The 144,179-nt window shown below is 40.1% G+C and overlaps 1 protein-coding gene across 3 annotated transcripts; it reads left to right on the forward strand.

Moving 5' to 3' along the window:
- Nucleotides 1–13,144: 13,144 nt before the first annotated feature.
- RNF34 (ring finger protein 34) lies at nucleotides 13,145–115,403 on the forward strand. 3 transcript variants are annotated; one of them, XM_053701739.1, is made up of 7 exons: nucleotides 13,145–13,278; nucleotides 53,455–53,667; nucleotides 53,969–54,364; nucleotides 67,443–67,496; nucleotides 68,688–68,889; nucleotides 89,865–89,894; nucleotides 107,085–115,403. In XM_053701739.1, exons 1-7 carry the CDS (start codon nucleotides 13,273–13,275, stop codon nucleotides 107,270–107,272), a joined length of 1,089 nt encoding a protein of 362 aa, XP_053557714.1. In that variant the 5' UTR covers nucleotides 13,145–13,272; the 3' UTR covers nucleotides 107,273–115,403. The 3 variants fall into 3 exon arrangements, with proteins under 3 accessions (XP_053557714.1, XP_053557716.1, XP_053557715.1); XM_053701740.1 differs by lacking the exon at nucleotides 13,145–13,278 and adding an exon at nucleotides 52,874–52,991; XM_053701741.1 differs by lacking the exon at nucleotides 89,865–89,894.
- Nucleotides 115,404–144,179: the final 28,776 nt, after the last annotated feature.

The raw sequence follows: 144,179 nt of genomic DNA on the forward strand, positions 1-144,179 counted from the left end.
GAAAAGGGCTACCCAATGGAACTCATAGAATATGGTTACAATAGAGCAAGACTATTGGACAGAGGTGATCTTCTCACTTCCGAAAAAAACTCTAAAAAAGAAAAAGAGGCCAGTTGTCTGCAGGGACAACCCTTATTTGTAACTCAATATAATTCAAATCAGAAAGCGGTCAGTAGAGTCCTTAAGAAACATTGGCCAATATTGCTTAAAGACCCTATTCTAAGGAAAATATTGACCCCACAACCTAGAGTAGTATATAGGAGAGCTCCCACTCTGAAACAAAAATTGGCACCTAGCAAAGTAGTGATGACTAGGAAACCCATTGAATATCAGAGAACTAACAGGGTCAACAACAATAACAATCCCATAGGGAGAACTCCAACTAATATTGGCACATTTAGATGCGGTCATAGACGTTGCCACATGTGTAAATTTATCACTCATGGGACAACGTCTTATCACTTCATATACAACAGGCGAACAATACCACATCTCGGAACATCTGTCATGTGATTCTAGCTATGTGATATATGCACTTACATGTGCATGTGGGATCCAATACATTGGACACACCTGCAGGAAGGTCAGACTTAGATGGGGTGAACATCAGAGGAATGTAATAAAAAAATCTCTTAAACACAGTGTCTCAAGACACTGTTGCTCTAAATACATAAGAGGAAAATGCCAGTTTAAGATTACCCCAGTTGAAAGTGTCCCTAGAAGTCATCATTATAACAGATTTACACAACTCAGACAAAGGGAGATGTTTTGGTTTTTTAAATTCCAAACTCTTTTCCCAATGGGGTTAAATGAAGTCATAGATTCTGCTGCCTTTTTATAGCACTTCTGAAAGTTCTAGATAGTAGAGGTCTTCTTTATGTATGAGCAAGTTTATTGATTCAGTTATTATAGGTATTTCTACAGGGTAATAATACTGTTCTCTTTTGACCACGTCCCATGTATATATGTTCTGATGTATACATGGGTTCGTGTGGAGGGTGGTCACATATGTATGTACATTTGTTTTTAATCATTCTTCGTGTACACCAGAGTTTGTATGAGCTCGTCCTGCTGCAATTATTCTTTCACAAAGTTACATTCCCTTAATATATAATATATATTATTATTTTCATTGTTATAATTAGAGCTGTTTATGTTTTTAGTATCTATTAGGTATACCAGTGTGTGCAAGATTTCTTTGTTCTGTTAATAGTCCTTCACTAAGTTACATTCACTTATCACACCACAATTATATTTGTGCTTCCTTTATTATGTTTAAAACATTTTATTCACATTTGAACTTAAACTTTGCTAATGATGGTAATAAACCTGCATGGGCATCTTCATCTTTATCATATAAATACACTACAGACACTCAGCCACCATTGAGGATTTTTTAATTATGCTTATTGGCTTCTATATTACGTTATTTTTGCCACTTTTAATAATGTCCCTACATTTATTTATTTATTTATTGCACCCACTGTCTATATTTCAATTGAGTATTTACACTCTAAACACTACATCATTCACATATGTTATGCTTATAAGTTGTGAGTGAGTGGATATTATATTGGTCACATGTTATATTCTTTATTAGATGATACCGGTATTTATTTCTGGTAGACAACTATAAATATTTTTATCTACACTTAGGTATATCGGAGAAGGCTTTACACTAGGAATTACACATGGCATTACAAGTGAAACCCTGCACACTTAACAGCTTTTATGCTAGTCTTATTTTGTATCAAACCATTCAGTTATATTATTATCCCCAGTGCAGTAGTGCAGTTTTAAACATCAACCACAAACACATCTACATAATACAACAGAATGACTGTTCGAGTATTGTATAAAAATGGTCATAGACACTTAGCTTTTTATAACAATCACACTAATATAGACGCTTAGCTGTTTGTAACAATCACACGTTCTTGTTTATTTACATGCGTGACGTAATTTTCGTCACTTTTTGCTATGGCCAATCACGTCTATCTGCCGAGATAATTAGTTGAGACAGCTTCCCCAGTGGTACATGCTCCACTATTGGTCTAATCTCGGGTGTTGTCCCGTAGATCGAACCTTATTGGTAGACGCCACTCAATAGTGGTTGCTGAGGTAATTGGACCATTGAGTAGTCAAAATAGTGGCGGTGACGGATGTAATTGGCTTACCGAGTAGTCTATTTTGAGGACATTTGATTGACAGGTTTCTATACCTATTAGGAAGCAGGTTTGACGAATAATGAAAACTATAAGTAAAATGAGCTACAATATCAATAATGCCTCAACGAAAGGAGTGATTTTACACATACTGTTTTAGAACATTGTAGGGACAATAATCACCCCCTATAAATTGTCTATTAGTTATATATTCATTACAAACAATATTGCAGCAGGGTGTGGGTGTGTACAAACGAAGGGCTCTGATTGGTTCTCTGATCTGTATTGTTGGGGGTGGGAATATGGGGTTGTTAGTAGCGTAGCCCTATATAAGGATGAAAGAAACAGATAAGAAACATGCCTGATGAAACAGTTTTACTGAGAAACGCGTTGCATTGTTTCTCTGCTTGTCCAAGCTTTTATTGGCACAAACATGAGTTGTGTATTTTATAATTTTTAATACATTTGTTTTTAACTTTACCAACTCTAAGTGTCTTGTATAGCTTGGTGCTACGCTACTATCAGGGCACGTATCCCTGACCCTAGTATCCTGCCTTTATACCCTGTTGGTATATACACTGGGTTTGATGATCCCTTGCACTCTGGAGTTGTCCTTGATCAGCTAGCTGGACTGCTGCAGAAATCCAGCCTGTCTCTATGGGCATGACTGATTGCCTCTCATACAAGTGAGTACCCTGTGTTCACCTTTTGTCAGAAGTTCCCAAGAGTCACCATTGATCTGCACCATTGGCTCCTCTTTCTATTGTTTTCTTCTAACGAATTAGGGAGGATAACTATGTTATCATTAGTGGCCCCGTTGTTGTAATTTTCCCATTTCATGAGGAGATATATAACATAAACTTTAGTATCTAACCGAATATGCTAGACTAAAACAATGCTAGTGTATGATATGTAAATATTCTGACAATAACAGGTGAATACCAACTAAAATAATGTGAGGAACTGCAGACGAGCAGAAAACTTATTCTATACTAATCACAACTAAATGTGAGATCTTAGTAACAAGTCAAATTGATGTACTAAACCAGGATTCTTATACATATCAGATGAAGTAGGACATTGTGCCTCATTGTAGTCCAGAATAGTTTCAGTGACTAGATATGAAAGTCTCAAGTCAAATACTGCAATAGCCGATTAATGCAGTCTCTGTTTTTTGGGACTTAATATCCTAGCCCACACCGGAGCTCTTAACTGGTTGTTCCAAATAAATATTGTGGGGTTGCAAGGGAAGTATTAGCACAGTCTCCTTAGCCTCTTTAAGACAGAGTTCCAGTAATTGGGTCGATGCAATGCAATTCTCTGTTTCAGATAAGTGCGCAGTGGTCCCCCACATGGCTACTGATGAGGCAGGTAAGCAATGATCCAGGATCAGGTAATCAGGGCCCTTGACTCCCGATCCCATAATTCTATATGGGCTCATTGGGTCTTGCAGATTGCCCGGTACATCCAGTGACACTGCTATCTTATAAGGTGAGTGTGTTGTGTCTTGCTCCTCTGGGTCGGCCGCATTCCACGAGTTTAGGCTGTCACACATTGACTCAGCACCTCTCTCGTCTTGCTCTTGTAGCGCCATATGTATCCGCTCATCCGGAGATGGTTTTATACGATCCAGGTGTTGCATCTTCTCAGGTTTAGCATTCTGCAGCAGGCGGTCAAAGCTGCGCATCAGTGCCTCTTCAAATTCTATAAAGAGGGCCTGCAGTGTCTGTGGGATATCCTCCATGGTAAAAATTAAAGGTATGAGCTTAGAGTCGCCTTAAATTTTTTAACTGGGTAGTAGGAGATTAATTCTTCAGCATATATCGCTGGTGGGTCTGATTTAGCAGAAAGTGTGTGTGTGGGGGGTTAGATCATGAGTTTCTAGGCCGTTATCAGGCCGCTGATGCGTACCTCATCCCTTCAGGTCTGCTTAACTGAAATCCCTTACATAATTTACTCAGGACCGTGCCACTTGTGGTAATTGTTACCAGGTCTCTTGAAAAAAGCTTAGTTGGTGAAATTAGTGGGTAGTAAATAGCAGTTTTATCGACCCCTTTCTTCAGCCATTTCTAAAAAGCAGCCATCTTGGTTGCTGGTCGGACACCCCCCTCTAGCCCAAAATCTTTTTTGTTTCTTTCTTTTTTTCAAAAGTTTTCTTTATTGTTGTTATAGTAAAGTCATTTACATAGTGTGAGTGAACATAATGACTTCGTTAGGGGAAAACTAGAACCAGGGTTTACGAAAAAGTTTATGTTTCATATTGTCTCTGTGCCCATGGCATAAGCACGGATTGAATGTCCATGGATGTTAGTTTGGGTTCCACTTCGGCATTTTAGTCGCCATGATACGTCACTTTCATCAACTCTGAGTTGAAGGCAATGTTGAGACAGTGTTAGTAAAACAGCATCCTACATTATTTGTGTCTGCTGCAGATTTGATACTAATGTGAAGTAAGATGTAATATATGTGGAAGTGGGGAAGGGAGTCGAGGGTAAGTAAAGATATTAAGAGGAAGGGTTGAGGGGAAGTCCATCCGTCTTATTGTGTAGTTGTGTTTATGTGTATCTAGCAGATACTATTTGGTGAAGGCGTCTTTGTACATTTCTGATTTTCTTATCTCAAGTCTGAGAGACCTGTGCCGGGATATCTAGTATATTGGCTAGTGTCGAGTGACCTTGTAGTATCGCTATATCTGACCAGAGTGAGCTGGTGTAGAAATGTGTTAATTATTATTGCAATTATTCTTGGTTGTGTTTCCATGTCTCAAGCATGTATTTGTGTATGTCAACTGTGCCTGCCTGAAGATGATGGTATCTTTCTAGGTGCAGCAAGGTGTTTACTTGTTGTCTCCATTCCTCTACTGTGGGTGTTTCTCATGATTTCCAGTGCAGTGGTATTAGAGTTTTGGCACTGTTTATCATCAGCATAAGCAGAGCAGTATGTGCCTTACTGTCTAGTTTCGGGAGCGATAGAAGTAATAGTATTTTGGGGTCATTAGGTATTAGTTTTCCTATCACCTTGCTCATGCTGTTAAGGACTTCTGTCCACAATATGTCAAGTTTAGGGCATTACCACCATATGTGTATGTGTGTCCCCTCTCTCCCACAATTCCTCCAACACCTGCCGTTTGCTGATTTGTATATTTATTCTATCCTGGTAGGGGGTAAGATACCACCTAGTAAGGAATTTATAGTTTGCTTTTTGTATTCTTGTGGATATAGAAGCTCTCTTCGTGTAAGAAAAGACAGTAGTCCATTCTTGATGATAGATTTCTGTTTGTAATTCTCTTTCCCATTGTCCGGTATATGTTGGTAGTTTATTGGTGTCTTCTATCAGTATCAGCTTCTATAATAAGGAAATTGCGTGGTTCAGGGGGGGTCCCGTTTGCACATTTCTTTGAAAGGCGTAATTTTCTCGTAAGGTGTTGCCTATGAGGGTGTGTATTTATGTAGTGTTTCATTTGTGTGTGTGAGTAGCAATTCATGAGTGTATCAGGGGTGGTGTCTTGTATCTCGGCTAAGTCTTTCAGTTTTTTGTCTTTGCATAGAGTATGTGGTATTCTATTTTTTAATATCCTGTTCCTGTCCTGTAATGTTTCTTTAGTGTTCCAAGGTAATGAGCGGTTGTTGTAAATAGGTATCATCGATGTGACAGGTGTCGAAATGTTAGATGAAGTGTTTAGTATATTGTCCTAGTTCTGAAAGAAATCTATCAACATCGGGTGATGTATGGCTGCTGGGGGCCTTAATTTGGGAGGTAGCCAAGCAGAGCACCCTGCGTTCGCGATGGCCAGGATATCACAGATATCACGGTCCAACTGAACCCAGGTCTTATTTGAATCATTTGTGCACCAGTCTTTGAATCTATGCATGATTATTGCTTTTTTATATAGTATTATATTTGGCACACCCAAGCCCCCTCTGTCTTTGGGAAGGTACATTGTTTGTATTGCAATTCTGGGTTTGGTATTCTGCCAGATGTATTGTTCTATTAATGATTGGATTTTATGCAAGAAATTTGATGGGAGTGGCGCGGGGGTAGTTTGTAGGAGATATAATAAGATTGGGAGTACATTCATCTTGATGACATTTATTCTTCCCGGCCAAGAAATGGATTTATTTTTCGAACTGAAAAGGCCTTTTATTAATGTCACTTCAATATTTTTATAGTTTGCTTAGAAAACTAGCTGTGGGTTTAGGGATAAGTAAATACCTAGATATTTAATTTTTACTTTTTGGTGTTTAAGTGGACAATTTGTGGTCAGCTGGGTTATTATATTAGGATTATATGATATGTTAATTAATTCGGATTTCATTAAATTAAGCTGGAAATTGGAAACGGCACCATATTCCTGAGCCCAAAATAATAAACACTTGCATATTATAAAAGATGATCCTCTTTTAGGAGACAACGTGCAGGCATACCCTAAGACAATTTTTAGGAAAGCAAGGAATTAAAAAGTTTACTTGCCCAAAGTGAATTAAGATTGTAAATGAGAAGAGGTGGAACTTTTTGAAAATGACTTAAAAGGATTTTTTCTTTGCCATTTTTGTAAGGCATGCAAATATAGTAAAAAAGAGCAAACAAGTAGAATCAATGGTGTCTAAGAAGGTCTTTGAAATAAAACAGACCATTAGATGCAAAGATGCAGGGGTCATATATGTATTACAATGTCTGTAACATTTCCAATATTTAAGTGAGAACTCATGCCCCCTACGTAATAGAATTAAGAACATTTACTCAATATTGAACATGGCATTGAGGATAATTTTGTATCCAAATACATGGCCGAAATACAAATGGATTTCTTTATTGGGGTATCAATAAAGTCAATAAAAATTGGAGAAGTGTCTATTAATACTTCTTAGAAAGGAAGCTACATTAATATATACATTTAAAACCCTATTACCATTAGGCTTGAATAGGGGATTAGAAATGAACACAATATTATAGTTCTTTATTGGACCTGATATGTATGAAATGTATAATCATATAGGGAATTTGAATTTAACACTGTTTTTCTACTTATTTATAAGAGTGAATTAGATTGATTCTAATACTACAACAACATAGATGCTATATGTATATACATTATATTTATTTGTATATACAACTGAATTTGTTTAATTTACATGTTCATATATGGTGTATCCCTTTAAAGACACATAGCGTTAATTTTTTAAATTTTTTAAGGATAAGACCTTTAAGGGAGGAGACATTTTACATTTCTGAAAGCTGAAACGCGTTGATATAAAGTTGCGTGTACTAAGAGGAATAGGACTAGCTCTAAATAGTACCGCAAGAGGTCTCCTATTTTTATCTTTGAAGTCTTTTGGCTTCTTGGCGTACCAGTGCTCATCCTCACTGACCACACAAATTTGACTTGCCTATCCTAAGCTAAACGTTTGTCGCCCTGACAGGCCAGATGGGCGCTATTTTTGTTTTGTTTCAATTATGTGGTCTCCTATCTGCCTGGTAGTAAGAACGTTAGGGCTGATGCCCTCTCTCGACAATTTTCGCCTCTATCCAAGGAGGAGTTTGTACCCACACCAGTTATACCTCCTGACTATTTTGGCCACCATACGTACCAATTTAACTAATTCAGTTACCACATGGAACACGTAAAGAACCAATATCACCCACAATGTCTTGCAGAGAGATCTTTATAATATAACAAACCATAACATGATTATTATTCATCAGAGTCTATGTACAGGTGTTCCTGTAGATTCATATAGTCCTTGGAAATTGATATATATTTTTTGTATATATATATATATATATATATATATATATATATATATATATATATATATATTGAAAAGTTTTAACAATAAAATACAATATACAGAATAGTCATTGTACATTGAAAGACAAAGGGCAAGATTGCAAGTGGAGCATTATTTCCGCTCCCGCTCAGGCATTAACTGTGCTAGAAGTAAGCTTTTAGCGCCTGTCAGTTTGCACAAGGGTAAAAAGACGAACCTACAATATTGCGCGTTTAATAAACCATTCCCCCATAAAAGTCAATGGAGCAAAAAAAGTGGAATAAAAATAACAACCTACTCGCGCGCAAACCTGCATATTCTCTAGTGTGCTAACCCAACATGAAAATATGAATATTTCACATTCCAATGTTCTTCACATAGAATAATATGTTCTATTTATTCATAAACACACATTTCTACATATATCTGATGGTATTTTGGTACAATATATATCTATACCTATACATATACATATATATATATATATATATATATATATATATATATATATAGATGATTATATATAGGTATAGATAAATATACTGATATATAGGAATATCTATTTAAAAAATACATAGAACTTCTCCTATGTGCACAATATTAGAATGTGAAATATTTAAAGTACAAGCACAGTTAAAAACTTTATTAATTAAGAATATTGCATAAATATCTTTTTACATGTTTTCATATACTTAACTGCAAAGGGCTGCAAAGCACGAGAGAGAGAGAGAGAGAGAGAGAGAGACAACAAGTCAAGATTGATGCCCAGCAAGCTTACATATGATCTATGTAAGCCCTGTATCTACCCATAGGCAAGTGAAGTTCCACATTGGCTATCACGTAAGTCTGTGAGAAAATGGAGGCCCTTTTAAGGCACCGGAGATCACATTATGACGAATGAATAAGTCTTGCAATACAGCAAACGCAAGTGAAGCACCGCTGGTACCGACACACAAGTACTGTGAGTAAAGAGGAGGCCCCTAAGTCTTGCAGGGTAGATCAGGAGAGCGTAGTGGAATGCCATCACTTGTTACCCACATATTATATCTGGACATTTGGTCCTTGCATATGTTATATCAGCGGTTCCATAAAGAAATATATCTGCCTATGGACAGTCACCGGAGCGTGTTTGTTAACACTTAAGTGCCCGGATTGCAATTCTATTGACTATTACTTTAGCCGGCTCTGGGACATGCTAGCATGTGGGGTTAATTAATTGACTGTGCACATCCATATGTTTGATTTGTCTGGGAAGGTTGTTGATGATTTTTTTTATCTCTTTGTGAAGAGACAGGTGAATTTTAGGTTGTTTGTTCTCAATAAAGCAATAATTTTTAATACAGTGCTGCCGGCTCCTACTTTAGTAAGTATATAGTATCACACTTACTCTCAATGGTTTAATATGTATATTAAAAAAGTAATTTGCAAGTGTAAAAGATTATTTTTACCAATATACTTTTTGAGCGCAAGCCAAAAGGAAAACCGATTCAGAAGCTTTATGTTCATAAAGGACAGAAAAACAAGCAGGTTTATTAAAAGGGGTGCTGGTAATCAGACAATGTATATGTTTTCATGGGTAACATTTTGAGTTTGAACTATGGCAACTTTTAACATGACTAAATATGTTTTGAAGGACATAAAAGTAATCTAAAACGCCGTATTTGTGCGAGTTATACACTGCTGCGTTAAAGGGATATGAAACTAAAACATTTTCTTTTGTGATTCAGACAGAGCACACCATTTTAAAATTAAGGTTCTAATTTATTTCTATTATCAGAATTACTTTGTTTCCATGATAGTCTGTGTTTATAAAATACCTAGGAAGGCATCTGGAGCACTACATGGCAAGAAATAGTGCTGCCATTTAAGTAAATTTCTTGCAAAACTGCTGCCACATAGCATTTCACGGATATGGATGAGCTCCTAAGCATATGTCACTGCTTTTCAACAAAAGATACCAAAAAGAACAAAGAAAAATTGATGATAGAAGTAAATTAGAAAGTTGTTTAAATCACGCACTCTATCTGAATCATTCAATAAAAATGTTGGGTTTCATATCCAAATAAGGCAAGTTAGCTAAAAGGGACAACTACTATTGCTGGCTTGGTAGGCATGGAAAAGTCTCCAAATATATTAAAGGGACACTGAACCCAAATTTTTACTTTCATGATTCAGATAGAGCATGACATTTTAAGCAACTTTCTAAATTACTCCTATTATCAAATTTTCTTCATTCTCTTGGTATTTTTATTTGAAATGCAAGAATGTAAGTTTAGATGTCGGTGTTCTAAAGTAAGTTTTCTACCGTGTAGGAATGTGACTACCGTGTCACTTCCGGTGACTTTAATCAGCTTCTGGAGGTTTGTGGCGCTCACTGCTCATGCGCTAGAGGCCCAACCCCCTACAAACAGCTGTTTAAGGCAGAATAGGTGACAACTTATTTTAGAACACCGGCGCCCAGTGGTTTCTGTCAGGTTTGTTTATCGTTTACATTTGTTGTTTGACAACTGTTTTGATATCGGCGACACTGACAGGAAGTTTTTAACTTGTTATAACCATTATGAAGAAGGTTATTATTATTATTATTATCAGTTATTTGTAGAGCGCCAACAGATTCCGCAGCGCTATTAACAAAGGTGGAGTACAAAAAAAAAAAACAGTTATAGGGATCAAATGGGTAGAGGGCCCTGCCAAGAGTTGCACTGTTGTAGTCAGCTCTTGAGAAGGTGATCAACAAACAGCTGGACTCTTAAGCTTACATGCTAGGGGGGTTCAGGGGATAGCAATGGAGGAGAGGAACTGGTATAAAGTAAGGTTAGCGTAGGTTGTATGCATCCCTGAACAGTAGAGTCTTTAGGGAGCACTTGAAGCTTTTAAAACTAGAAGAAAGTCTTGTGGAGCGAGGCAGAGAGTTCCACAAGATGGGAGCCAGTCTGGAGAAGTCCTGTAAACGGAGGTGTGATGAGGTGACAAGAGAGGAGGAGAGTAGGAGGTCTTGAGCAGAGCGAAGGGGACGGGAAGGAGAGTATCTGGAGACAAGATCTGAGATATAGGGGGGAGCAGTGCAGTTGAGGGCTTTGTATGTCAGAGTGAGAATTTTGTGTTTGATCCTAGAGGCAAGAGGAAGCCAGTGAAGAGATTGGCAGAGAGGTGCAGCAGATGAAGAGCGACTTGTAAGGAAGATGAGTCTGGCAGAGGCATTCATTAATGATTGTAAAGGAGCTAGGCGGTAGGTGGGGAGACCAGAGAGGACAGAGTTGCAGTAATCGAGGCGGGAGAGGATGAGAGAGTGGATTAAAATCTTAGTTGCGTCTTGTGTAAGGAAGTGTCTAATTTTAGAGATGTTTTTAAGGTGGAAGCGGCAGGCTTTAGCCAAAGACTGAATGTTAGGAGTGAAAGAAAGATCTGAGTCAAATGTGACCTCGAGACATCGGGCATGCGGGGTAGGGGTAATGATGGAGTTGTCGACAGTTATAGAGAGATTGGGGGTGGAGAGTTTTGAAGAAGGGGGAAAATAAGGAGCTCAGTTTTGGAGAGATTTAGCTTGAGGTAGTGAGAGGACATCCAGTTGGAGATGTGAGAAAGACAGTTAGTGACACGGGTTAGCAAGGAATGAGAAAGGTCTGGTGCAGAGAAGTAGATTTGGGTGTCGTCGGCATACAAATGATATTGTAAACCATGGGACTTTATTAGGGAACCTAGTGATGACGTGTAGATTGAGAAGAGAAGGGGACCGAGGACAGAGCCTTGCGGTATTCCGACAGAAAGTGGTGACGGGGCAGAGGAAGCCCCAGAGAAGGCTACACTAAAGGTACTGTTTGACAGGTAGGAAGAGAACCACGAGAGGGCTGTGTCACATATGCCGAAGGATTGGAGGGTTTGGAGCAAGAGAGGGTGGTCAACAGTGTCAAAGGCTGCGGACAGATCAAGGAGAATAAGCATGGAGAAGTGGCCTTTTGATTTTGCTGTAAGTAGGTCGTTGGTAACCTTAACAATTGCTGTTTCTGTGGAGTGATGGGGACGAAATCCAGATTGCAATGGGTCAAGGAGGGAGTTTATTGTAAGGAAATGGGAAAGGCGTGCATAAGCTAGTTTTTCGAGAAGCTTTGATGCAAGAGGGAGGAGGGAAATAGGGCGGTAGTTGGATTGGGAGGTAGGATCAAGGGAAGGTTATACAATGTACCAGCAACAAGTATGTGATGGACCGTGGATGTGAATGGTTAGAAATTGAATTGTTGCTGAGGGAACTTGCACACTACAAACTACAGCAACAATTCAATTTCTAACCATTCACATCCACGGTCCATCACATACTTGTTGCTGGTAGTGGTACATTGTATAACCGGTTATAACAAGTTAAAGACTTTCTGTCACATTCCTATGGTAGACAACTTAATTTAAGACACCGGCCCATTTTTGGTGAACAATCTGGGTTGTTCTTACTGATTGGTGGATAAATTAAAAAAAAGCTTAGATGCATTCTTTTTCAAATAAAGATAGCAAGAGAACGAAGAAAAATTGATAAAAGGAGTAAATTAGAAAGTTGCTTAAAATTGCATGCTCTATCTGAATCACAAAAGAAAAAATTTGGGTTCAGTGTCCCTTTAAATGAAAAATTTAAGACAAGAACATGTTTTCTTCCTTAAAAAAAAAAAACACATAAAAATTAAAGTGACATCTCTTTTAAATTAAAAAGGGATTACTTCAAAATCATGTATGTCTATTTCCCTGCAGTACAGATCAGTAGCATTCAAAATAATGCTTCTGGTTATTTTTAATACAGTTTTTAGATAATAATTTTCATATTTTACCAGATTTAACAGTTTCTCTTTATTATACATGAAATAATATAGTGCAATATTACTTTAATCAAAAGTGAGATTAAAAGATTGGGAAACAAATTGCATTTATTGTCACATTTACCATCACAAACCTCAGGGATCTCCATCCCTTCTCGTGTGACATTATCTGTTGCCATGACGATACGGCATGACAATGTTTCAAGACAATGTTTCCCCATAGTAGTAAATAGCATTTCTTTCTTTTCTTTTTTTTTTTTTTTCTAGCTTGCCTTTTATGTCTTTGAAAGATATTAGTTTCCTAAGCTCATAAAAAATGTTTCTGTTAATAAAATGAAGTGTCCATAATGGGGTGTGGGTTAATTTGTCCAATTCATAGTTCTGTTTGCCCAAACCAAAGATGGACGCTTATTTTTGTTAAACTAAAAAAATCCCTGTCATGAGCTGTGACGCAGTATGTTGATGATGGTGTGCATAACGGATGTTTGATGGTATACTGTGGGCGAGCTGTTTGCTGGGGAGAGCGGAGCGGACGGTGTCATGAAGGTAAGTTGCTCCATATTAGATGCGGGCACCAAATAGAACTAGAAAAATACGTTGTCGTCCTTCTGTGTGGTTTGCTTTCTGCGCTATAAAACTAGGACATTCTATACAACTAATTATTATGTATAATGGTGTCTTAGTAATATTTAACGCCATAACTATCTATTGTAGACCTTCTTTTTATAATAAAGGGTCAGTTATATAAATATAATGCTAATATCGTATAGGCTAGTATGGCAGATCATAGGCCTAGGGATATTTGTATTCCCCAATCATACAGAAGGATGACATTCACCTCAGGAATATATTGTTTCCCTTCAAATGTATCTATCATCTATACACACAATCACACACCTACACACGTATCTTCAAATACTAATAGGTTAGGTTTAAAGATGACAAAAGTCCCTTGAGTTAAACCTTCCCAGATCCTCTTTAATTCATTTGTTTGCAATACTAAAACAACAACCACAGCAATAAAAAACAACCTTCTAATTTAAACAATGGTAATTTAGTAATACATGCAAAAAGCATTCCAATTAAACACATGCTATGTTTTAGTCTTCTACTGTAAAAATATAATATGAATAGAAAATACTGAGATCATGGAATTAAAATTAATATTTATTACATTTGAAAAAAAATCTGCAATTAAGAAAACAATTTAAGTATGTAGAAGTAATACAACATAATATAAACTTGAAGCCCTGAACTCTTATAGATTGTCCTGCTTTTATAACTAGTTCTGTCATTCCTGAAGAATGGCATTGGGGACTTCAATGGCACCCAATGTAGTTGCCCATCACAGCTGTAAATGGATATGGCATATCAAATACATTCCCTAATATTTAATTTAAATGTGGAAAATGCAACATTTTATAACAAAACCAGCTAGAAGCCATACCTCCTAAATAGCAGCACCCTTTTTGTACACTTATGTTGTGCTGTATATGTGCTTATGCCAGTCAGCCGCTTAGTTGCTAATGAAGGGAACAAACCAAAAATGTTACCATTGAAAAAAAGGATGTATAGTTGTATAGAATAAGATAGCTGTCAAAAAGGCAAGTGTGTGTGTGATTCCTTATTATTGTATATGAATACAATTCTTTTTTTGGAATTACTTTTCTTTTTTTGAAATACAGTTACATTTTCTCTTTTGGCAGTACACTTGTTTTCTTTTTTTGGATTTACACTTCCAGTATGTGTCAAAGAACTGTCAAAAATAAATGCTAGTTCCCATTTTGCTGTAAGGACTTTTAACATTTATCATGTAACATGGCTTAACATGTCAAGTGATTATTCTCTTTTGCATAATACTACTTTTATACAGCTGAATATTGATTTTGATGTTTTATTACAGTTTTTATGGCAGCAGGAAAACTCACTGTAGTATGTGGTCTTCTTTCAGAATGTTTTTTTTTTTATGTTGTCATTTATAATACAACATGCTTTAACGTGCCTAAAATGCTTATTCTGCCTTGTTATACAATAATGTACAAATACCATACAACATGCTTTTTATACCTAATGTGCTTTTTTATAGTAGAAGGAAAACTCACTGTAGTATGTGGTCTTCTTTCAGAATGTTTTTTTAATGTCATTTACCATACAACATGCTTTAACGTGCCTAAACTGCTTATTCTGCCTTGTGTTATACAATAATGTACAAATACCATACAACATGCTTTTTATACCTAATGTGCTTTTTTATAGTAGAAGGAAAACTCACTGTAGTATGTGGTCTTCTTTCAGAATGTTTTTTTAATGTCATTTACCATACAACATGCTTTAACGTGCCTAAACTGCTTATTCTGCCTTGTTATACAATAATGTACAAATACCATACAACATGCTTTTTATACCTAATGTGCTTTTTTTATAGTAGAAGGAAAACTCACTGTAGTATGTGGTCTTCTTTCAGAATGTTTTTTTAATGTCATTTACCATACAACATGCTTTAACATGCCTAAACTGCTTATTCTGCCTTGTTATACAATAATGTACAAATACCATACAACATGCTTTTTATACCTAATGTGCTTTTTTATAGTAGAAGGAAAACTCACTGTAGTATATGGTCTTCTTTCAGAATGTTTTTTTAATGTCATTTACCATACAACATGCTTTAACATGCCTAAAATGCTTATTCTGCCTTGTGTTATACAATAATGTACTAAGGAATATTGATTTTGCCAGGCATTTCTCCACATTATTTGAAAGCAAAATAGACTGCTGTGGAATCTCAAGTTCTTTAGCAAAATGTGAACTAGCATATTTTTACAGTGTTTTGACATATGCTGGAAGTGTAATTAAAAAATAAATAATAAAAAAAATAATGTACTTCCAAAAGAAAAATTTGTATTGTATTTCCAAAAAAGAAAAGTGTACTTCCAAAAAAAAAAAAAGTTGTATTTGTTATTAAAGTTTTGTATTATTATTTCACAATTTATAATAAAGAATCGCACACATAAGACAGTAATACGGAGCGCTCAAACTATGGCTGAAGTGTTTACACCAATATAAATTTAAACATTTAAATGCAAGTTTAATGTAACAGAAAATAATAAACATAAAGGAAACATAGTATCTCTCTCACATCATACATAGACAGGTACGATGATGAGAGATATATTATTTGTTTATTTTATAAACACTTCAGCCATACTTTCAGCACTCCCTAATATTGTCTTATATTACATGTGGTCTTTTGATTAGGGTATTTTTCGGAGCTTGTGTTTGAACTGGTGGCGCACACTTGCCTTTTTAAAAAGCAATCCTATTCCATATAGTTGCTGCTACATTTGACAGCAGGGATTTACTTGTTGCATGTCAAGTGACCTGCTTCATGTGTTTGTTAAAGTGCAAGTAACAATAATTCACTGCATAACAATGAAGGTAGTGTACCATTTTCTCTATTGAAGAGAATAGTATTACTGTCCTGTTCCTCTATCGAGATGAATGACTAGCATTTGAAATTGAGAAAACATTAAAGGGGGACAGTCAACACCAGAATTTTTGTTGTTTAAAAAGAAAGATAATCCCTTTATTACCCATTCCCCAGTTTTGCATATCCAACACCGTTATAATACACGTTTTACCTCTGTAATTATCTTGTATCTAAGCCTCTGCTGACTGCCTCCTTATTTCAGTTCTTTTGACAGACATGCAGTTTAGCCAATCAGTGCTCACTCCTAGGTCACTTTACGTGCATGAGCTCAATGTTATCTATATGAAACATGTGAACTAATGCCCTCTAGTGGTCAAAATGTAAACAGATTAGAGGCAGTCTTCAAGGTCTAAGAAATTGGCATATGAACCTCCTAGGTTTAGCTTTCAACTAAGAATACCAAGAGAACAAAGCAAAATTGGTGATAAAAGTAAATTGGGAAATTGTTTAAAATTGCATGCCCTATTTAAATCATTAAAGTTTTTTTTTTTTACTTGACTGTCCCTTTAAAGGGACATAAAACGCAACATTTTTCTTGTATAATTCAGCTAGATCATAGACTTTTAAACACCTTTCCAATCTACTTCTGTTAATAATTTTGCTTAAAGTGATAGTAAATTCTAGCATTTGAAAACCTCTAGGATTAACCATCACTAAAAATAAAGGCGACCTATCATCTGTTTAAAAAAATCTGATGAATAGGTAGCACCTTTTTTTTTTTTTTTAATTTTTACTGCGGCTTTAGCACTAACCTAAGCGGGTCCGGCCGCCCACGGCACAGCTCAGTTTTTCTATGAGGTGACGTTTCCACCTCTTAGCCAATAGCCCTACTAGAGGGGGAAACATCACCTGATTAAAAAAACTGAGCTAAGCCGTGGGCGGCTGGAGGCACTTTGGTTAGCGCTGAAGCGAAATAAAGGTAACCATTCATCAGTTTATTTGATGTTTAAAGGTCGCCTTTATTTTAAAGGGACAGTAAAGTAATAAAAAATCTTTCATGATTTAAATAGGGCATGCAATTTTAAACAACTTTTCAATTTACTTTTATTACCAATTTTGCTTTGTTCTCTTGGTATTATTAGTTGAAAGCTAAATCTAGGAGGTTCATGTGCTAATTTCTTAGACCTTGAAGACTGCCTCTAATCTGAAAGCATTTTGACAGTTTTTCACCAGTAGAGGGTGTTGGTTCATGTATTTCACATAGATAACATTGAGCTCAGGCACGTGAAGCTCCTAGGAGTCAGCAATGATTGGCTAAAAATGCAAGTCTGTCAAAAGAACTGAAATAAGGGGGCAGTTTGCAGAGGCATAGATGCAAGGTAATCACAGAGGTAAAAAGTATATTATTATAACTGTGTTGGTTATGCAAAATTGAGGAATGGGTAATAAAGGGATTATCTACCTATTTTTTAAACAACAAAAATTCTGGTGTTTACTCTCCCTTTAAAGGGACACTGAACCCAAACATTTTCTTTCGTGATTCAGATAGAGCATGCCATTTTAAGCAACTTTCTAATTTACTCCTATTTTCAATTTTTCTTTGTTCTCTTGCTATCTTTATATGAAAAAGAAGGCATCTAAGCTTTTTTCTTGGTTCAGAACTCTGGACAGCAGTTTTTGATTGGTGGATGAATTTATCCACCACTCAGCAAGGACAACCTAGGTTGTTCACCAAAAATGGGCCGGCATCTAAACTTACATTCTTGCATTTCAAATAAAGATACCAAGAGAATAAAGAACATTTGATAATAGGAGTAAATTAGAAAGTTGCTTAAAATTGCATGCTCTATCTGAATCACAAAAGAAAAAATGTGGGTTCAGTGTCCCTTTAAGTGATGGTAAATAATAGCAGTTTTGAAACGTCAAAGGAGTTTGTTTGTTTAATAGGCTCTTTAGTGTAAGTTTATACTTCAATATATTTTGATTAGTGAGAGCTTGTGTAAAACCGTTTCCTCATATTTGACGAAACCATCAGGAATGTATTTAGTGTCTAAAATTGGGACCATCTTTTGGGATCCAGTAAAACCATATCTTATTAAGACTTTCCCTGTTGCCTAAGATCCATGCTGCTGAATCATACATAGTATGGGTAACTGTCATTTTGTTCCAAACTTCAGCCAAGGTCAGTGTGCCAGTTTTGCAGTATTTTGCAATGCAGGTTTTAGTGACTGTACAAAGTATTCTAATGAATGTATTGATGGGTTTATTGTATTTCTTTTTATACGCTCATGATAGTGAGCTGCACTTCATAGCTAATAAGTGAGGACAATGCTTTCCATATTGTTTGGAACTTTTGACATTCCCACCACTTATGTCTGTATGTGCCTGCCATTACATCCCCTATAGCAGTGTTTTTCAACCAGTGTGCCGTGAGAGATCCTCAGGTGTGCCACGGCACACTGACAACAGTGTGACATATTTTTTTAAACTTTGCTTGTTTTTTACTCCCAGTGCAGGGGTAGTTTGTAGGAGGCATGACATAACAGCACAATACATACAGTATGTGTGTGTATGTGTATATATATATATGCTGTATTAGGCTACAATGTGTGATTTTTTTAAAAGTTTGGGATGGTGGTGTGCCACAGGATTTTTTAATGTAAAAAAGTGTGCCACGGCAAAAAAAAGGTTAAAAATCACTGCCCTATAGAATAGTCTGGTACTATTTTGGGACATGTGTGATGTCTTTAGGGCAGTTAAGTACCACCAGAAAACTGTTTTAATATAGTTCTTTTAGATCTGCACTTCGTAGGCTGAGCTAAAAATATTTTCCCAAGTTTTTCTTTCTCTTTCTCTGATCCACCAATCAGCAAGAACAACCCAGGTTGTTCACCAAAAATGGGCCGGCATCTGAACTTATATTTTTGCTTTTCAAATAAAGATACCAATAGAGTGAAGAACATTTTGCTAATAGGAGTAAATTAGAAAGTTGCTAAAAATTGCATGCTCTATCTGAATCACAAAATAAAAAAAATGGGTTCAGTTTCCCTTTAAACTCCTTGAAATTGTAGTTTAAAATGTTTCATTATGTGTAGTAAATAAACTTTTTAAATATAAATTCATTATTTATTTTGTCCCCTTTTCCTTAAATTGTACTCTTAAAATTGTGGGCTTTCCAGTTCATTTGAAGTGGAAGTGCAGACTCTAGGCTTAATGGGCCATTTAAAGTGTTAAAATGACATATTCTGTTATAGCATGTAATTTCAGTGTAATGTTATGTGTTTAACACACGCAAAGGGGTTAGACACATACTTAAAGTCCAGCTGACGTTCCTCAGACCACAGCTGGTCCCAAGTGGAAAGTGCAACTGATCCAATCAGCATGTAATTTTACCACTATAATGACCCTTTAACACAGCCATATTCCACATAGTGATTGGTTGCACCCTCTAGTTACTTATTTATAACTGACCCTAATTGGCCTCATCAGAAAAGGAAACCTAGGAAAAAAAATACACTTATTTCTATTATGTAAACAACTAATTTAATTTCTTCTATAAAGGTAAGACGAGTCCACAGATTCATCCTTTACTTGTGGGATATTATCCTTCCCTACAGGAAGTGGCAAAGAGCACCACAGCAGAGCTGTCTATATAGCTCCTCCCTTAGCTCCACCCCCCCAGTCATTCTCTTTGCCTACTCTAAGTACTAGGAAGGGTAAAGTGAAAGAGGTGATAAAATATTAGTTTTTAATTTCTTCAAGCAAGAGTTTGTTATTTTAAATGGTACCGGTGTGTACTATTTACTCTCAGGCAGCAGATGGATGAAGACTGCTGCCTGGAGGATGATGATCTTAGCATTTGTAACTAAGATCCATTGCTGTTCCCACAGAGGCTGAGAAGTACAGGAAACTTCAGTGTGAGGAACAGTTTCATGCTATGCAGCAGTGAGGTATGTTCAGTCATATTTTTCTGGAGAGACTGTGTATTTCCGAAAGGTTGACATTATACCCAGGAGGGTAAGGGTAAGCAGTAATCCTAGAGCTAAAAGAAGGGCATTACTTAGCTTGCATATGGGGCCAATTACAAGTATGGTTGACACTGCATTGTAAATGTTTGGGGGAAAACGTTTTTTATGATTTGGGAGTGCTTTAACATTTTTGTGGGCAAATACGTTTTGGGCAACTTTATTGATGCACACATGGCTTAACTTTTGGGTCTCAGAACCCACATGGCTAGTTATAACCGCTCTGGTGCGGTTCTTTGAGGCTGTGGAGACATCGAGTGAGATGGGCGGGGCCTATTTTCGCGCCTCAGATGCGCAGTTAGTTGTTCGCAGCAAGCTCTAACTCCTGAGGGCCCTGGTGTATGTTTTGGGCCAAATCGAAGCTTTTACTCCACATTTTCGATCCCTGAGGGCAGGTAGGACCACAGCAGGGCTGTGGCAAGGTGCTGAGGGTGTTTTTTTTCCGGATCTGGGCCTATTTTTTGATCTGGTTTGCAAATTAAGGGGTTAAATGTTAAAATTCCTTGTGGGGCAATCTTAACTTCTTATATTGTGTCTACATACAAAATTTTGAAAAAATTGGTGCATGTTTAGGCTGTTTTGCAGAACGTGTATGCTTTTTTTCTCTTAAAGGCGCAGTACCGTTTTTTAAGATTGTTGTTTTTTTCACTAAATAAAGTGTTTTCATGCTTGTTTATAGTCATTACTAGCCTGTTCAACATGTCTGACATTGAGGAAAGTCAATGTTCAATATGTTTAGAAGCCATTGTGGAACCTCCACTTAGAATGTGTCCCTCATGCACTGAAAGGTCAATAAATTGTAAAGAACATATTTTAGCTACTAAAAGTATGTCGCAGGATGATTCTCAGTCAGAAGGGAATCAGGTTATGCCATCTAATTCTCCCCAAGTGTCACAACCATTAACGCTCGCACAAGCAACGCCAAGTACTTCTAGTGCATCTAATTCTTTCACCCTGCAAGATATGGCTGCAGTTATGAATACTACCCTCACAGAAGTTTTATCTAAGCTGCCTGGGTTGCAGGGGAAGCGCAGTAGGTCTGGGGTAAGAACAAACGCAGAGCCCTCTGATGCTTTATTAGCCATATCTGATGTAACCTCACAATGTTCTGAAGTGAGGGATTTGCTGGCTGAGGGAGAGATTTCTGATTCAGGAAATATGTTCCCTCAGACAGATTCAGATATGACGGCTTTTAAATTTAAACTAGAACACCTTCGCTTATTTCTCAGGGAGGTTTTAGCGACTCTGGATGATTGTGACCCTATTGTAGTTCCAGAGAAATTGTGTAAAATGGACAGATTCCTAGAGGTTCCTGCCTATACTGATGTTTTTCCGGTCCCTAAGAGGATTTCGGACATTGTTACTAAGGAGTGGGATAGACCAGGTATTCCGTTCGCTCCCCCTCCTACTTTTAAGAAAATGTTTCCCATATCAGACGCCATGCGGGACTCGTGGCAGACGGTCCCTAAGGTAGAGGGAGCTATTTCTACCCTGGCTAAGCGTACAACTATACCTATTGAGGACAGTTGTGCTTTCAAAGATCCTATGGATAAAAAATTAGAGGGTCTCCTGAAGAAAATATTTGTTCAGCAAGGTTTTCTTCTCCAACCTATAGCGTGCATTGTTCCTGTAACTACTGCAGCGTCCTTTTGGTTTGAGGCTCTGGAAGAGGCTCTTCAGGTTGAGACCTCATTAGAGGATATTCTGGATAGAATTAGGGCTCTCAAGCTAGCTAATTCTTTCATTACAGATGCCGTCTTTCAATTGGCTAAATTAGCAGCTGCTAATTATCTGCTAATTATCTGCTGATGTGTCATCAAAAGCTAAGCTTTTAGCCATCCCTTTCAAGGGTAAGACCCTATTTGGGCCTGAACTGAAAGAGATCATTTCAGACATCACTGGAGGGAAAGGCCATGCCCTTCCTCAGGATAAGACGAATAAGATGAGGACCAAACAAAATAATTTTCGTTCCTTTCGAAACTTCAAAGGTGGTCCCTCTATCTCTTCCCTTGCCGCAAAGCAAGGGGGAATTTTACTCAATCCAAGTCAGTCTGGAGACCTAACCAGACTTGGAACAAGTGTAAACAGACCAAGAAGCCTGCTGCTGCCACCAAGACATCATGAAGGGGTAGCCCCCGACCCAGGACCAGGTCTAGTAGGGGGCAGACTTTCTCTCTTCACTCAGGCTTGGGCAGAAGACGTTCAGGACTCCTGGGCTTTAGAAATAGTAACCCAGGGGTATCTTCTAGATTTCAAAGATTCTCCCCCAAGGGGGAGATTCCATCTTTCTCAATTGTCTGTAAACCAGACAAAAAGGGAGGCGTTCATACGCTGTGTAGATGACCTTTTTACCATGGGAGTGATCTGCCCAGTTCCAAAAACAGAACAGGGGCAAGGTTTCTACTCCAATCTGTTTGTGGTTCCCAAAAAAGAGGGAACCTTCAGACCAATTTTGGATCTCAAGATCCTAAACAAATTCCTCAGAGTCCCATCCTTCAAGATGGAGAGCATTCGGACTATTTTGCAGATGATCCAGGAGGGTCAATATATGACCACCGTGGACTTAAAGGATGCGTATCTACATATCCCTATCCAAAAAGATCATCACCAGTACCTCAAGTTCGCCTTTCTGGACAAGCATTACCAGTTTGTGACTCTTCCCTTCAGGGTTGGCCACAGCTCCCAGAATTTTCACAAAGGTGTTGGGGTCCCTTCTGGCGGTTCTAAGGCCACGGGGCATAACTGTGGCGCCTTATCTGGACGATATTTTAATCCAGGCGTCAACTTACCAACTAGCAATCTATATCCCAGGAGTGGAGAACTGGGAAGCGGATATTCTAAGTCGTCAGACTTTTCATCCGGGGGAGTGGGAACTCCATCCGGAGGTGTTTTTCACAATTGATTCAGCAATGGGGCACACCAGAACTGGATCTGATGGCGTCTCGTTAGAATGCCAAACTTCCTCGTTATGGGTCAAGGGATCCTCAGGCAGTACTGAGATTCTCTAGCAGTACCCTGGTCGTTCAACCTGGCTTATGTGTTTCCACCATTTCCTCTTCCTCGTTTGATTGCCAGAATCAAACAGGAGAGAGCTTCAGTGATTTTGATAGCACCTGCGTGGCCACGCAGGACTTGGTATGCAGACCTGGTGGACATGTCATCTCTTCCACCATGAGACAGGACCTTCTGATTCAAGGTCCATTCCAGCATTCAAATCTAGTTTCTCTGAGATTGACTGCTTGGGGATTGAACGCTTGATCTTATCCTAGCGGGGGTTCTCTGAGTCGGTCATAGATACCTTGATTCATCTCGCAAGCCTGTCACTGGGATAATTTATCATAAGATATGGCGTAAATATCTTTATTGGTGCGAATCCAAAGGCTACTCATGGAGTAAGATCAGGATTCCTTTTTTTTTTTTTTTTTTTTTTGAAAGAAGTTTTATTGATATTTTGTGACAGATACATAAAAAGGAAGAAAAGACATTAAATTGTTTCATCACAACAAATCCAGCAAAATGATATACATATTTATCTCCATAGATATTACACTAATTTCATCAGTTCAGATAACATTTTATCTTAATATAATATCGAGTTTTACCTTCCAAACTATGTTACTAATCTCATCACTCCTTTCCCTTTTTAATTAACAAAGAACAATACATAGGAAGCGAGAGCAACAACCAATAAGAAGCAAAATATTCAAACTCGCTTTCGATCACATGAGTACATAATTACTCTTATCAATATTTCAATATGGCATATATAGTTTTTGACTTAACTCTTATTCAATCAGATATATTCCCCCCCAAACCCAAAAAAAAAAAAAGAAAAGAGAATAATTAGTGTACCCCTCCCACCTTCCCCCCTCTCCCTATAAGACGGCCATCTTTATTCAAATAGCCATTCTCCTCTAAGTCTACAGTTTTCTATGTATAGTGTATTATCAAACTTTTTAATTATTCGTTTCTGTTCTTCTAAATCTTGGGTTTTAACCCACCTTCCCCATTTATCAAAGAAGCGGGTGATATTAGTTTCTATATGGAACAAAGTATCTTGAAGTTCTATCAAGAATTGGTGATGAATATTTTCCTTAATCGCTATTAGAGTTGTAGTTTTATCTTTCTTCCACCCTTTTAATATAAGATTCCTTGTTATTAGAATCACTAGTGTTATAAATTTTCTACAAAATAAATGTTCTTTCTTATAGTGGAAAAAGATAACCTGATCTGCTTGTAGCCTAATTTGGGTCTCATATATCTTGCCTAGCCAATAGTTTATTTCCCCCCATAATTTTTGTATTCTTGGGCATGACCAGAAACTATGTAGCAAGTTTGTACTTTGTTGCTTACATTTTATACATAATGCTGCCTCTCCGGTACCACCCCACTTGGCGATTTTCTCAGGAGTAATATACACCATCCACATTATCTTAGTATGTTGCTCCCTCATAGGGATAGCTAGCGATGCTTCTTCTACCCTTTCTATGCTTTTCAACATTATCTGTGTACTGAGATTCTTGAAAAATACATCTCTCCATTTTGCGACCCCTAGTTCAATATGCTGTTTGTACTTTCTGTTATTTATTATGTTATAGAGAAGTGAGATAGAGTATTTACCCTGTTTGATTAAATTAATAACCGGGATTAGTGCTGTAAGCTCCCAGTTATTCCCCTGCAATTGAATTAGTTTCAGACAGTAATGACTGACTTGTAGGAAAAAGAAGAGGTGTCTGTCTACCAGACTATATCTATTCTTAATTACTTCAAATTCTTCAACCTTCATTGCCTCTTGATTAGTTTTAACTAGTTGTATAGGTTTGGATAATCCCTTTTCTCTCCAGCGTGTGAAGATTCCCGAAAGAAGCCCCTGTTTAAACCCTGGATTTCCCTCTATGGACAGAAATTTAGTTGCAAAGGGCTTTAGGCCTAAAAATTTGCATGTCCTATGCCAGGCCACTATTGTATCTTTGAAGAAGTCTATTTTTTTTAACATACTCTGGGAGATTTTTAATTTCTAAGTGAAGAACATTTTTTAAGCAGAACGGTTTTATTAAGCCGTTTTCTATGTCTAAGAGGGAGAAATGATTACTCTCCAAGAGCCAGTCTAAGGCAATCTTCGTAACCGCCACTAAATTGTATATTTCAATATTAGGGAGCCCTAAGCCTAGATATTCCTTTTTAAGGACTAGTTTTTGATAACTAATCCTGGGTTTCTTACCCATCCATATATAATCTTTGATCGCAGAATTGATTATCTTAATCTCCTGTTTTTTAATTAAGAACGGTATATTCTGAAACAAATATAGCAGCCTTGGAAGTGCAATCATCTTTAACAAGTTTATTTTGCCGGAGATCGAGAGTGGGAGAGATTTCCATCTTTTGAGGGTTTCAGAAAATTGTCTTGCACCGTTACAAATATTTAAAGAGTACCATTCCATAGGGTTATTGGAGATCTTAATCCCCAGGTAAGTAATATGTTTACTTACTTCCCTGAAGATCTTATCTTGTGATGTCTGGTTTTTTTGTAACCACAGAACTTCAGATTTGTTTCTATTAATATTGTACCCTGAAAAGGAACCAAAGTTATCAATAATTTGACAAATTTGGTTGAAGCTCTCACAAGACTTTCTAGAAAATACCAAAAGATCATCAGCATATACAGCTAGTTGCACATTCTTACCTCCTACCTCTATCCCTTGAATCTTATTCCTCAGGGCGATCAGTAAAGGTTCTAGGGCTAAATTGAAAATTAGGGGGGACAAAGGGCAGCCCTGTCTTGTCCCTCTTAAAAGAGGGAAATAAGATGTTTTATTGTTATTTATAACAATTGCTGCCCTGGACTCCCTATACAGCATCTGAATTGTGTTGAGGCATTTCCCTTCATACCCAAATTTTTTAAGAGCGGTGACAAGATGGTCCCATGCAACTGAATCGAAGGCTTTGCTTGCATCCAGTGATATTATTGCAATATCTTCTTTATTTGTTTTCTTGTTATGTTTATTCTTATACCAGTGGTCTATAATTGTTAAGAAGACCTTCCTTAAATTAGTGTTTGAGGATCTTCCCTTCATAAATCCTGTTTGATCAGAATGTATTATAGTATCAAGTGACTCTTGCATCCTTTTAGCTAATATACTGGTTAATATCTTATAGTCCATGTTCAAAAGTGAGATGGGCCTATAAGAATCAATTGACTGTGGGTCCTTTCCTGGTTTTGGTATTACAATTATTGTGGACTCATTGAAGTCTGCTAATGGTTTTAACTGACCATTCCAAAATTTATTCATTAGGATAGTTAAGATTGGGGTTATTTCATCATTCAGAATTTTATAAAACTCAGATGGGATGCCATCTGGGCCTGCTGCTTTATTGTTCGCCATTGCTTTAATTGTCTGACTTATTTCTATTTCTGTAATGGGTTTATTAATACTATTTAGCTGACTGCTCTCCAAACGAGGATTTGTTAATGAAGCCCAGAATTTTTCCTTTTTATCTAGATTTATGGGTTGTGTTGAGTATAATTCTGAGAAATATTCGAGGAAAGCTTTTTGTATGTCTTCGGTGTTTGTCCATATTTGATCTTTATGTTTAATTTTAGTTATGAAGTTTTTAGTCTTATGATTTTTATCTATACGGGCTAAGAAGCTACCTACCTTATTCCCATACCTGTAAAACTGTGTACAAGTTTTTATATTCTCTTTGATTTCATTTTGTAATAAGTAATCATCTCTATTTTTTTTAGCCTGTAAATATTTCTGCCAGTTAACCATATTTTTTTCCTGTATGTAGTTAGAATATTTGTTGATTAAACAATTAGTTACCTGTTGTCTTTGTAAATTCATTTTTTTCTTTAATCGTATTAGGTATGTTGTAATCTCCCCTCTAAGCACTGCTTTGGCCGCATTCCAGAATATATGGGTTTTGTCTAAAAAGCCTTCATTAAATCGTTTATAGTCAGCCCACTTCTCTTTTAAAAAATTTATAAATCTAGTGTTTTTTATCAGATATTTCGGGGAAAAAAAATTGGTTACTTTTCCTATCTTTCTTCTTAAGATTCATCACAATTACAATAGGGGCATGATCTGAGATTGTTATCATATCTATAAATATTTCTTGTATTGCGGCAAGTGATTTCTCTGAGATCAGAAAATAATCTATCCTAGATAGAGTTTTTTTAGATTTTGAGCAACATGTATATTCCCTGTCTTCTGGATGTATAACTCTAAATCCATCTAAATTTTTTAGGTCTTGCTGAAATTTCTTTATTATATTAGATTCTCTCCTTCTATTAGCTATAGTCGTTTTGTCCAGTGTCTTCTCCCCAGTTTGCGTTATACTATCTCTACATCTATCTAGTATGCTATTTGGAGCAATATTAAAATCTCCTCCTATGATTAATGTATTGCCAGAATATTTAAGTAATTTATCCCTCAGTATCTGCCAGAATCTTATATCTTCCTCATTTGGGCCGTATACATTACATATAACAAATTTTTTTTCCTCTACTACCACTTCCATTATAATGTATCTACCTTCCTCATCTCGGATTAAGTTATCTATTTTGTATTCTAAGTTTTTACTAAATAATATAGCTACTCCTTTCTTCCTTTGATATCCTGAGGTAAATATAACCTCTTTAACCCATCCTCCTTTTAATTTAGCCGCCTCTTCTCCCTTTAAATGAGTTTCCTGTAAGAGTAATATTTGAGTTCCCAGTTTTTTTGCGTACCTTAAGATGGCTTTGCGTTTGATGGGTGATGTAATTCCATCTACGTTCCATGAAACGATTTTCAAACTCATTTTTCCATTTTACTTAAGGTAAGGAAAAAAGGTTGGGAAATGGAAGGAGGGGAAGAAGCCCACGTAGCCGGGAGAGGAAGAGAGAGGGGGAGGGGGAAGAAAAAAAAAACAAAAAAAAAAAAACACATAAATTCCATATTTTAATTCTTATACATTTGAGTTTCCTTAAAATAACTTTAACTGTAACCCCCCAATAAAAACACACCCTCAGGCTATTTAAGTTTATAGCCATTATTTCACTGTGAAAACCTATTAGACCTACAATAGTCTTCCTACTTCTCCAAATTATCTCTATTATTTTCTAAGAATTTATTAACTTCCTCACTATCAGTAAAAATTTTGTTTCCTTGCCTAGTTTGAATGCTAAGTCTAGCTGGGTACAGGAGTCTGGCTCTATATCCCTCCTGGATCAATTTCGTACATATCGGAGCTAGTGTGCGCCTTTTATTTGATGTTTCATATGAAAAATCATTAAATAGCAAAATTTTCTTTCCTTTATAATTAATTTCGCCATTTGCCTTTCTATAGGCATTCATAATTTGGATCTTTCCTTGGAAATTTAATAATTTCATAATAATCGGTCTGTTCCCTTTGTTTCTCCCTTCCTCATTCCTCTCTGGGCCTATCCTATGAATTCGTTCGATCACTATATCGTGATCTTCTGCTCTAATCTTTAATAGTCCCATTAGTTCTACTTCAACAAATTTTTTAAGGTCTTTTTCTTGTATTTCTTCCGTTAAGCCAATGAGGCGTAAGTTATTTCTCCTGGCTCTATTTTCTATGTCCTCTATTTTATTTTTCATACTTTCAATTTGAATGGACATAGTATGAAAAGCCTGTTCCCTCTGTATAGCCCCATCTTCAATGTCTGAGATTCTTTGCTCTACATTATTTAGTCTGCTTGCAAACTGTTTGATCTCTAATGTTAGAGTGGAGATATTATTTTGTATCATCTCAAATTTAGGCGTAAATAATGCGTCCAATTGTTTTATTAACTCTTCATTACTCGAGTTCTGACTAAGACTTGTTTCAAGTGCTCCCCCATGGGGTTCTAATGAGATTCTACTCCCCTTTCTTTCCTGGTTTTTGTTTCTAGAGGACATATTTGGTGAGGTAGTTTTACTTTTATTTAAGTATTTTTCCATATATACATCCAAAACTGAGTAACAGAATTATAGTGATTTGTATTTACTAGTGACTCACAAATTTTAACTATTCTCTTCTCTCTCCCTTTCCCCTAGTTCTTCCTTTTCTCTCTTTTGGAGAGGCAAAATAAAAAAGAACAAAGTGCACTTTCCTATCTCACAGTGTCGTCAGCAGCTTGAGTGCTTTAATTATTCACAGACCCTCTTGGTCAAAAAAAACAAAACAAAAAAACAAAAAAAACAAAAAAAAAAGTTTTAATTTAACCAGTGTGTTCACTATTTCTAGTGTTAGCGTAATCTAACTCTACTTTCCTCGTGTGTTCCCCTTTCCTCCTTTCTTCTTCTTTCCCCCTTTCCCCCCTTAACCCTCCCGTCTACCCCCCTTTTTTTTTTTTCCCCTTAAACCTTGTGTATAAAGTGTATAAGATTACTCTATCTTAAACTTCAATACAGAAATAATACTCTCAATATGTATCTATTAGGTATTTTTGGTATTGTATCCTTTAACCTCTCTGTTGTTTTACTAAAAATTCCCCTTGTAGTCTTATCTCCGGCTGAGCAGTAAATTTAAACATTCCCACACTCCATCTATACTTTGCTCACCCTCCCACAGTGCAGGGTTTAATATAAGTCACCTTATATAATAGTTTAACCACTCCTATGTTTGGGGATCCACATGTATTCTTACTAATGCAAAGCCTTTTTGCTCTGGTAGATTCACATATATTTTCAAGGTTTTATCTCACATTTATCCACCTAGCTTAGTAGTAGGTTCTACTTCAGTGTCTTATCATTAATCTCCCTGTCTATATCAATATTGAACAGCAATAATATCATATGTGAGCTATGCACAGTATTTCAGTTATTCTCTAAGTCATGCCATCATTATCAGTAATATTCATCAACACTGCCACAAGTAAATTATATGCATTACTACAGTTAATCACTGCATCCTCAGTATCTATCTTGCAGAGTTCTCTTAGAGTCCTTAAAGCTTTAAGATTCTTTTAAAGTCCTTGGATGTATCTTAGGCCTTTTGCCCGGTTCTTCTCTGACATCCCTTTACTTATGGAGTGTTTTTAAATGCTTATCCCAGCCGCAGTCTCTGCTTTGCTTAATCCCTAGTTTCTTAAAGATGTTGTACAAAGTGTGCAAAGCTATTGTACAGAGTCTTTCACTATGGGTAGCAACGGGTCAGGGGGGGGGGAAAAGACAGTTTTTGCCAGGTCCTACTCTCGCAGGAACCCCTTAATGCTTTAACTGTGGGTATGCACCTGGCCCTCCCCCCCCTCTCTCTACCCAGATTTCCAAGCAGGCCCAGGAGACATAGAAGCAGGATCCAAAAGCAAACTAACAGTTAATAGGTTTTCACTTATCTTATTCGTAGGGTGATTTCAGCCTCTGTCGCTCTCTGAAGCAACAAGCTCTCTCCTCCTTAGTTTCCCTTTTGCAATAGGGACTTGACGGTAGGCACAGTTGATATTTACACTCCGGTTCCCGTGGGACCTTCTGTGCCGGTGACTTGATTATCCTGCCACCTTGCTGTTTTCTCCAGGAGCGGGGTCCTGATGCCTGGGCGCTCTCACCGCTACTGCCGCTCGCCACTCCCTTCGTGGGTCCCCGCGGTTAGCGTGTACCTCCCGATGATCAGACAGCTACCTCCTCAGCGAGTTCTCACAGCCTGGATCAGGCCAGCTGTCGGTAGCCTCCGGTCTCCGTTTTGGCCTTTGCGAATCCTGGACGGGATTAGTTTCACCCGCCTATAGGCACTCAGCTTCTCGATATTGCCTCAGGCCTCCAGATACAGACAGCGTTCTCCACACGCGACTGTGCACCTAGCCCCTCCTACCGGAAGTCCCGCCAGGATTCCTATGATTTTGTCCTTTCTCCAAGAAGGATTGGAGAAGGGGCTATCAGCCAGTTCCTTTAAGGGATCTGCTTTATCAATTCTACTGCACAAATGTTTGGCAGATGTTCCAGACGTTCAGTCGTTCTGTCAGGCTTTAGATAGAATCAAGCCTGTATTTAAACCTGTTGCTCCGCCATGGAGTTTGAATTTAGTTCTCAAGGTTCTTCAAGGGGTTCCGTTCGAACCTATGCATTCCATAGATATTAAGCTTCTATCTTGGAAAGTTCTGTTTTTAGTTACTATCTCTTTGGCTCGAAGAGTTTCTGAACTATCTGCATTGCAATGCGACTCGCCTTATCTTTTTTTCCATGCTGATAAGGTGGTTTTGCGTACCAAACCTGGATTCCTTCCTAAGGTTGTTACTAATAAGAATATTAATCAGGAAACTGTTATTCCTTCTCTGTGTCCTAATCCTTCCTCTAAGAAGGAGCATCTATTGCACAACTTGGGCGTGGTTCGTGCTTTAAAGTTTTACTTGCAAGCATATTTCCGTCAAACATCTTCTTTGTTTGTTTATTCTGGAAGACGTAGATGTCGATAGCTATGGCTACCTCTCTTGCCTTTTGGCTGAAAAGCATCATCCATTTGGCATACGAGACTGCTGGACAGCAGCCTCCTGAAAGGATTACAGCTCACTCTACTAGAGCGGTGGCTTCCACATGGGCTTTTAAAAATGATGCTTCTGTTGAACAGATTTGTAAGGCTGCGACTTGGTCTTCGCTTCATACCTTTTCCAAATTTTACAAATTTGATACCTTTGCTACTTCGGAAGCTATTTTTGGGAGAAAAAGCTCTTCAAGCAGTGGTGCCTTCTGTTTAACCATCTGTCTTGTCCCTCCCGTTCATCCGTGTCCTGTAGCTTTGGTATTGTATCCCACAAGTAAAGGATGAATCCGTGGACTCGTCATACCTATATAGAAGAAAAGTAAATTTATGCTTACCTGATAAATTGATTTCTTCTATGGTAAGACGAGTCCACGGCCCGCCCTGTCATTTTAAGACAGATTATATTTTTTTGATTTAAACTTCAGTCACCTCTGCACCTTGTAGTTTCTGTTTTTCTTCCTGTACCTTCGGTCGAATGACTGGGGGGTGGAGCTAAGGGAGGAGCTATATAGACAGCTCTGTTGTGGTGCTCTTTGCCACTTCCTGTTAGCAGGAGGATAATATCCCACAAGTAAAGGATAACTCTGTGGACTCGTCTTACCATAGAAGAAATCAATTTATCAGGTAAGCATAAATTTACATCTGCAGATTATATAATTGTGTTCAATGTCCCTTTTTCTTTTCATATTTTTGTATATAAAGGGAGCATTAAGGTAATACAATTCTTGCTTCTATGTGTATCATAATGATCATTTAAAAAAAAAAAAGTTCTGCTCTATATTATTATTATTATTATTATTATTATTATTATTATACTAATAATAATAATTATTATGATGGAGGCGTGTCTCTCCATGTCTATCAGTGCATCCTTTAGGCTTCACCTGATCAGCCAGTGAGTATTTGCTATTAGAGCATCAGTTGTACACATGCCTGGATTTCTTAGTTGTTTTATATTAATTAAAACTTTGCTAAATCACATTGTATGCTTGGGAAAACAATAGCATACAGATTTTTCTATTTTCTTTTTTTTTTTTTTATTGATGGTGAACTTTAAATGTGTTAAAATCTGGTCCAAAATCTAAGCAATATTTTACAGGGACTTTAATTGATCACTTCTAATGAATATGTGCTGTAACACTTTTTAATATTGCCAGGACATTCTAAAACCCTTGTTCCACCTTCCCACATCAAAATAATTTTTTTTGGTTGAGCTGACGATTTGAACTGTTCTCCAATAAGGGCTCTAGCCATACAGCACTTTTGTTGTAGCTAGTGTTCCAATTGGAGAACCGTTCAAACCTTTAGCTCACCCCAAAAAAATCCTTTCAATGTGGGGTATTAGAATGACACCGCTAGATTAAAAGTAAGTTACAGTGCATCTTCATTAGAAGTGATCAATTAAAGTCCCTGTAAAATATTGTTTAGATTCCGGACCAGCCTTTAAATCCATCACTTTCAAAATGGTGTTACTGTTATGATTTATAGTTGCAGAATTGAAAGTATTCACACTATCTTTATTAAAGAGAATGTTTCTTTCATACAGGTGGTGAGAGTCCACAATCCATTACTCTTGGGAATTACTCTACCACTAGGAGAGGCAAAGATTTCCCAAAACCAAAGAACTCTATAAAACATCACACATACCTCAGTCTTTACTTTTTCCTATGCTGGAGCTAGTTGACGAATAAAGATGTGCATTTGATTCTTCAGAGAGAGAGGTTTTCAGTCGATATTGAGGCCCGGTTTCCCCTCAGAGTACAGTGCTTGTTAGAGAGATGTATATGGGGTATGGTTTGTGATCCTTTTTTCACCTTGTGGGAATTTTTTCATAAACCCTCTAGAATGGGTCGCAGGGACTTGTCTTTTTTTCTCCCTTTATGGATCTTCAATATACTCCTATAAAATATTCCATAACCTCTGCAGATATGTTTCAGTACATGTTTGGCTGTCTGCTGCTTGTTTGTTAGTGGACAAGTGAGTATCTTTTATTAACATTTAGACACTCTTATAGCTATGTTATGGGCATATTTGGTAATATATATGTCCCTGGGACAGACCCTTTACACTATTCCTTTGCTGTTTTGTGTGCATCTGCTTTTGCTGGTGTGCTTAGTTTGTCTCTTGCTGATCGACCTTTAGATATATGTGCGATGTGGTTGCGCATGTCCGTTTTTATTTTTTTACAGTTAACTCTTGCTTTGGCCGATTTACGCACGTCTGGTTGACGCACTTTTGTCTGCTTTCTCTGTGCTAAATTCCGTTGTAGCTGTTAGGGTTTTTTTTGCGTGCATTATTTCTAGCTAATGAGCATTATCTGTCCTCGGATGTTATGTTTATGTCTCCTGCTTTGATTTGCAGTTTGGCTTAGTACCCGTTATACTTGTGAGTTTATTTAAAAAACTACTTAGGAGGGGGTAAGTGGTTTCCAATCCTCGATTTTTTTTTAGTTAAAATAATTTTTATTGAGTACAATTTTTTTAGAACAATAGCAAAATCAATCATAAGGACACTTTTGTTCAAGTTTCATCGTAAATTAAATGCCTTATACAAAAAGCAACAAAGTATCCATTTGTACAGATATCATGACGGGGAAGATAAAATAACATCTTTCTTCCTTGATATTATTCAGTCCGTCTCAAACTCTTAGTAACATAACAACCAAAACTATCCCCGGCCCTCCCTCCATATACCTCCCCCCTCCCCCCCTCCAGGTGGTGCCAAACTTTCTTCCACGTAAACCAACAATCATTAAGTCCTATCTCTTTTCAATGGGTAAGTCTTTGTTCAGGGTTCCGAGATTCAAATAATTCAGCAGGCATCTTATAGCCCTCCAGCCATTGCTACCGTTCCTCTACCCCTCACTATTAGTACTCTGACCTAGAATCCAGTAAAACCAGATCTTCTGAAAATGCTCTGGTTGCCCTTGTGCCCATGCTGCCATTTCCGACAAAATGTATGTATCTGTAATCTTTCCCACCACTTCCTGCCATGAGGGTACTCCCACTTTCCAGTGCCTGGCAATGCAAATTCTCAGACATGTGCAAAGTATTCTAATAAACTTGTTGATAGACGTGTTGAATGGTTTTACTCTTTCATGTAATAAGGCCTGCGACAATGTAAGATTCACTCTTTCCCCCAGTAGACTACCTATCAGGTCCGAGAGTTTATCCCACAACACTTGAACCCCTTGGCATTCCCACCACATGTCTTTGTATGTGCCTTTTTCCTGACAGCCCCTGTAACACTGTCCACTCTGTGTTGATACAAAGTAAGCTGTCCGCTCGGGTGTCAGGTACCATCTAAACATTACCTTGATACAGTTTTCTCTCATATCAGCGCTAATCAGTCCCCCATAAGAGTTCATCATCAAATCGTTCCATTCACTTCTTCCCCACACCTCTATTGTTTCTCTTTCCCATCTCTCTGTCACAGCTAACTTATGGTCATATTTAGCTTTCTGTATTAAAATGTAGAGCCGAGAGATCAATTTTTTCCCCCTAGAAGATGACCTTACTAATCTCTCTAGTTCAGTAAATGGGCCTACCTGCTTATGTTTCGTATATCATACAAAAAAAACCTAAGTTTACCAGAGGGCGCTATATGGGGTGGTGTGGGAAACAAATGCAAACAATGCCCAGCAATAATAACATAAAAGAATGGAACGGGGAACCTCATTAATTGCGTGTATTCAACTTCCAGCGATAAATGTCCATATCTTTCCCTGAAACAGTTCGAATATGTGGTCTCCAAACTGTCCACCCTCAGGATGAACTTCACTCCGGCTGCACTCTTCAAGCTGATCACAGCAAGGAATTAGGAAAATCTGTATATAGGAAAGAAAGAGGCGCACATGTGTGTATCGATATCGGCAAGGTGTGCACAAACTGCTGATGTTCTTTGCACAGGGTACTCACAATACGTCTAAGCACACCAGTGTGCTTGTGGAAGCAGGCTGGTAATCAGAGCTGACCAGCTGGCTCACTCCGGTGTTGCAACTCCTCGATATAGCAAAGTTCTGGTAGTGGCTTGCTTGAAAATTAAACTTTCTGGAGGCAGGTTCCGTGATGTAACATATACTTTTATTTGTAGGTGTCACACATACACCTCAAGATATCCAGATTTAAAAACAAGCAAGGTTAAAAACAGTATGTACAGATTGCTACGCGTTTCTCGGCTCTCCTGGCCGTTTCATCAGGCATACTAAACAAATTTAAAAACCGGCTTTTTATTGCCGCCACTACCAAACATTTCTGACAAACACACCTCTAATCAGGGTGTGTGCTTAATTGGCCTATAGTATTAGCGTATTTTAACAACAAAGTATACACCCCCTTATTGCCACATATGTTTTATACATCAAAAGAGCAAGATCGCTGTTAGGACCAATAGCGCTCATCGTGGGTGTGCCTCCTACGGTGTTGATAGTTACACTAATCTATTTCAAGGTGCCGTGTGTGAGAGAGACTGGCTCCTAGAGTTTCCACAATACTAATGTGTTGTAAAATACTAAATCTAAGATTTATATCCCCCCTCCCCACTCTATTTTTATATAATACCATTAGGTTAACACTCATAAGTATGGTGACACATGAATAGAAATTCACATATTACACTACTAGTTTGTATCAGTACATATACTGTAATAGCTACATAATTTCAGTATAAACGTACACATAATTACTAGTTTGCAATAATTTTAGCACATATAATTTTGAATACACAATAGCCTTTTAACTTTATAATCATATTATGATGAGAGATACAGAATATATCACTAACAGAAGGGTTAAGGAATCACTTTATATTACTATTTTTATTCAAGTAGTTATTTATTTTATAGACATAATACACTAGGAATAGGACTCTATTTGGTCTTATTATTACTATTACAATTTTTTCATATATATTTTTGCTGTCATTATTATATAATTGTTATTTGCATTGTATGAGGAGTTCATTTAGGCATAAATATTGTGAGCAAGGAATCGTGAATAACATCAACTTGTATTTCTAAATACATTAGTATTTTACAACACATTAGTATTGTGGAAACTCTAGGAGCCAGTCTTTCTCACACACGGCACCTTGAAATAGATTAGTGTAACTATCAACACCGTAGGAGGCACACCCACAGACCCATCAGATGAGCGCTATTGGTCCTAACAGCGATCTTGCTCTTTTGATGTATAAAACATATGTGGCAATAAGGGTGTGTATACTTTGTTGTTAAAATACGCTAATACTATAGGCCAATTAAGCACACATTAGAGGTGTGTTTGTCAGAAATGTTTGGTAGTGGCGGCAATAAAAAGCCGGTTTTTAAATTTGTTTAGTATGCCTGATGAAACGGCCAGGAGAGCCGAGAAACGCGTAGCAATCTGTACATACTGTTTTTAACCTTGCTTGTTTTTAGATCTAGATATCTTGAGGTGTATGTGTGACACCTACAAATAAAAGTATATGTTACATCACGGAACCTGCCTCCAGAAAGTTTAATTTTCAAGCAAGCCACTACCAGAACTTTGCTATATTGAGGAGTTGCAACACCGGAGTGAGCCAGCTGGTCAGCTCTGATTACCAGCATGATTCCGCAGGCACACTGGTGTGCTTAGACGTATTGTGAGTACCCTGTGCAAAGAACATCAGCAGTTTGTGCACACCTTGCCGATATCGATACACACATGTGCGCCTCTTTCTTTCCTATATACAGATTTTCCTATGTTTCGTATATGTTGCTATTACTGACCTGATCTGCAAGTACAAAAACCATTGTAACTTTTCCGGTTCGATTTGCTGCTTAATTTGGTTGAACCCGAGCATTTTGTTGCATAAAATCGGCCACCCTATACAGACCCTTGTTCACCCATTTATCTACCAACTTTCTCAAATCCTTAGGCAGCAATAACCTGAGAGGAATTAATAAAGATTCTGTACTACATAGCCGTAGCCTTTTCGCAATTTTATTCCATAGTCGAACTGCTTCTGATGTTATTGGTGACCTATATGCCCCCGATTTTATGAGTGCACCAGGATCCCATATTATGTCTGCCGCTCTAGAGCTGCCCGCTATCTCCGCCTCTACTTGTGGCCAAACCACTCCAATGTCCTGTTTACTCAAGACAACCGTCTGTGCCAATTGAGATGCCTGAAAATATTCTACAAGATTTGGAACCCCGACTCCCCCAACTTGCCTGTGTGTTTTTAACAACTGCGAAGCTATCCTAGTTCCCCCGTTTCCTCTTAAAATTTTTTAAAAGATCAGCCTGTAAAGCTTCTAATTCTGGAAGGGGTATGTCCAACAGTATGGCTCTAAATTGGTACATTAATCTTGGGAGGATATTCATCTTAATAGACATTAGCCTTCCATACCATGAAAAATTGTTTTTCTTCCTCAAGTCATTTCTAATAGCATTGTAAATAGGGATATAATTTAATCTATACAGATCCGACAATTTATCTCCTATCTTAATTCCTAAATATGTAATATGACTTTTTACTCATGAGAATGCAAAGTTCAGATCAATTGCTTTCTTAGTATGCTGGGGTAAATTGACCGCAAGCGCCTCACACTTATCAGAATTTATCTTATATCCTGAAATCTCTGCGTATTCTCCCAGGACCTTTTACAGGTGTGGCAAAGAGCTCATTGGCTTGGTGAGTGTTAGCAACACATCATCAGCAAATAACATCAATTTGTATTCAGAAGATGCCAATTGAACTCCCGAAATTTCTCTTAAGTTCCTAATGTATGCAGCCAAAGGTTCTATACAGATCGCGAACAACAACGGCGACAACGGGCACCCCTGTCTTGTCCCATTCAGAATGTTGATTTGCCTTGACAAATAACCCGCCGCTCCCACCATCGCCGTCGGCCCCGAGTAAATGCTACTGAGCGCCTGAATAAAGGCTCCTCTAAATCCCATGGCTGACAATACTCTAAACATAAATTTCCAGTCTATCCTGTCGAAAGCTTTTTCGGCGTCAAGCGACAGGAATAGAGCTGGTGTCCCCTTCGCATTCAGATAATCTAATAAAGTAAGAGTTCTTCTCACGTTGTCTGGGGCTTCTCTGTCCTGAACAAATCCCACCTGATCTTGATGGATCAGTGAGGGTAAAAAATGTTTTCAATCTATTTGCTATAATTTTAGCAAATATTTTTATGTCATGGTTGATCAGGGATATTGGCCTATAATTTTGACATAATTTAGCATTTTTCCCTCCTTTCGGTATTACTATAATCTTTGCCTGAAGCATTTCTTTAGGTAGCTCTCGTCCCTCCATTATCCCGTTACAAAAATTTACTAGATGGGGAAGCAGTTCTTTTTAAAAAAGTTTATAGTATTCTCCTGTCAGACCATCGGGCCTGCCGCTTTACCGGCTTTCAGGTCCTTAATTACACTCAGCACTTCCGAGGTTGTTATCTTTGAGTTGAGACTCTCTAGATCTCTCTCTTCAATAGTTCTCAGATTCGCCATGTCTAGAAATTTAGATATCTGAGTGTCAGTGTTCCCCGCTGTCACTTTATTCCCGTCATATAGCTGTTCATAATACTGGGCAAAATTATCTGCGATTTCCTGTGGGTTTGAAGTGACCTCCCCCTTTTGTGTAACTAACTTGGGTATAGAAAAGAATTTATTTTTCTCCTTCAACTTATGTGCCAAATATCTATCTGGTTTGTTCGCGTACACAAAGTAATGGGCCTTGAGTCTTAAAGCTGCTCTCACGGAAGCATCATTCAGTAGCTTAGCTAGTTCCCCTCTTTTACTGACCAATGTCTTATATGTTTTCTCAGATAATGTACGCTGGTGCTCCCTTTCTAATAGCTCAACCTCTCCTTGTAATGTATTGACCAGTGAGGATACCTTTTTATTCTTCATCGAGTTTTCCTTTATAAGGAGTCCTCGCAAAACAGACTTATGAGCGGCCCATGCCACTAGTGGGTTCTCAACCGAGCCTACATTTATGTCCCAGTATTCCCTTAATGCCTTTTGTATTCTACCATAAATTTCGGGATTTTTCAATAAAGTTGGATTATATGACCACGACTGATGTCTTGAGAAGTTTATGAGTCCCGAGAATTCTAGATATATAAGTGAATGATCAGACCAAACACATGTTTGAATACCCGTTGTCACTAGATTAGGTGTCAGTATTTGACTTGCATAACTATATTCAAGCGTCGTGTAGGTCTTGTGTGCCGGTGAATAGTAAGTGTAATCATGTTCTGGTTTGCCTACCACTTCCCACTAGTCCATGTTCCTCTAGTGAGTGTCTAATTGCCTTGATGATACTGTTATGTCTGTGTTGCTTGCTTGTTATTTTAAGAGAGTCTGGCCCCCCATAAGAGGACATATTAACATTAAAGTCACCAGCTAAAAGTAATCTAGTCTGTGACCATTGTGTAAGCAATGAGGATATCTTAGAGAACAGATTTTGTGTTTCATTGGGCGCGTATATATTACACAGGGTAACCACAGTGCCTTGAAATGAGCCCTGAACTATAATAAAGCGTCCCTCGTTATCCCTAATTACCTTGTCTGTCACAAAGTCAAGAGATCTGTGAGTTAATATGGAAACCCCTCTCTTTTTGGAGTCAGCTGTAGAATGATAGTGTATCGGGTAGTGGTGTGACCAAAATTTTGGGATACCTGACTTTACAAAATGTGTCTCCTGTAAAAAAATTATTTTGGCCCCTGTTTTCAGATATTGTGTCATAGCAGTTTTTCTCTTAACGTCTGTGTTCAACCCCCTTGCATTATGAGAGAGTAATATGAAATTATTTGCCATCATTATTTAACTCCTCCATCTCCCCTTGTTCTACTACTTCTTCTTTGAATAAGAACTTGACTATGTACATTAAGCTTTGTATCTCGCCACCTCTTGGTATCTTGTTTGACCACCTCTTTACCCCTCTCTTCTTACCTCTAAACTTATTGTTACCTGGCACCACCTGGAAGAAACCCTTTAATAACAAAAATAAACATAACAAATAAACCATAACTTTTCCATTTCTAATTAAACAAATCATCATTCTAACCAAAATGAGTTATTCTACTTTGTCTTATGTTCTACATATTATTGAAGGCAAGCATAATTATTCAGCTGCAGCTTCTTCAGTTTTTACCATATGTCTTGCATAGGAAAGTTCTTAACCTTTAATAATTTTTAAGTTGGCAATACATTACAGTTCATGTGGGACTTGAAAATGAGACTAGTTAGCTCCCACTGTATCCTTAGAGTCTTTGTAGCGACATTTTTCAAACTTAAACCATGTCTCTTTCGTTAAAGTCAGTTTGCTAATGCAGCAACTTGGCATTAAAATATAAACTCAACTCAATAACACAAACAAAAACTTAATTACAATATCACTATATACTCACTCGAGATTTTTTAAAGGGACAGTAAACACCAGAATTTTTGTTATTTAAAAAGATAGATAATCCCTTTATTACCCATTCCCCAATTTTGCATAACCAACACAGTTTTAATAATATACTTTTGACCTCTGTGATTACCTTGTATCTAAGTCTCTGCAGACTGCCCCCTTATTTCAGTTCTTTTGACAGACTTGCATTTTTAGCCAATCAGTGTTTGCTCTTAGGAGCTTTACGTGCCAGAGCTCAATGTTATCTATATGAAACACATGAACTAACGCCCTCTAGTGGTGAAAAACTGTCAAAATGCTTTCCGATTAGAGGCAGACTTCAAGGTCTAAGAAATTAGCATATGAGCCTCCTATGTTTAGCTTTCAACTAAGAATACCAAGAGAACAAAGCAAAACTGGTAATAAAAGTAAATTGGAAAGTTGTTTAAAATTACATGCTCTATTTAAATCATGGAAGATTTTTTTGTGACTTTACTGTCCCTTTAAGGGTGTTTGTTGCATTACATTGCTTTGCCATATGCTATAATGGTGCTGTCTGATTCTCCCCCTAAATCTACCCAGGAAACGGAGTCTCCTGCATACCTTTCTACCCTTATTAGGTGCTTATTGAAAAAAGCTGAAGTGCCTTCTCCAGCTCATTTATGTGGCTCATGTTTGATTTGTTAATGCAATCAGACCAATCTAATGATGTTTTTGGGTATTAATACTGACATGCCCAGAGGCAGAAATGTTTTTCACTTTCTGTAATGAGATTTTTTAAGTGAAAAAACTAAATTTATGCTCAATGACTGATTCGGAAAATTTAGCTAAAATCAAACGTTCAATCTCCAAGCAAGGAATAGGCCTTGAAGCAGAAGGTCCTTCCTCAGAGGTAGTCTCCATGGAGGCAGAGACGGCATCTCTACTAGATCTGCATACCAGATCATGTGAGGCCACGCAGGAGCTATTAGAATCACTGATGCTTTCTCCTGCTTGATCCGAGCGTTGACTCGCAGAAGGAGAGCAAACGGAGGAAAGAGATATGCCAACCTGAAGTTCCAAGGAACTGCCAGAGCATCTGTCAAAAAAACTTGAGGATCTCTCGACCTCGAGCCATACTTTGGGAGCTTGGTATTCTGACGAGACGCCATCAGATCCAATTCTGGTAATCCCCATTTGGTTGTTAACTTGGAGAACACTTCCGGATGGAGCTCCCACTCCCTGGGATGAAAAGTCTGCTCAGGAAGTCCGCTTCCCAATTTTCCACTCCTGGAATGTGCATGGCAGATAGTAATTGTGAGCCTCCGCCCACTGGATGATCCGTGCCACCACCTTCATGACTAAGGAACTCAGAGTTCCTCCTTGATGGTTGATGTAGCCCACTGAGGTTATGTTGTCTGTCTGGAACCTGATGGACCGGGCTAGGACAAGCTGAGGCCAAGCCATCAAGGCATTAAAGATCACTCTCAACTACAGAATGTTTATGGGGAGAGCAGATTCCTCCTGAGACCAAAGTCCCTGAGCCTTCAATGAGTCCCAGACTGCTCCCCAAACCAGCAAGCTGGCATCTGTGTTCACAATTACCCAGGAGGGTCTCTGGAAACACGTCCCCTGGGACAGATGTTCTTGGGACAGCCACCACAGTAGGGAGTCCCTTGTAGATTGATCCAGAACTATTCTCTGAGATAGAGATGTATAATCCCTGTTCCACTAAGCGAGCATGCATAGCTGCAGAGGTCTCAAATGGAACCCGAGCAAACGGGACTATGTCCATGGAAGCCACCATCAACGTGATCAGCTCCATGCATTGGGCCACTGATGGTTGGGCCACCTACTGGACAGGCAAGCTGACAGAATCTTGGCTCTTTTAACCTCCGTCAGAAATATTTTCATTGATAGAGAATCTATAATGGTTCCTCAGAAGATCACTCTTGTAGCCGGAACAAGAGAACTTTTCACCAGATTGACCTTCCGTGGGAACGAAGAAACGCCAACAAAATGAGATTTTGCTAGTTGCAAAGATGACGCCTGAACCAGAATGTCGTCCAGATAAGGTGCCACTGCAATTCCCCGGGCCTGGTTTACTGCCAGTAGAGCTCCCAGAACCTTTGAGAAGATTCTGGGAGCTGTGGCAAGGCCAAATGGAAGTGCTACAAATTTAAAGTGTTTGTCTAGATAGACAAACCTCAGATATTTGTGATGGTCCTTGTGAATGGGCACGTGCAGGTACGCATCCTTCAGGTCTATGGTCGTCATGAATTGACCCTCTTGAATCAGAGGCAGAATGGAGCGGCTAGTCTCCATCTTGAAGGATGAACTCAGAGGAATTTGTTTAGTAACTTTAGATCTAGAATGGGTCTGAAAGTTCCCTCCTTTTTTTTTTTTTTTTTTTTTGGGAACCACAAACAGGTTTGAGTAAAACCCGAGACCCTGTTCCTGACTTGGAACAGGAACTATCACTCCCAAGAGAGAAAGGTCCTGTACACATTTCAAGAATGCCTCTTTTTATCTGGTCTACAGATAATCTTGAGAGGTGGGAGGAAAAGTCTTGAACTCTAACTTGTACCCCTGGGACACTATATCCACTGCCCGGGGTTTGGAACATCTTGCTCCCAAGCTTGGCGAGAACTGAGAGAGTCTGCCCTCCACTTGATCCTATCGGGGGCAACACCTTCATGCTGAGTTGGATTCAGCAGAGGGCTTCTTGGATTTCTTCCCCTTATTCCAGGACCGACCAGGCTTCCGGGGAGGCTTGGATTGTTCTTGCTTGATAGAGGCAGGAAAAGACTTGCGAAAGGAACGAAAAATGGTCTGACATCCCTTTTTAATTTATTATTTTTGTCTTGAGGTAGAAAATATCCTTTACCACCCATGATATTGGAGATAATTTCTGCCAATACTGGTCCGAACAGGGTCTTTCCTTTGTAGGGTATATGTAAGACTTAAGCCATAGCGCTCTATGCACTAAAATTGCAAAACCTAAAATGTTGGCTCTCAACTTAATGACCTGTAAGCGTCAGTTATAAAAGAGTTGGCTAACTTGAGAGCCTTAATCCTATCCTGAATCTCCTCCAAGGGAGTCTCAGCTTGTAAGGACTCGGTCAAAGCGTCAAACCAGTAGGCTGCCGCACTGGTTACAGTAGCAATGCACACCGCTGGTTGCCATTGTAACCCCTGATGAGTATATATTTTCTTTAAAAAGGCCTCCAATTTTTTATCCATAGGATCCTTAAACGAGCAACTATCCTCAATAGGGATAATAGTTCTCTTATCTAAAGTGGAAATCTCCCCTTCCACCTTAGGAACCGACTGCCACGACTCCTTGAAAGAGTCAGCTACCGGGAACATTTTCCTAAAGATAGGGGAGGGGGAGAAGGGAATTCCTGGTCTCTCCCATTCCCGGGTAATAATCTCCGTGACACGGTCTGGTACTGGAAACACCTTTCCAGGTGAGGGGACATCAAAGTATCCAATTTTCTAGACTTTTTTAGGGTTGACAACGATAGGTGTATCCGAGTCGTCCAAGGTAGCTAAGAACTTCTTTAACAAGAGGTGCTCAAGCTTGAATTTGAAGGAAACCACTTCAGCATCAGATGAAGGAATTACACTATCTGAATCTGAGATTTCACCCTCAGAGGTTACCGAAGTATCCTCCTACAATGGATTTATGCGAAAGAGGAGTCCGGTCAGCCTGGATCTGATACCTTATCTGATTCTATAACTTTCCTCTTACACTTCCCCTGCAGCATGGGGATGGCTGCTAGCATTTCAGATACCACCGAGGATACCCGGGCCTTTAAAAACACTCCATCTGGAGATTGTGAGGAGCCGCAGGGTACTGCATGTGACGTTGCTGCAGATTGGGCCATATTAGAGAGAGGCTGCGGTAACACCTGGACAGCATCATCCTGAGGGAATGGTGGCTCAAAATCAAAAAGCTTGTCTTTCAATAAGAGTTCTATCTATACAAGAACTGCAAAAAGGCAAAGGGGGTTCTACTTTGACATCCAAACAGAGTTTGCATAAACTATCAGGCCTAGACTCCCAAGTCCATTTTGCACTAGAAATTATTATTCCACAATTTTCCTTGTCTAATTTCTGAATAATGATACTTACTGTCTCTTTAAAAAATAAACGACCACCAACAATGCACTCAAAAACCCCTGAGAATTTTTTTTTTAAGAAAAGGGGTTCTACTTTTTAACACACAAACTTTTAATCACCTCCCCATCACCTCTACACCTCAGCGCTATGCTGAGGTGCCTTCCTTCTCCTTCCGGCACGGATTGACAAGTTGAGTCTTCGATCCGCAACAGAAACAAGAGCGACAGAGGAGGGATTACAGAACAAGTCAGTGTGACTGATTTTACTGAAAAAAAAAGGCGCCAAGGGAAACGGCGCACTTCTGAGCCACCACAACAAAAGAAAATAAAGATTAGCCCTTCTGTTGATCCCTTACTCTACCGCCACACAGTACCCTGCTCCTGCCAGAAAAAAACCCTGATTCTCAGGATTAAGCCCAATGAGCGCAGATACGTGTTGGAGTGCCATAATGTGTAAAATAAAAATGGCACTTACCTGCATTCCTGACTGCCCGGCAGGAGGACAGTTTCCTGGTATGAGAGGAAGTCACTCCTCACAGAGACCTAGGATAAAAGAAATGAACAGAGTAAGCCTACTCTGGCATTCTGAGAAAGGGCAGCAATCTGTTAGGAACTTGTGGGGTGGGCCTCACTGCGTTTTCCTAACTGCTTTAAAGCTACCACAGCCCTGCTGAAGAGACTAACGTGGAGTACCCAGATTGTGATGGAAGATCAGAGCAATCCTGCCCTGGCTTCAAGTAAAAAAAATCTTGATAGAAGAATCTTATACAGACACCTATTACTTCATCTCCTCCTTGCACTGAAGGCAAAGAGAATGACTGAGTGTTGTGGGAAGGAAAGTGATACTTAACAGCTTTGCTGTGGTGCTCTGTTCCTCCTATTGCTGGCCAGGAGTGATATTCCCAACAGTAATTGATGATCCGTGGACTCACCGTGTCTTAAGAAAGAAATTTTTTGCAGATCATTATTTTTTTTTATTTATTTTTTTAAACCAATTTTTATTGAAGTCATAAACAAGTGTAACATAAAAGATACGTCCCGAAACAATGACAGATAAGAGGTATACATTGCTATTACAGAGATATTGCCAAGTCTACTAATACAGGTTGTGTCTACCTACAACACCTTTGTAAACTTAAATAGTATGCATAGGCAATTATTATCAAGGTGATGAGGCCATATTTGGCTGGAGAAATGGAGGAGCAATGAGGTCAACTAGGTAAAGTAAACATGTGGAAGAGACATTTTGAACCCATTTATCTGAGGTGTTAGCAAAGGATTTGGACTATCTAAAGTGAGACTTCAGTTTTATAGTATAATATTCAGTAAATGTACCCCACATTGCTAAAAAAAAAATGTATATTCGGGTCTATCTAGTCAAGTAGTATTGGAATGCAGGGGGTTGTCCATTGTCTTGGCCACTTCTGGACCATAGCAGTAGGGGGAAGGGAAGAGAGTTCAGCGGGCAAGAGCCGCTCCTATTGGAAGGAAGGCGGAGGAAGAGGGGGGGCGGAACCTCGTAGAATGAGAGGGAAATGTGGTATGTATAGTTTGAGGATAGGTGGCTGTAGTGGGGAAGAGACCCCATCTGTTATTTAACCTGGTTCCATACCAGATGTAGTCAGTGTCAAAACCTCAATCTAAGCAGAGGTATTGTGAATGATTGTAGAGTAAGAGAGGCTGGGTCCTCTGCAGATCATTTTGAAATGTTAAATTAAGCAGTTACAGTAAAGCACCGGATTAAGTGGAGGATAAAGCATTTTCTTAAAGTTTTATAAAAAAAAATGTGTGAGTTTTTATAATGTCTTGAGTCAGTCAACAATAATAAATTCAGTGCTGCTTTGCAGCGATGCTCCATTTTTCACTGTTCTCTTCAAACAGCACTTTGTTCTGGATGCACTTTGTTAAGGAAAACTTACACAGTGCAGTTTGAAGATCACAGCCTGGTGTAGAGCAGCACTGCAAAGCAAAGGAGCCAACAGTTCCTGCATGTGTTCCATTCTTTCTGCATACAGTACATGCTGCATTTTCTGCAATGACATCTCAGATCACAGCATGTTCTGCCTTGGGGCTGACATGGTGTCACCTACAGTGAGAAACTTTATCAAGGCTGCAGTTTCTGAGGCGCTGGCTGCTCTCTCGCCTTCAAACAAGCATAAATGGGCAGTTCAGATTTTACCTTTAACAAGTGCTATGTTCCCTGAGACCAGGAATACTGTTTTGTCTTCAGATGGTGAAGTTTTCTCTGGGGATGAGGACTGATCAACTGATTTTTAACCTGATATTTCCTCTTTTTTGTTTTAAAGTTGAACATGTTCGTTCTCTTTCTTTTTAATGGAGGCCTTAATTACTATAGGCGTTAAAGATCCTAAAGTTTCTGATGATAAGCCTTGTAATCGTTTAAATTCAGTTTTCAAGACTGTTGTTAATCTGCTTGAGGTTTTTCCTATTCCTGATGCAGTGTCTGACTTTATTTCTAGGGAATGGTCTAAACTAGGTAATTTATTTGCTTCTTCAGCGAGGCTTAAAAAGTTATATCCTTTACCTGCTGCTAATACAGATTTGTTGGAAACCGTTCCCCAGGTGAATGGGGCCATTTCCACTCTGGCTAAATGTACTTCTTTTAAAGACCCTTTAGTCACAAATGTATTCTTTTCATAGAAGGGCCTTTTTACATGCAGGTTATATTCTCAAGCCAGCTATTTCTATGACTGATATAGCTGCTGCTTCTACTTTCTGGTTGTCTACTTTTTCAGAGTAGTATTCTGATGATTCTGCTAGTGCAAAGTTTTTTGAGTTTACTCAAGAGTGCCAATTCTTTTATTTGTGATTGTAACGCTTGTGGGATACTCCTCTATCGGACCAAACTTGGCCAGTAGTCTTGTTATCCTGGCGTCGAGCTGGAATGATGGGGAATATCCCAGAGCAGAGAAAGTTAGTAAGATGAGGAAGGCAGCACTCACCACAGACAGGACAGTCCCCAGGATGAACCACTAGAATGGTCAGGCAGACAGGGTCTGGCAACAGTAAAGCAGTCCAGGGATAAACCACTAGAATGGCCAGGCAGGCAGGGTTTGGCAACAATAAAGCAGTCCAACAGTTTAAGGGTTAAGGCAGGTAGAGTAGTCAGACAGGCAGATTCGCGCCACTGAGCTCCTACCGGCATCAGGAGCGTGCGGCGATGACGTCAATGCCGCACGCATCCAGAGCCGACACTGCCCCTGGCAACGAGCAAGGAAGGAGACGCCGCACCCCTATCAATGGCTAGAGTGGCGTGACAGTGATGCCGAATTTGATATTATGAAGATTAATGTCAAAAGCATGTCTTTGGCAGTCCTTGCTAGGAGAGCCTTTTGGCTTAAATCCTGGTCTGCTGATATGGTGTCTAAATCGAGACTATTATCTTTCATTTCAGGGAAATAAATCATTTGGTTCTGATTTTAGATTCTGTTATATCAACTGTTATTGGAGGTAAATGGGCTTTTCTTCCTCAGGACAGAAAGTCTAGAGGGAAATCCAAAGCTTCTAATAGTTTTTGTTCATTTAGTCAGGCACCTCTGGTTCAGTCTAATGCTAACTGGAACAAGTCAAAGCATGGTAAATAATGCAACCCCCATGCAGAAGCTTTGGTAGGTGGTAGATTAAGCCTTTTTCAGGGTTCTGAATATAGGTTCTTAGGAATATTGAATGTTTTAGAACAAGGCCTTCCAGAGGAAGGTTTTTTTTCTGTCCAATGTTCCAAGGAATCCTGTAAAAGCTCAAGCTTTTTACCAGTCTGTCTCAGATCTGGAAGATATGGGGTGATTGTTCCAGTTCCTTTGCAGGAACAGGGGATGGGATTTTATTAAAATCTCTTCATTGTTTCAAAGAAGGAAGGTACTTACAAACCTGTTCAAGGCCTTAAGATCTAAAACTGGTCTGTAAAGGTTCCATCTTTCTATTCTGCCTTTTTGTTCAGCAAGGTAAGTTTATGTCCACAGTATATTTAAAGGATGCTCACCTTCATATTCTTATTCACAGAGATAATTTACAGTTTCTGAGGCTTGACTTTCTGGACAGACATTTTCAGTTTGTTCGTCTGGCTACAGCTCCAAGAATATTCACAAATGTTCTGGGTGCCCTTTTGTCTGTTATCAGGTCTCAGGGTTTTGCAGTGTTTCCATACCTGGACGACATCTTGGTTCAAGCTCCATCTTTTCCTTTTGCAGAATCTCACACCAACTAACTCTTTGTTTCTTCAACAGCATGGTTGGAGGATCAATTTTCCAAAACGTTCTTTGGTTCCTCAGACAAAGGTAACTTTTTGGGGTTTTCAAATTGATTCAGTCTTCATAAGTCTTTCTCTAACAGAGCAGAGTAGGTTAAAATTGGTGTCAGCTTGTCTGAACCTTTGGACTCTCTAGTTTCCTTCTGTGGCTCTGTGTATGAAAGTCCTAGGTCTCATAATTGCAGCTTCAGATGCAATTCCATTTGCCCGTTTTTACATGAGGGCTCTTCAGCTTTGTATGATGTGTCAATGGTGCAAAGGTTATCCTCCGTGGTCTCAAAGAATATTTTTGGATCCCAGTACATGTCAGTCCCTAACTTGATGGCTGGATCATCTGTTTATTATTCAAGGTGCTTCTTTTGCTCATCCTACCTGGACTGTGACCGCTGGCTATCAAAAAAGGAATCCCCATTCAAAGACCAGCGACGTAGTTAAAGGGTTAAGAATGAGGCTTTAGTTGATTAGATTTGAAAGACAGCTACTTGGTCTTCTTTGCATACTTTTTACTACATTCTACCATTTTGATGTTTTTGCTTCTTCTGAAGCAGCTGTCTCCGTTAAATATTTTGCCTGTTTGATTTATTTTAAGGAAAAGAAGTCACCCGCCAAGGATCCAAGTTTATATTTATAAAACTTAACTTTTATTATTGTTGGTATCCAACATAAAAGGGTTCAGGAACAACCAAGGGGAACAATCGCAGGAAAAGTAGTGTAAGCAACTAGCCTGACCGTAATCATAGCCTATTGGTTACCTGTCACCTGTGTTTCTTTAAAAAGAGTAAAAAAAAACAATGCTTATTGGCTAATATAGAGTACACTCCTCTCTCACTCTAAGTACCAACCTTCACTTATGTTAAAGAAATTGAAAAAGCTAACTGTATAGAATCGATATTGATTCAGTGAAAGAAATAGATGTATATAATGAAGAGTACATATCAACAAGGGTGTGTTATTTATATATATATATATATATATATATATATATATATATATATATATATATATATATATATATATATATATATATATCTCACAGCGCTGGCCCTCGGTTTACAACGGTTCAATTTGCACCGTTTCAGAATAACAACCTTTTTTTCCAGTCATGTGACTGCTATTGAAAAGCATTGAGAAGCAGTGCATTTATTAAAATAGGCAGTAGGTAGAGCTGTCCGCTTGTGTTGTAGCAAAAATATGCAAGCCAAGCAAGCTGAAAATGATCAGTTTTTACCAGACCTGAGCTATCGAGCAGATTTCAAAGGAACAAGATCTTCCTGTCTATACATCAGTCCAGATTGGAATGCATAGAAAGAACTGTTTGCAGAAAAATGCAAGTAAAGTCTGTGTTGTGTGATTCTTTTATTAGGTTTATAATGCTGTTTATCAAATGTTTTTGTTTAACTTAGTTTAATTATATATTCTGTGTTGTGTAATTTTTTTTAGGTTTATAATGCTGTTCAGCATTTAAAGTCTTCATTTCAAAGCTTTAAAAATAATGTATTAGGTGTTACTCATGACAATTTTGAGAGGGGCCTGGAACCTAACTCCCTCACTTCCCATTGACTTACATTATAAACTGGGTTTCAATTTACAACGGTTTCGATTTACAACCATTCCTTCTGGAACCTAACCCCGGCGTAAACTGAGGGCTATCTGTATATATCTATATCTAGCAGTGAGCATGGGCACGAAACGCGTCTGCGTGGAGATTAGCTCTAACACCTGATTGTTGTCGCTGCTGACTCTTACTTTTGGATGTATGTTTTGACATCCATTTTAACGAATATATTTTGACCTTTTTTTTTTAATGAGCCGTGCCTGGAGTTTCCTGTTGCCTTCACCCCTTCCGAGGGTGTTCCGTCTTTCCTGTGAGCTGTGCGCTTATCTTTGATGTGTGATATGTGTATGTATGTATATATTCTATGTGTGTGTGTATATATGTACATACATACATACATACATACATGAGAGGGATGGAAAATACACTTCATTTCCAATAGTTAATAAGGTCGTAATCAGATTTGAAACCTTGGGGGGAAATGTGTTTTTAATTTAAACACCCAAAACATCTCACGCTTGTTCAGTAATTTCACAACCTGTATGAAAGAGAATAATTAATGCTTACCTGATTAAATTTATTTATTTTGTGATGGTGAGAGTCCACAAGACCCCACCCTTATGTTTTTTTTTTGTTTTTTTTTGCACATCTTTTTCCCTGCTCCTTTTTGGCTCTTTTTCGTTTTTGTTACCTCGCTTTGCTTGGCTATACGTTAGACTGAGGTATGTGGGATGGGTTTTATAGAGCTCTTGGGGTTTGGGAATCTTTGCTAGTGGTAGAGAAGAGTAATTCCCAAGAGTAATTGATCGTGGACTCTCGCCACATGAAATAAATTAATTTACCAGGTAAGCATAAATTTGTTTTTCTTTCTCTTTTTTTTTCTTTCTTTTTTTTCTTTTTTTAATGTCTACTTTCTCTAGTGACATCTGTCACTGTACCTTCAGTAAAGTAGGTTGGTCCATTACTAATACGTAAGGGGAACAAATAAGCATATACTATGCTTTTACACAACTGTGGGCTGTTCAATTTAAAGTCTAATTCACTCTATCACATAACCTCAGAGTGTGTAGGTTAAATTTGAGGTATGCAGAGTGGACACCAAATAGATTATTTATTATTTCCTTTTTTAGTTATTTATTTTTAATTGTATTTCTTTTTTGACATTGGAATACATCCTGTTTTGAGATATATATATATATATATATATATATATATATATATATATATATATATATATATATATATATATATATATATATATATATATATATATATATATATATATATATATAATCTTTATTCAAGGTTGCTAAACAATTAGTAGTGTTGCTACCGATTCTATTGAGAAGTGTGTTGTAGCTTATGGGCAAACATTTTGCTCAGTATATTACATTCCTATGAACAGTGACTACTGGATCTTCTCATACTTTTTTTTTTTTTTTCTCTTCTCAATCGACTTTACCTTTTATATATGCTTAAAGGGACAGTGTACTGTAAAATTTTCTTCCCCTTAATGTGTTTCTAATTTTTTTACGAGCAGCAGAATAAAAAATGAGAACGGACTCCTTTAGGTTTATTTTGCATATGAAATAGGTAATTTTGTTCTTCAAAACCACAACCCATAAATATGGGCTGAGCTTACAGGGAAATCGGTCCTTATTTTATTACTTTATATACACACAAATGCTTCCCTGCATGTCAAAGCCCAATTCATACAACAATTTAAATTATCGTTTTATTACTTATCTCTCCTACACCCCACTAGATGTGTACTTTCTTCTGCTGGCTATGATTACATAGCTATCTATAGCCAATACTTAAAGGGACATGAAACCCTGAATTTTTATTTCATGATTCAGATAGAGGATACAATTTGAATCCACTATCCAATTTACTTCTATTAATGCCTTATTCTTTTGGTATCCTTTTATTGAAGGAGCAGCAGTGCACTACTGGGAGCTAGGTGAACACTTCGGTAGACCAGTGACAAGAGGCATATATGTGCAGCCCCAAATCAGCAGTCAGCTCCCAGCTCCTGAGCCTACCTAGGTATCTTTAATTTTTTTTCTATCAATACCAAGTGAACAATGCAAATTAGATAATAGAAGTAAATTGGAAAGTTGTTTAAAATTGTATGCTGTGTCTGAATCATGACAGAAAATGTTTGGGTTTCATGACAATTTCAGAAGAGGTGGGATATCACTGGCAAATAAAATTAGCAATTTGTTAATAATTTAATACACGCCAGCAGGTAAAATGGATCATTGGGAACACATTAAAAGGAAGAGAATTTTACAGTAAACTGTCTCTTTAAATAAAAATGTATGCTAAATATTTTCAATTAAATACAGAGTTTAGTTCTTGTTTTTTAGATTTATTTATTTTTTTAAATGGCAAAATGAACTAAAAAATGTAATAAAACTGGAACCCCTGGAAAGCAAATGTTCTTGATTTTGATAAATGCCAACACCACCTATTTTTATTTTTTGTATTATTATCCCGTGTGTTCCAGGCTGGGGCTAGCTCCATGTGGGCTTCTTGCTGTGGTCTGCTGAATGAAGTTATGGGTACAGGAGCTGTACGAGGGCAACAGACAGGTTTCGGAGGAGGAGCTGGTCCTTTTAGATTTACACCAAACACTGATTTCTCACCATATCCCTCCTCTTCCTCCGGCAACATTGTATGCAAAGCCTGTGGATTGGCTTTTTCAGTTTTCAGGAAAAAGGTACGATGATGTCCTAAAACACTGAATATCATATTAGAAAGGTTAAAATAAACTGTTTTAGGAAGACAGCAATGTATATTTTTGTTCAAATTTATGTTTGCTAAAGGATTTATCTTTTATTCAAATATATCTCTATGACATGCATTTATAGCTGTAGAACTGCAAATATAATTATCTGTCTAACTGATAAACTAGTTTATGTAGCTGAAAACTTCGCTTTTTGTTTTTCCTTCTATTAAATATAGAGAGCATTAAAATTAAAGTGTATGTGACAATCTTCTGTTTCTTTATTCCGGTCTAGCACGTGTGCTGTGATTGCAAGAAGGATTTTTGTTCAGTATGTTCCACACTCCAGGAGAACCTCAGACGTTGTAGCACCTGCCGTTTGTTACAAGAAACAGCTTTTCAGCGGCCTCGTTTAATGAAGCTGAAAGTAAAGGATCTAAGACAGTATCTTACCCTTAGAAATATCTCCACCGACCAATGCCGGGAAAAAGAAGATTTGGTGAACTTGGTACTGTGCCACTACGGTTCATGCCCAGAAGAAGAAATGGACACTAATATGGATAGCTCTACGAGATCACAGACTACTGGCTTCTTTACACCATTTTTCTCTACATCTCCTGTACCTTCACCATCTGTTTCCTCATCTCAGGGAGAACTATCAGAACGAAGTGGGAGTGCATCCATATCCCAGGTACTAGATGTACTGAGCAGAAGGATTATGTGCATGTTTGATGACAGCATTTAGAGGAAAAGCTACAATTTAGTAGTGGGGTATTAACCTGTCTGAAAGAAACATGCTGCAATGTAATGTAAGATGACTAAAGAAAGACTAACTAGAATAAAAGTTGTATGCTGCAACCTTGGCTTTAACCCCTTTGCTACCGGGAATTTCAGAGAAAAACATGCCCAAAATACCAGAGAACTTTTAGCAACTTAAACAGAAATAGAGCCTTTTTTATTTACTTATTTTTACAACCCAAGGTATTGATCTAGGCCCATTTTGGCGTATTTAATTCTATTGTACAATTTTTTTCAGTCATAACAGAAATGGTTGTTAAAGGGACATGAAACCCAAGTTTTTTTCTTTCATGATTTAGAAAGAGAATGCAATTTTAAACCACTTTCTCATTTACCTCTGTTATATAATTTGTCTCATTCTCTTGATATCCTTCGCTGAAAAGCATATCTAGATAGGCTCAGTAGCTGCTGATTGGTGGATGCACATAAATACCTTATGTGATTGGCTTACCCATGTGCATTGGTATTTCTTCAATAAAGGATTTCTAAATAATGAAGCAAATTAGATAATAGAAGTAAATTGGAATGTTGTTTAAAATTTTATTCTCTGTCTGAATCATGAATAAAAAAATTGGGGTTTAGTGTCCCTTTAAAGCTTCTCAAGGATCCGCTTTGTGTAGAAATAGCAGACATGCATGACTTTGCAATTGGTTTTTGGTAGTTAGAAGGCTGTTAATTGCAGCTGTGCCCCACACTTCTGAAATTCCTGGCAAGGGTTAATTAGTTATCTGATAAGGGTAATAGTAGTATAATGCAGGGATTACCCTCACCGATCACTCCCAAACAGCTCTTTTCCTCCCCTCCATCTGCCAGTATGTAGTTTTTTATGGATTTTTTCTTTTCTTTTTTTCTGCAGTGTAGTGAACCCTACTCAACCCTTTCACCTCCCTGATCCTTTCCAAACAACTCTCTTACCCTCCCCCTCCCAATAGTGACTGCTCTGGGCCAAACCACCCACCTTCCCTCCCACTGGCACCAACGGAGATAGTTATAGACAGTAACATAGACCTTATCACTTTCTGTAATGATCTGGCAATCTGCCTTCATATGGTAACGGAGCACCAATTACTTCATATGAAGCCAAATAATTTACCATCAGATAGTAAGATAATTAAAGATCTGATTTCTTTATGGCAAAATTATGTAAAATATGGAATTGTAACCCATTGGTCTCATTTCCTTCCTATTATGGGAAATCCGGAGGTTTGAGGTAGATTTACAAGCATATCCATTTCAGTATTGGAAGGAAAAGATCTGGTGTATTTACATCGACTTAACTAAAATCCTTTTGAAGGACTTAAAACAGAATTTAGCCTACATAATAATATTTTTTTGCATATTTGCAAGTAAGACGTGTGTGTCAAAATATAAAATGTCTTATGATTTAAAAGTTGAAAAGGTTACAGAACACTTCTACCCTAAATGCAAAAAAAAAAAACCTTTAGCAGATTTATTACACTACTTTAAGACAGAATTAATTATTTTTGGACAATCTATAAAGGGATATGAAACCCAACATTTTTCTTTCATGAATCAGAGCATGAGATTTTAAACAACTTTCTAATTTACTTATATTATCAAGCTTTCTTCGTTCTCTTGGCATCTTTTGTTGAAATTCTGGGATGTATGCTTAAAGGGACAGTATACACTCATTTTCATATAACTGCATGTAATAGACACTACTATAAAGAATAAGATGCACAGATACTGATATAAAAATCCAGTATAAAATGGTTTAAAAACGTACTTAGAAGCTTTCAGTTTAACTCTGTTGAAAAGGCAGTTGAAAAGCCCACTGCAAGTGGGAAATAAGACACTCCCCCACCTCCCCCTTCTTTTGCATATGAAAAGACCCTTTACACAAACAGGAGCAAGCTGGAGAAGGTAGCTGACGGTATTCAAATAAAACTTTGGGGCTTGGTTAGGAATCTGAAAATCAGAGCAATGTTATTTAAAAATAAGCAAAACTATAAATTTAAAAAAAAAACAAACTTTACGGGCTTTATAAATAGATCATCTACAAAACATTTATGCAAAGAAAAAATTAGTGTATAATGTCCCTTTAAGCCTATTTCTGGAGCACTATATGGCAGCGGTTTTGTAAGAACATTATCCATTTGCAAGAGCACTAGATGGCGTCACTATTTCCTGCCATGTAGTGCTCCAGATGCCTATCTAGGTATCTCTTCTTTAACACAGAATATCATGGGAACTAAACAAATTTCATAATAGAAACGAATTGGAAACTTTTTAAAAATTGTATGCTCTGTCTGAATCACAAAAGAACATTTTTGTGTTTCATATCCCTTTAAAGTAAAATTCTGGCTTAATAAAGTATGTAAGATTAAGATAAATATTTCAAATGAGGATTCAATATTTCTTTCATGTAATTAGCAAGAGTCCATGAGCTAGTGACGTATGGGATATACATTCCTACCAGGAGGGGCAATGTTTCCCAAACCTCAAAATGCCTATAATTACACCCCTCACCACACCCACAATTCAGTTTTACAAACTTTGCCTCCCATGGAGATGGTGAAGTAAGTTTGTGCTAGATTCTACGTTGATATGCGCTTCCCAGCAGGCTGAAGCCCGGTTTTCCTCTCAGAGTGCAGTGAATGTCAGAGGGATGTGAAGAGAGTATTGCCTATTTGAATACCATGGTCTTCCTCTAGGGGATCTATTTCTTAGTTTCTCTGTTATCGGTCGTAGAGATTTCTTCTCCTACCTCCCTTTTCAGATCTACGATATACTCTTATATACCATTACCTCTACTTTATTCTTGTTTCAGTACTGGTGTGGCTATCTACTATATGTAGATGAGTGTCTCAGGGTAAGTAAGTCTTATTTCTATTTATGACACTCAAAGCTATGGTTGGGCACTTTATATGTAAAGTTCTAAATATATGTGTTTAAACGTATATTTGCCATGATTCAGGATAATCAGTATTCCTTCATTCAGACTGTCAGTTTCATTTTTTTGGGAAAATGCATATAAATTTTATTTTTCTTACCTTAAAATTTTCAATTGACTTTTTTTCAAAAATTGCGGGCTGTTAGGCTCGCGGGTGCAGAAAATGCTTCTATTTATTGCGTCATTCTTGGCGCGAGACTTATTTGGCGCAAAAAAATTAGTCATTTCCGGCGTCATAGTTGGCGCCGGAAGTTTTCACGTAATTGCGTCATTTTTTTTACGTGTGTATTGCGGACGTTTTTTTGGCGCCAAAAAATATGGGCGTCATTCTTGGCGCCAAAATATGTGGGCGTTATACTTGGCGTCAATAATGTGGGCATCATACTTGGCGCCAGTTTTTTTCACATTATTTCAGTCTCAATTTTTAGTTGCTTCTGGTTTTCTAGAGGCTTGTTTAATTTTGCATTTTTTCCCATTCCTAAAACTGCCATTTAAGGAATTTGATAATTTTGCTTTATATGTTTTTTCTTTTACATATTGCAAGATGTCACTACCTGACTATGGATCAGAATCTACTTCTGGAAAAGCGCTGCCTGATGTCGGTTCTACCAAAGCTAAGTGCATTTGTTGTAAACTTTTGGTAACTGTTCCTCCGGCTGTAGTTTGTGTTAGTTGTCATGATAAGCTATCCAACGCTGATAATATTTCCATTAGTAATAATCCACTACCTGTTGTTGTTCCTTCAACATCTAATGTTAAGGATGTTCCTGTCAATGTTAAAGAATTTGTTTCTAATTCTATTCGGAAGGCTCTGTCCGTTATTCCTCCTCCTAGTAAACGTAAGATGTCTTTTAAAACTTCACATATTTCAGATGAATTTTTAAATGACCGCCATCATTCTGACTTATCTATTTCTGATGAAAGATTCAGAAGATTCTACCTCAGATATTGACACTGATAAATCTTCATATTTGTTTAAGATGGAGTTTATTCGTTCTTTACTTAAAGAAGTGTTGATTGCATTAGATATGGAGGAGTCTAGTCCTCTTGATATTAAAACTACTAAGCGTTCAAATTCAGTTTTTTAAACCTCATGTAGTTATTCCAGAAGTTTTTCCAGTTCCTGATGCTATTTCAGAAGTAATTTCTAGGGAATGGAATAGTCTGGGTACTTCATTTACTCCTTCTCCAAGGTTTAAGAAATTGTACCCTTTGTCATCTGATAGATTAGAGTTTTGGGAGAAAATCCCCAAAGTTGATGGGGCTATCTCTACTCTTGCTAAACGTACTACTATTCCTACGGCAGATAGTACTTCGTTTAACCCCTTAATGACCGCAGCACTTTTCCATTTTCTGTCCGTTTGGGACCAAGGCTATTTTTACATTTTTGCGGTGTTTGTGTTTAGCTGTAATTTTCCTCTTACACATTTACTGTACCCACACATATTATATACCATTTTTCTCGCCATTAAATGGACTTTCTAAAGATACCATTATTTTCATCATATCTTATAATTTACTATAAAAAAAATTATAAAATATGAGGAAAAAATTGAAAAAAACACACTTTTTCTAACTTTGACCCCCAAAATCTGTTACACATCTACAACCACCAAAAAACACCCGTGCTAAATAGTTTCTAAATTTTGTCCTGAGTTTAGAAATACCCAATGTTTACATCTTCTTTGCTTTTTTTGTAAGTTATAGGGCCATAAATACAAGTAGCACTTTGCTATTTCCAAACCATTATTTTTCAAAATTAGCGCTAGTTACATTAGAACACTAATATCTTTCAGGAATCTCTGAATATCCATTGACATGTATATATTTTTTTTTAGTAGACATCCCAAAGTATTGATCTAGGCCCATTTTGGTATATTTCATGCCACCATTTCACCGCCAAATGCGATTAAATACAAAAAATCGTTCACTTTTTTACAAATTTTTTCACAAACTTTTGGTTTCTCACTGAAATTATTTACAAACAGCTTGTGCAATTATGGCTTAAATGGTTGTAAATTCTTCTCTGGGATCCCCTTTGTTCAGAAATGGCGTTGCTTTTTAGTTATTAGAAGGCTGCTAAATGCCACTGCGCACTACACGTGTATTATGCCCAGCAGTGAAGGGGTTAATTATGGAGCATGTAGGGAGCTTCTAGGGTTAATTTTAGCTGTAGTGTAGTAGACAACCCCAAGTATTGATCTAGGCCCATTTTGGTATATTTCATGCCACCATTTCACCGCCAAATGCGATCAAATTAAAAAAAACGTTAAATTTTTCACAATTTTAGGTTTCTCACTGAAATCATTTACAAACAGCTTGTGCAATTATGGCACAAATGGTTGTAAATGCTTCTCTGGGATCCCCTTTGTTCAGAAATAGCAGACATATATGGCTTTGGCGTTGCTTTTTGGTAATTAGAAGGCCGCCAAATGCCGCTGCATTTCACACGTGTATTATGGCTAGCAGTGAATGGGTTAATTATGTAGCTTGTAGGGAGCTTGCAGGGTTAATTTTAGCTTTAGTGTAGAGCTCAGCCTCCCACCTGAAACATGAGACCCCCTGATCCCTCCCAAACAGCTCTCTTCCCTCCCCCACCCCCCAATTGTCCCCGCCATCTTAAGTACTGGCAGAAACTCTGCCAGTACTAAAATAAAAGCTATATTTGGGCTTTTTTTGTGTGTTTTTTTAGCATATTTACATATGCTGCTGTGTAGGATCCCCCCTTAGCCCCCAGCCTTACTGATCCCCCACCAAAGAGCTCTCTAACCCTCCCCCTCTGCCTTAATGGGCGCCATCTTGGGTACTGGCAGCTGTCTGCCAGTACCCAGTTTAGTGAAAAAATTTGCCTTTTTTTAAAAAAAAAACCCTTTTCTGCAGTGTAGCTTCCCCCCCCCCCCAAGATCAATCCCCCACCCCTTCCACATCGCTTAGCTGTTTATTTACAGCTTTCAAAAAGTAATTTGTTTGTACTTTTTAAACTTTAATTTTCTGTAGTGTAGCGGTTACCTCCCGCTCCCGCCCCGTGCACGCGCCCACCCTCCGCCCCCCGTGCATGTGCGCGCTCCCGCCCCTCCCGCCCCCGATCCCGCCCCCCTCCACTCCACTGGGCACATCGATGGCCGCCCACCCGCCTCCCAGCCTTGCTCCCACCCACCAACGATACCGGCCACCGATGTCCGGTGCAGAGAGGGCCACAGAGTGGCTCTCTCTGCATTGGATGGCCAAGGGGGGTTATTGCAGGATGCCTCCATATCGAGGCATCACTGCAATAACCGGAAAGCAGCTGGAAGCGAGCAGGATCGCTTCCAGCTGCTTTCCAGACCAAGGACGTACGCCACACGTCCTCGGTCATTAAGTGTATTTTTTTTGAGGACGTGTGGCGTACGTCCTTGGTCCTTAAGGGGTTAAGGATCCTTTAGATAGGAAGCTTGAATCCTTTCTAAGGAAGGCTTATTTATGTTCAGGTAATCTTCTTAGACCTGCTATTTCTTTGGCTGATGTTGCTGCAGCTTCAACTTTCTGGTTGGAGGCTTTAGCGCAACAAGTGTCAGACCATAATGCTTATAGCATTGTTAAATTCCTTCAACATGCTAATAACTTTATTTGTGATGCCATTTTCGATATCATTAGAATTGATGTCAGGTATATGTCTTTAGCTATTTTAGCCAGAAGAGCTTTATGGCTTAAGTCTTGGAATGCAGATATGACTTCTAAGTCAGCTTTGCTTTCTCTTTCTTTCCAAGGTAATAAATTATTTGGTTCTCAGTTAGACTCAATAATTTCAACTGTTACTGGGGGGAAAGGAGCCTTTTTACCTCAGGACAAAAAAACTAAAGGTAAATATAGGGCTGCTAATCGTTTTCGTTCCTTTCGTCAGAATAAGGAACAAAAGCCTGACCCTTCCCCTAAAGGAAAGGTTTCCGTTTGGAAACCTTCTCCAGTCTGGAATAAATCCAAGCCTTTTAGAAAGTCAAAACCAGCTCCCAAATCCGCATGAAGGTGCGGCCCTCATTCCAGCACAGTTGGTAGGGGGCAGGTTACGATTTTTGAAAGATGTTTGGATCAATTCGATTCAAAGTCTTTGGATTCAGAACATTGTTTCACAAGGGTACAGAATAGGTTTCAAGGTAAGACCGCCTGTGAGAAGATTCTTTCTTTCACGCATTCCAGTAAACCCAGTAAAGGCTCAAGCGTTTCTGAAATGTGTTTCCGATCTGGAGTCAGCTGGGGTAATTGTGCCAGTTCCAGTTCTGGAACAGGGCCTGGGGTTTTATTCAAATCTGTTCATTGTTCCAAAGAAAGAGAATTCTTTCAGACCAGTTCTGGATATAAAAATATTGAATCGTTATGTAAGGATACCAACATTCAAGATAGTTGACTATAAGGACTATTCTGCCTTTTTGTTCAGCAAGGGCATTATATGTCCACAATAGACTTACAGGATGCATATTTTCATATTCCAATTCATCTGGACCATTATCAGTTCCTGAGATTCTCTTTTCTAGACAAGCATTACCAGTTTGTTGCTCTTCATTTTGGCCTAGCAACAGCTCCAAGGATCTTTTCGAAGGTTCTCGTGCCCTTCTTTCTGTAATCGGGGAGCAGGGTATTGAGGTATTTCCTTATTTGGACGATATCTTGGTACATGCTCAGTCTTTACATTCTGCAGAATCTCACACGAATCAACTTGTGTTGTTTCTTCAAAGACATGGTTGGAGGATCAATTTACCAAAGAGTTCCTTGATTCCTCAGACAAGGGTAACCTTTTTGGGTTTCCAAATAGATTCAATGTCCATGACCTTGTCTTTAACAGAAAGAGACGTCTGAAATTGGTTTCAGCTTGTCGAAACTTTCAGTCTCAATCTTTCCCTTCGGTATTTTTGTGCATGGAAATTTTAGGTCTCATGACTGCTGAAACGGACGCAATCCCTTTTGCTCGTTTTCACATGAGATCTCTTCAGCTTTGTATGCTGAACCAATGGTGCAGGGATTATACAAAGATATCACAATTAATATCCTTAAATCCCAATGTTCGATCTTCTCTTACTTGGTGGTTAGATCACCATCGTTTAGTTCAAGGGGCCTATTTTGTTCGTCCAACCTGGACTGTGATCCCCATACAGCTCAGGTTGGGGAGCTGTATGGGGATCTCTGACAGCGCAGGGGGTTTGGGAATCTCAGGAGGCGAGATTACCAATCAACATTTTGGAACTCAGTGCGATTTTCAGAGCTCTTCAGTTCTGGCCTCTTCTGAAGAGAGAATCGTTTATTTGTTTTCAGACAGACAATGTCACAACCGTGGCATATGTCAATCATCAAGGGGGGACTCACAGTCCTCAGGCTATGAAAGAAGTATCTCGGATACTTGTATGGGCGGAATCCAGCTCCTGTCTAATTTCTGCGGTTTACATCCCAGGTATAGACAATTGGGAAGCGGATTATCTCAGTCGCCAGACGTTACATCCGGGCGAATGGTCTCTTCACCCAGAGGTAATTCTTCAGATTGTTCAAATCTGGGGGCTTCCAGAAATAGATCTGATGGCCTCTCATCTAAACAAGAAACATCCCAGGTATCTGTCCAGATCCAGGGATCCTCAGGCGGAAGCAGTGGACACGTCACTTCCTTGGAATTATCAACCTGCTTATATCTTTCCGCCTCTAGTTCTTCTTCCAAGAGTGATTTCCAAAATCTTAATGGAGCGTTCGTTTGTACTGCTGGTGGCTCCAGCATGGCCACACAGGTTTTGGTATGCGGATCTCGTTCGGATGGCAAGTTGCCAACTTTGGACACTTCCGTTAAGGCCAGAACTTCTGTCTCAAGGCCCATTTTTCCATCAGGATCTCAAATCATTAAATTTGAAGGTATGGAGATTGAACGCTTAATACTTAGTCATAGAGGTTTCTCTGACTCAGTGATTAATACTATGTTACAGGCTTGTAAACCTGTGTCTAGAAAGATCCATTACCGAGTCTGGAAGACTTACATTTCTTGGTGTTCTTCACATAAATTCTCTTGGCATTCTTTTAGAATTCCTAGAATATTACAATTTCTTCAAGATGGTTTGGATAAGGGTTTTTTCTGCAAGTTCCTTGAAAGGACAAATATCTGCTCTTTCGGTTCTTTTTCACAGAAAGATTGCTAATCATCCTGATATTCATTGTTTTGTACAGGCTTTGGTTCGTATCAAGCCTGTCATTAAGTCAATCTCTCCTCCTTGGAGTCTCAATTTGGTTCTGAGGGCTTTACAGGCTCCTCCGTTTGAACCTATGCATTCTCTGGATATTAAATTACTTTCCTGGAAAGTTTTGTTACTTTTGGCCATCTCTTCTGCTAGAAGAGTTTCTGAGTTATCTGCTCTTTCTTGTGAATCTCCTTTTCTGATTTGTCATCAGGATAAGGCGGTGTTGCGGACTTCATTTAATTTTTTACCTAAAGTTGTGAATTCTAACAACATTAGTAGAGAAATTGTTGTCCCTTCATTGTGTCCTAATCCTAAGAATTCTCTGGAGAGATCTTTACATTCTTTGGATGTAGTAAGAGCTTTGAAATATTATGTTGAAGCTACTAAAGATTTCAAAAAGACTTCTAGTCTATTTGTTATCTTTTCTGGTTCTAGGAAAGGTCAGAAGGCTTCTGCCATTTCTTTGGCGTCTTGGTTATAGTCTTTGATTCATCATGCTTATGTAGAGTCGGGTAAATCCCCGCCTCAAAGGATTATGGCTCATTCTACTAGGTTAGTTTCTACTTCCTGGGCTTTTAGGAATGAAGCTTCTGTTGATCAGATTTGCAAAGCAGCAACTTGGTCTTCTTTGCATACTTTTACTAAATTCTACCATTTTGATGTTTTCTCTTCTTCTGAAGCAGTTTTTGGTAGAAAAGTACTTCAGGCAGCTGTTTCAGTTTGATTCTTCTGCTTATAATTTCAGTTTTTTTCATTATAAGATTAAAACTTTTTGATTTGGGTTGTGGATTATTTTTTCAGCGGAATTGGCTGTCTTTATTTTATCCCTCCCTCTCTAGTGACTCTTGCGTGGAAGTTCCACATCTTGGGTATCTGCTATCCCATACGTCACTAGCTCATGAAAGAAAACATAATTTATGTAAGAACTTACCTGATAATTTCATTTCTTTCATATTAGCAAGAGTCCATGAGGCCCACCCTTTTTGTGGTGGTTATGATTTTTTTGTATAAAGCACGATTATTCCAATTCCTTATTTTTGATGCTTTCGCTCCTTTCTTATCACCCCACTTCTTGGCTGTTCGTTAAACTGATTTGTGGGTGTGGTGAGGGGTGTATTTATAGGCATTTTGAGGTTTGGGAAACTTTGCCCCTCCTGGTAGGAATGTATATCCCATACATCACTAGCTCATGGACTCTTGCTAATATGAAAGAAATGAATTTATCAGGTAAGTTCTTACATAAATTATGTTTTTTAAGCCAAGGCATAGTTTTTGGTACCAGGACCAAATTTTATAAATACTTGCGTTTATAATAAGTAGAAATCTCTCAAAGCTTATTAATACGGTTAATGATCAAATTATTATAGAACAATATGATACATAGCTTTGTAATTAAAATGGCATACTTGGATTTATAATGAAATAGGAATTTTATAGAGACACTACCAGACAATTTCTGTTGACAAATATTAAAGCCTTTTTGAAACCTCTAAAACGTAAAAAGAATGAGAATCCAAGGGATGTTTAGAGACACGGAATGAATTGTAGATTCTTAAAGGAAAGGAAGGAAGGTTGTTGTGTTTTGTGTTGGGTTTTTTTCTCTCAGTAGTTTGAGGGGTTTATCTTTATTTAAAGAAAATGGGATATTCCTGATACTAGTTTTTGAATATCCCTAATCTGTTTGTTGAATAGCTGTGTAACTTCTGTTTATTATGAAATCCTTAATACTATGAAAGTTGTTACTAATTGATATTTTGGAATATACAAAGCAAAATTGGTGATAAAAGTAAATTGGAAAGTTGTTTAAAATTATATTCCCTATTTAAATCATGAAAGTTTTTTTGGACTTGACTGTCCCTTTAACATCCTTTTTATTGCAATTATTTTCCCATAGCAAACACCATTTGCCTTGTTTGTAGGTTTACAATGCAATTTTTAGGGCTATTGATAATTTATAGATTCAGGGTTTTTTTTGTGGGGTTTTTTAGGGCTATTAGAATCGGATTAACTTATTTTATTTTGGATAATTTTAGTTTATTTTCTGTAATGGTAGCTGCTTATTATTTTCTGTAATTTTATGTGCTTTTTGTTTTTGTGTAAAGGTAGTTTTTTATTTAATGTAATGGTAGTTTTTTTTGTTGTTTTTTTAAAGTAAACTTAGGGTTTTATGTAAATTAGGTTTTTTATTTTTAGTAATTTGTTTTTATTTTTAATGTGGTTAGTATATTTGATTTTATTTCAGTGTAGTTTAATTTGGGGTTAAGCTAGTGGGTATTAGGTTAGGGGGCTTAGGCTTAGTTTTTAGTTTAATACTTTGGTTGGTTTGGTTTGTGGTTTAGGGGTTAATAGTTTTATTAGGTACTTTGCGTTGTGGGGGGTTGGTGGTATAGGGGTTAATAGTTTTATTAGGTACTTTGCGATGTGGGGGTTGACGGATTAGGGCTTAATAGTTTTTATTAGGTTTTTGCAATGTGGGGGGATGGTGGTTTAGGGGTTAATACATTTTATTACACAGGGGGATGACGGATAAGGGGTTGATATTGTTCATGCATTAGGTGTTTTTATCAAGGCTTTCAGGGAGTTACAGTACTTTTTTAGTCAGCGCAAGGCTTGCTGCACCTGCCTATGTGTGGCGAGGTGGAACTGGAGTAAAATATCTCCATTCTGCGCGTGTAAGTCCTTGCGCTGTATATGTGATACCAACTGGCGACGCCAGTTTTCCTGATGTGCCATATATGTGATTGGGCCCCTTATTTCCAAGTCAGATACGAGTGGGGAAGTTCTAGAGTTGTGTCTTTCTGTTGTCACTAATACCAGAAAGCCACTTCTTGTGTGTTTTTATATTGTCTGTAAATGAACTATATTGTCTGTGCTGACCGTGTGGAAGTTATGATGTGTAGTGGTAGAACTGCATAGTATTTTAAGATGTGACCCTCAATCTGTTGTGTGGTATGTCTCATCATACTTAAAGGGGCAGTAAGCACCTTGTAATTGGAAGACATTTCTGATGCGTTGCTATAAAAAAAATGTATCCCCCAAATCTTTTTTGAGACAAATTTAAAGGGACAGTCAACACCAGAATTTTTGTTGTTTAAAAAGAAAGCTAATCCCTTTATTACCCATTCCCCAGTTTTGCATAACCAATACTGTTATATTAATACACTTTTTACCTCTGTGATTACCTTTTATCTAAGCCTCTGCAAACTGCCCCCTTATTTCAGTTCTTTTGACAGACTTGCATTTTAGCAAATGAGTGCTCACTCCTAGGTAACTTCACGTGCATGAGCTCAATGTTATCTATATGAAACTCATGAACTAATGCCCTCTAGTGGTCAAAATGCATTCAGATTAGAGGCAGTCTTCAAGGTTTAAGAAATTAGCATATGAACTTCCTAGGTTTAGCTTTCAACTAAGAATACCAAGAGAACAAAGCAAAATTGGTGATAAAAGTAAATTGGAAAGTTGTTTAAAATTACATTCCCTATTTAAATCATGAGAGTTTATTTGGACTTGACTGTCCCTTTAACATCCTTTTTATTGCAATTATTTTCCCATAGCAAACACCATTTGCCTTGTTTGCAGGAGACAATCTGTTAGTATGGAATTCATTGCTTATTTTTATCTGCTAAAGCCAATTATGGACACATACGTAGCAGGGTTAGCCATAAGTTAGCAGGGTGCATTTATAAAAATTAGAAATTGTTCAATTTTCAGAGATAAATTACACAAGACAACAATGAAAGTATATTGAAAAGTTCTTTCATTATGCATAATTAAATTTCAAAGTATTTACTATCCCTTTAAGTCGTTCTTTGGGTTGGTATTTTGAGGTAAAGCCCATCATATTTCTGATCTTTAATTATTTTCTTCAGGGAACAAGTGAAACTATATCTGTAGCATCTGATGCGGAAACCCCAGAAGTGCATGTGAGTACATTTTGTTGACATTGCTTTTAAAAGTAATTGATATTGAGCCACGTCTGACTCGCAACCAGAGTTTTAATTAAATTCAAAGGTGTTCAGTGTGTTTGAGGTCAGGGCTCTGTGTGGGCCACTCAAGTTCCTCCACACCAAACGTGAAATCATGTCTTCATGGACCTTACATTGTGCATACATTGCTTTTAAAAGTAATTGATATTGAGCCACGTCTGACTCGCAACCAGAGTTTTAATTAAATCCAAAGGTGTTCAGTGTGTTTGAGGTCAGGGCTCTGTGTGGGCCACTCAAGTTCCTCCACACCAAACGTGAAATCATGTCTTCATGGACCTTACATTGTGCATACACACACAGCAATGCTGGAACAGGAAAATACCCTCCCTGAACTGTTGCCACAAAGTTATAAGCTCCCAATTGTGTAAAATGTCTGTATCCTGTAGCATTAAGATTACCTTTCACTGGAACTGAAGGGCCTAACCCAAACCTGAAACCAGCCCTAGACCTTTATCCCTCCTCCATTAAACTTTACAGTAGGCACTGTGCATTTTGGTAGGTAACGCTCTCCTGGCATTCGCCAAACGCTGATTGTTTGATTAGACTGACAGTTAGTGAAGCTTGATTCATCACTCCTTAGAAAATGTTTTTACTGCCCCAGACCCTAGTAGTAGTCCTGTTCTGTATGTTTGTGTGGTCTACCTCTTTGTGGCTGGGCGTTTGTTGTTTATAGACTCTTCCACTTCACAATAATATTTTACAGTTGACTAATACAAAGACAACATCCTATGACTATGGCACAATTAAGTCACGGAGCTTTCAGTACAACCCATTGTACTGCCAATTTTTTTTATTTGGAGATTTTATGGCTATGTTACCAGATCTTATGCACCTGTTTGCAATGGGTGTGGCTAAAACACCTAAACGCAAGAATTAGTGGAGGTGTCCACATACTTTTGGCCATATAGTGTAATTGAATATAAGCTATAAGCCTAACAAACCCATTGCTTTTGTTAATACTTTCTAGAACTTATTATTTATTTTTTTTTAACTGATATCATGTTTTCTTGCTCCCTTATAGAAATCAGTGTGAATTTTTGTTGGCGGTTATAGACTTAAAATATGGGAACAATATTCTTTTCAAAAGGCAACTGATCCTTTTAATGAATTTACGGCTTATTTTTTTAGTCAACTGAGATACCTCGTAAGCAAGTAAGAATATCTCTGTCAGACCTATCAACATTGGAAGAGATTGAAGCACTGACCATCCGACAACTAAAGGAGATCCTTGCCAGGAACTTTGTTAACTACTCAGGCTGCTGTGAGAAATGGGAGCTAGTGGAGAAAGTCAGCCGCTTGTACCGAGAGAATCAGGAGAACAGGAAGTCACGTATGTGGAGTTTTTATTCATTTGATTTTTAAAACAAAACTGCAATATTACGTAATCTTGGTATGATTAAACCTTTAAGAAACCATCTTTAATGCAAACATAACATTATTTATCCTTGAAAATGATCTTTTTAGTGCAATATCTTCTTTATCCAAAACACTGATTTGAAGTTTGGCAACTAGCTTTTATGCAATATATTATTAAATATACATTTTGCAGGTCTTCAGTACAACTTTAAAGGTCCATTGTAGTAAATAAAAAATGGCATGCTTCAAGTCGTTAAGAGTATATTATTTTAGGACTAGGGACTAACTATGTGTTTAACTCCATTGTGAGGGATAAACACAGAAGCATAAAGTGCAGAATGGGTTGCTTATCTTCAAATGACATGCTCTAACTTATTAGAGCATGTCATTTTTTGACATCTCTACTCTCAAGCCTTCGTCTCATGCCAATTTAGTTCAAAATGGCTCTTTCTCCTGTTAAGTGTGGTCAGTCCACGGGTCATCATTACTTCTGGGATATTAACTCCTCCCCAACAGGAAGTGCAAGAGGATTCACCCAGCAGAGCTGCTATATAGCTCCTCCCCTCTACGTCACACCCAGTCATTCTCTTGCACCCAACGAATAGATAGGATGTGTGAGAGGACTGTGGTGATTATACTTAGTTTCATACCTTCAATCAAAAGTTTGTTATTTTATAATAGCACCGGAGTGTGTTATTCCTTCTCTGGTAGAATTTGAAGAAGAATCTACCTGAGTTTTTTCTATGATTTTAGCCGGCGTAGTTAAGATCATATTGCTGTTTCTCGGCCATCTGAGGAGAGGTAAACTTCAGATCAGGGGACAGCGGGCAGATTAATCTGCAAAGAGGTATGTAGCAGCTTATTATTTTCTGACAATGGAATTGATGAGAAAATTCTGCCATACCGATATAATGTAAACTCAGCCTTAAATGCAGTAGCAGCAACTGGTATCAGGCTGTCATGTATGTATATTTTACACTTCAGTATCCTGGGGAATGGCACTTCACTGGAATTATACTGTATGCATAAGACTTTAGCCTAATTTGCAGGGACTTGCAACAGGCTTTTTAATAACACTTAATTTATTTAATGTTAAACGTTTTTTGCTGGCATGTAAAATCGTTTAATTTTCTGAGGTACTGGGTGAAAAAATGTTTTGGGCACTATTTTTTTCCACTTGGCAGTCGTTTTATTTAATTTAAGACAGTTTACTGATCTCTCTCACTGTTGTGTGTGAGGGGGAGGGGCCTTTTTTGGCGCTTTTGCTACGCATCAAAAAATTCAGTCAGAAGTTTATTGTCTTCCCTGCATGATCCGGTTCATCTCATACAGAACTCAGGGGTCTTCAAAACTTATTTTGAGGGAGGTAATCACTCACAGCAGAGCTGTGAGATTGTAGTTGACTGTGATAAAAAACGTTTATTTCTCCAACATAGGTGTGTCCGGTCCACGGCGTCATCCTTACTTGTGGGATATTCTCTTCCCCAACAGGAAATGGCAAAGAGCCCAGCAAAGCTGGTCACATGATCCCTCCTAGGCTCCGCCTACCCCAGTCATTCTCTTTGCCGTTGTACAGGCAACATCTCCACGGAGATGGCTTAGAGTTTTTTAGTGTTTAACTTTTGCTTCTTCTGAGGCTATTTTTGGGAGAAAAGTTTTGCAAGCCGTGGTGCCTTCCATTTAGGTGACCTGATTTGCTCCCTCCCTTCATCCGTGTCCTAAAGCTTTGGTATTGGTTCCCACAAGTAAGGATGACGCCGTGGACCGGACACACCTATGTTGGAGAAAACAGAATTTATGTTTACCTGATAAATTACTTTCTCCAACGGTGTGTCCGGTCCACGGCCCGCCCTGGTTTTTTAATCAGGTCTGATGATTTATTTTCTTTAACTACAGTCACCACGGTATCATATGGTTTCTCCTATGCAAATATTCCTCCTTTACGTCGGTCGAATGACTGGGGAAGGCGGAGCCTAGGAGGGATCATGTGACCAGCTTTGCTGGGCTCTTTGCCATTTCCTGTTGGGGAAGAGAATATCCCACAAGTAAGGATGACGCCGTGGACCGGATACACCGTTGGAGAAAGTAATTTATCAGGTAAACATAAATTCTGTTTTCTGTATTTTTTTTCTGCTATCAGGGTTTGTTATACTTTGCTAATGGGAGCAATCCTTTGCTAAAATTGTGTTTTTACAAAGATTTGATGCTATAACTTCTCAGTTTATTAATTTTCAACTGTCATAACTTTTTCTGTGCTTCTTATAGGCACAGTACGTTTTCATATTATAGTAAATTACTTGAAAAGTATTTCCAAGTTGCTAGTTTATTTGCTAGTGTGTTAAACATGTCTGATTCAGAGGAAGATATCTGTGCTATATGTGCTAAAACCAAAGTGGAGCCCAATAGAAATTTATGTACTAACTGCATTGATGCTACTTTAAATAAAAGTCAATCTGTACAAATTGAACATATTTCACCAAACAACGAGGGGAGAGTTATGCCGACTAACTCGCCTCACGTGTCAGTACCTGCATCTCCCGCTCGGGAGGTGCGTGATATTGTAGCGCCGAGTACATCTGGGCGGCCATTACAAATCACATTACAGGATATGGCTACTGTTATGACTGAAGTTTTGGCTAAATTACCAGAACTAAGAGGTAAGCGTGATCACTCTGGGGTGAGAACAGAGTGCGCTGATAATATTAGGGCCATGTCAGACACTGCGTCACAATTTGCAGAACATGAGGACGGAGAGCTTCATTCTGCGGGTGACGGTTCTGATCCAAACAAACTGGATTCAGACATTTCAAATTTTAAATTTAAGCTGGAAAACCTCCGTGTATTACTAGGGGGGTGTTAGCGGCTCTGAATGATTGTAACACAGTTGCAATACCAGAGAAAATGTGTAGGTTGGATAAATATTTTGCGGTACCGTCGAGTACTGACGTTTTTCCTATACCTAAGAGACTTACTGAAATTGTTACTAAGGAGTGGGATAGACCCGGTGTGCCGTTCTCACCCCCTCCTATATTTAGAAAGATGTTTCCAATAGACGCCACCACACGGGACTTATGGCAAACGGTCCCTAAGGTGGAGGGAGCAGTTTCTACTTTAGCTAAGCGTACCACTATCCCGGTGGAGGATAGCTGTGCTTTTTCAGATCCAATGGATAAAAAGTTAGAGGGTTACCTTAAGAAAATGTTTGTTCAACAAGGTTTTATATTGCAACCTCTTGCATGCATTGCGCCTGTCACGGCTGCAGCAGCATTTTGGTTTGAGTCTCTGGAAGAGACACTTGAATCAGCTCCATTAGATGAGATTACACACAAGCTTAAAGCCCTTAAGTTAGCTAACTCATTTATTTCGGATGCCGTAGTACATTTAACTAAACTTACGGCTAAGAATTCCGGATTCGCCATTCAGGCGCGCAGAGCACTGTGGCTAAAATCCTGGTCAGCTGATGTTACTCCTAAATCTAAATTGCTTAATATACCTTTCAAAGGGCAGACCTTATTCGGGCCCGGGTTGAAAGAAATTATCGCTGACATTACAGGAGGTAAAGGCCATGCCCTGCCTCAAGACAGAGCCAAACCTAAGGCTAGACAGTCTAATTTTCGTTCCTTTCGTAATTTCAAAGCAGGAGCAGCATCAACTTCCTCTGCACCAAAACAGGAAGGAGCTGTTGCTCGCTACAGACAAGGCTGGAGACCTAACCAGTCCTGGAACAAGGGCAAGCAGGCCAGGAAACCTGCTGCTGCCCCTAAGACAGCATGAATTGAGGGCCCCCGATCCGGGAACGGATCTAGTGGGGGGCAGACTTTCTCTCTTCGCCCAGGCTTGGGCAAGAGATGTCCAGGATCCCTGGGCGTTAGAGATCATATCTCAGGGATACCTTCTGGACTTCAAATCCTCTCCCCCAAAAGGGAGATTTCATCTGTCAAGGTTGTCAACAAACCAAATAAAGAAAGAGGCGTTTCTATGCTGTGTACAAGATCTTTTACTAATGGGAGTGATCCATCCGGTTCCGCGGTCGGAACAAGGACAAGGGTTTTACTCAAATCTGTTTGTGGTTCCCAAAAAAGAGGGAACTTTCAGGCCAATTCTGGATTTAAAAATCCTAAACAAATTCCTAAGAGTTCCATCGTTCAAGATGGAAACTATTCGGACAATCTTACCCATGATCCAAAAGGGTCAGTACATGACCACAGTGGATTTAAAGGATGCTTACCTTCACATACCGATTCACAAAGATCATTACCGGTATCTAAGGTTTGCCTTCCTTGACAGGCATTACCAGTTTGTAGCTCTTCCATTCGGATTGGCTACGGCTCCAAGAATCTTCACGAAGGTTCTGGGTGCTCTTCTGGCGGTACTAAGACCGCGAGGAATTTCGGTAGCTCCGTACCTAGACGACATTCTGATAAAAGCTTCAAGCTTTCAAACTGCCAAGTCTCATACAGAGTTAGTACTGGCATCTCTAAGGTCGCATGGATGGAAGGTGAACGAAAAGAAGAGTTCTCTCTTTCCACTCACAAGAGTTCCCTTCTTGGGGACTCTTATAGATTCTGTAGAAATGAAGATTTACCTGACAGAAGACAGGTTAACAAAGCTTCAAAATGCATGCCGTGTCCTTCATTCCATTCAACACCCGTCAGTAGCTCAATGCATGGAGGTGATCGGCTTAATGGTAGCGGCAATGGACATAGTACCCTTTGCACGCCTACATCTCAGACCGCTGCAATTGTGCATGCTAAGTCAGTGGAATGGGGATTACTCAGACTTGTCCCCTACTCTGAATCTGGATCAAGAGACCAGAAATTCTCTTCTATGGTGGTTTTCTCGGCCACATCTGTCCAGGGGGATGCCATTCAGCAGGCCAGACTGGACAATTGTAACAACAGACGCCAGCCTACTAGGTTGGGGCGCTGTCTGGAATTCTCTGAAGGCTCAGGGACAATGGAATCAGGAGGAGAGTCTCCTGCCAATAAACATTCTGGAATTGAGAGCAGTTCTCAATGCCCTTCTGGCTTGGCCCCAGTTAACAACTCGGGGGTTCATCAGGTTTCAGTCGGACAACATCACGACTGTAGCTTACATCAACCATCAGGGAGGGACAAGAAGCTCCCTAGCAATGATGGAAGTATCAAAGATAATTCGCTGGGCAGAGTCTCACTCTTGCCACCTGTCGGCAATCCACATCCCGGGAGTGGAGAACTGGGAGGCGGATTTCCTAAGTCGTCAGAATTTTCATCCGGGGGAGTGGGAACTTCATCCGGAGGTCTTTGCCCAAATACTTCGACATTGGGGCAAACCAGAGATAGATCTCATGGCGTCTCGACAGAACGCCAAGCTTCCTCGTTACGGGTCCAGATCCAGGGATCCGGGAGCGGTTCTGATAGATGCTTTGACAGCACCTTGGACCTTCAGGATGGCTTATGTGTTTCCACCCTTCCCGATGCTTCCTCGATTGATTGCCAGAATCAAACAGGAGAGAGCATCAGTGATTCTAATAGCGCCTGCATGGCCACGCAGGACTTGGTATGCAGATCTAGTGGACATGTCATCCTGTCCACCTTGGTCTCTACCTCTGAAAGAGGACCTTCTGATCCAGGGTCCATTCAAACATCAAAATCTAATTTCTCTGAAGCTGACTGCTTGGAAATTGAACGCTTGATCTTATCAAAACGTGGTTTTTCTGAGTCAGTTATTGATACCTTAATACAGGCTAGGAAGCCTGTTACCAGAAAGATTTACCATAAGATATGGCGCAAATACTTATATTGGTGCGAATCCAAGAGTTACTCATGGAGTAAGGTTAGGATTCCTAGGATATTGTCTTTTCTACAAGAAGGTTTAGAAAAGGGTTTATCCGCTAGTTCCTTAAAGGGACAGATTTCAGCTCTGTCCATTCTTTTACACAAACGTCTGTCAGAAGTTCCGGACGTTCAAGCTTTTTGTCAGGCTTTAGCTAGGATCAAGCCTGTGTTTAAAACTGTTGCTCCACCATGGAGTTTGAACTTAGTTCTTAATGTTTTACAGGGTGTTCCGTTTGAACCCCTTCATTCCATTGATATCAAGCTGTTATCTTGGAAAGTTCTGTTTTTAATGGCGATTTCCTCGGCTCGAAGAGTCTCTGAGTTATCTGCCTTACATTGTGATTCTCCTTATCTGATTTTTCATTCAGACAAGGTAGTTCTGCGTACTAAACCTGGGTTCCTACCTAAGGTGGTCACTAACAGGAATATCAATCAAGAGATTGTTGTTCCATCTTTGTGTCCTAATCCTTCTTCGAAGAAGGAACGTCTGCTACACAATCTAGATGTAGTCCGTGCCCTGAAATTTTATCTACAGGCAACTAAGGATTTTCGACAAACGTCTTCCATGTTTGTCGTTTATTCTGGTCAGAGGAGAGGTCAAAAAGCTTCGGCTACCTCTCTCTCTTTTTGGCTTCGTAGCATAATACGGTTAGCCTATGAGACTGCTGGACAGCAGCCTCCTGAAAGAATTACAGCACATTCTACTAGAGCTGTGGCTTCCACTTGGGCCTTTAAGAATGAGGCTTCTGTTGAACAGATTTGCAAGGCTGCAACTTGGTCTTCTCTTCATACTTTTTCCAAATTTTACAAATTTGACACTTTTGCTTCTTCGGAGGCTGTTTTTGGGAGAAAGGTTCTTCAGGCAGTGGTTCCTTCCGTATAAAGAGCCTGCCTGTCCCTCCCGTCATCCGTGTACTTTAGCTTTGGTATTGGTATCCCAGAAGTAATGATGACCCGTGGACTGACCACACTTAACAGGAGAAAACAAAATTTATGCTTACCTGATAAATTCCTTTCTCCTGTAGTGTGGTCAGTCCACGGCCCGCCCTGTTTTTTATGGCAGGTCTAAAAAAATTTTTTACATTATACTCCAGTCACCACTGCACCCTTTGGCTTCTCCTTTCTCGTTGGTTCTTGGTCGAATGACTGGGTGTGACGTAGAGGGGAGGAGCTATATAGCAGCTCTGCTGGGTGAATCCTCTTGCACTTCCTGTTGGGGAGGAGTTAATATCCCAGAAGTAATGATGACCCATGGACTGACCACACTACAGGAGAAAGGAATTTATCAGGTAAGCATAAATTTTGTTTTCTAGAGCAGTCCTTTAAAGGGATAGGAAAGTCAAAATTAAACTTGCATGATTCAGATAGCGCATGTAATTTTAAGACATTTTTAAACTCACTTCTATTTTCAAATGTGCTTCGTTCTCTTGGCATCCTTTGTTGAAAAAGAATATGCACATATCCTACACTAGTGGGAGCTAGTTGCTGATTGGTGCCTGCACACATTTGTCTCTTGTGATTGGCTAAGTAGATGTGTTCAGCTAGCTGCCAGTAGTGCAATGCTGTTTAGCAAAGAATAACGAGAGAACTAAGCAAATTTGATAATAGAAGTAAATTGGAAAGTTGTTTAAAACAGTTTGTTACCCAAATAATGAAATACATTATTGGGGTTTCCTGTCCCTTTAAGCACAAAAGGTGCTAGCGATTATATATTTTACTTATATGTATACTTTTCAGCAGCACATCAAAATTGTTCTGGTAAGTACATAGAATACAGTTTATTTAATTTGATATAAAATATTACAATCATGTAAAATAATTAACAGCTGCATGTTGGATAATTTTGCAGAAGCCCTTCTCATCCAAGGATTATATTTCTATATCTGAAAAAGTGACTTCCTTCTGACCGCTCTGTTGAATTTTGATCTCTCTACTCCATGTTCTTCCTCTGGTGTAAACACCAGTACTTCTTGAGCAGTCCCTTGTTCTTATCATAGTCCAGTCTGTCCTGCATGTTTTTATTATGTTTGTCTATCACTTTCTTTTTTTTAATTATTAATTTTTATTTTACAAAAGTATACAATACACAATAATTATATATAGAAAAAAAGCAATACAAGCAATGGAGTTGCTACTCCAAAAGACAATAATTGCATACAAACAGCTATAGCTCTTTACCTATATATTAACATTAAAATTCATATGGCCACATAGCTTACAAATCAGTTGTATATAGTGCTATTTACAAAATCAAACGACCTCATCAATATTACATCCCTCCTAAATTCCTCCTTCCCCCTTTCCTCCCCTACTTAATTTGGGTATTAATAACTTGTTCTAAAGGCAATATGAAATCTCTTCCTTGATAGTAGGCAAATTCACTCCAGATCTTCTTGTCTATCACTTTCTATTTGATTAGTGAAACAGCATCATCTAAAATGTTATCAAATGTGCAATATTTCAAATCGCTACTCAATTTGTTAATACTAATTTCTATTCCATATTATTTATTCTCACTTTAGTTCTGCTGCTTCAGTGTTATTCCCTGATCTATCAACTTTAGGGAGAATTGTGTTAGTACCTCATCCCAACTTAGTAATAATACATTTATTCTTCTACTACTTTAAAAAATATTTTAGAATCTTTCTCCAACATTAGTGTGTCCGGTCCACGGCGTCATCCATAACTTGTGGGAATATTCTCTTCCCCAACAGGAAATGGCAAAGAGCACAGCAAAAGCTGTCCATATAGTCCCTCCTAGGCTCCGCCCACCCCAGTCATTCTCTTTGCCGCTGAACAAGCAGCATCTCCACGGAGATGGTGAAGAGTATGTTGTGATTAGTTGTAGTTTTTTATTCTACTATCAAGAGTTTGTAATTTTAAAATAGTGCTGGTATGTACTATTTACTCTGAAACAGAAAAAGAGGAAGAGTTCTGTTTGTGAGAGGAATATGATTTTAGCAGCAGTAACTATAATCGTTTGCTGTTTCCACATAGGACTGTTGAGATGAGATAACTTCAGTTGGGGGAAACAGTTGGCAGACTTTTCTGCTTAAAGGTATGACTAGCCATATTTCTAACAAGACTGTGTAATGCTGGAAGGCTGTCATTTCCCCTCATGGGGACCGGTAAGCCATTTTCTTAGTCTCAAACAGAATAAAGGGCTTAATATGGGCTATAAAACTGGTAGACACTTTTATGGTCTAGATCGATTGCTTTATTTGGGCATTTTATATAGCTTTATGTTGAAATTCACACTTTATAAACTTTGGGGAACGTTTTTTTACGTCAGGCACTGGTTTAGACACCTTCCCAGTCAGGAAGGGCCTTCTCTGTAGTAGGCAGAGCCTCATTTTCGCGCCATTACTGCGCAGTTACTTTTGAGAGCAGGACATGCAGCTGCATGTGTGTGGGTCTGAAAGTAGTTGAAAAGGTTCCTAGAAGGTTTCATTTGGTATCGTATACCCCCCTCGGTTTGGTAAAGTCGCAGCAAAGGCTGTAGCTGGGACTGTAGAGGGGTTAAAACTGTAACCGGCTCCGGTTTCCTCATTTTAAGGGTTAAAGGTCTGAAATTTGGGGTGCAATGCTTTGAATGCTGTAAGACACTGTGGTGAAAACTTGGTTAAATTTGAACAATTCCTTCATAGTTTTTCACATATTCAGTAATAAAGTGTGCCCTGTTTAAAATTTAAAGAGACAGTAACGTTTTTGTTTTAAAACGGTTTTTGTACTTTATTGTAAGTTTAAGCCTGTTTAACATGTCTGTGCCTTCAGATAAACTATGTTCTGTATGTATGGAAGCTAATGTGTCTCCCCCTTCAAAATTGTGTGATAATTGTGCCATAGCGTCCAAACAAAGTAAGGACAGTACTGCCACAGATAATAAAGTTGCCCAAGATGATTCATGAGATGAAGGGAGTAGACATAGTTCTACATCATCTCCTTCTGTGTCTACACCAGTTTTCCCACGCAGGAGACCCCTAGTACTTCTAGCGCGCCAATGCTTGTTACTATGCAACAATTGACGGCAGTAATGGATAACTCCATAGCAAATATTTTATCCAAAATGCCTGCATTTCAGAGAAAGCGCGATTGCTCTGTTTTAAACACTGTAGAGCAGGAGGGCGCTGATGATAATTTCTTTCATACCCTCACACCAATCTGAAGTGGCCATGAGGGAGGTTTTGTGAGATGGGGAAATTTCTGATTCAGGTAGAATTTCTCAACAGGCAGAACCTGATGTTGTGACATTTAAATTTAAATTAGAGCATCTCCGCGCACTGCTTAAGGAGGTGCTATCTACTCTGGATGATTGTGACAACCTGGTCATTCCAGAAAAATTGTGCAAGATGGACAAGTTCCTAGAGGTTCCGGTGCACCCCGACGCTTTTCCTATACCCAAGCGGGTGGCGGACATAGTGAATAAGGAGTGGGAGAAGCCCGGCATACCTTTTGTCCCCCCTCCTATATTTAAGAAATTATTTCCTATGGTTGACCCCAGAAAGGACTTATGGCAGACAGTCCCTAAGGTCGAGGGGGCAGTTTCTACACTAGCCAAGCGCACTACTATTCCTATCGAGGATAATTGCGCTTTCAAAGATCCTATGGATACAAAATTAGAGGGTTTGCTTAAAAAGATTTTTGTACAGCAAGGTTACCTCCTGCAACCTATTTCGTGCATTATTCCTGTCACTACAGCAGCGTGCTTCTGGTTCGAGGAACTAGAAAAGTCACTCAGTAGAGAGACTCCGTATGAGGAGGTTATAGACAGAATTCACGCACTTAAGTTAGCTAATTCCTTTATTTTAGATGCCGCTTTGCAGTTAGCAAGATTAGCGGCGAAAAATTCAGGGTTTGCAATTGTGGCACGCAGAGCGCTCTGGCTAAAGTCTTGGTCAGCGGATGTATCTTCCAAGACAAAATTTTTGGGCCAGAATTTTTGGGCCAGAATTGAAAGAGATTATCTCAGACATCACTGGGGGTAAGGGCCACGCCCTTCCACAAGATAGGCCTTTCAAGGCCAAGAATAAGTCTAATTTTCGTTCCTTTCGCAATTTCAGGAACGGACCGGCCTCCAACTCTGCAGCCTCTAGACAAGAGGGTAATGCTTCACAAACCAAACCAGCTTGGAAACCGATGCAAGGCTGGAACAAGGGTAAGCAGGCCAAGAAGCCTGCTGCTGCTACCAAAACAGCATGAAGGAGTTGCCCCCGATCCGGGACCGGATCTAGTAGGGGGCAGACTCTCTCTCTTTGCTCAGGCTTGGGCAAGAGATGTTCAGGACCCCTGGGCACTAGGAATAGTTTCTCAGGGTTATCTTCTGGAATTCAAGGAACTACCCCCAAGGGGAAGGTTCCACATGTCTCACTTATCTTCAAACCAAATAAAGAGACAGGCATTCTTACATTGTGTAGAAGACCTGTTAAAAATGGGAGTGATGCACCCAGTTCCAACCGTGGAACAAGGAATGGGTTTTTACTCAAATCTGTTTGTAGTTCCCAAAAAAAGAGGGAACTTTCAGACCAATTCTGGATTTAAAGATCCTAAACAAATTTCTCAGAGTGCCATCGTTCAAAATGGAAACTATTCGAACGATTTTACCTACAATCCAGGAGGGTCAATTTATGACTACCGTGGATCTAAAGGATGCGTATCTACATATTCCTATCCACAAAGATCATCATCAGTTCCTAAGGTTCGCCTTTCTGGACAAACATTACCAGTTTGTGGCTCTCCCATTCGGGCTAGCCACTGCTCCAAGGATTTTCACAAAGGTACTCGGGTCCCTTCTAGCGGTTCTAAGACCAAGGGGCATTGCAGTGGCACCTTACTTGGACGACATTCTGATAAAAGCGTCGTCTCTTTCAAAGGCAAAGGCTCACACAGACATCGTTCTGGCCTTTCTCAGATCTCACGGATGGAAAGTGAACATAGAAAAAAGTTCCCTGTCTCCGTCGACAAGAGTTCCTTTCTTGGGGACAATAATAGATTCTTTAGAAATGAAGATTTTCCTGACAGATGTCAAAGTCAAAACTTCTAAACGCTTGTCAAGTTCTTCACTCTGTTCCACGACCTTCCATAGGTCAGTGCATGGAAGTAGTAGGGTTGATGGTTGCAGCAATGGACATAGTTCCTTTTGCGCGAATTCATCTAAGACCATTACAACCGTGCATGCTGAAACAGTGGAATGGGGACTATACAGACTTGTCTCCAGTGATCCAAGTAGATCAGAAGACCAGAGACTCACTCCGTTGGTGGCTAACCCAGGATCACCTGTCCCAGGGAATGAGCTTCCGCAGACCAGAGTGGGTCATCGTCACGACTGACGCCAGTCTAGTGGGCTGGGGCGCGGTCTGGGACTCCCTGAAAGCTCAGGGGCTATGGTCTCAGGAAGAGTCTCTTCTCCCTATAAACATTCTGGAACTGAGAGCGATATTCAATACTCTCAGGGCTTGGCCTCAACTAGCAAAGGCCAGATTCATAAGATTCCAATCAGACAACATGACGACTGTTGCTTACATCAACCATCAGGGGGAACAAGGAGTTCCCTGGCGATGAGAGAAGTGACCAAAATCATAAAATGGGCGGAGGATCACTCCTGCCACCTATCTGCGATCCACATCCCAGGAGTTTTTTCTGTTTTTTCTCCTGTCCGTCGGTCGAATGACTGGGGTGGGCGGAGCCTAGGAGGGACTATATGGACAGCTTTTGCTGTGCTCTTTGCCATTTCCTGTTGGGGAAGAGAATATTCCCACAAGTTATGGATGACGCCGTGGACCGGACACACCGTTGGAGAAAGTAATTTATCAGGTAAGCATAAATTCTGTTTTTATATAAATTTGGACTATTATGAGAGAGGTTTTGAGCTGTACATAATATAATAAAAGGGTCATAAAAATTATATTGTGAGTGAAGAGCCTTTTAATATTGAATGCTATTATAAAATTGACTTCATTCTCTTTGTATCCTTTGTTGAAAAGCATACCTAGGTAGGCTCATGCAGCAAAGCAGCAGTGGGAGCTAGCTAGTGATTGTTACCCTATCCTTCTGGATTAGAAGTTTGATTCACATGCCGTATTTAGAAGCAGGCCAGCAGCTTCAATCACAAATTACAGCACATTCTACCCGTGCAGTGTCTTCCTGGGCCGTCAAGTATAAGGCTTCAGTTGAACAGATATGTAAGGCTGCTACTTGGTCCTCATTGGATACGTTCACAAAATTCTACCAATTTTTTATGTTTTTTCCTAAGCAGAGGCATCCTTTGAGAGAGAGAGAGAGGTTCCTCAAGCGGTGGTGCCTAGGACTGCCTTCTCTACCTTTCCCTTCCTAAATTTTTGTGGACGCCACAGCTTGGGTATTAATTTCCCATAGGTTATGAATGAATTTGTGAACTCTCAATGCCAAGAAAGAAAATCGTTTATCAAGTAAGCATAAATTATGTTTTCTTTCTAATGGCAGTGAGAGTCCACGAACCTGCCCTGCAAAATATTTAGTGGTGGCAGTCTTATGGCACACCTGTACCCCTTTTTTTTTTTTTTTTTTTTTAATGCCTCTACTTTTCCTTATTTTCATCTTGAACTATTGAGAGGGATATTTAAAGCTTTGTTTAGGGTGTCTTTGCCTCCTCCTGGTGGCCAGGTGAAGTATTTCCCATATGTTTTGAATCAATGTGTGGACTCTCACTGCCAAGTAAGAAAATAAATTTATCAGGTAAGCATATTTCTCTTGTTAAGTGTATCCAGTCCACGGATCATCCATTACTTGTGGGATATTCTCCTTCCCAACAGGAAGTTGCAAGAGGATCACCCACAGCAGAGCTGCTATATATCTCCTCCCCTCACTGCCATATCCAGTCATTCTCTTGCAACTCTCAACTAAGATGGAGGTCGTAATAGGACTGTGGTGTTTTATACTTAGTTTATTTCTTCAATAAAAAGTTTATTTTTAAATGGTACCGGAGTGTACTGTTTATCTCAGGCAGTATTTAGAAGAAGAATCTGCCTGCGTTTTCTATGATCTTAGCAGAAGTAACTAAGATCCTTTGCTGTTCTCACATATTCTGAGGAGTGAGGTAACTTCAGAGGGGGAATAGCGTGCAGGTTTTCCTCTAATAAGGTATGTGCAGTTAAAATATTTTTCTAGGGATGGAATTTGCTAGAAAATGCTGCTGATACCGAAGTAATGTAAGTAAAGCCTTAAATGCAGTGATAGCGACTGGTATCAGGCTTATTAATAGAGATACATACTCTTATAAAAGTGTATTTTAAAACGTTTGCTGGCATGTTTAATCGTTTTTTACATATGTTTGGTGATAAAACTTATTGGGGCCTAGTTTTTTCCACATGGCTGGCTTGAATTTTGCCTAGAAACAGTTCCCTGAGGCTTCCCACTGTTGTAATATGAGTGGGAGGGGCCTATTTTGGCATTTTTTTGCACAGCAAAAATTACAGACACAGACATCCAGCTTCTTCCTGCATGATCCAGGACTTCTCTGAAGGGCTCAAAAGGCTTCAAAAGTCGTATTGAGGGAGGTAAAAAGCCACAGTAGAGCTGTGGCAGTTGTTGTGACTGTTTAAAAAATGTTTTTGTCATTTGTTATTCCGTTTTTGGTATTAAGGGGTTAATCATCCATTTGCAAGTGGGTGCAATGCTCTGCTAACTTATTACATACACTGTCAAAATTTTGTTAGTGTAACTTCATTTTTTCACTGTTATTTCAAAATTTGGGAAAATTTGTATTTCTTAAAGGCGCAGTAACGTTTTTTATATTGCTTGTAAACTTGTTTTAAAGTGTTTTCCAAGCTTGCTAGTCTCATTGCTAGTCTGTTTAAACATGTCTGACACAGAGGAACCTACTTGTTCATTATGTTTGAAAGCCATGGTGGAGCCCCATAGGAGAATGTGTACTAAATGTATTGATTTCACCTTAAACAGTAAAGATCAGTCTTTATCTATAAAAGAATTATCACCAGAGGGTTCTGTTGAGGGGGAAGTTATGCCAACTAACTCTCCCCACGTGTCAGACTCTTCGCCTCCCGCTCAGGGGACGCACGCTAATATGGCGCCAATTACATCAGGGACGCCCATAGCGATTACCTTGCAGGACATGGCTGCAATCATGAATAATACCCTGTCAGAGGTATTATCTAGATTGCCTGAATTAAGAGGCAAGCGCGATAGCTCTGGGGTTAGGAGAGATACAGAGCGCGCAAATGCTGTTAGAGCCATGTCTGATACTGCAACAGTATGCAGAACATGAGGACGGAGAGCTTCAGTCTGTGGGTGACATCTCTGACTCGGGGAAACCTAAACCTCCGTGTATTGCTTGGGGAGGTATTAGCTGCTCTGAATGACTGTAACACAGTTGCAATTCCAGAGATATTGTGTAGGCTGGATAGATACTATGCGGTGCCGGTGTGTACTGACGTTTTTCCTATACCTAAAAGGCTTACAGAAATTATTAGCAAGGAGTGGGATAGACCCGGTGTGCCCTTTTCCCCACCTCCTATATTTAGAAAAATGTTTCCAATAGACGCCACTACACGGGACTTATGGCAGACGGTCCCTAAGGTGGAGGGAGCAGTTTCTACTTTAGCAAAGCGTACCACTATCCCGGTTGAGGACAGTTGTGCTTTTTCAGATCCAATGGATACAACATTGGAGGGTTACCTTAAGAAAATGTTTATTCAACAAGGTTTTATTTTACAGCCCCTTGCATGCATTGCGCCTGTCACTGCTGCGGCGGCATTCTGGTTTGAGGCCCTGGAAGAGGCCATCCAGACAGCTCCATTGAATGAAATTATTGAGAAGCTTAGAACGCTTAAGCTAGCTAACTCATTTGTTTCTGATGCCATTGTTCATTTGACTAAACTAACGGCTAAGAATTCCGGATTCGCCATCCAGGCGCGTAGGACGCTATGGCTTAAATCCTGGTCAGCTGACGTGATTTCAAAGTCTAAATTACTCAACATTCCTTTCAAGGGGCAGACCTTATTCGGGCCTGGCTTGAAGGAAATTATTGCTGACATTACTGGAGGCAAGGGTCATACCCTTCCTCAGGACAGGGCCAAATCAAAGGCCAAACAGTCTAATTTTCGTGCCTTTCGAAATTTCAAGGCAGGAGCAGCATCAACTTCCTCTGCTTCAAAACAAGAGGGAACTGTTGCTCATTCCAGACAGGCCTGGAAACCTAACCAGTCCTGGAACAAGGGCAAGCAGGCCAGAAAGCCTGCTGCTGCCCCCAAGACAGCATGAAGGAACGGCCCCCTATCCGGAAACGGATCTAGTGGGGGGCAGACTTTCTCTCTTCGCCCAGGCGTGGGCACGAGATGTTCAGGATCCCTGGGCGTTGGAGATCATATCTCAGGGATATCTTCTGGACTTCAAAGCTTCTCCTCCACAAGGGAGATTTCATCTTTCAAGGTTATCAGCAAACCAGATAAAGAAAGAGGCATTCCTAAGCTGTGTGCAGGACCTCCTAGTAATGGGAGTGATCCATCCAGTTCCACAGATGGAACAAGGACAGGGATTTTATTCAAATCTGTTTGTGGTTCCCAAGAAAGAGGGAACCTTCAGACCAATCTTGGATCTAAAGATCTTAAACAAATTCCTCAGAGTTCCATCATTCAAAATGGAAACTATTCGGACCATCCTACCCATGATCCAAGAGGGTCAGTACATGACCACAGTGGACTTAAAGGATGCCTACCTTCACATACCGATTCACAAAGATCATCATCGGTTCCTAAGGTTTGCCTTTCTAGACAGGCATTACCAATTTGTAGCTCTTCCCTTCGGGTTGGCCACTGCCCCGAGAATTTTTACAAAGGTTCTGGGCTCACTTCTGGCGGTTCTAAGACCGCGAGGCATAGCGGTGTCTCCGTATCTAGACGACATCCTGATACAGACATCAAGCTTTCAAATTGCCAAGTCTCATACAGAGATAGTTCTGGCATTTCTGAGGTCGCATGGGTGGAAAGTGAACGTGGAAAAGAGTTCTCTATCACTACTCACAAGAGTCTCCTTCCTAGGGACTCTTATAGATTCTGTAGAGATGAAAATTTACCTGACGGAGTCCAGGTTATCAAATGCTTGCCGTGTCCTTCATTCCATTCCACGCCCATCAGTGGCTCAGTGCATGGAAGTAATCGGCTTAATGGTAGCGGCAATGGACATAGTGCCATTTGCGCGCCTGTATCTCAGACCGCTGCAATTATGCAGGCTAAGTCAGTGGAATGGGGATTACTCAGATTTGTCCCCTCTGCTAAATCTGGATCAAGAGACCAGAGATTCTCTTCTCTGGTGGCTTTCTCGGGTCCATCTGTCCAAGGGTATGACCTTTCGCAGGCCAGATTGGACGATTGTAACAACAGATGCCAGCCTTCTAGGTTGGGGCGCAGTCTGGAACTCCCTGAAGGCTCAAGGATCGTGGACTCAGGAGGAGAAACTCCTCCCAATAAATATTCTGGAGTTAGGAGCAATATTCAATGCTCTTCTAGCTTGGCCTCAGTTAGCAACACTGAGGTTCATCAGATTTCAGTCGGGCAACATCACGACTGTGGCTTACATCAACCATCAAGGGGGAACCAGGAGTTCCCTAGCGATGTTAGAAGTCTCAAAGATAATTCGCTGGGCAGAGTCTCACTCTTGCCACCTGTCAGCGATCCACATCCCAGGCATAGAGAACTGGGAGGCGGATTTTCTAAGTCGTCAGACTTTTCATCCGGGGGAGTGGGAACTCCATCCGGAGGTGTTTGCTCAACTGGTCCATCGTTGGGGCAAACCAGAACTGGATCTCATGGCGTCTCGCCAGAACGCCAAGCTTCCTTGTTACGGATCCAGGTCCAGGGACCCGGGAGCAACGCTGATAGATGCTCTAGCAGCTCCTTGGTTCTTCAACCTGGCCTATGTGTTTCCACCGTTTCCTCTGCTCCCTCAACTGATTGCCAAAATCAAACAGGAGAGAGCATCGGTGATTCTGATAGCGTCTGCGTGGCCACGCAGGACCTGGTATGCAGACCTACTGGACATGTCATCTCTTCCACCATGGACTCTGCCTCTGAGGCAGGACCTTCTAATACAAGGTCCTTTCAATCATCCAAATCTAATTTCTCTGAGACTGACTGCATGAAGATTGAACACTTGATTTTATCAAAGCTTGGCTTCTCCGAGTCAGTCATTGATACCTTAATACAGGCTCGGAAGCCTGTCACCAGGAAAATCTACCATAAGATATGGCGTAAATATCTTTATTGGTGTGAATCCAAGAGTTACTCATGGAGTAAGGTTAGAATTCCTAGGATATTGTCCTTTCTCCAAGAGGGTTTGGACAAAGGCTTATCAGCTAGTTCTTTAAAAGGACACATCTCTGCTCTGTCTATTCTTTTACACAAGCGTCCGGCAGAAGTTCCAGACGTCCAGGCATTTTGTCAGCCTTTGGTTAGGATTAAGCCTGTGTTTAAAACTGTTGCTCCCCCGTGGAGCTATAACTTGGTTCTTAAAGTTCTTCAGGGAGTTCCGTTTGAACCCCTTCATTCCATTGATATTAAACTTTTATCTTGGAAAGTTCTGTTTTTGATGGCTATTTCCTCGGCTCGAAGAGTCTCTGAGTTATCTGCCTTACATTGTGATTCTCCTTATCTGATTTTTCATTCAGACAAGGTAGTTCTGCGTACCAAACCTGGGTTTTTACCTAAGGTGGTTTCTAACAGGAATATCAATCAAGAGATTGTTGTTCCATCATTGTGTCCTAATCCTTCTTCAAAGAAGGAACGTCTTTTGCATAATCTGGACGTAGTCCGTGCCTTGAAGTTCTACTTACAGGCTACTAAAGATTTTCATCAAACATCTGCCCTGTTTGTCGTTTACTCTGGACAGAGGAGAGGTCAAAAAGCTTCAGCAACCTCTCTCTCCTTTTGGCTTCGGAGCATAAGACGCTTAGCCTATGAGACTGCTGGACAGCAGCCCCCTGAAAGGATTACAGCTCATTCTACTAGAGCTGTGGCTTCCACCTGGGCCTTCAAAAATGAGGCCTCTGTTGAACAGATTTGCAAGGCTGCTACTTGGTCTTCGCTTCACACCTTTTCAAAATTTTACAAATTTGACACTTTTGCTTCTTCGGAGGCTGTTTTTGGGAGAGGTTCTACAGGCAGTGGTTCCTGCCTTGTCCCTCCCATCATCCGTGTACTTTAGCTTTGGTATTGGTATCCCACAAGTAATGGATGATCCGTGGACTGGATACACTTAACAAGAGAAAACATAATTTATGCTTACCTGATAAATTTATTTCTCTTGTAGTGTATCCAGTCCACGGCCCGCCCTGTCCTTTTAAGGCAGGTCTAAATTTTAATTAAACTACAGTCACCACTGCACCCTATGGTTTCTCCTTTCTCATCTTGTTTCGGTCGAATGACTGGATATGGCAGTGAAGGGAGGAGCTATATAGCAGCTCTGCTGTGGGTGATCCTCTTGCAACTTCCTGTTGGGAAGGAGAATATCCCACAAGTAATGGATGATCCGTGGACTGGATACACTACAAGAGAAATAAATTTATCAGGTAAGCATAAATTATGTTTTTTTTATTATTGTTTAAAATGCTAGATAACACATTTACTACCCATTTACCAGCTTTGCATAATTAACTTTGTAATATTAATATACTTTATAACCTCTAAACCGCTGCCTGTTTCTAAGCCCCTGCAGTTCACCTCTTATCTCAGTGCTTTTTTATTAGCTTGTTAAAACCAGACAATGCTAGTTCGTGTGCCATACAGATAACATTGTGCTCACCGCTGTGGAGTTATGCAGGAACCAGCACTAATTGGCTAAAATGCAAGTTTGGGCAATGGGTAATAAAGGGATAATCTATCTTTTTAAACAATAACACTTTTTTTCAAGTAGACTGCTCTTTTAATTCTGTGATATTTGCTGGGTTGTGACTTGGCTTTTTCTCTTTACTGTAGTAGCTAAAGAAGAATAACTGACTAATGCTATTGTAACCTAGTTGTCATTGTCTCTGTGTTGCTGATATTCCGGGTATGGATTAATGCAACAATTTCTTGATACAGTATCAATGCCTATGTTTTAGTGTCAATAACATGTACCTATAGCTTTACATTCCCCATGTTTCCAGTATTTAATATAACAATTGAATTTTGTGAAGAAAACACAGTATTTTATTGATGTATTTTTATAGTATTGATTAATAGAAAATATTTAAGATCAATGTTTATGATCTCTTAATCGGTTGCCCCATGTGAGGGTTCTCTACATGTTTACAAATCCCCTCCTTTTTTTATTTACTGTAGCTAAACATTTTATCTTTTCTCTGCTGTTTTATGGATTCATGCAAATCTCTCCTGCTTCACCACTAAGCCCCAAAATATATTCAGTACCAATCAATGCAATATTTCCCAGTCCTCTGTTATTTGGCCTTTCATGCTCCACATCTCTGCTTTTTTTGTTCAATTTCATTTTCTTACTTTATACTACAGCTAATTTTGTATATTCTTAACTAACGTCCATAATTCTGTGTGATTATGTGTCTACATTATCCTGTTAATATGCTTCTGCCCGTACACTTGTTATTCCCATGTCAATCATCTCTTTCAACTCTTACTCTTTTACAGACTCTTCCATTTCTTCTCTATTCTTTTTACTTCTACTGGCACAAACTCCCACTTTACTGGCTTAGTTTCACATATTGTATATCCCTAAAGTTCCACTTTCTCTTCAACCCAAATAAAACCTAGACCCCTCGATCTTGCACTTTGTTGTCTTTTCCCTTTGTATCTAGAGCATGAAGAACCTGTAACTTGTGTGTGTGTGTGTATAATTAGTTGTCCTCTTGTGCTACTGAATACATTTACAGGCCTATGGAGGCTTCTTCCTGTCTTCTATCCCATGTGTTATGTTCATACCTAATGGGCCCCTGATTGTTACTACACTGGTGGGAATGACTGAGTTTAATTGCAAATCTGGAGCACTTTTACATACTGTTTCTCTATGCGAAAGCATATTTGTAAAATGTTGACCGTTTATATACACATTGTAAATGTTAGGCTCTCTGCTTTTGCATACTCAAAGATGCGGTTCTCAGGTTTATTTATTTATTTTTCTTCTTTTTGTTTTTCAGTGGATAATCTGGAAAGCAATATTGATCCAGGTTTGTCAATGTGTCTCAGAACATCTGTATTGTTAATGTCTTAGTTTTAGTATTAGCAGGTTTGGCAGGAGATTGCTGAAGGATATGAACAACCATTTCATGGCTGTTAATATTGGAGCTGCACAACTCCTCCAGTCTTCTATTGCAAAACATTTCCAGATTTTAGTCTCCGCACTTTCTTTTCTAAAATTTGTAAAAATAATAAATCACTAAGTATGTAGTGTGATCCAGAAGTTCTAAACCATGCACTGAATTGGATCTTACTCATACAAAACACTTCTTGGAGACCATAAGTGTGGTACAGAATATACTTATGCAAAGCATATTTATTTATTTTAGCTTAAGCAAATATTATTATCACTGCCTGGAAGTGTGGAAATCCTCTATATTTAGGGCCAGTAGGGATTTGGGGCTTAGAAGCTCAGTGCTGAAGCGTGGAAATCACATAACACTGTTGCTGTTCACCTTTGTAGCTCATGATGTATCTTTGGGTATAATTGTTCTTTTCACCTCTGTAGCTCATGATGTATCTTTGGGTATAATTGTTCTTTTCACCTCTGTAGCTCATGATGTATCTTTGGGTATAATTGTTCTTTTCACCTCTGTAGCTCATGATGTATCTTTTGGGTATAATTGTTCTAGAGAATCATATGTGATAGTATCATGTGAATAGGCTGTTTAGGGTGTAAAATGTATTGTGAGGTCTCCCTGGAGAGTGTGGAGTCCCAAAGGGTTGAAATAAGGAACGGTGAAGTAAGTTAAAGGTTGTTTCTAGGGTGTGCTGCTGTTATAATGTGAGATAGGTAGAGATTAGCAGCTAGTAGTTAATGGGGAGGGATAATGACACTCATGGATTGTGGAGAGCTGTGCCAGGCCAAGGAGTTCTGATTTCTCTGCAATGCCTTCCTCAATGTTGCTTGCTTCCCTATCCCTCCATTGTTTTTTTGTGTGTGTCTCTCCTCTGTTTCCCTCCTTCATTGCCTGTTTCTTTTACCTGTCCATTCCCTCCCTAGTTACTTGCTTCTCACCCCTGTCCTCTTTCTCACTTGTTACCTGCTTGTCTTTCTCCCTGTCCTCTTACTCACTAGTTACCTGCTTCTCACCCCTGTCCTCTTTCTCACTAGTTACCTGCTTGTCTTCTCCCTGTCCAATTACTCACTAGTTACTTGCTTGTCTTCTCCCTGTCCTCTTACTCACTAGTTACCTGCTTCTCACCCCTGTCCTCTTTCTCACTTGTTACCTGCTTGTCTTTCTCCCTGTCCTCTTACTCACTAGTTACCTGCTTCTCACCCCTGTCCTCTTTCTCACTAGTTACCTGCTTGTCTTCTCCCTGTCCAATTACTCACTAGTTACTTGCTTGTCTTCTCCCTGTCCTCTTACTCACTAGTTACCTGCTTCTCACCCCCTGTCCTCTTTCTCATTAGTTACCTGCTTGTCTTCTCCCTGTTCTCTTACTCACTAGTTACCTGCTTGTCTTCTCCCTGTCCTCTTACTCACTAGTTACCTGCCTCTCTTCTCCCTGCCCTCTGTCTCACTAATTACCTGCTTCTCACCCCCTGTCCTCTTTCTCACTAGTTACCTGCTTCTCACCCCTGTCCTCTTTCTCACTAGTTACCTGCTTCTCACCCCCTGTCCTCTTTCTCACAAGTTACCTGCTTGTCTTCTTCCTGTTCCCTTACTCACGAGTTACCTACTTGTCTTCTCCCTGTTCTCTTTCTCACTAGTTACCTGCTTGTCTTCTCCATGTTCTCTTACTCACTAGTTACCTGCTTGTCTTCTCCCTTTCCTCTTTCTCACTAGTTACCTGCTTGTCTTCTCCCTTTCCTCTTTCTCACTAGTTACCTGCTTCTCACCCCCTGTCCTCTTCCTCACTAGTTACCTGCTTGTCTTCTCCCTGTTCTCTTACTCACTAGTTACCTGCTTGTCTTCTCCCTGTCCTTTCTCACTAGTTACCTGCTTCTCACCCCCTGTCCTCTTTCTCACTAGTTACCTGCTTCTCACCCCCTGTCCTCTTTCTCACTAGTTACCTGCTTGTCTTCTCCCTGTCCTCTTACTCACTAGTTACCTACTTGTCTTCTCCCTGTTCTCTTTCTGACTAGTTACCTGCTTCTCACCCCCTGTCCGCTTTCTCACTAGTTACCTGCTTCTCTCTCCCCTGTCCTCTTTCTCACTAGTTACCTGCTTCTCTCCCCCCTGTCCTCTTTCTCACTAGTTACCTGCTTCTCACCCCCCTGTCCTCTTTCTCACTAGTTACCTGCTTCTCACCCCCTGTCCTCTTACTCACTAGTTACCTGCTTGTCTTCTCCCTATCCTCTTTCTCACTAGTTACCTGCTTCTCTCCCCCCTGTCCTCTTACTCACTAGTTACCTGCTTGTCTTCTCCCTGTCCTCTTTCTCACTAGTTACCTGCTTCTCACCCCCCTGTCCTCTTTCTCACTAGTTACCTGCTTGTCTTCTCCCTGTCCTCTTTCTCACTAGTTACCCGCTTCTCACCCCCCTGTCCTCTTTCTCACTAGTTACCTGCTTCTCACCCCCTGTCCTCTTTCTCACTAGTTACCTGCTTGTCTTCTCCCTGTTCTCTTTCTCACTAGTTACCTGCTTGTCTTCTCCATGTTCTCTTACTCACTAGTTACCTGCTTCTCACCCCCTGTCCTCTTTCTCACTAGTTACCTGCTTCTCACCCCCTTTCCTCTTTCTCACTAGTTACCTGCTTCTCACCCCCTGTCCTCTTTCTCACTAGTTACCTGCTTCTCTCCCCCCTGTCCTCTTACTCACTAGTTACCTACTTGTCTTCTCCCTGTCCTCTTACTCACTAGTTACCTACTTGTCTTCTCCCTGTTCTCTTTCTCACTAGTTACCTGCTTCTCACCCCCTGTCCTCTTTCTCACTAGTTACCTGCTTCTCACCCCCTGTCCTCTTTCTCACTAGTTACCTGCTTCTCACCCCCCCCTGTCCTCTTTCTCACTAGTTACCTGCTTCTCTCCCCCTGTCCTCTTTCTCACTAGTTACCTGCTTCTCTCCCCCTGTCCCTTCCCCCCTCTAGTTACCTACTTATCTTCTCCCTGTCCTTTCCCTCTCTAGTTGCATGCTTCTATTCTCCCTGTGCTTTTTCCCCTCTTCTTGAGGACTTCTGTCCTCCCTGGCCTTTGCCTCCCTAGTTACCTAATTATGTTCTCCCTGGCCTTTGCCTCCCTAGTAGCCTGCTTCTCTGCCTCTGTCATTTCCTGATTCTCTTCTCCCTACTACTTGTCTCTCATTTTCTACTTCTCCCTGCCCTTTGCCTCTCTCAATTCCTGCTTCTCCTCTCCCTTCCATTTACCTCCCCTAATTACCTGCTTCTGTTCTTTCTGTTCTTTACCTCTCTAATTACCTACTTCTCTTCTCCCTGCCCTTTGCCTCCAAAGTTTCCTGCTTCTGTTCTATGAGTCCTTTCCTCATTAGTTACCTGCCTCTCTTCTCCCTGTCCTTTTTCATACTAGTTACATGCCTCTCTTCTCCCTGCCCTCTGTCTCACTAGTTATCTGCCTCTCTCTTCTTCCTGCCTGTTGCCTCTCTAGTTACCTGCCTCTCTCTTCTCCATGTCCTTTTACTAGTTATTTGTCTCACTACTAACCTGCCCTTTGTCTCACTACTAACCTGCCTCTCTTCTTCCTGCCCTTTGTCTCACTGGTTACCTGCCTCTCTTCTTCCTGCCCTTTGTCTCACTAGTTACCTGCCTCTCTTCTCCCTGCCCTTTGTCTCACTAGTCACCTGCCTCTCTTCTCCCTGCCCTTTGACTCACTAGTTACCTGCCTCTCTTCTCCATGCCCTTTGACTCACTAGTTACCTGCCTCTCTTCTTCCTGCCCTTTGTCTCACTGGTTACCTGCCTCTCTTCTTCCTGCCCTTTGTCTCACTAGTTACCTGCCTCTCTTCTCCCTGTTCTCTGTTTCACTAGTTACCTGCCTCTCTTCTCCCTGCCCTTTGTCTCACTAGTTACCTGCCTCTCTTCTCCCTGCCCTTTGTCTCACTAGTTACCTGCCTCCCTTATCTCTGCCCTTTGTCTCACTAGTTACCTGCCTCTCTTCTCCCTGTTCTCTGTCTCACTAGTTACCTGCCTCCCTTATCTCTGCCCTTTGTCTCACTAGTTACCTGCCTCCCTTATCTCTGCCCTTTGTCTCACTAGTTACCTGCCTCTATTCTCCCTGCCCTTTGTCTCACTAGTTACCTGCCTCCCTTATCTCTGCCCTTTGTCTCACTAGTTACCTGCCTCCCTTATCTCTGCCCTTTGTCTCACTAGTTACCTGCCTCCCTTATCTCTGTCCTTTGTCTCACTAGTTACCTGCCTCTCTTCTCCCTGTTCTCTGTCTCACTAGTTACCTGCCTCTCTTCTCCCTGCCCTTTGTCTCACTAGTTACCTGCCTCTCTTCTCCCTGCCCTTTGTCTCACTAGTTACCTGCCTCTCTTCTCCCTGCCCTTTGTCTCACTAGTTACCTGCCTCTCTTCTCCCTGTTCTCTGTCTCACTAGTTACCTGCCTCCCTTATCTCTGCCCTTTGTCTCACTAGTTACCTGCCTCTCTTCTCCCTGCCCTCTATCTCACTAGTTACCTGCCTCTCTTCTCCCTGCCCTCTATCTCACTAGTTACCTGCCTCTCTTCTCCCTGTTCTCTGTCTCACTAGTTACCTGCCTCTATTCTCCCTGCCCTTTGTCTCACTAGTTACCTGCCTCTATTCTCCCTGCCCTTTGTCTCACTAGTTACCTGCCTCCCTTATCTCTGCCCTTTGTCTCACTAGTTACCTGCCTCCCTTATCTCTGCCCTTTTTCTCACTAGTTACCTGCCTCTCTTCTCCCTGTTCTCTGTCTCACTAGTTACCTGCCTCTCTTCTCCCTGCCCTTTGTCTCACTAGTTACCTGCCTCTCTTCTCCCTGCCCTTTGTCTCACTAGTTACCTGCCTCTCTTCTCTCTGCCCTTTGTCTCACTAGTTACCTGCCTCTCTTCTCCCTGCCCTCTATCTCACTAGTTACCTGCCTCTCTTCTCCCTGTTCTCTGTCTCACTAGTTACCTGCCTCCCTTATCTCTGCCCTTTGTCTCACTAGTTACCTGCCTCCCTTATCTCTGCCCTTTGTCTCACTAGTTACCTGCCTCCCTTATCTCTGCCCTTTGTCTCACTAGTTACCTGCCTCTCTTCTCCCTGCCCTCTATCTCACTAGTTACCTGCCTCTCTTCTCCCTGCCCTTTGTCTCACTAGTTACCTGCCTCTCTTCTCTCTGCCCTTTGTCTCACTAGTTACCTGCCTCTCTTCTCCCTGCCCTCTATCTCACTAGTTACCTGCCTCTCTTCTCCCTGTTCTCTGTCTCACTAGTTACCTGCCTCCCTTATCTCTGCCCTTTGTCTCACTAGTTACCTGCCTCCCTTATCTCTGCCCTTTGTCTCACTAGTTACCTGCCTCCCTTATCTCTGCCCTTTGTCTCACTAGTTACCTGCCTCTCTTCTCCATGCCCGTTTGTCTCACTAGTTACCTGCCTCTCTTCTCCCTGTTCTCTGTCTCACTAGTTACCTGCCTCTCTTCTCCCTGCCCTTTGTCTCACTAGTTACCTGCCTCTCTTCTCCCTGTTCTCTGTCTCACTAGTTACCTGCCTCCCTTATCTCTGCCCTTTGTCTCACTAGTTACCTGCCTCTCTTCTCCCTGCCCTCTATCTCACTAGTTACCTGCCTCTCTTCTCCCTGCCCTCTATCTCACTAGTTACCTGCCTCTCTTCTCCCTGTTCTCTGTCTCACTAGTTACCTGCCTCTCTTCTCCCTGTTCTCTGTCTCACTAGTTACCTGCCTCTCTTCTCCCTGTTCTCTGTCTCACTAGTTACCTGCCTCTCTTCTCCCTGTTCTCTGTCTCATTAGTTACCTGCCTCTCTTCTCCCTGTTCTCTGTCTCACTAGTTACCTGCCTCCCTTATCTCTGCCCTTTGTCTCACTAGTTACCTGCCTCTCTTCTCCCTGCCCTCTATCTCACTAGTTACCTGCCTCTCTTCTCCCTGCCCTCTATCTCACTAGTTACCTGCCTCTCTTCTCCCTGTTCTCTGTCTCACTAGTTACCTGCCTCTCTTCTCCCTGTTCTCTGTCTCACTAGTTACCTGCCTCTCTTCTCCCTGCCCTCTGTCTCATTAGTTACCTGCCTCTCTTCTCCCTGTTCTCTGTCTCACTAGTTACCTGCCTCCCTTATCTCTGCCCTTTGTCTCACTAGTTACCTGCCTCTCTTCTCCCTGCCCTCTATCTCACTAGTTACCTGCCTCTCTTCTCCCTGTTCTCTGTCTCACTAGTTACCTGCCTCTCTTCTCCCTGCCCTCTATCTCACTAGTTACCTGCCTCTCTTCTCCCTGTTCTCTGTCTCACTAGTTACCTGCCTCTCTTCTCCCTGTTCTCTGTCTCACTAGTTACCTGCCTCTCTTCTCCCTGCCCTCTATCTCACTAGTTACCTACTTGTCTTCTCCCTGTCCTCTTTCTCACTAGTTACCTGCTTGTCTTCTCCCTGTCCTCTTACTCACTAGTTACCTACTTGTCTTCTCCCTGTTCTCTTTCTCACTAGTTACCTGCTTCTCACCCCCTGTCCTCTTTCTCACTAGTTACCTGCTTCTCACCCCCTGTCCTCTTTCTCACTAGTTACCTGCTTCTCTCCCCCTGTCCTCTTACTCACTAGTTACCTGCTTGTCTTCTCCCTGTCCTCTTTCTCACTAGTTACCTGCTTCTCACCCCCCCCTGTCCTCTTTCTCACTAGTTACCTGCTTCTCTCCCCCTGTCCTCTTTCTCACTAGTTACCTGCTTCTCTCCCCCTGTCCCTTCCCCCCTCTAGTTACCTACTTATCTTCTCCCTGTCCTTTCCCTCTCTAGTTGCATGCTTCTATTCTCCCTGTGCTTTTTCCCCTCTTCTTGAGGACTTCTGTCCTCCCTGGCCTTTGCCTCCCTAGTTACCTAATTATGTTCTCCCTGGCCTTTGCCTCCCTAGTAGCCTGCTTCTCTGCCTCTGTCATTTCCTGATTCTCTTCTCCCTACTACTTGTCTCTCATTTTCTACTTCTCCCTGCCCTTTGCCTCTCTCAATTCCTGCTTCTCCTCTCCCTTCCATTTACCTCCCCTAATTACCTGCTTCTGTTCTTTCTGTTCTTTACCTCTCTAATTACCTACTTCTCTTCTCCCTGCCCTTTGCCTCCAAAGTTTCCTGCTTCTGTTCTATGAGTCCTTTCCTCATTAGTTACCTGCCGCTCTTCTCCCTGTCCTTTTTCATACTAGTTACATGCCTCTCTTCTCCCTGCCCTCTGTCTCACTAGTTATCTGCCTCTCTCTTCTTCCTGCCTGTTGCCTCTCTAGTTACCTGCCTCTCTCTTCTCCATGTCCTTTTACTAGTTATTTGTCTCACTACTAACCTGCCCTTTGTCTCACTACTAACCTGCCTCTCTTCTTCCTGCCCTTTGTCTCACTGGTTACCTGCCTCTCTTCTTCCTGCCCTTTGTCTCACTAGTTACCTGCCTCTCTTCTCCCTGCCCTTTGTCTCACTAGTCACCTGCCTCTCTTCTCCCTGCCCTTTGTCTCACTACTAACCTGCCTCTCTTCTTCCTGCCCTTTGTCTCACTGGTTACCTGCCTCTCTTCTTCCTGCCCTTTGTCTCACTAGTTACCTGCCTCTCTTCTCCCTGCCCTTTGACTCACTAGTTACCTGCCTCTCTTCTCCCTGCCCTTTGTCTCACTACTAACCTGCCTCTCTTCTCCCTGCCCTTTGTCTCACTAGTCACCTGCCTCTCTTCTCCCTGCCCTTTGACTCACTAGTTACCTGCCTCTCTTCTCCATGCCCTTTGACTCACTAGTTACCTGCCTCTCTTCTCCCTGCCCTTTGTCTCACTAGTTACCTGTCTCTCTTCTCCCTGTTCTCTGTTTCACTAGTTACCTGCCTCTCTTCTCCCTGCCCTTTGTCTCACTAGTTACCTGCCTCCCTTATCTCTGCCCTTTGTCTCACTAGTTACCTGCCTCTCTTCTCCCTGTTCTCTGTCTCACTAGTTACCTGCCTCTCTTCTCCCTGCCCTTTGTCTCACTAGTTACCTGCCTCTCTTCTCTCTGCCCTTTGTCTCACTAGTTACCTGCCTCTCTTCTCCCTGTTCTCTGTCTCACTAGTTACCTGCCTCCCTTATCTCTGCCCTTTGTCTCACTAGTTACCTGCCTCCCTTATCTCTGCCCTTTGTCTCACTAGTTACCTGCCTCCCTTATCTCTGCCCTTTGTCTCACTAGTTACCTGCCTCTCTTCTCCCTGCCCTCTATCTCACTAGTTACCTGCCTCTCTTCTCCCTGTTCTCTGTCTCACTAGTTACCTGCCTCTATTCTCCCTGCCCTTTGTCTCACTAGTTACCTGCCTCCCTTATCTCTGCCCTTTGTCTCACTAGTTACCTGCCTCTCTTCTCCCTGTTCTCTGTCTCACTAGTTACCTGCCTCTCTTCTCCCTGCCCTTTGTCTCACTAGTTACCTGCCTCTCTTCTCCCTGCCCTTTGTCTCACTAGTTACCTGCCTCTCTTCTCCCTGTTCTCTGTCTCACTAGTTACCTGCCTCCCGTATCTCTGCCCTTTGTCTCACTAGTTACCTGCCTCTCTTCTCCCTGCCCACTGTCTCACTAGTTACCTGCCTCTCTTCTCCCTGTTCTCTGTCTCACTAGTTACCTGCCTCCCTTATCTCTGCCCTTTGTCTCACTAGTTACCTGCCTCTCTTCTCCCTGCCCTCTATCTCACTAGTTACCTGCCTCTCTTCTCCCTGCCCTCTATCTCACTAGTTACCTGCCTCTCTTCTCCCTGTTCTCTGTCTCACTAGTTACCTGCCTCTCTTCTCCCTGCCCTCTGTCTCATTAGTTACCTGCCTCTCTTCTCCCTGTTCTCTGTCTCACTAGTTACCTGCCTCCCTTATCTCTGCCCTTTGTCTCACTAGTTACCTGCCTCTCTTCTCCCTGCCCTCTATCTCACTAGTTACCTGCCTCTCTTCTCCCTGTTCTCTGTCTCACTAGTTACCTGCCTCTCTTCTCCCTGCCCTCTATCTCACTAGTTACCTGCCTCTCTTCTCCCTGTTCTCTGTCTCACTAGTTACCTGCCTCTCTTCTCCCTGTTCTCTGTCTCACTAGTTACCTGCCTCTCTTCTCCCTGTTCTCTGTCTCACTAGTTACCTGCCTCTCTTCTCCCTGTTCTCTGTCTCACTAGTTACCTGCCTCTCTTCTCCCTGTTCTCTGTCTCACTAGTTACCTGCCTCCCTTCTCCCTGATCTCTGTCTCACTAGTTACCTGCCTCTCTTCTCCCTGTTCTCTGTCTCACTGGTTACCTGCCTCTCTTATTCCTGCCCTTTTGTCTCACTAGTTACCGGCCTCTCTTCTCCCTGCCCTTTTGTCTCACTAGTTACCGGCCTCTCTTCTCCCTGCCCTTTTGTCTCACTAGTTACCGGCCTCTCTTCTCCCTGCCCTTTTGTCTCACTAGTTACCGGCCTCTCTTCTCCCTGCCCTTTGTATCACTAGTTACCTGCCTCTCTTCTCCTTGCCATTTAGCTCTCTCTTCACTTGCTTCTCCTTTCCCTGCACTATTAAAGAATAAATAAATTGTACATCAAAACAAATCGCATTTATACACTTGTGAAATATAGTGTTCCTTATTATACATATATAAAATCATTTTAACTAATCCTTAATTAAAAATAAGGAAAATAAAAAATGTAATTTCAACCAAAGCCTTGTTCAAAATAAAATATAGATAACGATTGATAGAACAAAATGTGGTTGGCACTATAGCGATAGTTAGAATAATATGTTGATATTGATCTTTGCTCCTGGTGTACTCCTTAAATTCTGATATAGGAGAAAGAAGAGGGAATCGTGGAACAGGAGACTTAGGTGCACTCTGCATATAAAATCACTTTTAAATTGATACTGAATGGCTATGAGGGCTTAGGAATACTGACATAGCCCGTGTTCTGCAAACAATAAAAGGAAACTAACTCCCACGTTCATTATAACAACCACTTACCTGTTTTATGTGGAAGAAAAAGTTCCTAAACATTAGCTGTTGTAGGACTAGGCAAAGGCTTGGCTTATTATAGCATACTTCAGTATCAGGTGGCTGTGCTAGGGACTAGCTAAAGAAAGCTATACAGGCATTTCTCAAACGTTTTCCATTATATTCTGATATTTAAAGGTATGTTCCACGAATCAGATCCTGTTATGAATACACGCCTCCTTTGCTATTGGCTCACCTTATACCCAATAAGAAAACACTGTCCATCACCTCAAGCATGTGTCACACACGCCTTAATTGTCCCCACTACATTACATTATGTTAATTTGCCAATAACTTTTGTTAAAAAGTATCACGTTAATGCACCAAGTTAAATCATTCTAAATTCTCCTTATGTGATTCATTTTTCTCTTGTAAGGTGTATCCAGTCCACGGATCATCCATTACTTGTGGGATATTCTCCTTCCCAACAGAAAGTTGCAAGAGGATCACCCACAGCAGAGCTGACATATAGCTCCTCCCCTAACTGCCATATCCAGTCATTCTCTTGCAAGCTCTCAACATAGCTGGAGGTAGTAAGAGGAAAGTGGTGTAATATAGTTAGTTTTTTCTTCAATCAAAAGTTTATTGTTTTTAAATGGTACCGGAGTTGTACTATTTTATCTCAGGCAGCATTTAGAAGAAGAATCTGCCTGCGTTTTTCTATGATCTTAGCAGAAGTAACTAAGATCCACTGCTGTTCTTACATATGTCTGAGGAGTGAGGTAACCTCAGAGGGAGAATGGCGTGCAGGTTATCCTGCAATGAGGTATGTGCAGTTTAAGTTTTTCTAGGGATGGAATTTGCTAGAAAAAAGCTGCTGATACCGGATTAATGTAAGTTAAGCCTAAATACAGTGATTTAATAGTGACTAGTATCAGGCTTGCTATCAGAGGTATATACTCTGATTAATGTGCAATATAAAACGTTTGCTGGCATGTTTAATCGTTTTTATATATGCTCTGGTGATAAAACTTATTGGGGCCTAGTTTTTTCCACATGGCTGGCTTGATTTTTGCCTAGAAACAGTTTCCTGAGGCTTTCCACTGTTGTAATATGAGTGGGAGGGGCCTAGTTAAAATTACAGACAGAGACATTCAGCTTCCCTCAGCAGTCCCCTGCATGCTTTAGGACATCTCTGAAGGGCTCATAAGGCTTCAAAAGTCATATATTGAGGAAGGTAAAGCCACAGTGAAGCTGTGGCAGTTGTTGTGACTGTTTAAAAAACGTTTTTTTTCAATTTGTTAATCCGTTTTTTGTATTAAGGGGTTAATCATCCATTTGCAACTGGGTGCAATGCTCTGCTAACTTGTTACATACACTGTAAAAATATTGTTGGTTTAACTGCCTTTTTTCACTGTTATTTCAAATTTTAGCAAAATTTGTTTCCCTTAAAGGCACAGTAACGTTTTTTATATTGCTTGTTTAACTTGATGTAAAGTGTTTTCCAAGCTTGCTAGTCTCATTGCTAGTCTGTATAAACATGTCTGACATAGAGGAAACTCCTTGTTCAATATGTTTTAAAGCCATGGTGGAACTCCATATGAGAATATGTACTAAATGTATTGATTTCACTTTAAACAATAAAGATCAGCTTTTAACTTTAAAAAATGTATCACCAGAGGATTCTGGCGAGGGGGAAGTTATGCCGACTAACTCTCCCCACGTGTCAGACCCTTTGACTCCCGCTCATGGGACTCGCGCTAAAATGGTGCCAAGTACATCAAAGACGCCCATAGCGATTACTTTGCAGGACATGGCGGCAATCATGGATAATACCCTGTCAGCGGTATTAGTCAGACTGCCGGAATTCAGAGGAAAGCGAGATAGCTCTGGGGTTAGACGTAGTACAGAGCGCGCAGATGCCTTAAGGCCCGTGTCTGATACTGCGTCACAATATGCAGAAGCTGAGGAAGGAGAGCTTCAGTCTGTGGGTGACATTTCTGATGTGACATTTCTGATTCGGGGAAACCTGATCCAAATATTTCTACTTTTAAATTTAAGCTTGAGAACCTCTGTGTATTGCTTGGGGAGGTGTTAGCTGCTCTGAATGACTGTGACACAATTGCAGTACCAGAGAAATTGTGTAGACTGGATAAATACTATGCAGTGCCGATGTACAGATGTTTTTCCAATACCTAAAAGGTTTACAGAAATCATTAATAAGGAGTGGGATAGACCCGGTGTGCCGTTTTCCCCCCCCCCCCCCCCTCCTATTTTTAGAAAATGTTTCCAATAGACGCCACCACACGGGACTTATGGCAAACGGTCCCTAAGGTGGAGGGAGCAGTTTCTACTTTAGCAAAGCGTACCACTATCCCTGTTGAGGACAGTTGTGCTTTTTCAGATCCAATGGATAAAAAATTAGGTTACCTTAAGAAAATGTTTATTCAACAAGGTTTTATCCTGCAGCCCCTTGCATGCATTGCGCCTGTCACTGCTGCTGCGGTGTTCTGGTTTGAGTCTCTGGAAGAGGCCTTTCGGACAGCTACTCCATTGACTGAAATACTTGACAAGCTTAGAACACTTAAGCTAGCTAATTCTTTTGTTTCTGACGCCATTGTTCATTTGACTAAACTAACAGCTAAGAATTCTGGATTCGCCATCCAGGCGCGTAGGGCGCTATGGCTTAAATCTTGGTCAGCTGATGTGACTTCAAAGTCTAAATTACTTAACATTCCCTTCAAGGGGCAGACCCTATTTGGGCCTGGTTTGAAGGAAATTATTGTTGACATTATTGGATGTAAGGGTCATACCCTTCCTCAAGACAGGGCCAAATCAAAGGCCAAACAGTCTCATTTTCATGCCTTTCGAAACTTCAAGGCAGGTGCAGCATCAACTTCCTCTGCTACAAGACAAGAGGGAACTTTTGCTCAATCCAAGCCGGGCTGGAAACCTAACCAGGCCAGAAAGCCTGCTGCTGCCTCTAAGACAGCATGAAGGAACGGCCCCCTATCCGGTAACGGATCTAGTAGGGGGCAGACTTTCTCTCTTCGCCCAGGCGTGGGTAAGAGATGTTCAGGATCCCTGGGCGTTGGAGTTTATATCACAGGGATATCTTCTGGACTTCAAAGCTTCCCCTCCTCAATGGAGATTTCACCTTTCGAGATTATCTGTAAACCAGATAAAGAAAGAGGCATTCTTACGCTGTGTGCAAGACCTCCTAGTTATGGGAGTGATCTGTCCAGTTCCACAGTCGGAACAGAGAAAGGGTTTTTATTCAAATCTGTTTGTGGTTCCGAAAAAAGAGGGAACCTTAAGACCCATTTTGGATCTAAAGATCTTAAACAAATTCCTCAGAGTTCCATCGTTCAAAATGGAAACTATTCGGACCATCCTACCTATGATCCAGGAGGGTCAGTACATGACCACAGTGGATTTGAAGGATGCTTACCTTCACATACGGATTCACAAAGATCATCATCGGTTCCTAAGGTTTGCCTTTCTGGACAGGCATTACCAATTTGTGGCTCTTCCCTTCGGGTTAGCTACAGCTCCAAGAATCTTTACAAAGGTTCTGGGATCGCTTCTGGCGGTCCTAAGACCGCGAGGTATATCAGTGGCCCCTTATCTGGACGACATCCTGATACAGGCGTCAAGCTTTAAGATTGCCAAGTCACATACGGACATAGTTCTGGTATTTCTCAGGTCACATGGGTGGAAGGTGAACGAGGAAAAGAGTTCTCTATCCCCACTCACAAGAGTCTCCTTCCTAGGGACTCTGATAGATTCTGTAAAAATGAAGATTTACCTGACAGAATCCAGGTTATCAAAGCTTCTAAAATCTTGCTGTGTTCTTCATTCTATTCCGCGCCCTTCGGTGGCTCAGTGTATGGAAGTAATCGGTTTGATGGTAGCGGCGATGGACATAGTGCCATTTGCGCGACTACATCTCAGACCGCTGCAACTATGCATGCTCAGTCAGTGGAATGGGGATTACACAGATTTGTCCCCTCTGCTAAATCTGGATCAAGAGACCAGAGATTCTCTTCTCTGGTGGCTATCTCGGGTCCATCTGTCCAAAGGTATGACCTTTCGCAGGCCGGATTGGACAATTGTAACAACAGATGCCAGCCTTCTAGGTTGGGGTGCAGTCTGGAATTCCCTGAAGGTTAAGAGCAATATTCAATGCTCTTCTAGCTTGGCCTCAGTTAGCAACCCTGAGGTTCATCAGATTTCAGTCGGACAACATCACGACTGTGGCTTACATCAACCATCAAGGGGGAACCAGGAGTTCCCTAGCGATGTTAGAAGTCTCCAAGATAATTCGCTGGGCAGAGACTCACTCTTGCCACCTATCAGCAATCCATATCCCAGGTGTAGAGAACTGGGAGGCGGATTTTCTAAGTCGTCAGACTTTTCATCCGGGGGAGTGGGAACTCCATCCGGAGGTGTTTGCTCAATTGGTTCATCGTTGGGGCAAACCAGAACTGGATCCCATGGAGTCTCGCCAGAACGCCAAGCTTCCTTGTTACGGATCCAGGTCCAGGGACCCAGAAGCGGCACTGATAGGACCTGGTATGCAGACCTAGTGGACATGTCATCCTTTCCACCATGGACCCTGCCTCTGAGACAAGACCTTCTACTACAAGGTCCTTTCAATCATCCGAATCTAATTTCTCTGAGACTGACTGCATGGAGATTGAACGCTTGATTTTATCAAAGCGTGGCTTCTCCGAGTCAGTCATTGATACCCTAATACAGGCACGAAAGCCTGTCACCAGGAAAATCTACCATAAGATATGGCGTAAATACCTTTATTGGTGTGAATCCAAGAAGTACTCATGGAGTAAGGTTAGGATTCCTAGGATATTGTCCTTTCTCCAAGAGGGTTTGGAAAAAGGATTATCAGCTAGTTCTTTAAAGGGACAGATTTCTGCTCTGTCTATTCTTTTACACAAGCGTCTGGCAGAAGTTCCAGACGTTCAATCTTTTTGTCAGGCTTTGGTTAGAATTAAGCCTGTGTTTAAACCTGTTGCTCCCCCATGGAGCTTAAACTTGGTTCTTAAAGTTCTTCAAGGGGTTCCGTCTGAACCCCTTTATTCCATTGATATCAAACTTTTATCTTGGAAAATTCTGTTTTTGATAGCTATTTCCTCGGCTCGGAGAGTCTCTGAGTTATCTGCCTTACAATGTGATTCTCCTTATCTGATTTTCCATTCAGATAAAGTAGTTCTGCGTACAAAACCTGGGTTTTTACCTAAGGTAGTTTCTAACAAGAATCTCAATCAAGAGATTGTTGTTCCATCATTGTGTCCTAATTCTTCTTCAAAGAAGGAACGTCTTTTACATAATCTGGACGTGGTCCGTGCTTTAAAGTTTTAATTACAAGCTACTAAAGTTTTTCGCCAAACATCTACACTGTTTGTTGTTTACTCTGGACAGAGGAGAGGTCAAAAAGCTTCGGCAACCTCTCTTTCTTTTTGGCTTCGGAGTATACTACGCTTAGCCTATGAGACTGCTGGACAGCAGCCCCTGAAAGGATTACAGCTCATTCTACTAGAGCTGTGGCTTCCACCTGGGCCTTTAAAAATGAGGCTTCTGTTGAACAGATTTGCAAGGCGGCGACTTGGTCTTCGCTTCATACCTTTTCAAAATTTTACAAATTAGATACTTTTGCTTCTTCGGAGGCTATTTTTGGGAGAAAGGTTCTACAGGCAGTGGTCCCTTCCGTTTAAGTACCTGCCTTGCCCCTCCCTTCATCCGTGTACTTTAGCTTTGGTATTGGAATCCCACAAGTAATGGATGATCCGTGGACTGGATACACCTTACAAGAGAAAACATAATTTATGCTTACCTGATACATTTATTTCTCTTGTAAGGTGTATCCAGTCCACGGCCCGCCCTGTCTTTTTTTAAGGCAAGTCTAAATTTTAATTTAAACTACAGTCACCACTGCACCCTATGGTTTCTCCTTTCTCGGCTTGTTTCGATCGAATGACCGGATATGGCAGTTAGGGGAGGAGCTATATAGCAGCTCTGCTGTGGGTGATCCTCTTGCAACTTCCTGTTGGGAAGGAGAATATCCCACAAGTAATGGATGATCCGTGGACTGGATACACCACAAGAGAAATACATTTATCAGGTAAGCATAAATTATGTTTTTTCCCTCTCACTTTTACCTGGTTTCCTTTATTTTTCTTCTTCAATCTGTTACTTTTTCAACTGTCGGCTGCCTTCCTGTCATTGGTTTTGTTTTGTCCTGTGATTTGTTAGAAATGTTACCCACATGGTTCCATCTCATAAAGATATTCATGCCTGAGAGGAGTGATGGTGGTGCTGCAGATTAATATATTAGAAACTTTATGGGTTATATATAAATGTATGACTATTAAGTACACAAATAAGAATAAAAATGTCTAGGGGCAGATTTGGGTAGGGTTGCAGAGTACCTTCTATCTGTTGTTCTCCTTCCAGTTGTGGCGACCTTGTTTGCCCACCTACAAGAAGTCCTTTTTCCTGAGGCCACAAAAACTTTGGCAGGCATTCTTCAATTCCGCTGGCAAGGTTGTGTGTGGCCCACAGGCCGCCAGTCTGAGAACATAAAGCAGAAATTAGTGGAGAAGTGATTTTGTTTCATCTTTCTGCTCTGGAGCATTGGAGTTGTGCACTCAGAGATTGTTATTTGCTGTGCAGTGTACGTGTGATCATTAAACACAAATGTCAAACCTCACACATTTTGGAATCTTTTTGTATTGTGATGTATGCTGGTTTATCCTATATAATCTCACAAAAACACTGCTGGGTGATTATATGTTAAATGCCTACTTCCTATTGTTTAAAAAGTGATATCTGTGAAATATGCATTCTGTACAGCGTTTGTGTTGCTTTATAAGTGCTGATGGGCAAAAATGTAAATTAATGCTCCAACAAATCCGGAATAAAAAGCTGCTCCATCTTCAGATGCTATTGTTTCACCCCTAACAATCATAATTGACACTCTATTTTCAACTATTTATTTTTTTATCCCTTATAGTACAAGAAGATTCTAATGTCTCACTTGTTTTCTTTATGACTACTGAAATGTCACCTTATTGTTACAGCATGCACAATAGTACTACTTCTTCCCTATAGCATAAACGTGATAAGTGATTCTCCATCTGTCTTGCAGCGCTGTGACAAATGATTTTCTTGTCTGAACTTTGTCTTTCAGAGAGAGAGAGACTGCAGCTGGCAGGCAGTGATGACAACCTGTGTAGGATTTGCATGGATGCAGTAATTGATTGCGTTCTTCTGGAGTGTGGTCACATGGTAACCTGTACCAAATGCGGAAAGAGGATGAATGAGTGTCCTATTTGCCGACAGTATGTGGTACGGGCTGTCCATGTCTTCAAATCTTAAGCATCAAGACCAAATAATGTGTAGGACTGTTTGAGAAACTGATGTGTTCTAAACCAATTGAAAATGTATAAAGGAAATCATTCTCTGGTGTGTTTAGCAGTTGTAACCTATTTGAGGCTTATAGGTCTGAGGTAGTAGTTCACTGATAAAACCAATTGTAACCACTTCTATAAAACATTTCATAACAATAGTCATTGCACAACCCTATTATGCCTGCTGGTATGAGAGAGCATTTTGTGAACAGACATGTTTGTTAAATTATCTGATTGTTCAGCAACTCCCCAACATCGGGCAGATTATTTAATTTTAAAATAAAAAGATCAGATGGCATTTTTTGCAAATATTATATGTAACATAAGTTTGTGTTTAAAAAGTACCACTCGCAAAATGTCTTTTTAGGGGTAATGCAGTAATACCACACTGACCAATCAGGTTAATAGTTTTTTTCTGTTCTAATCAGATAAAATTTAATAGTAACCTTCCATAATGTGCTAGAGTGCTTTCCTATTGTACTGATCTCCTGCAGGGATTAAACCGAGGCACGCATAGTATTATGCTTGAGTAAATTACACCATTTCAGTCTGGCACTTTTAAGACCCTTTTAAAGACTTTTTAACTATCGCTAATTCTGAATCATTCCACTTTATGGAAATAACCAATAACTAATGTTTAGAGGCTTTGCATCTGTTTTTACACACAAAAAGAAAACATCTGCAGTGTGTCACAACGTTCTACTATTGTATAATAAAAGTACATTTTTATCACTTTTTTTTTTTTTTTTTTAATTTGGCCTAGATCCCAGAACTTACTTTTTGTGTGTAAAAACTATTGTTTGCGAATGATCTATGTGGAGCCATCTAGTGGAACTGATACTTACTGCAGTGCTTTTACATGATAACTTGGATGGACACTGGATATATCGCACGTAACACGTAAAATAATTTACAGATGTGATTACTGCATTAGTGTCTGCACAGCTGGAAGACATCTGATTAAATAATGCTTAAGGGTATCCATGTTTTAGCCTGCTTGATGCAAATTACAATTTGATTATTCAGCAAACCCATTCCTTAAAGGGAATAAATAAAAAATGTATTTACTATATTGTAAGTTAAGGCGCAGTTGAAACAGATGCATTGGGGGTATTTTGAGGTAAATAGGGAATTCGGGACTGAGCCTCAGTACTCCTAATGGAACTGCAAAACTCTCCTTTTTATAGTACGTTAGGATGTATCAGTGCGCCTTGTGAACATGTGATCCATATAAGCCAGTGATGTGCGTGTGTATAAAGCTACATATATATAATACATTTTCTGAGTGCTACTTTTTGCAAACGCTCTATTTTCCATATAGTTTGGTGAACAGAGGCTGGATTCCCCTCTCCTCCCTCGGTTTTGGTTTTAAATAATAATTTCTTTTTGTGAAATTTGCCACATCAGATATTTCATTTTTAAGTTGAGCTTTTAAGTTTTATATATTTGCACTTTGGGACACTTTCCTTTAGAATGTCTTTTTGATACTCAGTTAAGTATATAATTTTTCTAATCATTTATATTTCTTTTTTTTTTTACTTTGGTGTGGACCTACATTTTTTGTTTTTAATGGAATACACTCATTTCGTACACACTAGTGGTGTTATTGGTTTAAATGATGGGGAGGCATTTTACAACAAACTTGGTTGACAAAACTTTTTTTTTTGAGGTCACCTCCACTTTATGTAAATTCATCACATGTACCCAGTAAAAAGCATTCTTAAAGTATCAGCTTGTGCAGCCCCCAGGTAATCCCATCTCTTTATTACTCATGTTGGAAAGCACTTTGCTAGAAGTTGAGGAAGAAGATAAAGAAAATGCTTTTTATTATAACTTTTTTTTTATATTTGCAAATTGTGTTCCCTTTAATTTGAATTCCAATTGATTACAAGAACAATTTTTATAATTGACCATGAATGGGTGAAGTATGTTGCTCAGTCTTTAGATCAGACAACTTTTAAAAGTGCGTTTGCTGTTGTGTTCTGTTATAACCTTACTTGTAATCACCTGTAGTGTGAACTTTTTGTGGATATTAACCAGGTTTATATCATAGGATGACACCCACGATATGCCCTTTCCTTGAAACTATTCACTTCGTTTTACTTTTTAATCTGTACAGACTCAACAGAATGGAACCCTTGAAGTCTGCCGGTCGTTATATTCTGTATTTAGCATACAAACTCTTGATGTCTGTCTTCTGTTTTTATTCATTACCATTTCACATACTTTAGCTTTCCTCTATTCTCTGGCCCATACAGATATCTGCCTAGGTCTTGTTACATCTCACACCAACTGTTTGTTTTAAATGGCACAATTGCTAATCTACTTAATAGTACAATGATCTATACAAATACTCCGGTTTAACAGTTCCCTGACTATTAATATACAAGGGGGTAATAAGCAAGTCCAGATCTGAGAGCGGTGCCGGAGCCTGTTTGCACCTGTATCTTAAAAGCTTGTTATTCATCATATCTTTATCTTGTACAAGGAAATCCACATATCTTTTTCTAACTGCACTGCTGGCCTCTGTGGCTGTGAAGGGGTTGGATAGACAAAAAGCTTCTATGTTGTCTATATCATTATAAAGCATGTTTTAAACATAATGTATAGGTTTTGCATGAAAAATGGGTGATCTAATATTTGTATTATTTTGCCACATAGACAATTGTTGAGAGTTGATGTAATAATCACTATGGTTCACCCAATAAATATAAATTGTAGAGTATCTTTGCGATCAAACAGTAGCCACAAAAAAAGTTTTTTTGTTGAAATTACCAAAGATGGTGGAATGGTGACACTGTTTTATATAGTGATTATGATTTAACAAGGGAGGGAAAAGCAGGTGTCTGAAGAAAAAAGGTTTTATTTTATTGTTAAAAAATAGACCAATAAAAATGGACTCGGTATACTGTGTAGAAATCTACAATATATGCAAGGTATTGGATTCCATAAAATATTCTATATTTTGGGGAAACCATACCAATGTCACAGCCACATATTTGGGAAGTAGATCAAATTAGAATAGAGTTTATAGCAAATTAAGTATATTTTCTTGGATCTTATCATTCAGCGGTAGGACGTTGTCAGCCTTAAAACTGATATTTATATTGTAAAGTAACTGCTATGAACTCAGTTTTTGAATTCCGTAAAATCCATTTTTTCTAAATTTGCAGAATTATCCTATTGGTTGTGCAGGATTACAGCAGAATATCGTTTGGATTTTTTTTTAATTACATTTAGTGAGTTATATTATGATGGTGCTCAGTAGATTTTTATTCTGTTGTGGAACATATGTTGAACTAATTCCACAATAGGTGAATTACATTCTGGTTTTTGTTGTGTGTGTGTGTGTGTGTGTGTGTTTTTGTTTTGTTTTTTAAATCCACACTTAAAGGGATATGAAACCCAAACATTTTCTTTTATGATTCAGACAGAGTATACTATTTTTAAAAAGTTTCCATTTTACTTCTATTATCAAATTTGCTTTGTTCCCATGATATTCTGTGTTGAAGAAGGGATACCTAGGTAGGCATCTGGAGCTTCCATCTATACAGTATGTGTGTATATATATATATATATATATATATATATATATGTGTGTGTGTATATGTATGTGTATATATAATAATACACACACACACACACACACAGTGCTCTCCACTAATATTGGCAAAATTGTCTTTATTGTTTAACCCTTTTGATCTTTTTAAAAAAAATACACTAATATCATGGATATCAAACAATTGCAAACACAACACAGGTTTATCTCAGGCTTAGTCAATACTTTGTGCTACCTCCCTTTGCTAAGATAACAGTTCTGAGTCTTCTCCACTGATGCCTGATGATGTTAGAGTATACATGGTAAGGGATCTGAGACAATTCCTCCATACAGAATCTCTCCAGATCCTTTAAATTTTGAGGTTGATGCTGGTGGACTCTCCTCTTCAGTTCACCCCACAGGTTTTCTATGGGGTTCAAGTCAGGGGACTGGGATAACCACCCATGTATTTTTTTTTTTGGGGGGAATCATTGTCCAGTTGGAAGATCCAACCACATCTCATTTAAGCTTTTTGGCAGAGATAGTCAGGTGTTCATTTTATATCTGTTGATATTTGATGGTCTATGATGCCATGTATCCTAACAAAATGTCCAGGTCCTCTGGCAGAATAACAACCCCAAAACATTAAAGAGCCACCACTATAGTTAACAGTGGGCATGAGGTACTTTTCCATATGGCTACCTTTCTGTGTGCACCAAACCCATCTCTGGTGTTTATTACCAACAAGCTCAATTTTGATTTTATCTGACTACTTGAAGTTCCAGTAGTGTCTGGCAAACTAAAGACGCTTGAGTTTGTTTTTGGATCAGATTTGGTGTCTTTTGGTGATGTAGGTGATGTTGGATTGTAGTTTGACTTTCTGACCCCAAGACGCAACTAACTTCTGCAATTCTCCAGCAGATATTTTGGTCACTCGAACCATCCTCTTCACAGTGCTTTGAGACAATAAACACAATAGACTCTTCCAAGTTGATTCTTAACCTTTTAATGCTGTTATGCCGTTGTATTCCATCACAACGGCACTGGACTTTAAAGCTGTTATGACGGAATACAACGTCATCGCAAACGGCTGTCCTGAAGCATACTAGGCTTGCAGGATGTGATCATGGTCTGGAGGGCGTTCCTAGCGTCATAGGGACGCCCCCCAGACCCGATCCCATAATTGAAATCTTGCGATCGTTTGCACAATTGCGTGATTTCAATTTGTCTACATCAGAACGTTTTTCCAATGTAGACTTTATAACCCTGTCATGAAAGGGTTAACATTTCCAGTTGACTGGACCATCTTAATTGTTACGCTGTTGGTTGAAATAGGCATTTTCAATGCATTTGCTTTTTTCTTATAGACACTTCCCATTTTGTGAAGCTCAACAACCTTTTGCCGCACATCACAGCTATATTCCTTGGTCTTACCCATTGTGATGGGTAAGGGAATTTGGCCTATGTGATACCTCATATTTATACCCCTGTGAAACAGGAAGTCATGGTTGAACATTTCCTGTTCCTAGTCGCACAGGTGTACTAAAAAATGTAAAATATCAATGGGAATATACTTCAAATTAATTCATAGGGGTTCCAATAATTGTGCCACAAATATATTTAAAGGGACAGTTTACACTCATTTTCATATAACTGCATGTAATAGACACTACTATAAAGAATAAGATGCACAGATATTGATATAAAAATCCAGTATAAAATGGTTTAAAAACGTACTTAGAAGCTTTCAGTTTAGCTCTGTTGAAAAGGCAGTTGGAAAGCCCACTGCAAGTGGGAAATAAGACACTCCCCTCCCTCCCCCTTCTTTTGCATATGAAAAGAGCCTTTACACAAACAGAAGCAAGCTGGAGAAGGTAGCTGACGGTATTCAAATAAAACTTTGGGGCTTGGTTAGGAGTTTGAAAATCAAAGCAATGTTCTTTAAAAATAAGCAAAATTAGACATTTTAAAAAAAATGCAAAGGAAAAATGAGTGTATAATGGCCCTATAACAAATATTTATTTGTTTTGATAAACCTGTGTTGTGTTTGCCATTGTTTGATATCCATGAGAGCAAAGTATTTTTGTGTATTTTTTTTTAACAAAAGTTTAAACAATAAAGACACATTTTCACTGCCTTCTTTGCTCATATTTACCAAATTAGTGGAGGGCACTATGTGTGTGTGTATATAATATATATATATAGATAGATAGATAGATGTGTGTGTGTATATATATATATATATATATATATATATATATATATATGTGTATATGTGTGTTTGGTTTTTATGGCCAAAAATGGTGTGTACATATACTGATTATTTAACAAAAAGAGAGGAAACTACAATCCTATTACATTAATCATTTCCATATGTGATATGTTTGAGACACACACAGACACAAACGCAATTGTTATATTCACTATGGTTCGATCAATAAATATAAATGATGGTTTCTTGAGATTGGTGGAATGGTTGTCTAATATACTGTATTGTTTAAAGAGACAGGAATCGCCGCAATTCAACCCAATCAAATACGATCAGGTTTATTGACACCTCCCTGCTGGCGGCCGATTGGCTGCAAGTCTGCAGGGGGCGGCGTTGCACCAGCAGCTCTTGTGAGCTGCTGGTGCAATGCTGAATACGGAGAGCGTATTGCTCTCCGCATTAAGCAATGTCTGTCGGACCTGATCCGCACTGTCGGATCAGGTCCAACAGACATATGATAAATAGGCCTCTGTGTGTATGTGTATATATGTATATTGCCACTACTGCCTCTTAAAGCAGATGAGTAGTTTGAATGCAGGTGCATGAGGTATATATGCATTTTTTTCTAGAACCATGTTTGCAAATACGTATGTATTTCAAACTTTCAATTGCATTCATTTTAGTATTTTACATCCCTTTTAGTTAAATGGAACAGCAAAGCCCCCCCCCCCCCCCATGATGAAACCGTTCATTAAATTGATTTTATGCAATACAGGTAACATTTTTCAAGTCAAGATCACTTATTTTTCTTGCTTTAAATACATTTTGTGTGTTTGTAAACTTGTTTAAAATGTATGTGAGAATTTTGCAATGTGTTCTTTATTGAATACATTTCCATATTTGCTTTCATTAAAGGGACATTAAACCCAAAAAAAATCTTTAATAATTTAGATAGAGAATACAATTAAAAAAAAAAATCCAATTTACTTCTATTATCAAATTTTGGTTTTTTTCTTTGTGGAAGAAGTATCTAGATATATATCGAACACTACATGAAAGGAAATAGTGCTGCCATCTTGTGCTCTTTCTAATGCATAACATTGCAGCACTATATGGCAGCAGCATTGCAACACACGTGCACGCTCCTGAACTTACCTTCATGCTTTTCAACAAAAATGAACAATGAAAATTGGATAGTACAAGTCAATTGGAAAGTTGTTTTAAAATTATATGCTCTATCTGAATAAGGAAAGACAAAATTTGGGTTTTATGTCCCTTTAAGGGGACGATGAAGCATTATTTATGGGGTTCCTAAATCGGAGATGTCTTACAGCAACGGGCTTATTAATGAGATATATATATATATATATATATATATATATATATATATATTTTAAAGGTCCAATACAGCAAGTACAACAACACTAGACGTTGCCTGCTGCCTTTCAGAGCCCAATGATCAAACAGTTTAGTTTTATAATCAAATGTAGCTACAATTTATTGTTCCTGTTGAGTTTGTTTTATTTTGTGAATGAGAATGTGATGCTGATTTCATATGGAATTTTTCTTTCATATAAATAGTTGTGTAGAAATATAATATCCTGCAGATGCCTATATTGGAAAACTCAGTATTTCATATCATTTGACACATATATTTTTTTCTACATGACCTACACTTGTTATAGAATATTATAAATGTGCCAGAAGAGGAAATGTTTAAGATTCATCAAACAACTAGGTGTTATAAAACCTTTGAATACATTTGTTCTTCATGAAGAGAATAGCTTGAGGTGTTTTTCAAGTCTCCTAATACCAAAAGGGGTTGTACATACCAAATGGTTTTTCTCATACAGATAAAGTACCCAACATTATTTTTTTGTGTATTTTTTTTTTTAGATTTGAGAAACATTTAATACAGTTGTACATTGTATATTACTGAACTTGGCTTAATTTTATGCATTGCAAATGTGTATGTCATTAAATCATTGTCAGTTGTGTTAAACATATTTTCTTATTGTTTTGAGATCTATTATGCATATTTTATTGCATATGGTATATACATATTTTTTGTTTAAGTATAAACAATAAATGAAGCCTCAACTATTGATGTTTATTAATTTGCTTTTCTTATAGGAAATTGCCTGTTTTGAGCAGTACTTTTATTAAAGGTTTGTAATGGGTAGCTACCTTTGTGATCTGATTTTGTTTGAAATTTGGTTACTCAGTATATTAAAAGAAAACAAAACTGTTCATTTACTTGACCTAAAATACATTTAACAGATTTGAAATGCAGTTTTTTTTGTAATTTGTGTGGCTTTTTTTTTTAAAATAAATCATGTTTCATATTTTAAAGTTTGTCTGCTAAAATTCAACTGCAATTCCTCCTTCCTCCAATTGTTTTGCCTAGATACAAAGAAAGAACCAGCCTAGAAAAAAAGGAAACTGCTCCTGCACAATAGAACGTCTTTGTGTTTTGTCACATGAACTGTAAAGAATGGGATCATATGACGGCATATGACCTCAGGAGGAGAATACCTTAAAGTAGCATAAGGATTTTTAGGACAGGAATGAGGGACAAGGAACATAGACTAGGATTCTTTAGGGGAGGCCAAAGGCATAAAGAGAATCTCTGTAAATAGGATAGGGAAGACTTCTGTACCAAGTACCTGGATCAAGGATAGAAAAACGATTTGGTCACAATTCAAGAAGAATTAGACCACCTGTGACAAGTAGGGGCATTTGTAAGAGGGGAATATTTGCAAAGGTCATACTCATTTTGTCCTATTTAGCTTAACATGCTAAATTATTTTATTTTTTTAAAGATACATGCAAGACCATATTAAACATTCATGATTCAGATATGTTATGTTATAATTGCACTATTGCTTGAATATAACTTGTGTTTAACCCTCTAAAGTGGTTAATCATATAAAGACTGCTCCAGAGCACCAGTGCTCAATACATCTAGTGAACAAATACATCAGTTGTGTTCCGGTTGCTCTAAAGCTCTCTGGTTGGGCGAGTTTCTATAAGCTGCCCCTCAGGGATTGTTTTAAAGGCAATTTTTACTTTGGGAACTGTGTCTCATTAAAGCGACAGTTTTGTCAAAAATAAACTTTCTGATGGGGCATGTAATGTTAAACAACTTTCCAATTTACTTTCTCTTGTAAGGTGTATCCAGTCCACGGGTTCATCCATTACTTGTGGGATATTCTCCTTCCCAACAGGAAGTTGCAAAGAGGACACCCACAGCAGAGCTGTCTATATAGCTCCTCCCCTAACCCCCACCTCCAGTCATTCTCTTTGCAACTCTCGACAAGATAGGAAGTATAAAGAGATATGTGGTGATTTAGTGTAGTTTTGCCTTCAATCAAGAGTTTGTTATTTTTAAACGGTACCGGCGTTGTAATGTTTTACTCTCAGGCAGAAATTAGAAGAAGAGTTCTGCCTGGAGGTTGATGATCTTAGCGGTTGGTAACTAAGGTCCATTGCTGTTCTCACACATAACTGAAGAGTATGGGATAACTTCAGTTGGGGGAACGGTCTGCAGTTTACCTGCTTTGAGGTATGTTCAGTACTTTTATTTCTAGAGAAAGGATAAGTTCTAGAAATTCCTCTGGCATCTAAGGACCACTATAGAGGGCTTATTTCTACCCTAATCGTATTTGAGGGCAGGTAGGAGCCACAGCAGAGCTGTGGCAAGGTGCTTGACGTTTTTTAAATCCGGTTTGGGGGCTAAGGGGTTAATCATCCATTTGCAAGTGGGTGCAATGTTGCTTTAGTCCCTTACTCACGCTGTAAAAATTTCGAAGTCTTTACTACATTTTAACACTGTTTTGCAGTTTAAGTGTTAGCTTTTTTCTCTTAAAGGCACAGTACCGTTTTTGTTTAATTGCTGATTCACATTTATTAAAGTGTTTTCCAAGCTTGCTGGTGTCATTACTAGTCTGTTAAACATGTCTGACATAGAGGAAACTCCTTGTTCAATATGTTTAGAGGCCATTGTGGAACCCCCTCTTAGAATGTGTACCAAATGTACTGAAGTTTCTATAAATTATAAAGACCATATTATGGCTTTTAAAGATTTATCACCAGAGAATTCTCAGACTGAAAAAAGGGAGGTTATGCCATCTAGCTCTCCCCATGTGTCAGAACCTATAACTCCCGCCCAAGTGACGCCAAGTACATCTAGCGCGTCTAATTCTTTTACCTTACAGGACATGGCGGCAGTTATGACTTCTACCCTCACAGAGGTATTGTCCAAACTGCCAGGGTTAAAAGGAAAACGAGACAGCTCTGGGGCTAGAACAAATACAGAGCTTTCTGACGCTTTAATAGCTGTGTCCGATATACCCTCGCTAGGCTCCGAAGCCGGTGCAAGGGAGTTGCTATCTGAGGGTGACATTTCAGATTCAGGGAAGGCTTTACTTCAGTCCGATTCTGAAATGACAGCGTTTAAATTTAAGCTCGAACACCTCCGCTTATTGCTTAGGGAGGTTTTAGCGACTCTGGATGACTGTGACCCCATTGTGGTTCCAGAGAAATTGTGTAAAATGGACAAATACTTTGCAGTGCCTGTTTACACTGATGTGTTTCCAGTCCCTAAGAGGTTTTCAGAAATTATTTCTAAGGAATGGGATAGACCAGATGTGCCGTTCTCTCCCCCTCCTGCTTTTAAAAAGATGTTTCCCATAGATGTCGCCATACGGGACTCGTGGCAGACGGTCCCTAAGGTGGAGGGAGCTGTTTCTACCCTAGCTAAGCGTACAACTATCCCTGTCGAGGACAGTTGTGCTTTCCTAGATCCTATGGATAAAAAATTGGAGGGTCTCCTTAAGAAAATTTTTATTCATCAAGGTTTTATTCTCCAGCCTCTTGCATGCATTGCTCCAGTTACTACTGCAGCGGATTTTTGGTTCGAGTCTCTTGAGGAGGCTCTTCAGGTGGAGACCCCGTTAGATGATATCTTAGACAGGATTAAAGCTCTTAAGTTAGCTAATTCCTTTATTTCTGACGCCGTTTTTCATTTAACCAAGCTAACGGCTAAGAATTCAGGTTTTGCCATTCTGGCGCGTAGGTCGCTATGGCTTAAGTCCTGGTCAGCAGACGTTACTTCAAAGTCTAAGCTTCTTAACATCCCCTTCAAAGGACAGACCCTATTCGGGCCTGGCCTGAAGGAGATCATCTCTGACATTACCGGAGGAAAAGGTCACGCCCTTCCTCAGGATAGGTCCAATAAATTAAGGACCAAACAGAATAATTTTCGTTCCTTTCGAAACTTCAAGGGTGGCGCAGCTTCGGCTTCCTCTAATGCAAAACAAGATGGAAATTTTGCCCAGTCCAAACCAGTCTGGAGACCTAACCAGACTTGGAACAAAGGGAAGCAGGCCAAAATGCCTGCTGCTGCCTCTAAGACAGCATGAAGGGGTAGCCCCCGATCCGGGACCAATTCTAGTCGGGGGCAGGCTTGGGCAAGAGACGTCCAGGATCCCTGGGCACTAGAGATAGTTTCCCAGGGATATCTTCTGGAATTCAAAGGTTCATCTCCAAAGGGGAGATTTCATCTCTCACAACTATCTGCAAACCAGATAAAGAGAGAGGCATTCTTATGTTGCGTTCAAGACTTACTGGTTATGGGAGTGATCCACCCAGTTCCAAGAGAGGAACAGGGGCAGGGTTTCTATTCAAACCTGTTTATAGTTCCCAAAAAAAGAGGGAACTTTCAGACCAATCTTGGATCTCAAGATCCTAAACAAATTTCTCAGGGTCCCATCCTTCAAGATGGAGACAATCCGAACCATCCTCCCTATGATCCAGGAGAGTCAATATATGACTACCGTGGACTTAAAGGATGCTTATCTCCACATTCCGATTCACAGAGAGCATCATCAGTTCCTCAGGTTCGCCTTCCTAGACAGGCATTACCAGTTTGTGGCTCTTCCCTTCGGGTTAGCCACGGCGCCAAGAGTTTTTACAAAGGTTCTGGGGTCCCTACTGGCGGTCCTAAGGCCGCGGGGTATAGCAGTGGCTCCTTACCTAGACGACATCTTGATCCAGGCGTCGACTCTTCAAATCGCCAAGTCCCATACGGACATTGTTCTGGCCTTTCTGAGGTCTCACGGGTGGAAGTTGAATGTAGAAAAGAGTTCTCTCTCCCCTCTCACAAGAGTTTCCTTCCTAGGGACTCTGATAGCTTCAGTAGAAATGAAAATTTTTCTGACAGATGTCAGGATATCAAAACTGCTAACTTCCTGCCGTGCCCTTCATTCCATTTCTCGGCAGTCAGTGGCTCAGTGTATGGAAGTAATCGGCCTAATGGTAGCGGCAATCGACATAGTTCCGTTTGCCCGCCTACATCTCAGACCACTGCAACTTTGCATGCTCAATCAGTGGAATGGGGACTACACAGATTTGTCTCCTCTGCTAAATCTGGATCAAGAGACAGGGATTCTCTTCTTCTGGTGGTTATCTCGGGTCCATCTGTCCAGGGGAATGAGCTTCAACAGGCCAGAGTGGACTATAGTGACAACAGATGCCAGCCTTCTGGGCTGGGGAGCGGTCTGGAACTCCCTGAAAGCTCAGGGTTCGTGGACTCAGGAGGAAGCCCTCCTTCTGATAAATATTCTGGAATTGAGAGCGATATTCAATGCTCTTCAGGCATGGCCTCAACTGGCTGCGGTCAGGTTCATCCGATTTCAGTCGGACAACATCACGACTGTAGCCTATATCAACCATCAGGGGGGAACAAGGAGTCCCTTGGCAATGATGGAGGTTTCCAAGATAATTCTATGGGCAGAGGCTCACTCTTGCCATCTTTCAGCTATCCATATACCAGGAGTAGAGAACTGGGAGGCGGATTTTCTAAGTCGGTAGACTTTTCATCCAGGGGAGTGGGAACTCCATCCGGAGGTATTTGCCCAGCTGATTCAACTATGGGGCAAACCAGAACTGGATCTGATGGCGTCTCATCAGAACGCCAAGCTTCCTTGTTACGGGTCCAGGTCAAGGGATCCCCAGGCAGCACTGATAGATGCTCTAGCAGTGCCCTGGTCCTTCAGCCTGGCTTATGTGTTTCCACCATTTCCTCTCCTCCCTCGTCTGATTGCCAAGATCAAGCAGGAGAGAGCTTCTGTGATTTTGATGGCACCTGCGTGGCCACGCAGGACTTGGTATGCAGATCTGGTGGACATGTCATCCTTTCCACCATGGACTCTGCCGCTGAGGCAGAACCTTCTACTACAAGGTCCATTCAAACATCCAAATCTAATTTCTCTGCGTCTGACTGCTTGGAGATTGAATGCTTGATTTCTCCTACATTGGTGTATCCGGTCCACGGCTTCATCCTTACTTGTGGGATATTCTCAATCCCTACAGGAAGTGGCAAAGAGAGCACACAGCAAAGCTGTCCATATAGCTCCCCTCAGGCTCCGCCCCCCCCCAGTCATTCTCTTTGCCGCTCTAACTAGTAGCATCTCCCCGGGGGTGGTAAAGAGTATGTGGTGTTAGTTGTAGTTTTTTATTTCTTCTATCAAGAGTTTGTTATTTTAAAATAGTGCCGGCTTGTACTATTTACTCTGCAGCAGAAAGTGAAGAAGATTTCTGCTAAGAGGACTATGATTTTAGCACCAGTAGCTAAAATCCATTGCTGTTCCCACGCAGGACTGTTGAAACCAGATAACATCAGTTGGGGGGAACAGTTTGCAGGCTTAACTGCTTCAGGTATGATCAGTCATTTTTCTAACAAGACCCAGTAATGCTAGAAGACTGTCAGAAATTCCCTCTGGGATAGGTAAGCCATTGTTATTAGATTCAGCAATAAAAGGATGGCTTATTTTAAGGGCTTATGCTGTTTGACACTATTGTGGGCTAATCAATTGCTTTTTAGCAAGTTTTCAACTTAAATAGGTGTTTTTTTTATCAACTTAAAACACTTTTGGGGATTAATTTGCGCCTGGCACTTAGTTGGACACCTAATCTAGTCAGAAAGGCCCCTCCACTCTGGTATGCTGAGGAAGGAAGCCTCATTTTCGCGCCTCAATTGTGCACTTGTTTTGACTAGCCAGTTCATGCAGCTTCACGTGGGGAGTCCGGAAGCATCAGGAAGGGCTCCAGGGAGGCTTATATTCTTACCAAAATAACCCTAAGGAAGGTAAAAGCCACAGGGCAAGCTGTGGCAGAGTACTGTAGTGTGTTAACCGGTTAACTGCTGTAATTAGCTCCGGTTTGGGCATTACGGGGTTAATTGGTCTGAAAATTTGTGTGCAACCTTTTCAAAGCATTATGACACTGTTACAAATACAAAAGAAAAGAAGGACGGCGCAAAACACCTCTAAGTGCAGACTGTAAGATCACAACAATTTTATTAAAGCATATGACGATTAAAAACTCACACTCTCAAACCTCAAACATATGAGGTATGTCCAGTCACAGAAATGTAAATACACTCAGATGCTCAATCCTCTGTGATAAAGTCCCAGCACACGAACAGTCCTCAGCACGCTGTTGTGCGATTACCACAAGGAGTTTAACAAAGTTCACAGTATAAAGGTTCGTAATAAATAAATATCACACATACTAACGTCAAAAGCCCATACTGCACCAGACTACCAGGTTGAAAAAGCCGGCTACCCTGCAGCTGGTGTATGCGGCGTGACGTCAACGGTGGGCGGGGCCTAACGCGTTTCGTAGGACGTCTTCCTACTTCTTCAGAGGCTGCCCACACTCATGACACTGTGGTGAAAATTTCATAAAAATCGGATGTGTTTTTGATGGTTTTTTGATGTTTCAGTAATAAAGTGTGCACTTTTATTATTTAAAGAGACAGTAACGTTTTTGTCAAAAATAAATTTTATTGCATTGAAGTTACTTTTAAGTCTGTTAAACATGTCTGAACCTTCAGATAGCCTATGTTCTCTATGTTCAAAGGCCAAGGTGGTTCCCCCATTAAATTTATGTGTGAAATGTGCTATAGCGTCCAAACAGTTTAAGGTCCGTACAATTACACTTAAAGATATAGCCCAAGATGATTCTTTAGCTGAAGGGTGTGAAGATAGCTCGCTATCCTCCCCTTCTGTGTCAACACCAGCTATGCCCGCGCAAGCGATGCCCAGTACATCTAACGCACCAATTGCGATTACTATGCAACTGTTAGCGGCAGTAATGGATAATTCTCTCTCAGCATTTTTATCCAAACTGCCAGCTTTTCCTAGGAAGCGTGATTGCTCAGTTTTAAACACAGAAAATGAGCAAGCTGACGCAGAGGATAATTTATCTGTAGTGCCCTCACATCAATCTGACTTGGCGGTGAGGGAGGGCCTGTCTGAGGGAGAAATTTCTGACACAGGGAAAGTTTCTCAGCAGGCAGAGCCTGATGCCATAGCATTTAAATTTAAGCTAGAACACCTCCGCGCCCTACTTAAGGAGGTCCTAGCTACAGATGATTGTGATCCTTTGGTGATCCCTGAAAAATTGTGTAAAATGGACAAATTCTTAGAGGTCCCAGTACACACTGATGCATTTCCGTTACCTAAGAGGGTGGCGGATATAGTGACTAAGGAGTGGGAGAAGCCAGGTGTACCCTTTGTTCCCCCTCCTATATTTAAGAAAATGTTCCCAATTGTTGACCCTAGAAGGGACGCATGGCAGACGGTCCCTAAGGTAGAGGGGGCAGTTTCAACGCTAGCTAAGCGCACGACTATACCAATAGAAGACAGTTGCGCTTTCAAAGATCCTATGGATAAAAAATTAGAAGGTTTACTTAAGAAAATCTTTGTTCAACAGGGTTTTCTTCTTCAACTAATTTCTTGCATTATTCCAGTAACCACTGCAGCGGCTTTTTGGTTTGAGGAACTAGAAAACTCGCTCCAAAAAGGAGACTTCTTATGATGAAGTCATGGACAGAATTCACGCCCTGAAGTTGGCTAATTCTTTCATTACAGACGCCACTTTCCAGTTAGCTAAATTAGCGGCGAAAAATTCTGATTTTGCAATTGTGGCGCGCAGAGCGCTTTGGTTAAAGTCTGGGTCGGCGGATGTGTCGTCCAAAACAAAATTACTTAATATTCCCTTCAAGGGTAAGACCCTATTTGGGCCAGAGTTGAAGGAAATTATTTCAGATATCACTGGGGGAAAGGGCCATGCCCTTCCACAGGATAGACCTTTCAAGGCTAAAAATAAGTCTAATTTTCATTCCTTTTGCAATTTCAGGAACGGACAGACTTCCACCTCTACAGCCACTAGGCAAGAGGGTAACGCATCCCAGCCCAAACCAGCATGGAAGCCATTGCAAGGCTAGAACAAGGGCAAACAGGCCAAGAAGCCTGCTGCTGCTACCAAGACAGCATGAAGGGGTAGCCCCCGATCCGGGACCGGATCTAGTAGGGGGCAGACTTTCTCTCTTTGCTCAGGCTTGGGCAAGAGATGTTCCAGACCCCTGGGCACTAGAAATTGTTTCTCAGGGGTATCTTCTAGAGTTCAAGGACCTTCCTCCAAGTGGAAGGTTCCACATGTCTCGCTTATCTTTAGACCAGATAAAGAGACAGGCATTCTTACGTTGCGTAGAAGACCTATTAAAGATGGGAGTGATACACCCAGTTCCAACAGCGGAACAAGGACTGGGTTTTTACTCAAACCTGTTTGTAGTTCCCAAAAAATTCTGGACTTAAAAATTCTAAACAAATTCCTCAGAGTTCCATCATTTAAAATGGAAACCATTTGGACAATTTTACCAACGATCCAGGAGGGTCAATACATGACTACCGTGGACTTAAAGGATGCGTACCTGCATATTCCTATCCACAAAGATCACCATCAGTTCCTGAGGTTCGCCTTTCTGGACAAACATTACCAGTTTGTGGCTCTTCCATTCGGTTTAGCCACTGCTCCCAGAATTTTCACAAAGGTGCTAGGGTCCCTTCTAGTGGTGCTAAGGCCGAGGGGCATTGCAGTGGCACCTTACCTAGACGACATTCTAATACAAGCGTTGTCCCTTCCCAAAGCAAGGGCTCATACAGACATTGTTTTAGCCTTTCTCAGATCTCACGGGTGGAAGGTGAACATAGAAAAAAGTTCCCTGTCCCCGTCCACAAGGGTTCCCTTTCTGGGAACAATAATAGACTCCGTAGAAATGAAGATTTTTCTGACAGAGGTCAGGAAGTTAAAGCTTCTGAACGCTTGTCAAGTTCTTCAATCCATTCCTCAGCCCTCCATAGCTCAGTGCATGGAGGTAATAGGACTAATGGTTGCGGCAATGGACGTGGTTCCTTTTGCTCGAATTCATTTAAGACCATTGCAACTGTGCATGCTCAAACAGTGGAATGGGGATTATGCAGACTTGTCTCCCCAGATTCAAATGGACCAGAAAACCAGAGACTCACTCCTCTGGTGGCTGTCTCTAGATCACCTGTCTCAGGGAATGAGTTTCTGCAGACCGGAGTGGATCATCATCACGACCGACGCCAGTCTTTTGGGCTGGGGTGCGGTTTGGGAGTCCCTGAAGGCTCAGGGTCTATGGTCTCGGGAAGAATCTCTTCTCCCGATAAACATATTGGAATTGAGAGCGATATTCAATGCGCTCCAGGCATGGCCTCAACTAGCGGAGGCCAGATTCATCAGATTTCAGTCGGACAACATGACGACTGTAGCATACATCAATCATCAGGGGGGAACGAAGAGTTCCCTGGCAATGAGAGAGGTATCCAAGATCATCAAATGGGCAGAGGATCGCTCCTGCCATCTGTCAGCAATTCACATCCCAGGAGTGGACAACTGGGAAGCAGATTATCTGAGTCGTCAGACTTTCCATCCGGGGGAGTGGGAAATTCACCCGGAGGTTTTTGCCCAGTTAACTCAACTATGGGGCATTCCGGATCTGGATCTGATGGCGTCACGTCAGAACTCAAAAGTTCCATGTTACGGGTCCAGGTCCAGGGATCCCAAGGCGACACTGGTAGATGCCTTAGCAGCGCCTTGGTCGTTCAATCTAGCTTATGTCTTTCCACCGTTTCCTCTTCTCCCACGGCTAGTAGCCAGGATCAAACAGGAGAAGGCTTCGGTAATTCTGATAGCTCCTGCGTGGCCACGCAGGACCTGGTATGCAGACCTGGTGAATATGTCATCGGTTCCACCATGGAAGCTACCTTTGAGGCAGGACCTTCTAATTCAAGGTCCATTCGTACATCCAAACCTAGTCTCTCTGCAACTGACTGCTTGGAGATTGAACGCTTGATTTAGCTAAGCGTGGGTTTTCGGATTCAGTTATAGATACCCTGATTCAGGCTAGAAAGCCTGTCACTAGGAAAATTTACCATAAGATATGGCGGAAATATCTTTGTTGGTGCGAATCCAAGGGTTACTCATGGAGTAAGATTAGGATTCCAAGGATTTTAGCTTTTCTCCAAGAAGGATTGGAGAAAGGTTTGTCAGCTAGTTCCTTAAAAGGACAGATATCAGCTCTGTCTGTTTTGTTACACAAACGTCTGGCAGCAATGCCAGATGTTCAGGAGTTTGTGCAGGCTTTAGTCAGAATCAAGCCTGTCTACAGACCTGTGGCTCCTCCATGGAGTCTTAATCTAGTTCTTTCAGTTCTTCAGGGGGTTCCGTTTGAACCTCTACATTCCATAGATATTAAGTTACTATCTTGGAATGTTTTGTTTTTGGTTGCTATCTCTTCCGCTTTGCAGTGTAATTCACCCTATCTGGTGTTTCATACAGATAAGGTCGTTTTACGTACCAAACCTGGTTTTCTTCCAAAAGTGGTTTCCAATAAGAATATTAACCAGGAAATAGTTGTTCCTTCTCTGTGTCCTAACCCAGCTTCTAACAAGGAACGTCTGTTACACAATCTTGATGTGGTTTGTGCTTTGAAATCTTTAGTTGCTTTTAGGTAAAACTTCAGACAAACTTCGTCCTTGTTTGTCGTCTATTCTGGTAAGAGGAGAGGTCAAAAGGCGACTGCGACCTCTCTGTCTTTCTGGCTTAAAAGCATCATCCGGTTGGCTTATGTGACTGCTGGAAGGCAGCCTCCTGAACGAATTACAGCTCACTCTACTAGAGCTGTGGCTTCCACTTGGGCTTTCAAGAATGAGGCTTCTGTTGAACAGATCTGTAAGGCAGCGACTTGGTCTTCACTGCATACATTTGCCAAATTTTACAAATTCGATACTTTTGCTTCTTCGGAGGCTATTTTTGGGAGAAAGGTTTTGCAAGCAGTGGTGCCTTCCGTTTAGGTTACCTGACTTGTTCCCTCCCTTCATCCGTGTCCTAAAGCTTTGGTATTGGTTCCCACAAGTAAGGATGAAGCCGTGGACCAGATACACCAATGTAGGAGAAAACAGAATTTATGTTTACCTGATAAATTTCTTTCTCCTACGGTGTATCCGGTCCACGGCCCACCCTGGCATTTTAGTCAGGTTTAAATTTATTTTTATAAACTACAGTCACCACTGCATCCTATGGTTCTCTTTTTTTCTCCTAACCGTCGGTCGAATGACTGGGGGGGCGGAGCCTGAGGGGAGCTATATGGACAGCTTTGCTGTGTGCTCTCTTTGCCACTTCCTGTAGGGATTGAGAATATCCCACAAGTAAGGATGAAGCCGTGGACCGAATACACCGTAGGAGAAAGAAATTTATCAGGTAAACATAAATTCTGTTTTTATCAAAACGTGGTTTCTCTGAGTCGGTCATTGATACCTTGATTCAGGCTTGAAAGCCTGTCACCAGGAAAATCTATCATAAGATATGGTGTAAATATCTTCATTGGTGTGAATCCAAGGGTTACTCATGGAGTAAGGTCAGGATTCCTAGGATTTTATCCTTTCTCCAAGAAGGATTGGAAAAGGGATTATCAGCTAGTCCCTTAAAGGGACAGATCTCTGCTGTCTTCTTTTGCACAAGCGTCTGGCAGATGTTCCAGACGTTCAGGCGTTTTGTCAGGCTTTAGTTAGAATCAAGCCTGTGTTTAAACCTGTTGCTCCGCCATGGAGTTTAAATGTAGTTCTTAAAGTTCTTCAAGGGGTTCCGTTTGAACCTTTGCATTCCATAGATATCAAGCTTTTATCTTGGAAAGTTCTGTTTCTGGTAGCTATCTCTTCGGCTCGAAGAGTGTCTGAGCTATCTGCCTTACAGTGTGATTCCCCTTATCTGATCTTCCATGCAGATAAGGTACTTTTGCGTACCAAACCTGGGTTTCTTCCTAAAGTAGTATCTAATAAGAATATCAATCAGGAAATTGTTGTTCCGTCACTGTGTCCTAATCCTTCTTCAAAGAAGGAACGTCTGTTACACAATCTTGACGTGGTTCGTGCTTTAAAATTTTATTTACAGGCTACTAAGGATTTTCGTCAAACTTCTGCATTGTTTGTTGTCTACTCTGGGAGGAGGAGAGGCCAAAAGGCTTCAGCAACCTCTTTCTTTTTGGCTGAGAAGCATAATCCGGTTAGCTTATGAGACTGCTGGCCAGCAGCCTCCTGAAAGAATTACAGCTCATTCTACTAGAGCGGTAGCTTCCACTTGGGCTTTTAAACATGAGGCCTCTGTTGAACAGATTTGTAAGGCGGCGACTTGGTCTTCGCTTCAAACTTTTTCTAAATTCTACAAATTTTATACTTTTGCTTCCTCGGAGGCTATTTTTGGGAGAAAGGTCTTGCAGGCAGTGGTGCCTTCCGTTTAAGTTCCTGCCTTGTGCCTCCCTTCATCCGTGTCCTAAAGCTTTGGTATTGGTATCCCACAAGTAATGGATGAACCCGTGGACTGGATACACCTTACAAGAGAAAACAAAATTTATGCTTACACTGATAAATTTCTTTCTCTTGTGGTGTATCCAGTCCACGGCCCGCCCTGTCACTTTAAGGCAGGTATTTTTATTTTTAAAACTACAGTCACCACTCAGTGGCGGCTGGTGACTTTTGAGAATGGGGAGCACTAGCCCCGCCCCTCAGATGGCTCTGCCCATTGTAATGTGTGTGTGTATGTATATATATCTATATATAACTTATATTATCAAATTTGCTTCATTCTCGTTGTATCCTTTATTGAAAGAGTATCAATATCCCACTGAGAGCTAGTTGAACATATTGGGTGAGCCAATGACATGAGGCATATATGTGCAGGCACTAAACATCAGTTAATTCCCATTAGTGCATTGCTGCTTTTGAGCCTACCTAGGTATCCTTTTTTACAACAGATATCAAGAGAACAAAGCATATTAGATAACAGAAGTAAATTGGAAAGTTGTTTAAAATTGTTCTATCTGAATCATGAAAGGAAACATTTGGGTCCAGTTAAATATTTTATATTACAATCTGTTTTTTTATGCCACAATAACTTAAAAGATTTTGCCTGAATAAATGTAGCTTTAATCAGTCATTACACAAAACTGTGTAATGTGACAGTTGTAGAGAGCTGCCCCTTTAAACACTAATAATTCTGTTTGTGGTTCTTACAAAAAGAAAAGAGAGAGCAGTCTGGGCTCAGCTTTTTTAAGTCTTTTCAGAAGTTCATCATTTCCCCAATAAAGGTAGACAGACCTCACTCATAGTATACATACATACACACACAAATTCAAATATATATATATATATATATATATATATATATATATACACATACACACTCACACACATATACATACATACATACATACACACACACACACAAAAAAAAAAAAAAATATATATATATATATATATATATACATATATCTTGCAGAGGGATGCAGCACTCTTAAAATTGCAAAGCTTCTGAAGCGTGATCATCGAACAATCAAGCGTTTCATTCAAAATAGTCAACAGGGTCGCAAGAAGCGTGTGGAAAAACCAAGGCGCAAAATAACTGCCCATGAACTGAGAAAAGTCAAGCGTGCAGCTGCCAAGATGCCACTTGCCACCAGTTTGGCCATATTTCAGAGCATCAACATCACTGGAGTGCCCAAAAGCACAAGGTGTGCAATACTCAGAGACATGGCCAAGGTAAAAAAAGGCTGAAAGACGACCACCACTGAACAAGACACACAAGCTGAAATGTCAAGACTGGGCCAAGAAATATCTCAAGACTGATTTTTCTAAGGTTTTATGGACTGATGAAATGAGAGTGAGTCTTGATGGGCCAGATGGATGGGCCCGTGGCTGGATTGGTAAAGGGCAGAGAGCTCCAGTCCGACTCAGACGCCAGCAAGGTGGAGTACTGGTTTGGGCTGGTATCATCAAAGATGAGCTTGTGGGGCCTTTTCGGGTTGAGGATGGAGTCAAGCTCAACTCCCAGTCCTACTGCCAGTTTCTGGAAGACACCTTCTTCAAGCAGTGGTACAGGAAGAAGTCTGCATCCTTCAAGAAAAACATGATTTTCATGCAGGACAATGCTCCATCACACGCGTCCAAGTACTCCACAGCATGGCTGGCAAGAAAGGGTATAAAAGAAGAAAATCTAATGACATGGCCTCCTTGTTCACCTGATCTGAACCCCATTGAGAACCTGTGGTCCATCATCAAATGTGAGATTTACAAGGAGGGAAAACAGTACACCTCTCTGAACAGTGTCTGGGAGGCTGTGGTTGCTGCTGCACGCAATGTTGATGGTGAACAGATCAAAACACTGACAGAATCCATGGATGGCAGGCTTTTGAGTGTCCTTGTAAAGAAAGGTGGCTATATTGGTCACTGATTTGTTTTTGTTTTGTTTTTGAATGTCAGAAATGTATATTTGTGAATGTTGAGATGTTATATTGGTTTCACTGGTAAAAATAAATAATTGAAATGGGTATATATTTGTTTTTTGTTAAGTTGCCTAATAATTATGCACAGTAATAGTCACCTGCACACACAGATATCCCCCTAAAATAGCTATAACTAAAAACTACTTCCAAAACTATTCAGCTTTGATATTAATGAGTTTTTTGGGTTCATTGAGAACATGGTTGTTGTTCAATAATAAAATTAATCCTCAAAAATACAACTTGCCTAATAATTCTGCACTCCCTGTACATACACACACAAAAAAATAAATAAAAAATATATATATATATATATATATATATATATATATATACATATACACACTCACTCACTCACACACACATATACATACATACATACACACACAAATAAATATATATATATATATATATATACACACACATATACATACACACACTGTAACTGCAGCTTATGTCAGTGTGACTGTGTGATATAAACTTTAGGACAGCAAGTAAGAATGAAATGGGTTTTTTTTTTAAAATGGTCTTAAAACTCTTCTCAGTAACTTAAGACGGCTGCTGGTTTAACAGTCCCTACAGGAACTAGAAGGGTTAATTAGCAAAAGTTGTTCCCTGCTTACTTTTAGAGAGAGGCTGGCTAGATTTATTTGTGGAGGTGACTGTCAGCTCAATACAAACAATAAATCAGAGATTCAGTTCAACACATGGAAGGTCCTTACCTTTATAACCCGGCAGGTCAAGACAGCCATAAAATGCACATTTCTGTTAGAGAAGCGCTGCAGGAATCTCTGTGCACACTTTCATCAACAGGCTGCTTAGATTTATTTGCCGAGGTGACAATTCAAATACAATTTCCTCGCTAACGGCTCCCACCATGCAGCAATCCCTTAACCTGTACTATACATACACACAAGTTGGAAGGAAGTCCCTGTGCTAACTATCTAATTACTTGCAGCGTCGGGGTAAATAATCAAAAGCACACTGACTCAGTCAGCAGTTGTACCGAAGGGAAGAGGGACCGTCTGTGGCCAGATTAAGTGCTGTCTAATTGCTGGGAGTGCGGGGACCCACATGCAGTGAAATGAACGTTACTACTAGCAGTCAAGGGTCAATCTTGGGTAAAGCCTTTACTGAGGGTTGACCGCTAGTTCATTTCACTGAATATGGGTCCCCTGGCACTCCCAGTAATTAGACAGGTACACCTGCTGGCTGAGTCAGTGTGTTTTTTTATTATTTACCCCGACACTGCAAATAATTAGCTGTGGATGGACCCGGGGTGGTTAAACAGTTCTTACCTCCTTAGACTGCTCTTATGAAACTGGTGCTTGCTTACAGGCTTGAGGTTCCACTCCACTGCTCCAGCCCAGAGAGCTCCTCTCAGCTCAACGACTATCTCCGCAATGAGATTTCGTGCCGTTGAGCTGGGAGGAGCTTGTCAAGCGTCATCACGTGACTGTGAGTGATGACGCTCTTCTCTGTCACTGGCTGCTGCTGGCCTGCTGCCTGTCTCTCTCGTAACACCTCCCACCCCTCACACAGGCTGAAGTGTGCGAACAGCAGACTATGGGGATTGGGAGGCTGGGAGCTGCACAGCAGGCAAATTTAGAATGCGCATAGCACAGTGCCAATAGCTTAGCTATCGCACGTGCGGTTAGGGGTTCAATAGACCAGTAAATTAGTACAGGGGCCGGGCTACAGTCTGTATTCTGTATATTATACTGTAACTTACTACATGTAAATAAATACATGTAACAATTAAAAGAAAATAAATTTGGATTGTATTTTTTTCTGAGGGTCAAAAAATATATAATTTTTTCAATAGGGGGCTATTGGAAAAATTATAAAAAAAAAAAATTCTGCTGGGGGGGGGGCACGTGCGAGTGTGCTCAAATGGAGGAGCCTCCACTGTCACCACTGCACCCTATATTTTCTCCTTTTTCTTACTTGTCTTCGGTCGAATGATTGGAGGTGGGGGTTAGGGGAGGAGCTATATAGACAGCTCTGCTGTGGGTGTCCTCTTTGCAGCTTCCTGTTGGGAAGGAGAATATCCCACAAGTAATGGATGAACCCGTGGACTGGATACACCACAAGAGAAATTTATCAGGTAAGCATAAATTTTGTTTTTATCATCCATTTTGCATTGTTCTCTTGGTATTCCTAGTTGAAAGCTAAACTTAGGTAGGCTCATATGCTAATTTCTAAGCCCTTGAAGGATGCCTCTTATCTGAAAGCATTTTGACATTTTTTCACAATTAGAGGAAATTAGTTAGTGTGCCGTATAGATAACATTGTGCTCACGCCTGTGGAGTCAGCACTGAATGGCTAAAATTCAAGTCTTTCAAAAGAACTGAAATAAGGGGGCAGTCTGCAGAGGATTAGATACAATGTAATCACAGAGGTAAAAAGTATATTAATATAATAACTATTGGTTATGCAAAACTGGGGAATGGGTAATAAAGGGATTATCTATCTTTTTTAAAAATTTGGCGAAGACTGTCCCTTTAAGGAGGGTTCACTAATATTATTTATGTGAAAGAAAGGCACTTGCTTTACTAAGCACTATTATAAAGCAAGCTGATGATTTCTCCCCATGCTGGTGAACTTTGGAGAAACAGGCCTTTAATCTGAATTTAAAATGACTAAGATTTTTTTATTCTTTTATTGAGGTTTAAGAATGAAATGTCAACTGACACTTATTACAACAATAACACTTAAATAATACATAGCAACAATCGTATGAGATCAAATACTTAAAAAAAGAAAAGAAAACTAATATAAACCCTGTTTATTTCCAATGTAGAGTCCACAAATCCATTCAGTTACTAGTGGGAATTCAACTCCTGGCCACCAGGAGGAGGCAAAGAACACCCCAGCAAAGCTGTTAAGTATCACTCCCACTTCACATAAACCCCCAGTCATTCTTTGCCTTATACATTGGTAGAATGTGCGAAGATGGTGTCCGAAGAACTTAATCCTTTAATGGGTACTTTTCCCTGCAAGCAAGGATTGGTGCTATGCTGTGTCCATGTAATCCTCTTTAGTGAGAATAATGGTGGCTTTTAGCAGTTGGAAGACGGCGATATAGTCCTTGCTTATCTTCCAACATTTATGTTACCCCTATATAGAAAACCAGGGTTGATTACTCTGTTTTTCTACAGGTCCCTGTCAGAGGTCAGCTGAGTCTGATATACCTGAGAAGCTGTTCCTGCCCTGCAGTTAAAGCTCCAAACGTAAGTACTAATCCCCTTCTAGGTGAGAATGTCCTAGCACTTGGGGGTTAATTAACTCTTATAAATGGAGTCTGGGGACAATTAAAATCTCTTTAAGGTTGGGATTTGTTTGAAGGGCAGCAGGTACAGGGCTCTATGCTTGGGTTAATCAGAGAAGTATGTGTGAGGTACTTGTGTAGTACTACACGACCTTAGACCTCAAAGGGAGACAGATATTTTTATTCCCTTTATTGTTAATGGGCCGGATAACGGGTTCGATCACTTCCCTCATCTCATCGTAAAGTCCCTGTACTAGCCGGTTCAGTGGGCTTACAGCCTGGGTGTCTTGAGATGAAACGCTGTGTTCACATTTCCTGTTTCTCACAGACTGAAACTGGTAGTTGTTTTCTTATGCTGCATCAGTACTGACAGTTTCCTTCCTGAGAAGAGAAGATAGGAATGATCCGTCCGGGTAAAAACAAAAGATTCTTTATTTTTTCAGTTTAAAAACCATGTAAAAAGTCCATGGAAAAAAATCTGAGTGTGTAGTGTGTCAGATAGGCTAACGCGTTTGGGCGGAAGCCGTAATCATAGCCTGAACTACCTGGCACACAACACCTATTTAAGTACATAAAAAGCCATTCATTGGTTGATCAAAATTTCTAAAAGACACACCCTCTAATTATTTGAATTCAAACACAAGTGCCATCCTAGATATAAAAACCTGGATACATATGAATACATCCTGCATGCTACAGAAGGGAAACCATATATACATAGAATAGCGTATATATGTTTAAGTATAAAGGTACATTTGCAACCATAGAAAAATAGCAACAATGTAATAAATGTGAATGTAATAGTAATGGTGCAGAAAGAGAACATGAGATGCTGATATACAATTCAATTGCAGCATCAAAACTGTCCATTATGAAAAGTGCCTCTCTTAATAAACTATATCCCTCTGCACAACACTAATCACATAAGCAAAGCAAAAAAGAAATTACATATGTATAGCGAAATGAAGATAAACCCATCAGCCTATTCAGTCACTTAAAATATGAAACAAATTTGTATTCATAATGCATGGGTGATCACGCTGCGCCAGGCTAAACCTGTGTTTATGGATGGACCAAATTAATGGCCACAACGAACTCTTCAGGGAGCAATCTTAAACATGGCACAAAATAAACACCCGTGCATTGAATACATATATAAATAAATTGATATTACTGTATATCCCTAACAATGAATTACAGAATGAAAATTAATAAATGCAAAATAAATACTGGTAATAAACATTGGAAAGTTTTGGAAACTTTAATATTGAGAGCTATGACCTATTGCCAAAAATTGATTAAGTCATACTCAGAATTTAAGTCCAGAGGGTACCCTAGTTTTGAGCCTAAAGATCCAAAACATTTCCTGGCGCTCTAAGCTTTTGATCCTATCTCCACCCCTACCTATTACTGAAATTCTTTCAATAATGTTCCATACAAAAGTATCACTGCTCTTGTTATGGAATTGTGCAAAATAATGTACCAAAGGAGTTTTTTCTTTACTTAGATGTATGGTGGAATGATGTTCCCTGGTATGGGAATTCACATCCCTAGTAGTGAGTCCTACATACTGAAGGGAACAGGTAGTACATGTTATAAGGTATACAACAAAATTGCAGGTACAGTTAAGGCAACTGTGTGTAGAAAAGCTCTCCTCCGTTACCATAGATCTAAACGTATCACCTAATAGAGCATGTTTACACCTTGACCTGCCGCATCTAAACATGCCTTTATGTTGTAACCATGTGGAGGTGGACCCTTTAGGTTTAGTTACTTGAGAAGGTGTTACTGAATTTGCAATTAGTTTTTGCTTTCCTGTACGCACACCGTATACCTTTTTCAGCAGTGGGGACCAGTAAGTCATCTGCAACTAAAACCCTAAAATGTTTGCCCACTATGTCACACACCTTGTTGTACTGTGCACTATAATTAGTGATAAATGTAACACCATCAAAAGACTTGCCATCTGAAGCTCTTTTATCACGCAGCAAGGTACTTCTAGACGGGCTACTTCATGCTTAGCTCTGTAATCTACAGACCTTCTATAACCTCTTTCTAGCAGCCTTTTACTGAGGTCCTGAGCCTCTTCTTCATACTGATTTTTATCAGTGCAGTTCCTTTTGGCCCGAATAAACTGCCCCTTAGCCACTGCATAGGGCACATGTCCCAGGTGACAGCTATTTGCCATTAAGAGTGTATTGCCTGAAGTAGGCTTGCGATACACCCTCAACTCAATCCTACCATAAGGTAATCCTTTGAGTTTAAGATCGAGAAAATTGATTGTATCTTTATTATATTCGTAGGTGAATTGCAAACCTACCTCATTATCATTAATCCAATCCATGAAGGCAAGGGCAGACTCCTCACTCCCCTGCCATATGAGCAACCAGTTGTCAATGTAGTGCTTATACATGAGGATATTAGTTCTGAAGGGGTTAGTATCTGCAAAGATGTGGGACAGCTCTGACCATCCCATGAAAATGTTTGCGTAAGATGGGGCAAATTTTGCCCCCATCACTGTCCCACATCTTTGCAGATAGATATTATCATTAAAATAAAAAAAGTTGCGAGTCAACAGAAAAGATGCTACCTCAATTACATAGTCCTGAAAACAGGCTGTGGAGTCAGTATATTGGTACACAAAATATTCTAATGCCTTCAGTCCCAAACTATGCTGAATTGACGAATAGAGCGAACTTACATCTATCATCAGCCAGCTAGACTGTACATTCCAACCTGTTTCCCCGACTACTTTCAGGAATGTTATGTTCCAGGATACTTTAGTTCTGGAGTGATGTACATATTTTTTGTTTTTACATCCTTGGGTGTTTGTATTTTCTACTTAAGGCAGGATATATATTTTTTTCCTGCTCTGTCGAATAGAGCTTTGCTGCCATCTGGTGACTGTTTTTCTAATATGACACTATATAAATTCAGTATAATGACACCATATCAATTTTAGTATATCTGGATGGGGTTCTCTTTTTATTTTCTATTTGACAACCACTGGGATGTTTATTTTCTTGGGCATGGCGATGAGTTTCACATGAGTTTTATGTGATTTCATTAATTCTCTCTACGGTTTTTTATGAAGCTAAATTTGCATTTTCTTAACTTTAACCCCTTTTTCTTTTTAGCTTCCTAGGAGGGTTGTATCTTTTTAAGCAAGTGGTAATATAACTGACCTAGTGTCTGTTATCCACCAGAGTCATTGGTTCAAATCCCAGTAGAATTTATAACTAACTTTTTTATATGTTCCCTTAATATTTGGGACAGGTTTTTTTTTAAAGAAATCTTATATCCTTTTAGTTTTCTGGATTGTGTTGGTTTGCTCATCTCATGATGGCGAGCTTTTTTTCTAGGGATGGGAAATACTTGTCTCATTCTGCTATTTTTATTCTTTTCAGAAATATTTCCTTTTTCCTTCCTGGCAAAAGCCCTTTGGAGGCACTGAATCAGGCGGGGAATCAGGAGACCCTGATTCATATCCAGGCACGTCTGTGACTTCTTGTTACAGCTTTGTAAATCTGCCTTGAAGATGCATCATTTTTCTACATCATATTATGCTTGGCAGATTAATTTACTGCTGTACAGCAGTTCCTTTCCTTTAAGAGATGTCTCATAGACATTATCAATGGACAGGGTTCAGTGGTTTCTTACAATCTAATGTTTTTATTGCTATGCAATACTAATCTTCCCTCTTTTTGGAGAGTCTTCCTATCTAGATCCCCAATCCCTCTGGATCCTAGAGCCTGTTCCCTGAACCATTCTAGACCTTAAGTGTCATCAGGGGTCAGTTAACCAGCTGTAGTAGCCAATGGTTAGCTTATCTACCTAGCAAACGGAAGGTTTGCAGTTTGAAACCTACTGCAGCTACTTGCACCTTGAATGTTTGCTGGCAAGCTGTTTAAAGATTTCTCAAGGTTCCATCCTTCAAGATGGAGACTATCCACTCTATTTTCCCTGGTGCAGGAGTGTCAATTCATGACCACCTCTACCTGAAGTACATGTATCTTCATGTTCCTATCATGGGAACATTTCAATTTTCTACGGTTTTGTATACTGGGACAAGCTCTTTCCTTAGGGGCTACCTCTGCCCCTCAAATTTTACAAAGGTTCTAAGGGCCTTTTTGTGGTAGCTAGATAAAAAGGGAATTGCGATGTTTGTTTCTGTTACTGGACAATATTTGGTTCAGGCTCCATCTTTTCATTTAGCAGGATTCCATACGGATTCTCTGTTCTTGATTTTCCGCTCTCACCAGTGGGAAGTGAATCGGGAAGAGTTCCTTGGTGTCAAATACCAAGATTTGTTTTTTGAGGATTGTCATGGACTCTATCTCCATGAACATTTTCTTGACGGAGACTAAAGACTGCTTGTCTTTCTCTTCAGTCCCGTTTGCCCATCAATGGCTCTGTGTATGTCAGTAATTGGTTCAATGGTGGCTATCATGTACTTTATTCCTTTTGCTCATTTCCATCTGAGACCTCTACAGTTATGTAGGCTCAGGCTATGGAATGGAGGCCACTCTTACCTCTCTGAGACAACCACAAGAGACTCTCTGTCTTGGTGGATTTCCCAGGACCATCTGTCTCAGGGCATATGCTTCCTGAAACCATCTTGGGAGATGGTGTCCACGGATGCCAGCCTGTTGGACTGGGGAGCAGTTTGGGGTTCCTTAAGAGCTCAGCGAATTTGAACTCATGAAGAGTCTTCCCTCCCAATAAATATTCTAGAGTCGAGAGCTATCTTCAATGCCTTGATAGCTTGGCCTCAACTGAGTTTGATCCGGTTTATCAGATTTCAATCGGTCCACTTTTCTTCGGTGGCATATATCTACCTCCTGGGAGGAACACAGAGTTCCTTAGTTATGAAGGAAGTGTATCTGGTTCTTCAGTGGACAGAGTCCCACAATTGCCACATATCATCTGCTATCCGCATCCCAAGGCAACTGGGAAGCGGATTATCTAAGCAGGCAGACTATTTGTCTAGGGGAGTGGGCCCGTCATCCAGAAGTGTTCTCCATGATAACCCTCAGGTAGGGAGTTCCGGGATTGGATCTGATGGCATCTTTTCTAAATGCTGAACTTTCTATATACTGGTCAAGAGCAAGAGATCTGCAAGCGTCTCTGGTCGACACTATGGCGGTTCTTTGAGACTTTGGTCTCATTTATCTGTTTCCTCCGTTTGCTCTTCTTCCTCGGGTGGTAGCTTGTATCAAACAGGAGCGGCGTCGGTGATCTATCACCCTACCTTGGCCTAGCAAACTTTGGTTTGCGGAACCAGTAAGGATGTCGACCGGTCCCCCTTGGAAGTTGCCTCTGAGGAAGGACTTTCTTATCAGGGTCCTTTCCTAAATTTAACCTAGATTCTCTGGAACAGACTGCTTGGAGATTGAGCACCTAGTCTTGTCTAGACTAAGCTTTTCAGAGAAGGTTATTGATACCATGCTTCAGGCTCGTAAGCCGGTATCTGGCGAAATACCTTTTTGGTGCGAATCTAGGGTTTTTTATTGGAGTCAGGTGAGGATTAGTCCTGCATTCTGTCTTTTCTTCAGGAGGGTCTGGAGAAGGGCTTATTGGTCTGTACTCTGAAAGGTCAGATCTCTGCCCTTTCGATTCTTTTACATAAACATCTGGTGGACTTACCAGATGTTCAGGCCTTGGTCAGAATCAGGCCTCTGTTTAAAACCGTTGCTCCTCCATGGAGTCTTAATCTTGTTCCTAGGGGTTCTGCAGCAGGCTCCGTTTGAGCCTATGCACTCTGTTGATATTAAATTTTTATTTTGGATCGTAGGGTATCAGAGCTTTCAGCGCTGCAGTGTGATCCCCTCATCTTATTTTACATGTAGATTAGGTGGTCCTTCGTACCAAATTGGGATTCCTTCCTTAGGTGGTATTGGACCGCAATATCATTCAGGAAATTGTTGTTCCTTCGTTCTGTCCTAATCCTTCTTCTCAGAAGGATCGTTTGTTGTACAACCTGGATGTTGTGTGTGTGCTCTGAAATTCTATCTGCAGGCAACTTGGGTTTTTTGTCAATCTACGGCCATTTTTGCCATATTCTCTGGTAAACGGAAGGACCAGAAGGCTACATTTACTTTTGGTTGAGAAGTGTTATTCAGTTGGCTTATGAAACAGCTGGTCAACAGCCTTCTGAGAGAATTATGGCTCATTCCTCTAGGGCTGTCTCTTCTTCTTGGGACTTTAAAAATTAAGTTTCTGTGGAACAGATCTGCAGGGTGAACGCTTGTTCCTATTCCTAGTTGCATACTTTTTCCAAATTTTCCAAATCGGGCCTCTGCAGGGGCTTCTTTTGGGAGGAAAGTTTTTCAAATGGTGGTGCCTTCGGTTTAAAATCTTAGGAGAAAACATTTCAGAAGACCTCCACTATTGATGTTTTTGATGTTAGGAAAGGAATGTACAATTGTACATAAAAAAAAATAATCAAATAATGTATTATAGTGGTAAGGTACCTTTTTATATAAGGAGACAATTAGATAAACCTTAATTTTTTTATTTTAAACTAGCTATATGTAGACAATAGCAACAATGGTAACTTTGTATATTTAAAACAGAAGTGAGACCTCAATTTGCCTTTTAACCCTTCCTAGTTCTGCCAAGGTTGCTCTTAGACCTTCCATAGAAGCAAGGGAAGGTAGATTATGTTTCTTGGTTATTTCAGAACACAAGCTGGAAACAAATATTGGTACAAGGTATAGCAATTTGTGTGCGGTCTAGGGAGCCCATAGATACAATATACAACAGAAGTGAGTTCACTCCAGTGCAATATCACTTAAATTTCTTCTTATTAACAAGCAAAAACAAATACTTTAGAAAGATTATATTGAAAATACAGACTCCACAGTAGAAACACAATGCAACAATAGTGAATACACCTGTGATCACTGATCAAGTTAGATAATTGAAACAATATATATTTTTTAATCTTTATTTATAAACCAATTCATGATACATCTCAAGAATTATCAAGAACAAGAGAAAGTCATACAAGATGATCTTTCATACAGAGCCACAATAAATACAATGTTACAATAATTCTCTGATTAATATAGACATATGCAAATTTACATTCAGAGAGAAAGTGTTTCTAGCGTTCAAAAAGAAAAGGACTCATCAGTTTAATGTGTTTAATGAATTTAACTTTCAATACATGAATTGATGAATTAGAAGTTTTCAAATCGGCTTTAAGAGAAACAAAAATGGGACCAGCTAAAACAAGACAAAATTATATATACTGTGTATGTATATATACAGTGAGTGCAGAATTATTAGGCAAATGAGTATTTTGACCACATCATCCTCTTTATGCATGTTGTCTTACTCCAAGCTGTATAGGCTCGAAAGCCTACTACCAATTAAGCATATTAGGTGATGTGCATCTCTGTAATGAGAAGGGGTGTGGTCTAATGACATCAACACCCTATATCAGGTGTGCATAATTATTAGGCAACTTCCTTTCCTTTGGCAAAATGGGTCAAAAGAAGGACTTGACAGGCTCAGAAAAGTCAAAAATAGTGAGATATCTTGCAGAGGGATGCAGCACTCTTAAAATTGCAAAGCTTCTGAAGCGTGATCATCGAACAATCAAGCGTTTCATTCAAAATAGTCAACAGGGTCCCAAGAAGCGTGTGGAAAAACCAAGGCGCAACATAACTGCCCATGAACTGAGAAAAGTCAAGCGTGCAACTGCCAAGATGCCACTTGCCACCAGTTTGGCCATATTTCAGAGCTGCAACATCACTGGAGTGCCCAAAAGCACAAGGTGTGCAATACTCAGAGACATGGCCAAGGTAAGAAAGGCTGAAAGACGACCACCACTGAACAAGACACACAAGCTGAAACGTCAAGACTGGGCCAAGAAATATCTCAAGACTGATTTTTCTAAGGTTTTATGGACTGATGAAATGAGAGTGAGTCTTGATGGGCCAGATGGATGGGCCCGTGGCTGGATTGGTAAAGGGCAGAGAGCTCCAGTCCGACTCAGACGCCAGCAAGGTGGAGGTGGAGTACTGGTTTGGGCTGGTATCATCAAAGATGAGCTTGTGGGGCCTTTTCGGGTTGAGGATGGAGTCAAGCTCAACTCCCAGTCCTACTGCCAGTTTCTGGAAGACACCTTCTTCAAGCAGTGGTACAGGAAGAAGTCTGCATCCTTCAAGAAAAACATGATTTTCATGCAGGACAATGCTCCATCACACGCGTCCAAGTACTCCACAGCGTGGCTGGCAAGAAAGGGTATAAAAGAAGAAAATCTAATGACATGGCCTCCTTGTTCACCTGATCTGAACCCCATTGAGAACCTGTGGTCCATCATCAAATGTGAGATTTACAAGGAGGGAAAACAGTACACCTCTCTGAACAGTGTCTGGGAGGCTGTGGTTGCTGCTGCACGCAATGTTGATGGTGAACAGATCAAAACACTGACAGAATCCATGGATGGCAGGCTTTTGAGTGTCCTTGCAAAGAAAGGTGGCTATATTGGTCACTGATTTGTTTTTGTTTTGTTTTTGAATGTCAGAAATGTATATTTGTGAATGTTGAGATGTTATATTGGTTTCACTGGTAAAAATAAATAATTGAAATGGGTATATATTTGTTTTTTGTTAAGTTGCCTAATAATTATGCACAGTAATAGTCACCTGCACACACAGATATCCCCCTAAAATAGCTATAACTAAAAACAAACTAAAAACTACTTCCAAAACTATTCAGCTTTGATATTAATGAGTTTTTTGGGTTCATTGAGAACATGGTGGTTGTTCAATAATAAAATTAATCCTCAAAAATACAACTTGCCTAATAATACTGCACTCCCTGTATATATATATATATATATATATATATATATATATTTTTTTTTTTTTTTTAAATTAATATTATTATTTAGGTTAGCATTTGTCTCCAATGTGGAGGATAGTGGTTTAACAGCATTATTTGAAGGAAGAGAGGTGAAGACTGCAAGGGGTAAAGAATTTTTGTTTGGATTTCGGGGGAAAGTGACATAACATTCTCCCATTTTGCCAGAAAAGCCTTAAGTTTAGTGTCTGAAAATATCAGAGGGTCTTTTTAAATCTACTGCTAATAGGGGGCGGAGCCTGGAGGGAGAGCGGATAACGCATAACGGTAAAGCTCCAGGCAGCCAAAAAGATTAACAGGTGTATTTGACCAATTTGCCTCATGCTAGCCAAGATCTAGATGACCGGAGATGAGATCAAAAGGACCGGAGCAGTTTGAGGTTAGCGGCGAAACGCCGCACTGAGCACCCGACAAGGAAATTGCTCACAAGTAGAGGATCGGGCAGAAAGGAGACAGCGGCCATGCTTGTATCCCACGTGGCAACCCGACGAGAGATCCAGAGCGCACAGTAGTGCCGGGCTCATCTCAAAGCAGCAGATGTGAGTAGCGGTGTTTGCCGCATGTCCGTGGAGGACTAGTATCGTAAGGCAAGGGGTATCCTCACGAGGGGTCAAGTCACTGGGGCGGTGTTGCACAGTGGGTGATCCTGCAAAGGTAACGAGAGAGATAGTTATACACGGGGGCACGCAGGGAGGCCCGCAATTGCCAATGATACCTTACAGCTGTAAATAAACAGCATCGAATTAAACACAGAACCGCACAAGAAAGCTGCAGGGGGAAAAATGAGCAGCACGAGCCCTTATGATCAGTGAGAGCAAGGATGTATTGCGAGGCACTGTAAATGACCCTCCACATGTTTAGCTGAAGCTAGCTCAGGCCCTGTAGGATCACATAGACCTTTTCAGAACTAAAAAGGGGTCATAAAAGACACATGTAGTGAACACTCCAGCATTACCTGAAAGAGGCCTTAAAATAGAAAGTAAACTGAAGAGGGCCAGAAGAGGGGCTGTAAGTTGTTGTGACATCATCTGTGGCCTATGGAATGCTTCCCCACCAATATACAGATTTTTGAAACACGATGAAAGTGTACTGAAGGGGCACTTAAGTGACTAATAGACTGTTGGAGGTGAACATATTGATATACACATAAGTTAGTTTTTGCCTGGTAATTGAGGAGCCGCAGTCATGGCCTCTAAAAGGAACATTAAAGCTACACCAGCTAACAAGCAGGCTACGGCGCCCATCTTTTTTAAAGCTTCCAGGGGGGAGAGGTCGCCAGAACAAAGATCACCCCAAGCAGACAGAGAGGGAGATAATGACACGAACCCCCACCCAGAGGCGGGTTGCCACGAACCCCTTACCAGAGCTGATCTAGAACAGCTGGTGTCAAAACAGGACATTTCTACAAATTTTGAGAGGCTTCTTGAAAAAATTGAAACGCTCCAGAACACGGTCGCTAACAGTCTATCGGAACTTAAACAGTAAGTGGGCAACCTAGGTTCTAGATTTGACTCTTTAGAAGAAAGCGGAGAAGCTCTAACAGAAGGTCTAAATGATCTTTCATCTCAGACGACAGCTCATCAACAAGAGCTGGATGATATACATGACAAGCTTGAGGACCTCGAGAATCGCAGCCGCCGCTGCAATATACGCCTTAAAGGTGTCCCAGAATCGGTAACCCCAAAAGAGCTGAATGCGTATCTACTCAATCTATTTCAAGGTATTGCAGGGGTCAGAGGTGAGGAGAAATTTCAGATAGAAAGGGCACACAGGGCACTCAGGCCAAAACCTAAAGGAGATGACCCGCCTAGAGATATAATAATCCGCATGCTCAGATTCCAAGAAAAGGAAGAAATAATGGCGGCAGCACGCAGACACCCGACATACAAGCATCAGGGCAATATCATCCAGTTCTTTCAGGATTTATGCCTAAGGACACTACAGAGAAGAGGGGCTCTTCGTCCACTCACAGCCCTACTGAGGAAAAATCAGGTCCCGTATAGATGGGGATTCCCATTCGCTCTGCACATCTCTTGGGAAAATAGAGTGATATCAATTAAAGACCCAGCAGAGATCCCAGAGACTTGCAGAAAAATGAAACTTGAACCACCTACCTTTCAACAACAAAGACCCTCAGCAGGGGGTGAAGAGGGTAACAGAATGCCACTCCAGAAGAAGTGGACTCGTGTCCCAGAGAAGAGAAAGAAGACATGAAGATACAGGGACTCTTTTTCCTTTTCTTTTTCTTTTCAAGGATGAAATTAAGTGATACTTAGTG

Source organism: Bombina bombina, chromosome 2 (genome assembly GCF_027579735.1).
Source record: "Bombina bombina isolate aBomBom1 chromosome 2, aBomBom1.pri, whole genome shotgun sequence".
In the NCBI taxonomy this organism is placed as follows: Eukaryota; Metazoa; Chordata; class Amphibia; order Anura; family Bombinatoridae; genus Bombina; species Bombina bombina.

What these genes read in the sequence shown, in the direction of transcription:
- RNF34 (XM_053701739.1), top strand. An exon ending in GGAGTGCATCCATATCCCAG is followed by an intron (nt 54,365 to 67,442) that starts GTACTAGATGTA and finishes TATTTTCTTCAG; the next exon opens with GGAACAAGTGAAACTATATC. An exon ending in GGAAAGCAATATTGATCCAG is followed by an intron (nt 89,895 to 107,084) that starts GTTTGTCAATGT and finishes TTTGTCTTTCAG; the next exon opens with AGAGAGAGAGACTGCAGCTG.